This window comes from Gossypium raimondii, chromosome 11, assembly GCF_025698545.1.
Source record: "Gossypium raimondii isolate GPD5lz chromosome 11, ASM2569854v1, whole genome shotgun sequence".
Lineage (NCBI taxonomy): Eukaryota > Viridiplantae > Streptophyta > Magnoliopsida > Malvales > Malvaceae > Gossypium > Gossypium raimondii.
Genome location: NC_068575.1, coordinates 2,861,659 through 2,987,869, shown reverse-complemented (window position 1 = coordinate 2,987,869; position 126,211 = coordinate 2,861,659). Strand labels below are relative to the sequence as shown.

Genomic DNA, 126,211 nt, shown 5'->3' with positions numbered 1-126,211 from the left:
TATTCTGTTGGCACCTAGTGGTTTAAACATCATCGTGAAGAGAGAAACTCCAGGAGGACCAAATCCTCTTCATAACTCTAATCCTCTGCTAGCATCTACTGGTTTTAATATCATTGTGAAGAGAGAAGCTCCAGGAGGTCCAATCCTCTTCATAATTCTAATCCTCCATTGGTACCTAGTGGTTTAAACATCATCGTGAAGAGAGAAGCTCCAGGAGGACCAAATCCTATTCAAAATTCTAATCCTCTGCTAGCACTTAGTGGTTTTAATGTCATTGTGAAGAGAGAAACTCCGGGAGGACCAAATCCTATTCAAAATTCTAATCCTCTGCTAGCACCTAGTGGTTTTAATGTCATTGTGAAGAGAGAAACTCCAAGAGGACCAAATCCTCTTCATAATTCTAATCCTCCGCAGACACCTAGTGGTTTTAATGTCATTGTGAAGCGGGAAACTCCGGGAGGACCAAATCCTCTTCACAACTCTAATCCTCTGCTAGCTCCGCCTCCAGGCATATGATTAATCCGAGTCATTTTTTAAAGAATAATCCAAGTCAATTTTCATTATTAGTGTAACAATCCACAATTATTTAAATAAAATAAGACATTGTTTTATACATTATTTTATGAAATATTATGTTGTTTTATTATCATGGTTATACTGTTCTTCAATTTCATAGATTAGAGATTCAATACATCAACTTATGAAAAACATGGTTCTGTAGAAAGCTATAATGATTTATTTATTAGATTAATCCAAACAGAAACTATTTTAAGATCTTATAATAAGATATAATATAAATCATATATTTTACTTATCGTTGATATAATTATGTTAATCTTATAAAATCTTACGTTAGTATTATTTAAAATAAAAAGTACTATCATTTTTATTTTAAAATATATTTTATTTAATCCAGAATATATTACATAAAATAGAGGGTTCATTTATCCAAAAAATCTCAGTTGAATCAGGTGAGTCATTGTATGTCCCTACATTGTCTGGTAATTCTCATTCTGGATGACCTGCTTTTGTAGCTGCCTCTTTGAATGCTGCTTTCAAGTACTTGTCATAGCACTGCAAAATGGCTTCTTGATAAGTTTGTGGTTCAGGGACAGCAGAGATGTTAGCAGCAAAACTACGAATATGATATGGTAAATGAGAAATTGCATACTGACCTGATTCAAGTGGAGCAGAGGATTGGTTAGAATAAACAGTCTTTCATCTATTGTGGTTGTTTAGGGAGATGCAAAGTACGACGTAATGGAGGCGTAGGTGATGAAGACACAATAGGTGAATCGGGTGGAGGAACGAGTATGACAAATGGTGAATCGGGTGGTGAAGCCATGATATGAGGTAGAGGAGAAAGTGTAGTATCAATGTCAAGAAAAGTGTGTCATTGGATGTAGGAAAGAAAAATAAAGAGATTTAACTGGAAAAATGATTTCATGAAAAATGACAACCAACAAAGTTTTTGTGTTAAGGTTGAATAAAAGATATCAAAAACAGTGGAATACCCCATGAATATAGACGGAATTGCTTTGGGTGAAATTTGTGGTGTGGTAAAGACAACTAAAATTTTTTAAATAAGAATGATCAGGTAATTTCTTATAAAAAACTTAAAAAGGACTTTTCTAACCTAAACTAGGAGTTGGTAAATAATTAATGATAAAATAGGTTGCTAAGACACACTCACCCCAAAATTTACTAGGCATAGTAGATTGAAATTTTAAATATCGAGCTACTTCAAATAAATGTCGATGTTTACGCTCGGCCACCCCATTTTGCCGTGGAGTAAGTACAAAAACTTTAATGTATAATTCTCATGGTACTAAAATATTCATTACACTCAATCTTAAAAAAATCACATCCATTATCACTTAAAATAGTTTTAACAATGTAGCTGAAAATTGGTTTTTGATCATGACAAAGAATTGCTTGAGTTGTACAAGAAAATCACTTTTTAAACGTAAAAGATGCACCCAACTCATACAAGTAAAATCATGTACAATAGACAAGAAATATCTTTGCCCACTGTGGGTTGAAATCCTATATGGACCCCACAAGTCTAAATGAATAAGAGAAAACACTACCTCAGCCCGAGTTTTACTTATTGGAAATGACAATCTAGTTTGTTTTGCTAATGAACATACAAAACATTTTAGTATAGAAGTAAGCATGACCAAGATGGGAATGCCAGAGTATGGAAGAATCAGTAGTGGTAGTTGTATGAAATGAGATGTTACCCACGGTTGATGTAGAAGTTGGTGACAAAGTTGAAGCTGAAGTTGGTGAAGAAACAATTCGAGAAGGTTGAAGGATATACATACCACATTGTTCTTGACCAATCCCCTTCATCTTTCCACTTGAGAGGCCCTGAAATATGCAAAAATGGGGATAAAACGAAACAAAACAATGCAAGTCTTTAGTGAGTTTAGAAATTGAAAGCAAATTATAACGGAAATTTGGTATATACAGCACATTGGCTAATTTAGTATCAGGAGAAATAGTGCTAGAACTAATGTGTGTGATTGGTGACGAGGAGCCAGTAGGTAATCAAACACAAGACGAAGATGATGCACATGAAACAGCAAATTCCAAATGTTGAAAGTTAGATAGCATGTGGTTGGTGGCACCAGTGTCCAAAATGCATTCACAAGGCGAGACCATACTTGCCAAGCTAGTCTCTGTCAAACTTGCAACAACTGCTACCATAGACTCCTTATTCAAAAAATTTAATATTTGTTGATATTGAGCTTGTGTGCATATAGGTGCTTGAGGAGTATTGGATATGCCAACATCAGCAATAGCATCCATCGAGTTAGTTGCCACCACATTATTTACCACAAACCCAGTCAAATTCAAAATCCTTTTTGGTGAATTTAAAATCAAGAGGATATCTGATTAACCTGTAGCAGCTCTTCCTTTTGTGTTCATTGATCTTGCAATGGTCACAGACACCATTGAATCGCTTCTTTTGAGCCATATTAGCCGCATACACCAATGTTGGATCTAAAGCAACTGGCCTTGAAGCATGATGCCTGTGAGATTCTTCTTGCATTAACATGGAATATGCTTGATTGACGGTAGGCAATGGAGTCATTAACAGAATCTGACTACAAACAACACCATAAGTATCATTCAATCCCTGGAACAAACATTGCTGAACAACATGTTCAACTTTTTGCTTTGAGTGTGCTAAACAACCACAAGAAGAAAACGGAACGAGTGCATCATACTCATCCCAAAATAGATGCAATTTGGTGAAGTATACAGACACTGAAACAGTCCCTTAATAATGAGAAGCAATCTCACGATGCAAGAAAAAAACTCGAGAACCATCAACCTTGTTGAAATGTTCACTAAGATCAGTCCAAACCATTGCTGCACTAGAAGCAAAGACTATTCCTGCTGAAAGTTCCTTGCTGACAATGTTTAAAATCCAAAATAACACTATAGCATTGCATTGGTCCCATTGTGGATGGAAATCGATTGTCATCGAGTCTTTAGGACAGGTACCATCCACAAAACCCAATTTTTTCTTCGCCAACAATGCTATTCGCATAGCTTTGGCTCCAAATAGTATAATTCTTAGACCCAAGAAGTTGATGAGAAACTAGTTGTGCACTGGAGTATCAGATGGATGTAAGTGTAATGGATGGTTGAAATCTACAGTAGAACCCAATGGAGTCACCATTCTCACCAAACAACAATCAACAACTAACAACCAACACTCTTGGTTCAAGAAAGTTACCAATTAGCAAACAATCAAGCAGAAGAGATCTGCAAAACAAGATGACAAACACGAATTGATAAAACCAAACAACTGATCAAAGTAAATCTATGAAAGATGGAATGTACGAAAGAGAATGGCAGGCTGAGGAGAGACTCACGTTAACCAGAAAAAGACAATTGACAGTGGCTCTGATACCATGTTGAGAAACATCGATGACTATAGTCAACGCGTGACATGTCAATGATGAACACAAGAGAAGCAAGACAGAGGAGCAAAGATGACAGCTAGGGCACAAAAAAGGAAAAAGAAAAATAATTGGAAAGTAACCACAATATATTTATACACCAACAATTTAGTCCCTAACCAACTAACCAATTAACAATTTTTAGTTAGATTACAAACTTAAACACTAACTAACTAGTAACTATAAGCTAACCTTTCAACAGGACGGTCACGGGTCCCCTTTTTCTTTTGCTTTTTCAGCCTTTTTTTTAACAATTAAAAAAATAATTTCAAATTATTTCCTGGTGCCGCCTAACATATCGACGACACCCATTAAAAAATATTTTTTTAATCTGATATACTAAAGAAATACGGGTATCTTGTCGGAAAAAACATACTGGTGCTGCTTGACACAGTGGTAAGAAAATATTTTTTTAAAAACTAATCATGTTGTACTAATTGGGGGGAAGTGGGGGTGGTGTTGCCGGTTGGTTAGGCGGCACCAGTGAGCTATTGTAGTGTTTACCTATTCCGGTAAATAAATTTTCCCCTATCCTATTTCAGTAATAAATTATTCTTTTTTTATTAGTTGGGGAAAAAAGCTTAAAAAATAAAAATGAAAAGTGTAAATTTTTGGATTAAATTTATTAGGGTAAATTACACCCATAGTCACTTTTGTATACTTCAGGTTACGTTTTAGTCACTTATGTTTGAAATATTACGTTTTAGTCACTTATGTTATCGTGTTGCAACATTTTAGTCATTGAGCCATTAATTGTCGTTAACGGTATAACAGTAAGCTAATGTGGCGCATTAAATCATCATTTCAAACAAAAAAATTAGGTTAAATTATACAATTGGTCCCCATATTTTTTTCATTTTGAGCAATTTACTTTTTTCTTTTATGTTCTTTTAACTTTCTTTTTTTTTCATTATTTTCCTTTCTCTTCTTCTTCTCCCTCTATTTTCCTACCTTTTCCATTTCTTTCAACATATCAGGAAGTCGAATTGCAGTGAAGAAAAAAGCATGGTATGGGTTTATGGGTTTTGGTTATACGCAATGATGGTTTTCGACTTATTTCTTCACTGCCAATTCGGCTTCTTGATATGTTAAAAGAAATGAAGAAGGTAAGAAAATAGAGGGAGAAACAAAAGATAATGGAAAATAAAGAAAAAAATTAAAGAACATAAAAAAAATTAAATTGCTCAAAATGAAAAACTATAGGGATCGATTGTATAATATACCCTAAAATTTTTGTTTGAAATGATGATTTAACGTACACGTCAACTCATCATTACCTTTCGTTAGCGACAATTAATAGCTCGATGACTAAAATGTTACAACACGATAACATAAGTGACAAAAACGTAACATTTCAAACATAAGTGACTAAAATGTAACCTAAGGTAAACAAAAGTGACCATGGGTGTAGTTTACCCAATTTATTATTATGCCTTAAATCTTTTATTAAACTAAATTTCATGCTTTTTAATGTGTTTTGACAAAAGTGGAAATTAAAGTGATTTCTCTATATCCTATTTGAAATTTGTACTAATAAAAACTAAAGATTTTTTTATTAAAGAATTGTTTGTGACTTGATATGATTATATATTTGAAATCATAAAATCATGGATTTCAATTATTTGAGTATTTATATGTGCTATTTTTTCAACTAAAATTGTTTTTGGAACCAAAATTTTCAAATACACCCCAAATTTATTATTAATTTCCAATTTTATGTATAAAAAAGAAAAGAAAAACATGGGTGTAGGTGTTGCTAATTAAAATTGATGAATGAATATTGTAATATTTTCATAAAAGACAACATCAAATATTATTTTCATAAATGAATGAATTATTTTAAGGAAATATTACAAAATAGGAACAATATCAAATATTTTCATAAATTTTAGACAATTAATTTATGGAAACATTACAAGTAAATGGAAATTATATCTAAAAATCATTATTATTAGGCTTCAGTGCTATCAAATAGTGAGATTCTAAGTGAAGATTTGCTCATATAAATAGATGTATTAGACTATCCTTCTTATCATAACCCATTTTTCCTTTAAACTAAAAATGGTTGTTAAAATGGAGTCGTCGTTGATTTTCATGATTTTGTCTATGTTACTCATAATTTCTGAAGCACGAAAAGTTGATAATCTAAATGATCGAAAGATTTTAACACTCGGAAGCTCCAATCCTCTTCGTGATCATTCTATCATTAAAAATGTCATCATGAAGAGAGAAACTCCGGGAGGATCAAATTATCCTCTTCACAATTCTAATCCTCCGCATGCACCTAGTGGTTTTAATGTCATTGTGAAGAGAGAAACTCCAGGAGGACCAAATCCTCTTCACGATTCTAATCCTCTGCAGGCACCTAGTGGTTTTAATGTCATTGTGAAGAGAGAAACTCCGGGAGGACCAAATCCTCTTCACCATTCTAATCCTCCGCTGGCACCTAGTGGTTTTAATGTCATTGTGAAGAGAGAAACTCCGGGAGGACCAAATCCTCTCCACCATTCTAATCCTCCGCTGGCACCTAGTGGTTTTAATGTCATTGTGAAGAGAGAAACTCCGGGAGGGCCAAATCCTATTCACAACCATAATCCTCCACAGGCACCTAGTGGTTTTAATGTCATTGTGAAGAGAGAAACTCCAGGAGGACCAAATCCTCTTCACGATTCTAATCCTCTGCAGGCACCTAGTGGTTTTAATGTCATTGTGAAGAGAGATACTCCGGGAGGACCAAATCCTCTTCACCATTCTAATCCTCCGCTGGCACCTAGTGGTTTTAATGTCATTGTGAAGAGAGAAACTCCGGGAGGACCAAATCCTCTCCACCATTCTAATCCTCCGCTGGCACCTAGTGGTTTTAATGTCATTGTGAAGAGAGAAACTCCAGGAGGACCAAATCCTATTCACAACCATAATCCTCCACAGGCACCTAGTGGTTTTAATGTCATTGTGAAGAGAGAAACTCCAGGAGGACCAAATCCTCTTCACGATTCTAATCCTCTGCAGGCACCTAGTGGTTTTAATGTCATTGTGAAGAGAGAAACTCCGGGAGGACCAAATCCTCTTCACCATTCTAATCCTCCGCTGGCACCTAGTGGTTTTAATGTCATTGTGAAGAGAGAAACTCCGGGAGGACCAAATCCTATTCACAACCATAATCCTCCACAGGCACCTAGTGGTTTTAATGTCATTGTGAAGAGAGAAACTCCGGGAGGACCAAATCCTATTCACAACCATAATCCTCCACAGGCACCTAGTGGTTTTACTGTCATTGTGAAGAGAGAAACTCCAAGAGGACCAAATCCTCTTCATAATTCTAATCCTCCGCAGACACCTAGTGGTTTTAATGTCATTGTGAAGCGGGAAACTCCGGGAGGACCAAATCCTCTTCACAACTCTAATCCTCTGCTAGCTCCGCCTCCGGGCATATGATTAATCCGAGTCATTTTTTAGAGAATAATCCAAGTCAGTTTTCATTATTAGTGTAACAATCCAATTTAAATAAAATAAGACATTGTTTTATACATTATTTTATATGAAATGTTATGTTCTTTTATTATCATGGTTTTACTGTTATTCAATTTCATAGATTAGAGATTGAATACATCAATTTATGAAAAAAAATTGTTCTGTGGAAAGCTATAATGATTTATTTATTAGATTAATCCAAACATAAACTATTTTAAGATCTTACAATAAGATATAATATAAATCATATATTTTACTTATCATGGATATAATTATGTTAATCTTATAACATCTTACGTACGTTAATATTATTTAAAATAAAAAGTATTTTATTTTTATTTTAAAATATAATTTATTTAATTCAGAATATATTATATAAAGTAGAGGTTCATTTAAAATATATATTATATATATGTGTTTTATTCCATTGAAATATAATACAAGGTCTAATTATTGTTTTAGTCCTTGTACTATACTGAAATTCGAGACTTAATCATTCTATTGTTACAGGTTCGAGTTTTCTCGGACTCGGGTTTATTTTGCCTGCTTTACTCTATATTCCATTTGTAATTTGTATTAAGTAATTTAAAGTCTGTAATTAAAAAAAAAGCCTATATAATTAAAAATCACTAAATATTTTTTTATATTTTTGTGATTTTATATGATTATATATATTTGAAAACATAAAATCATGGATTCCAAACATTTAAGTATTTATGTGCTATTTTTTCAACTGAAACAATCTTTTGGAATGAAAATTTTCAAATACACCCATAATTTATTTATAAATTTCCAATTTTATGTTTGAAAAAGAAAAGAAAAACATGGGTATAGGTGTTGCTAATTAAAATTGATGAATGAATTTTAATATTTTTATAAAAGTAAACATCAAATATTATTTTCATAAATGAATGAATGAATTATTTTAAGAAAATATTACAAAAAAAAGAACATAAAATATTTCCATGAATCTTAGATGATTACTTTATGGAAACATTATAAGTAAATGGATATTATATCTAAAAATAATTATTATTAGGTATCAATGCTATTTAATAGTGGGATTCTATTTGAAAATTTGCTTATATAAATATAATGTATTACACAAGGCTTCTTAATTATCATAAGTCATATTTTTCTTTAAATTAAAATGCCTTTGTCTTTGTCTATGTAACTCGTGATTTCTGAACACAAAAGTTTGATAGTATAAACTTTTCATAATCATTTTGCAATTAAAAATAAAATCATGAAGAGAGAAATTTCTGAAGGGCTGAATCCTCTTCATAACTGTAATATTCCTTCACGGCACCTAGTGATTTTAATATTAATGTGAAGAGAGAAACTGGATATAAGCCCAATTTACATATTTATTGTACTTAATTTTGATTAATTTTGGAATGAGACGTCATTAATTTAAGTTTATTATTTGATTTTGATTATTGCATAAGGTCGGAAAGTAAAAAGAATTGGAAATTGAACTTACATAAAAGTTTGGTTGAAGGATCGCAATTGAATTTTTAAAACTTTATTTAGAAGATTTATTTGTAAAAATATTACTTTAAAATTTCTTGATTAGGATAATATTTTAATTTACTAGTACTTTATCTCGTAAGTTATTTTAGATAACTCTTTAATATTAGAGAGTCCTGAGATTTGAACCTACATTTTAAAACCTTCAATCCGGTATTTGTTGTTTCTCCGGTTTAGGAGATATACACCGTCATCTCACAAATTTATATTGATAACAAGTTAAACAAAACTCGTTGATTCAGTCTTGAAAGGCGTACTGTTGGAAGTATCGAGTCGACCGTCTATCGTATTCGGTCTACTGAAAAAAAGTTGGCACATCCAAGTAAGAAGTTAGTTGGATTCTGTCAAGGTAAATACCAATCAGATTTAATCGACCTGAGCGATTGAGTTTGTTGGCTCGAGTTGGGCCCTTTTAGTTCACAAGGCTACCGAAGAGTTAAATCTTGATGCGTGTTTCGTGGTTGTTCGTTCGATAAAGATTAGTTGTTGGACATTCTCGTAATTAATTTACACACAGAAGGGTTAGTGGTTTTGGATGTCCTCGATCACTATAACTAACTTATTGGTTGAAGGAAAAGACTTCTTATCAAGGATCAGTTTGAAATCGGAACAAAATCGAGCATGAAGCTAGAAATTTGTAATATCACTTTATTTATTTAATTTTCATTTTCACTTATTTTTACTGTTATTTTAATTTCAATTGTTTTTTATTATTTCTACTTTTATTAGATTTAAATCCCCTTTTTGAATTTTGCACAGATCGTCACACGTCATGGACACGACAGTTACCTAGATGCACAAACCTGGTTGAACTGGACAACAATTTTAGATATCCCAGTCTCTGTGGGATTGACCCTACCCCCTATATTGCTATTTATTTACTGTTTAGGCTTAGGAATATTATTTTTGGTGGATTCAACACCCATCAGAAACTCCAAGATGGCCATATCCTCTTCATAACTCTAATCTCTCACTGGCACCTAGTGGTCTTAATACCATCGTGACGAAAAAAACTCTAGGAGGGCCAAATCCTCTTCATAACTCCAATCCTTTGTAGGCACTGGTGGTTTTAATATCATCGTGAAGAGACAAATACCGGAAGGACCAAATACTCTTCATAGTTTTAATCCTCTATTATCACCTAGTGGTCTTAATATCATCACGAAGAAAGAAACTCCAGGAGGACCAAATCCTTTTCATAACTCTAATAGACACCTGGTGGTTTTAATATCTTTGTTAAGAGAGACACTCTGGGAGGACCGAATCCTCTTCATAACTCTAATCCTCCGCTGACTCCTAGTAATTTTAATATTAATGTAAAGAGACAGCCATCGGAAGAATCATAACTCTAGTCCTCCACCGACACTTAGTGCTTTTAATATCATCATGAAGAGACAAATATCAAAAGAATCAAATCCTTTTTATAACTCTAATCATCCGCTAGCTCCGGACAATTGAATAATCCAAGTAAAATTTTGACTAGGAATAAACTTTTTATGAGATTGGACTCAAATAGTCCATTTTACAGTATATAAATAATTTTATATTTTTATAATTAATTTAAATGAAAATATTTTAAAGAAATGTTAATATAAATTTAGGCTAGGAGAGGCCTATCTTTCATTTTCTTAAAAAAAATTTGAAAGAATTTGCTTAAAAACTTTTGTGTATATATGAAGCAAGGTTGTTGACAATAAACTGAATTGGTTGGATCGGAAATTAGTCGATAAATCAATTTGAAGTAAGAAAAAAAATTAGTTGACCCGTGAATCGACACAATTCAGTTAAACTAGTTGAATTGGGTTTTTTTTATCATTTTTAATTACATTTTTTAAAATTTTAAAATTTTAAAATAATTTATTTAATTGAATCCGAATTGATCACTTAAATGAAAAATGGATAATTTAACCTATTTGATCACAGGTCAAATTTCGAAACTGGAATAGAAGGGTGTTGGGATACCAAATATACCAACAGATAATTGAATTGAACAACAACTGCCTTATTATTGCTGTCACAAATATAACTTAGGTGCAAGTACACTGCATATAGATTTTCTCCATTACAATCACCATATATATAACAAAGCTGATTATTCCTCTCCACTTAATAGCCTGAGCTTTTATTCATTAATTTATTATTAATCCAAGCACTTGATCTTCCATATATATATATATGTATATATATATCAGCCATCAACTTTCATGTCTGTTTCTTCATCCCATGGTAACGGCTTCATTGGTGTGGTTGCATCAAGAAGGTCTTCAATCGGAATCTTCGGCTTTGAACGTTTCAATGGCTTCAATTCTTTACCATACTTTGCTGGGTCTGAACAATACTCCTACAAAAACAAAACGAAAAAAAAAAGTAACTAAATCAAACTCGAATAGCTTACGAAAAAGCTCATCTTATACGTACTTGGTCGGCATGCATCTTCTTCACGAAAATTTTGAACAGCTCGAAATTGGTGTCTTCGAACAAATCATCAGATGAACGAAGGTAGGTGAAGCCATGCATCTTTGGTACCCCCTTGTTTGTTATACCATTAGGCCTTGCGTTCAATAGAATTTGATTGTACGCATAGCTGTCGTACCTCGACAACGCATTCTCGCCTGCAACTTCAATATGCTCTCTCCACGCTCCACTTAAAACCTATTCGATGATAATTCAATCACGAGTCGGGATTGAAACACACTAAAAACTAATGAACCTTTTATAGATCTTCAAAACATCACAAAAACGTTCATCTTTTTTAGAAAACGTCACAGATAATATGACGTTCCGTGACGTTTACTAGAAAGGCCATTGAAAGTCATACCTTTTGTGGCATTTTCGTAAACTACAAAAAACATCACGAAAGATCAGATTTCTTGTATTGATAGAATTCAACCGTCGATTTTTACCTGTTGAACAAGTTCTTGAGGCGCACTTTTAGCCGCAGCATCTTGCTCCGAGTCCCTCATCTCAAGGCACGTGAAATTCAGTATAGCATCGTGCCTCGACAACATCCTAGCAATGGGGCGATACCCATCTCTATCGTACAGATTGTAATAACCAGCCGTCAGCTCGGCCGCATGGCTCGGGGAATTGTACCACCAGTGCATCCCGGATACCTAGCATCATTTTCAAAAACATTGAATATTTTAATTTTTAAAAAAAATACTCATGTCCAACACATATGTCGGGCATATTTGCACTCACTTTTGCTGCTAACTTGACCTTGCACCCTAGAAAAGCTTTGTTGGCCTCATCAAGGATATCATCACCATGGGTGATTAAATTGTTGGAATACCATGTCAAGAAGAATTTGCCTTTGTCAGTGAGATAAGTCCCATTTGATGCAAAAAACTCTGTTGAATCAGGTGTGTCATTGTATGTCCCAGCATTGTCTGGCAATTCCCATTCTGGATGACCTGCTTTTGTAGCTGCCTCTTTGAATGCTGCTTTTAGGTACTTGTCATAGCACTGCATGTAGGGTAGATTTTATGAAACATATAACGTGTTTTATTCCATGGAAATATAACATGTAGTCTAATTGGTTTTTCTGTCCTTCTTGGTCCCTCTACTTGTATAGGGTTAGTAGCTGGTATAAATTTAGAGATGAAATGACCCAGACTGTGTGATGGATTTGGAACCAATCCGCTCTTATGAAGTAAATTTCTTTTTTTAAAAGTGGATATGGGGCAAGATGAGATCGTTTTTTTTTTTACGTGGAAATGGAACAATTATAGTAAACAAAACCTTATGTTTTATGTTAATTTTTTTTTTGAAAAATTATGTATAAATATTTGTTTGCCTTTGAAAAGATTGAAAGTATTAGAAATAGTTAGCAAAAATCAAATTGAGGTGGGACAGGGTGGAGATAGATATGGGACGAGTGGTGGACTAGAATGTGCCAATTTTAGAGTGGTAGGGAATTTGACAACATTCGTCTCTGCCCTATTCCATTGTTAACCCTATAAAAGTGATTAAGAGTGTGTTAACATAATTTGGTATACTTTGGTCCCTACTTTTATAATATTAATAGTAGGTCCAAAAAAATCTCTGTCATAACTATTAACAACAATGGTTAACAATGTTATCAATTTGGACCTACTTCTAATATTATAAAAGAATAGGGGCTAATTCTGCCAAATCAAAGTAGAAAGATCAAACACCAAAATTCAGCATAATAGAGGGACTAAAAGCAAAAATAAACCTATATATGTTTTTTTTTTTTTTAGACCTGAAATTCTCCAATGCCAGGGAAAACCCATCCCAGGCTTTGAGGATAAGAGGGGTATCTAAGCTCGCCTGCAGCACCAAGTCCCACTTCTATATCAATTATCACTTCTCCTATAAGATCTGCCATTGTCTCCTTGAAGCTCTTCATGTAATCACCATAAACCTGAAATTTGTTGTACAATCTTTCTCAGTAGGCAGTGTAAATTATATATATATATATATATATATAGATATATATAACTTGGATTATATATATATATATTAAGGGAAAGGGGTAGGGGTTGAGTAGGAATCAATTTCGGAATTGGTGCTGATTTAAGACATGATATCAAAATTTTTGTCACTTTACCCTTATCAAGAGATTTAATTGAAGGGGTTCAAAAAATAAATATACCAAAGACAAAGATACCAACCCCCAGTCCTTGTCTCCGTACCATTTGGTTGCATTGATGAATATAATTAATAAAGAGTACTTGTTTGAATAATTATCAATAATGGAGCTACAATGATGTTGCCTCCCCAAACGCAGATATGTGATGGAATTATGATTGGAACTCAAAATTTGTAAGACTAAATTATAAAGCATAATTTTATCATTGAATTAATTTATTATTTCATAATTTTAACTTATAATTTCAAAATTTTTAAAGGGACTAAAAATAAAATTTACCAGTTTATCCCCCTTGCACAATCCTTACATGCAATATGCCTGGTCTATATTTGACACATTGAGAATATATGATATGGTTACCAAAATATTAAACATGAAATCTTCCATGAAGAAAGAGAGAGAAAAAGATGGAGAGGAGACCCAAACCCTTTCCTTAGCCTTCTTAAGGTACACATATAAGGTCTTCTGTGGAGTTGCAATAATGCTCTACTAGATGTAGGGTGGCTATATGAACCCTTTAGATTCACAATATTCAACTACGTATAGATAACAAAATCATTCGAGTTTACAGTAAGTGCATTAAATATAAATCCTGTACCTGGACAGCAGTTCGTCCATGGAAAAGAGGGAGATGATCAACACCAAGAGTGAGGTATTCCTTGTTCCTATTACCTTCCCTATCGGTGTAAAAGATATCAGGGTTTTCTTCCCCGATATCAAGCACCCATTGTGGGATTGGGATAGTCACTTCATCTCCTACATTCCCACCACATTGATGGAACGACATTATAGCTTGCATTTTCATTCCACATTCTTTGATTAGCTCCACCAAGCTCCGGTATGCACTCCAATCGTATTGCTTCGGTCCTTTCGATTCCACTATTCCCCACCACACGTCAGACATTACCCCATCGATGCCGGCCGTTTTCAGCTTCAACAGCTGCTGTTTCAGGCCTTCTTTGTCTAGGAGTACGTTCTCAGTTGATATTATCCCCAACTGTGTGATACATTGGCCGATGCAATGATCAGTAAAATTTTGGATTTGGTTCTTCTATTGTGCTTAAATTTGGGGTTTCATTTTTGCACTTTTTTTTCGTAATTTAATTTTCTTCTTTTGTGATTTATTAGTTTCAGGGGCGAAGCTAAAAGTTCGATATTGGGGGAGGTAAAATAAAATTTTAAAAGTTGAAGGGGCCAAAGGATAAAATTTTGTTTAAAAAAGAGTTAAATTAAATACTTTGTTATTAGAAGGGACTAAAATTGGTGTTACTCCATTTAACCAAAGAGGGCTAAGGCCCTCCTAGCCCCTTAACTACACCCCTGATCAATTTGTTTAAATAGTTAATATTATCTATTAATCCATATAAACATTTTAAATGAAATAGTTAAATAAAAAGAGCAAATTACGTCAAATTATAGGGACTGAATCTCAAATTTGAATGTAATAGAAGGATCAAATTTGTAATAGAAAGATCGAATATGATTAATTCCCTTGAACCTCACTAAACTATGAGATAAATTTTAAATTGATCGCTAAAATTTAAGAAGGTCTAATTAAATCTTCAAATTAAAGCATTGTTTCAATCAAGTACCTCAATCAACTTGATTGTCAGTTTTAGCATTAAATACACAAGCTTAGATCTAATGTATTTCAAAATATTTATTAATCCATACATGCTTAAAAAAAGAACTACATCAGATCTCCTAGACCAAATGGTAAAATTGCAATATAAGGCCCTCCAATGAGTAAAACATTAAACTTCGGCCCTGAATTTAGATTCTGCTCTGATGTAATTAACCCGTAAAAAGGGATTGCATATATTAAAATGCAATTGGGAGCCTTACCGGGAGCATGACATAGACAGGCACATAATTAGCCAACATTTTTTTGCCCTCAGCCATGGATGAACTTCTAAGAGAATTGCAATAAACTTCAAACAAGATTTATACACGTGAAGAAAAGAAAATGGAGATTGCAGTGATGAACAAATTGAGATCATACCTCTCTATTTATAGGCAAAAAAATTGGAAAGGAAAACTTAAAACCAATAATGCATTAATTTGTTGGGTACAATCTTTGGGATGTCTTTATCGTTGCTTTGGTTGAAAACACCTGCGAAAATCTTTCATGGGGCCTCATCTAAATAGAGAAGAAAAACAAAGAGATATTTGATATAATTTATGTGAACATGGATTTTTTTGTGAGAAAATTAGTAACGTGCAAGAATTATTAGTTACAAGATTTTTAATCAAAATTAGGGACATTGAGTGGGAGAGAGGAAATAAGGGAAACATAGCTAAAGAGAAAGACAGCATCAAAAGAAAGAAAATAAAGGAAAGAGGGGAAATGCTTTATGGTGTTATTAATATTGATTTATTGTTCCAAATTTATATAAAGTTAATCATTTTTATGTATATTTTGATATATTTAATTACATATTTCAACCAATTGAGTCGTAGCTCGATTGGCTGGACATTGTTGCCAATGCAGGAATAGTGGGTTCGAGTGCACTGAAACGTATTATTCTCTTATTTATGAGTTGGAGAGAGACTATGTGTAGTTTTAAAGATTGTGTAAAAAAAACATATTTTTGTTTTATATAATATTATATTAAAAATCGACTAAGTTATAATTCGAGTGTCATCGTTGTTGATGTAACAATTTGAAAACTATAAATTCTACCGTGTTTAAGCGCATAATATCTTCCACCGTGTAATTTAGCTCTTATTTTATGCAAAAGTAGTTTTAAATTTTTTACCTAAAATATTAAAATAATAATTGATATAGTTGTAAATTTATTTTATTTATAATTAATTGTTAAATTATGGTAAGTGGGTATAAAAATCTAGTATAAAACTAAGTAGATTCACGTAAAATTTAGAGTAAATTACACTTAATGTCACTAAATTATTGGTAAGTTTATATTTTGGTCATTTAATTTTAATAAGTTACAAAATGGTCGTTGAATCATTCGAAAGTTTTCATTTAAGTCATTAAACTATTTGAAAGTTTTTATTTAAGTTACTAAGCTATTAAGTTTTCTTTTTAAAAAAAAGTTCGGCTAGCGAACTCTAAGCGACTATTCGATGATCAATATGGTAGATCAATACCTATCGATGAGTAAAAGGATAGCTTTCAATTGGTGCAGATGGTGTGAACAAAGAAGGCCATACAATAACGATTTTAACAGCACAGTAACTTAAATAAAAACTTTGTTGACTATTTGTAACTTTTTGAAGTTAAGGGGTTACAATATAAATTTACTAATAATTTAATGATGTTAAGTGTAATTTATCCAATAATTGAAAAAAGGAAAAATCTAGGTCCACAATTGAACCTCCTTAATACAAAGAGATAATAATTATTACTCCATGAATGGACAGCATCATTGGATAGGGCTCAACGTGTATTATTTCTAATTTTATCACATGTTAATAAAAAATAATTTTGTAACATTAATATGATAATGCATTTCAGCACACCTAAATTCACGTCATCTTACACTAATAACAACAGTAATACCAATCGGATCAACAATAATTTTTTAATACATTAACACCATATAAATTAATACACAGTTGTAGTATAATTAAAAATATTTTATTAATCTAATATTAGTGTTAAAATCTTTTAATGATTGAATATGATTTAATTTACGGAAAATAACATGCAAATTTATACACAATGCGACAACAAATATTGATTACACTTTATTTGAAATGTACAATCATGTCGACATTTGCATTATTCCTACTTCACATGTTTCTCATTATTGGTAATTCCACCAAATATCTTTTGTAAAAGCCCAATTTCTGCCCAAGCCCAGATACAAAAATAACAGTTCATTTTACATAAAAAACCCAATTTTGCCAGCCCAAATAAAACACCCAACGGGCCCAAATTAAAAAAAACCTAGCCCAAATGACTTTAACAGTTTCGGCAGAAGGGAGCAAACCCTAAGCCCAGCGCCGCATGCCCAGGCTCCAGCAATGCGCGCCGTTCCACCTCCTCGCACGCCGCCACCGCCCAAGGCTCGCCAACCACCGGTCGTCCACGCGTCTGACACCTGCAAAAATTAAATACAATGGCAAAAAGAAGGCACGCGGGTAGTTAACAGACAGTAAAGAAGAAGAAAGTGTTTTTTTTAATTCGGCTATAAAAGCTCGAATCTAATCGTTGTATTTTTTTTTACGAACGCTCATCAGAAAAAATCAGAAATAAAACAAAGATTTGAAAAGGTTGAATCTGATTATTCTCATTTGGTTTCACTGTTTTTCCTTACGTTTTTCCTCTTTTATTTCTTTTATTTATTTCTTTTGCAAGTCGGTTTTAGTAAAAATTAATAATAATAAAAAGAAAAGAAAAGAATACCCGAATCGGCACTTGGACTGGCCGGCGATGGTCCTTTGCCGTCGTCGGGTTCAGGCTCGAGAGGGGCCAGAGGTCTTGTTTTCTCCTCGACTCCCTTCCAATAGTTCGGGCCCTCTGAGTAGACTTCCGCTGATCGAGAACTCCGTCGCGCGACGCCGGCCGCCGGCCATGGCGGCGACTTGGAGCGGTCTAGAAAAGGGATTGAGGGGATTTGGGGTTCTTGGATTGTCTGAAAGAAGGGAGAAAGAAATGGGGGTTGATTTCTTTTAGGGCTTTATTTTTTTTATTCATAAGATTCCATACGGCGCCGTTTAGGGAAGGAAGACCTGCGCACTATTGCCCTAATGGGAAATTTTCGTATTTGGTCCCTCTAATCCCGCTGCGTATTCAATGCTGCCTTTTGTTTCATTTTAATTTTGGCCACATATTTTTCGTTTGTTCCAATCTGGTCCACGTTAAACGATGCGCGCAGGGGACCGGGAATATTGCGCAGTCGGCCCCCATGTCCTCAGCGCATTTCATTTTGGCCCTCCGTTCCTTTTTATTTTTTAAAATTATCCCTTCAATTTTATTTTGATTCCAATCATACCCTTTAACCCCCATTTCTTGTTTATATATACGTTTTTTTCTTTTTTACTGCTTTTGTTTCTATTTTATAGTATTTAAGAGTTCCTTTTATGATATTATTGTAAACTGTTTTAAACTCATCATTATTTATTCCAAGTTTTCATATATACGTTATTTATTTTAAATATATACATATACATATCTTTCAAATTTTTTTATATATACATATTCTTTTGAAAACGAATGCCATGTATATTTATTATTTTATTTTATTTGTGTTAAGTTTTCCTAAAGTTGTTTATATAATTTTTATTATTTATTTTTGAGTCATTCTTAAATCATTTATTTTAAATTATTATTTACTTTAAATTGATTTATATGTTATCTTGTCTTATTTTCATTTGATTATTAATATTGGTTGAAGTAATATGCGTTGGGTGTTCATTGTTATTATGAGTACCATAATTTGTTCCTTCATATTCATGTATATTTTGTGTATCATTTATTCATAAATTGCTATTTCATGTTATATATTATCATTCCATTTCGTTTCGTCATTTCAAAGTCGCATTCATTTTTTTTCTTCACAACCTAATAAATATATTTCGTTCAAATGTTGTACACGTTATTATTCAAAAAAATCATAATTTCAAATAAGGTAATATTTTGTATTTTGGAAATTTGAGAAATTGTACCCTAACTTACTAGGTCTCGATTTTCTCGTTAATCCTCAATGGCGAAATATCCTTTTAATTTTCCAAACACAAAATTTCAAAAATAAAGGTAATATTCTATATTTAGAAAATTCGAGAAATCGTGCCCTAACTTACTGGGCTTCGATTTTTTCGCGTTGATCCTAAATAATCAAATATCCTTTTAAAATTAAAACAAATGAGGTTAAATAAAAAATAAAAGGCAAGCTTACTCTCAAAATACGAGGTGTCGTGTCCTAACTCACTGGATGTGACATCTTGTTACTTCGAGATAAGGAGGCATTTTTCATTTTGATTTGTTCGGGTATTTTTAAAATAACACAATATAAAGAGGGATCGTATTTTTAAATTATTTTCAAGTTTTTTTTAATTTTCGACATCAAGACATTAAATAATCAACTAGGTACCAATTTTGGGCGTTACGAGGGTGCTAATCCTTCCTCGTGCGTAACCGACTCCCGAACCCGTTTTCTGAATTTCGTAGACCAAAATCGTTGTTTTAATAAAAATTAAATCGTTTATTAAAAACAACCACTTTTCAAGGTGACCCGATCACACCTCATCAAAAAAGATTGGTGGCGACTCCCATTTTTGTTTTTATTTTTAAAACCCAAGTCGACCCCGTTTTTCAATCAAAAAAATGGTGTCAAATCTTTAAATTACGATTTTTATTTTAAATTATTCTTTAAATTTAAAATGTTTTTATTACGATGTTAAATCATGAAAGTTGTTTTAATTTAGCTATTAAACGAGACACAAACTCTTATGTGATGTAATATAAAATGAAAATTTTAAAGAAAAGTAAAATGTTACTACAACTTTTAAAATTTAAAACTAAAAATAAAGTAAAACCGAAATTTGATATAATGAAATAACCTAATTGATATAAGGTCGATAACTTAGGATATAATCAGAATATTTTGAAATTTGAATTTGTGTACGGCGCACTAAAAATATATAATTTTATATATTTTAGTAATAACATGTCACTAAAAATGAAGTCATTGTCAAGGAAACATTGATACTGTTGGTAGAAGTTGAGGCCCTGATACCTTGATGGCTCAGGTTCAACCATTTGTGTGTTGTCTTTATATTTATTTCGGCTTAATTCTTATATTGCGTGGGTCCTCTCCAACATTATTTTGGTTTGGCTCTGAATATATTGTACATACTACTTTTATTACACTTTATAATGCTTCATTTTGACTATAAGTTATTTGAATATATATTGCTTGTATTGTAGTTGTACACTTAAAATAAAAAAAGAAGTAAATTACAAACTATACATATCTGAATAAATTATAATTGAAATCAAGCATTATAAAGCACCGTGAAACTAATAATCAGAATATATCCAAAGTCAACCTAGAATAGTTTTCTAAATGATTCACACATGGTAGAATTTAAATCCGAATAAACTGAAGACAACCCATACATGATTCCCGCAATGTGAGAATTGAATCCGAAACACTATGAAACTTTCATTGCTAAATGACTTGTATTTATTTAAATCATCATATAGTTTACTGATAATTTAGTTACCCAATTTTATAAATATAAAATAAATTTATATATTTATTTTGATAACGACATTTCATCTTACATATTTAATATAGGAGAGTGATTGCATCAATTTACAAAATTGGATGCAATTCTCGCTCCTTTTCTCTTTAATGGAACCGACGAAAAGATAACTTCATTTTGAAATATATATCAAGTTAAAGATAAAAATAAATTTAAACTATAAAAATTTATATATAAGTGTAAGGATAAATCTTAAATTTATATATGAATTTTGATTTAATATATAATTTTATACATGAACTTTAATTTGGTGCAATTATATACATAAAACTATAATTGTGGTGCTTTAATTTTGATTTAATCATACACGTTTAAAGAAATAAATACATTAATTTATTTTTATATTAGATAAATATAATTATTTATGTATGCAATATATAAACATAAAATGATGTTATTTCTAGAAGAATTGGATCAAATCGAAATTTCATGTATAAATTTGCATAAAATTATCAAAATTTATGTATACATATATAAGTTTTGGCATTTAATTACACGAATTTAAAATTAAAATCATACAAAAATATAAGTTTTTTTAAACCAACGATCTTGAATGCAGCATTTTCATAAATTAATTTAAGAGACCCATACCCAAAATAAAGATAAAATTAATCATAAAAAATAAAATAAAATCACACATTATTAAAGGCTGAAATTCTATACATACAAAAAAAAAAAGAATCAATGCAATTATTGTACTTGTTCAATCAACTCATTATCAATGATCTGTTCATCACCTGTAAAAGGATAGCCCTAATTCAAGATTTCAATTTCGGATAGCCTCATCTCAGAAAAACTATTATCCTTCTCAAAAATTATTATTCTAAAAGGAACCACAAATTGATATGATTATAATTTAGTAATTAGTACCCTACGTTAATGACCACAATTCTGGGTTTTGTTTTACTACGAAGTGGTCACTCTATTGTTAAGCTCCATTACTTCTCTAACGGTAATCTTACGTGGCAGTCCAAATGGGTTTAAATGCCAACTTGAATGTCCAACTTGGACGAGAATAAGTTTTTAATAAAATAAATTTAATTAATTAAAAATTTTAAATTAATTACATATTGAACTAGAAAAGAAAAACCGTTTGTCACATTTTTCTTTTAGTTCTTTTTTCCATTTTGACTGAAAAAAACTATTTTATTCCTAGTTAAACATTTAAGTTGGTATTTAAAACCCATTTGGACTGCCACGTAGTATTGTCGTTAGGGAGGTATCGGAGCTTAACGACTGAGTGATTTCTTCGTAACAAAACGATAATGTAAGCGACTAAAATGTAACATTTCAAACATAAGTGACTGAAATATAATCTTAGACAAACAAAAGTGACAATTTTATAGTTTACCCTTAGAATTCAAATTTTGTATAATTCATTATCATCCCCAAATTTGTAATGATAAGAAAAGAAGAAAATATTTGTAAAGGAATAAATAATTACTATATTATAATATACCTACAATGTTGGTGAAAAATTTATGTAACAAATGTAAAAAAATTAATTTAAAAATTAAATACGACTTTGACTGAAATGATAAAATTGAGTTATTGAAAATTATAATGTTTTGGGTTTAAATCTTATCATGGGTAAATATTTTTATATTTTATATGAAAAGATAAAATTAACCTTAAAATAATATCTATTGCTTTATATATATATATATAAGCTTTTGGTAAATTTGTTACCGACTCAGTAAAAATATTAAATATTAGTACAGATTAATAAGGAAATAGGAAAATATTCTTTATGTAAAAGAAAAAGAATAGGACAATAATTTCTACCTTTTCTATTATTGATTTTTACTCTCTTTTTTTTTTTTGCCCTCTTTTTACGTATAAAAGTGACTAGAAATATTTAGAATAGTACAATAATGCATGCATGGCCATGTATGGTCCAACCTGAATTAATAGCAAAAATAATTGAGGCATATGCGTCGACTAGAAAACGTATAGCGAGTATGAGATTTTATCCAATCATATTCACAACTTGATAGCATATGCGCAAATATGCACCATTCATTCATATATCAAGTGTCAGGGTAGTTGAGCCTTAAATATTTTTATTTATGAGGGGCTTCCAGCCAAATCTTTTCTCTTTCATGTGGTTGAAGTAACTTTTGATGGACCCAAAGTAGATTAGAGGAATTGAGTAACATGCTTAAATTTTAGAGTGATCTAACGATTGGTTTTGGAGATAAGAGAACAAGATAGTTTGAAACTTTTGACATGAATTTGAGGAAATTGAGACTAGTTTAGAAAGAGGAGGTCGAAATGATGCTAGAGTGAACTTTTAGTTGTAGCCAACGTTGGCAAGCAATGACCAACTGGCAGATTCTGAATTAGGGTTGTTTTATGAATTTTGGTTTATTTTATTATTTCCTTTATTTTTTAATTGAATGAACTTAAAAGTAAATAAGAGTATAAGAAAAAAAGAAAACCATATCTATTTTAAAACATTTGTCTGACAATGGCAATCATACTACCTTAACATACAAGTCTAATAATACCTATATATTGAAAACTTGGTTATTGGTTTATGTAGAGTAGAAATAACAGTAATTTGTTCATTAGATAAACTTGTTTTGAGTGCATATTGTGTTGTAAACAAACGATTTTGATCTATTTGTAACTAAGCTTTCAGGAGGAAAGATTTATTGAGAGAGTGAATTTATAGTGCTATTCATTGATTTATTTATTTTAGATCCAATTGTATCTTTAGTTGCATTTTATAGTTCAGCTGACTGGCAATTCAATGTTAATAAATGGTATTAGAGCTAGACACTAAACTAATTTGGTGAAGATCTTGCTATTGAATTGTTGAGACATGAAAGGAAGCTCGATCTCTAGATCCCTATATCATCGATTGCTCCAACTACACATTTTAAAAAACACACATAATAACATTTATTAATTTCCTAGATAAGAAGACATGGAGGTCAATGCTTACTAGTTGGGATCCACCAACAATTGAAGTTAACGGTGTAAGGTCATCCAAGCCATAGACTACCTAGATTATTAAGATATGGTAGCCAACTTCAACTCCAAGACCTTAAATGTCATCTTTAATGGAGTAGAGCTCCAAGAATTAAAGAGAATATCCAAGTGCATAACTGCTAGAGAGGCTTAAAGATAGCACATCAACCAACTTTTACTCTTAAGCAATCCAAACTTCAGATGCTAACATTTAGGTTTGAGACCTTCCGAATGTGAGTAGATGAAACTCTGTTTAACTTTCATGCAAAATTATGTGATCTCTAACCACGAATTGACTATTGGCGAGGAGTATTCCAATACAAAATTGGTGAAGAAGGTCTTCAGATTGCTTCTTACAATTCTCCATCTAAGTGACAACCATAGATGTGGCCAAGGACAACGGCACGATGAGAATTGATGAGTCACGAATTCAATATTAATCGGGACCACATCACCATTTGAAGGGGCTTTAAATGCTTTCTCAATTAGCTTAATTTACTCATTATGATCTAATAATTCCCCCTAATTTCTTCTAACACTCAACTCACATTTAATGATTGACACATTATTTATTCTTCTTTGAATAATTCTCTTTCCTCCTAACCACACCACCTTTGAACCAAGAGTTAGCATCCCATTCTTATTTAATAAATTTCTAACTTTGTCAAGGCCATCATTAATGTTTGACACTCCTAAAGTTCTAGGTAAAGGTGTAGCTGCAAGGGGATAGTCAGAGGCTTTGGCATCCCTTTGGTTAAATGAAAGAATTTAACTTTTTTTAACTCTTAAATGAATTTTCTAGCTTCCTCTATCCCTATGCTCCTTCCAAGCCGAATCAATCACTAATACAATGAAATTATGTTGCTTTACTAATGCCATATCATCATTATCTTCGTTTCTATATGATGCTTCTCTTTCCCACCATTCCCATAGCTTTCAAATTTTGCATCTTTGGAGTTACCATAACATCCCCTTTTGATGAGACTAAGTCCTTCTCCGAGGAGCTTTCCATATTGAGTAAACCACATCACCAATAAGCATGGGTAAACTAGGTTGTGTTACAAGTATCTCCATCAATATTAACAAAAACTTCCCACTCTTTCACAAAGTTTTGAAACGTCCAAATACCCCCACACATGCATGAGTAAACTAGGTCGTGCTACGTGTAAGGTTGTAGTACGAGATGAGAGTGGACATAGATTTAGGGTCCCTTTGGATGGGCGGTGCGTTTACTTGCAGTTAGTGTAAAAACAACGGTAATAGTGAGATTAGTTATTATGACGATACTGTAATATAAGACGAAAAGGAAGTTAAACGCACCGCACTGGAGATAAACGCCCCTCTAAAGGGGCCCTTAGAAGCATCAAAACACTCTATGCATGCACGGGTATCCCATAACATGATAACTAATGCTTGAGTTAACAATTGAGTCAAATTCAAATAATCTAATTTCAACTCGAGTAGCTAAGGAGTTTAAGCAATTTTTTTTAGTTTAATCTTTCTTTTTTGCTTAATAATGAAAATATCCTGATTCAAGATAAACTAATCATAATTAAGGCATTGTTTGATAACTCATTGAAAAAATTAAATCGGCTAAAATTAATATTTTCAATGATTTAATTTTTAAGCATGTTTTATAATCCAAACTGAAAAAACAAATGATAGCATTTTCATTGAAAAGGGTTGAAAATAATAACTAGATAGGAGCTACTTTTCACTTATTATTTATCAAACAATCTAATTACATTTCATACTTAATTTTAAGTAGTATACTAAATATATTTAATAACTTAAATTCAGTACTTAATTTTTCGATTTATCAAACAACACTTAAAGTCACACTTTAAAACCAGAATCAACCTTTTCTTTTATCAAGCAAACAAACTCAAAAACCCAATTATTTATCTCTATTAGAGCTCAAACTTTAAAAATAAAACTCAATCAAACCCTAATACTAATCATTCATTGAATTTCATAGTCCAAGATTCTTCATAAAGTTATATCTTAATAAAAGGAAAGAAAATCCAACCTGAATTCTATATCCTAATTAGGACTAATTCAAAATCATGAATAGGTTTTTACCATAATTGAGCCATCCTTCATTATTTATATATTTTTACATATTCACTAAAATGAATTAACCATCTTTTGTCGAAAAACTATTGGTAGGAATAATGTTTTAAAAAAATATTTTTTAGTTTTTTTTCATAATCGAGTTTACATTTGTGTTGCATTTGTAATTTTAGTCATAATGAGATTTAGGAAGCAAAAATTATGTGTTAATTTAATTATTTTTAATAGATGATGTTCAATAAATTTTACTTATATCCTCTTTTTTTATATTTTTATATATATTTGCAGGAAATGAGATGTATTAAGTCGACCTATTCGTGACTCAAGAAAACTATACAAGAAAATTGTAAGATTTTTTTTCTTTTTAAATTTCAATTATTATATCTGTTATTTTTTATACAATACCTAGAACTATCCATAGCCCCTCTCCAACCCTTAAATAGGAGGATAATGCGCTTCAGCGCACTCAAATCTATGTCCTTTTAGACTGGCAATAGTATCGATGCCAATCGAGCTAAGACTCAATCAGCAAGTCTAACCATTGACAAATCCTCCCTAATTTTTTACACGATAGAGCCAATGAGTGTTAGGGGTAGTTGTGTATATTATATAAGTTTTAAAGCTATATTATTTATTTAATTTGATGGTGTGAATAATTGTTTTTCCTTTAAAATTAGTTAAAAACCCCGAAATAATTAATCTCTAATGAACATGATAAAAGGAAAAGTTGTACCAAATTTATTGCAGAAATAATTAAAATTTTACTATGATTAAATTGAATAATTTTACATTATTGTTAATTAAGTAATGTTAATAAGTAATTGTTAATTTTACTATGATTAACTTGACCTAACTCGACTCGATGGTTATGCAGTAGGATCAACAAATGGAAAAAGAGGGTGGAAATGCAGGAGACTCATCCTCCTCAGAAGAAGAAAGCAATGGAACTCAACAAGAACTTGATGAATCCCAAACATCAATGGGTCAAAGGTGCAAATTAATTATATTCTTAATTTTATATTTTGATAAAAATTACTTAATTAAATCTCATTTATTCTTGTTCATATTTTTAATTGTTGATGAACCATCAGATCTGAAGAGATAATTGAAAGGACCACGACCCATCCATCACTCCCAAATCAGGCTTCGCAACAACCAATTATTTCCCCTTCAATTTACAATTCAAGTACTAAGGTATTATCACAATACTTTGATCATCTATTACACTATATGTAATTCGATTTGGATTTAATTGATTTATAAAATTTTTAAAAATTGTTATTAGAGATGACAACGAAGTGAGGCAAGATAATTTTTTATCCATCCCGATATAGTGTTTTGATACTTTGAAACTGATCTGATTTCGATTTCAATATAATTTTATTTGTTTCAACCCAACTCCAAAAATAAATAAAATACCCAACCCCGACCGACTGATATGTCACGTTTTCAATTTATTATGTATTTTATTAAAATATAACAATAAGATCTAAAATATTTTTTTTGAGTTTTTCCTTGTAATGCAATACAAAGTAACATAAAACCCTACATAAAGTTATATCCTATATATAGGAGTATTTTCCTTATAACCCGAAATCGAATTTTGAAAAAAACCCGACCCCAATAAAGTCTAAATATGCTCTATAAAATATATATTTTTGAATATTAATCTTAATAAGTTCTTATCATATCTGATGCTCTTTTTGATATAATGCTTAGAACTATCTATAACTCCTCTCCAACCCTTAAATAGGAGGATAATGCGCTTCAACACACTCAAACCCATATCCTCCTACATTGACAACAATACCAATCGAGCTAAAACTCAATTGGCATAAAAAAAAAAGAGTTTAGCAATTATACTAAATATACATATATCTATGTTAGTGACATGTCTCTATTTTGTTAATTCCTCAATTTCTTTAATAATATAATCTTAATATGGTAACTTTTATAAGCACATTATTAAATTTTAAAATTTCAGTATCAGAATTATATTTTTCTTTTCCTTTCATTTATTAACTAAAGTATGTATTGCTTAACATTTTGATAGGCAATGGAGTGGTCACATGATGAAAGGATTCAATCACACAATCATGAGCAAAACAATGTTGTTGAACAATTATTTCTGTATGTCATTTATTTCTAAATATCCTAATTATGCTACCCTTCTTTTATTTATTTTTGCAAAAATATTTAGTAAATTTAGTTTCTTGAATTATATATCTTATACTAATATACTAAGAAAAACCTCTTAAACTACTAGCACATAAACTATTTTTCCATATAAATAAGACCCTTACCTATAACTTTTACTCATAAAGCTCTTGATTTCTTGTTGACGCAATAGACATTATATACGCTTTAGCATCAACATGAAATTTAAAAGAGTAATCATAATTTTCAATAAAGTGATTAAGTGTTATGTATAAGAACAAATTTAAAAAATAATATTATTTTATTTTTATTTAATAAATTGTTCTCATCAGATTCACAAAATATTTTTACTTTAATAATAAAATCGAGGGCTTTCATGGGTAAAAATCATATATTAAGGGTTTATTTAACTATAAAAATAGTATAAGGACTAGAGGCATAATTGAATTGAGTTGAGCCCGGATACTACTAAGCTCGAGCTCGAGCTCGAACTCAACCCAACTCAAAATTCAAAGCTCGATAATTGGTTCGAACTCAATTTGAGATATAACATTTTGTTTTTGATAAATAATTAGGTCTCAAGCAATGGAAGCACCCACTCAAGGAAGTGGAAATTTGATGAAAAATAATACCATTAGAGCATCCAATGGCTACCATCTCCCCACATCAAATCTTCCACCACAATTCCGTTTGGATTTCTCTTCTAGACAGGTTCATTTATTTATTTTCTATACTTACTACAAACTTGCATTTTTTCGGTCAAATTTTATAAAAGACCCTTATACTATACGTTTTAGCAGATTTAGTCCCTCTATCATAATTTTCTCTTCTTGAGATCAACTTATTTCTTTAATCCTGTCAATAACTTGACGTGACATATTCTTTTAAACATGTTGTGATGTGATATATATACTTTTTGACATTTTTGACATTATTCATTTGTATAGAGTGAGCAAGGAAATTGGAGTGGATCATCTTTGGCCAATACAAATTGGATGGATTGGCACCAATTTCCTCATACACATGAACCTACTATAGATTTGGGGTATTTAAACTTTTTTTTTTTTTTGGATTTAGCAATTTTATATTTAAATATATAAATCGACTATCTGTGTATTTGAGTAATATTCATGTTATTTTTCGTATCATAAAATTTATTATAATAAATTTATTTGTCCTTCCAAAGGCCACATGGTTTTGGATTCCAAGCACTGCTGAATCAAGCTATAGCATCAGATACTTGTCATAGGAATGATCATGATAGGCCAATTCAACAAGTATGTATAATGCTATATTAATTTTCTTAATGTTTTTTTACTTAATCTAATTTATTGATGAATAAATATTTGTGTTGTAGATGAAAATGAGTTTGCAAGAAGACCCAAATCTCCATTTTATGGATTGGATGTCATTAAAGGAAGGCAATCAACATCAAGATATTGGTCTTCCTGCTGCTTCTGGTTCAAGGTAATATGGTTAAATTTCTAAATAGTCCCTTTAAAAATTATGCAGATATAAATTAATATATTGATAAATTATATAGTCCCTACGTGTTTAATATGCATTAGTTGCATACCAATTAAATTGGACAATCCCTACCCTTTATTAAAAAATTAAGTAAAATATTATTTTATATTTTATCTAGATTTGTTAATGTGTTGATAAGACAAAGATTGATCTGAATTGAGTCTAGTTTAAGGTAATTTTTTGATAATTTGGGAAGGATTTTATTACTATTTAAGTAATTACATTTTCTATTTAATTTTATATAAAATTAAGAGCAACAGCCCACATATTTGGATATTATATATTGGATGAAACTTGTATCCTCAGGTCCAAATTTATCATGAACAAAGTGTACGATCCATCGTATGAAGCCATGGGATTGCCAGTGGATCCTCATCTAAGAATGTTTCAAGCAAAATATGGTAATGGTAAGTTCCATTTACAGCATCAATTATATATGTTTTAGATAATTGTATTACCATTCTTTCCAATTGAAAATTAAAATAGAATGTGTTGAAATTAATATAACTGTGGCTTTGTGTTTTTCATTTGATTCATTGTAGCAGCAGAAAACAAGGATAAGAACAAGGATAAGGAGAATGAGGAACATCGTTGATTCGAGGCCTTTTAAAATTTATAGTTTGTATTGCTTACTTATAGAAACTTTCGAGCTTGTTGTGTGAAAAGCTACATTCATGATTTTGCTTTGTTTTAATTTCTTTGATGATGAATTACAACTTTGGTTTTAATAATTAGTTTGAGAATGATGGACTAAAAAGAAAGTGGTATTAAGTTTTGGAAGGGTCTAATTATAATTTTTAAATATTTTTAGAGTTAAATGCGAATTTTTTTAAGTATATAATTAAAATGAATGGTAGATATAAATACGTACTCGGCATAATTATGTTTTAATTTAATAAGAACACACTTATGTGTAATTCGAATCGATACAAGAATGGTTATGCTTTGATAAAGCAAACAATACCATTTAATAGCAATGTAGCATCTACAAACAAGTGTTGGGTGTAATGGTAAGACACATTGCATTTTAAAAGAGAATACAAGTTCGAACATTGAAAATGACACAGTTGAGAGGGACAACCACATATCTCCAAAAAGGTTAGTCTTCATAGACCATAAAACGAACATGAAATAAACTATATCTCCCAACTTGTCAGACATTGCCAACTTGGAATTTGGCAACTCTACTCCCTTCTTTTTATCGTGGCCGCTGGTCATCAGTGATGGAGACTGTCGCCTATGGTGGCCGGAGTTCCCCAAAACCTCCCATTTTGAAACCCTTCACATATAGAACACAGGTCTGAGACCGAAATCCCAAAAACCTGATCGAACACAAAAAAAAAAACTTTTTGTTTTCTCTCCCTTTTCGACGCGGCCTTAGACAGATCCCTAGGGATTTGGCGGCCTTAGCCGACAGGGACTACCATGGCAGTGGTGCAGCGAAACAGGTAAAAGAAAAAATCTAGCCTTTTATGTTTTTTTACATTTCGAAATAAAAAAGTAACTACCTTGTTTTTGTTAAATTTGTTGTTCTTCTTTTTTTGTATTCTATTCGATTTCTTTGTGTGTTTATTACAATTCTATTCGATTGCTTTGTGTTGTTCTTCTTTTTCGGCTTTGGGTTATTGAGTTTTAAGGTTTTGGGTTAGGTGATTACTTTGGGCTTAGTTTGGGCTTGTAATATTTGTTTATTTTTAATTTATCTGTTTTTTGGTTTTTTCTTTGGGCCGGATAAAATTGGCCCGTTACATGTAGAATGAAGTGATTCTTATCCTTGAAAATAGTTTTTTTAGACTTATAATTTTATGTATATTATAGACTATAAAATGTCAAAAGAAATTATGAAAGCATTTTTGAGCAAATGGGTATAAAGAACATTGTGTGGATTGTAATTTGTAAACGAAAATTCATTTAATTATTCAAAAAGGTATAAACAGCATATTCTTGATTAATAAAAAACATTTTCGCTATAAATTTTAAAATTAAGAAAAAGAGTATAACTTTAATGGAATGGTGACCAAACTTGATTTCCTCCTTTTTCAAAAATAGATGGTGAGTGGGTCGTCCCTTCAATAATATCCCAGTGTTCAAACCAGGACCAACTTGACTTCTATGAGATGCGGCAGAACTTGATTTCCACCTTTTCCAAGGGCAGATGGTGGAGTGGACCCTTCCTTCGGTAACATCCCAATGTTCAAACCAGGACCAACTTGACTTACTTGAGATGGAGGCGGAACTTGATTTATACCTTTTCCAGGGGCAGATGGTGGAGTGGGCTCTCCCTTCAGTAATATCCCAAAGTTTAAACCGTGACCAACTTGAGGCGATGGTGCTGGTGTATTTATACGTTTTCTAGAAGCAGATGGTGGAGTGGGCTCTCCCTTTGGTAATATCCTGAAGTTTAAACCGTGACAACCTTAAGGCGGTGGTGGTGGCGTATTTATACGTTTTCCAGGGGAAAATAGTGGAGTGGGCCCTCCCTTTCGTAATATCCCAAAGTTCAAATTGTGACCAACTAGCGACGGTGGTGGTGGTGTATTTATACGTTTTCCAAGGGCAGATGGTGGAGTGGGCTCTCCCTTCGATAATATCCCAAAGTTCAAATAGTGACCAACTTGAAGCGTGGTGGTGACCAACTTAAAATTTTTTATATAAAAATAAATTTAAAAAATATAATAGATCAAATACACTAAAAATATTAAAATAAATGTTTCCCAACAAATAATTTTTTTTAAAATACTTAAATAATACTAAGATAGCAAATTTAATAATAAAATAAGAGTTATACAATATCCAAATAATAACAATAAAATAATAGCAATATAATAACGAAATGATAGCAAAACAATGAAAAACAGTAAAAAAACAGCAGCAATTTTTTTTTTGTAAATTCGAACCGGCCCCGGACAAAAAAGCTTATCTTACCCAAGGCCCGACCCGTTTAGAAAAAACGGGACTTATTTTTTGTCTAAGCCCATTTTCTAAGACTATATTTTTGCCAAAACTCTCCTACTTTTCGGGTGATCAGTACAGCCCAGGAATACAACCAATATAAAACACAATATATGCAAATAATGAATTAAGATACACAGATTATAATTATAGATGATATAACTCAAACCCGAGCATTCAAAGATGGAAACCTCAACTTTTATTACTATACCAAGGACACATTCACACTAACATTACATTGTTTAAAGAAAAGTATTGTTTAATTAAATGAAAATTGAAAGATATTTCAAAGTATTAACTGTAAAACTTTCTTTTAAGAATGGTCGAATTAAAGGTATAGAAATAAAAATTAAAGACAATGAGCTCACACATAAAAGAAGAAAGAAAAAAAAACATAAAAAGTATATATATTTTGCTGAGTAAAAGGGTTTTTTTCTTTCTTTTTAGTACTTGTGTTTTTTCAACCTTTATAAATAAGGTCCCTTCTCAATCCCCTTCTCAATCTTCTTGTGATCCTCCAGGCTAATCATCACCTTCATCATCACTATGTTTCTTTGATTTCTGTCGATTCTTTTTCATCGATGTTTTCTTACTGCTGCTGCTCCTATGGCGTGAAGAACCACTTTCTTTCATTTTGCTACTCTTTCGACTCATTGATGTCAATTTCTTGCTGCTTTTATGTCCTAAGGATGACCCTTTTTGTCCACTTTCATCACCGGATGAACCCTCGGATACGCCGCTGCCGCTTCGTTGGCTCGACGAAGCTGCTGATTTCCCATCGTCGCTTTCGTATTCGTTGTCTTCGTCTGATGAAGCTTTGCTCGATTCTTTACGGCTCAATGAATGTGATTTTCTGCTATCATTGTCTATTGAAAACAATGACCTTCCACTACTCTTTTGGCTAAGTGTACGATCTCCATTTCGACTTTTTTGTTGCGTTAAACCTCTATCGGCACTGCTGCTTCGTGCGGAAGAACCGCCATCCTCTTCGTCTTCAGATCTCTCTTCGGCGATGGTAGGTGTGACGTTGCTGTCGGCTGCCTTCGTCTTCCCTGCGGCATCGGCACCGTCTAAGAAATTGAGCTTGGTGGAGATGCAGTTTAATTTGGAAGAAATGGAAGCGGGAAGAGTGGCCGGAATATTGTTTTCTTCGGTGGCGATGGATAGGAAACTTAAGACGGAGGCTAAATCACTGATTAATGGCCTAGCAGCAGCTTCTTCTTGGACACACATGGCTGCTATTGCTACTGCTTGATTTAATCCTCTTTCTGGGAATCGTTTCTCGAGTAATGGATCTGCCATTTGTGAGAAATGTTTTGGCTCTTTGAATATTGGTTGCGCCTAAATTCGAAAATTCGATTCAATCAATTTAATTGGTAAATAAAAATTAATAATTTGATTATTAAAAACTTTAAATTTAAGTGTCAAATCTATTTAGATCGATAAATATCTCGACCCAAAATTACTTGAATTCAAGTGTACAAACTTAAATGACTTAATTAACAAACCGATAAATCTAAAATATTCTGAACCCAAAAACATTGACCTAAAGCTGAAACAGCAAACCCAAATTGACCTACTCCAACTTAAGCAGTTGACAAATCTAGTAAATCGTAAAATGGCACATAAAACAGATCGAATTTAAAATTACTTAAATTCAAAAGAATCTCAATCCAAAATGATCGTTCAAAATCCAAAATTATTTATATAAGTAATCTAAAATAACCTAACCAGCAAACTTAAATAGCTAAATTTCAAAAGAACTCAAACCTAAAATAAACAAAACCTGAAATTTTTTGAATTTACCCAAACCCTAAATGATATATGCACTAGTAATCTAAGACAACATCAACCCAGGTGATAAACTCAAATAACAAAACCTGAAATGATTAGAGCCAAAATAAGTCGAACCCTAAACCACTTGAAATTGAAATGAACTCGAACTAAAGCTAATTTCAACATCTGAAATTTTTAAAACCCAAATTAACCTGCAACTCAACGTGCCAAATTCAAAAATAAACAAGCAAATCCTTAGCTAGGTACTTACCCAAGCAACTAAGTCTTGCTGGTCCTCAGGCATGGAAGGGTCAATAGGTTTTCTTCCACTGATAAGCTCAAGAAGAATAACTCCGAAACTATAGACATCGGTCATTAACGTGGCGGTACCCGTTTTCGTGTATTCTGGAGCATTGTATCCATGGTTATCCATCATCCTCGATTGCATCGGCATCTTACTATCGGCCGAAGACCCAAGCTTGTCCAGCCCAACGTTGGAGAGTTTAGGGTTGAAGTTATCATCCAACAAAACTTTAGAGGACTTGAGGTCACGGTATATTATAGGAGGTTTAGCCTTTTCATGCAAATATTGTAGACCTTGTGCTGCTCCATATGCTATTTTCATTCGGGTTACCCAATCTAATGGCTGCCCTCCAGGTTTAATATCTACATTTTAGTTCCACTTACACAAATGTTAATTACAACAAAAAGATAAAAAAATAATAATTCCTCCTTAAAAACATCTATATTATATAATCTATACATTAAATTCATCCTTAAATATCCACTAAAATCCAAGGGCATAGTTGGGGGCAATTAGGGCCTTTGCCCCTCTTGGCTAAAGGGGAAATTTCTTTTAATCCTGTCTAAAAATATTCAAACCATCTATTTAAGTTATTTTAACCTTTAATTAAATGAAAATTCTATAATTTTATCTCAACGATTTAATTCGTAACTTAATTTCTGCTCAAATTTGACATGCAATATATTTAAAATATGTGGAGTTAAATTCTACTGTACCCTTATCTAGTTTATAACTTTATCCAAATATTTTCAAAAACATTCTACATTCAATCCGAACTAGTATTTGACATCTAAATTGTCAACTAAGTTTATAAAAGGATATCGTTTATACCATAACAATACTTGGATCACTTACTCGGAACATTTTAAAACTTAGGATCAAATGAAAATCTAGATGATAATTCGATGAATATTTAGTGCAATTAACCCGAAAATGTTTTAGCATGAAAATGGAAGAGGAACCCCAAAAGTTCAATATGCACATACCATGAAGATGTTCTTGTACTGAACCCCCTGACATGTATTCATAAACCAAAAGCCTTTGGTCTCCATCAGCACAATACCCAACGACACTAACCAGATTTGGATGCTGTAAGAGACTGAGTTGCCCAACTTCAACAAAGAACTCATTGCTCCCTTCCATTGCATTCCTATCAAGTTGTTTCACAGCAACCTCCTATATGTCCAAAATTTCCAATCAATTAAAAAAAAAAAAAGATCTTAGTAAACGAGGCGGTGTTTTACGTGTGCATGTATCTGATACATATTCGAACATGATATGATATGATATGATAAAATAAACACATAAAGAGAGGACCTGGCCGGTAGCCTGAATAGTTCCCTTGTAAACTTTGCCGAGACCGCCTTCACCCAATAGACATTCTTGCCGGAAATTCTTGGTGGCAGAGGCTAGCTCACGGAAGTTGAATGCTTTAATGGAGCTATTGTTGTCATACTCAGCTGGGGTACTAGGTGTCTCCTTATTTTCTGTATCAGCTGTATGAATCATTGAATTAGTTTATAATTTTACGGTTTTTATGAAGATTAAATCGTATTTTATTCATTTTGAGGTTTAAATACAATTTTATCATATATTAACCTATAATTTTATAAATTTTCATAAATTTTCCAAGATTAAGCCCTCTACCTACCCCGTCACCTCCCCTGCGGGGATGACTATGTCCAGGAACAAGGCGTAGCAAGTGCTTTGGCTTCATTAGTTAAATGGTAGAATTCTATTTTTACTCCCTATTAAAATTCAATAATTCAATTTAATCCTTTTTTAAAAGTAAATAATTTAATCTAAATCATTTTTTAATATTAATTTCATTGTAGATTTTTATAATATGCACTCAAACTCATGTCCTCCTATACTAGTAATAATGTCAATGTCAATCGAGCTAAAACTCAATCGGCTTAGTTTAAATCATTTTAACCCTTCAAATTTTTTAAAATTTTATCTCAACATCCAACACAAATTTTCTTTAATATTCAATTTTTTTTATTTGCCTTACTAGCTTTAGATTAGGTTTTTCTTTTAGCTTCTTTTCGTTCAAATCAATATTCATGCCAACACCTTTAAAAAGTAACATCCAACATTCTTTTTTATACCTCGATCTTTTATTAATAAAAAAGAGGGCATACCAGTTACAGTTGGTTGAGGGGGCTGGTCGATGTTAACGTCGACATGCTCCCTTCTGCTACTACCTTCCTTCTTACTTTTTTGCGACGAGAAACATGGGAAGCAATTCATCTTATTATACCTTTAGCGAAAGAGTAGGGAAACGCGAGTTCGGTACGTCGAGAAAAATAAAAACTATAATCGCATCCAAACTAGCTTATATAGATATATCGATGAATCAAATTAAATTAAATCAAATCAAATCAATGAAATTCCTAATTGAAGAGAATAAAATCGAACCTGCCGGGGACATGAAGGGGTAGGGTGGGGTGGGTAGCCTTCAACAAATTGAAGGACCCCTATTGGGAGCAGGGGGTTTTGCAACCAGGGAAAACAACAAAAGATCATGAGAACCCATGGTTTTGGAAAATAACCAAATTATAAAAAAAACCAAAAAAGGCAGAAACAAAATATTGTAGGTATTTTCCTCCAAGTTCTCGGAGAAAATTGGGGAGAATTGAGTGGTTCATTTTCTTTGAAATATATATTCAGATTCACAATTTCTGTTTTCTTTTTTAAAGCATTTTAGGGCAATGGACCAAAATTTTTCTCTTGTAAATCCAGCTTATTGGATTGTTTTTATTTTTATTCATTTGTTGAACCATTCTAACCATTTTTCTTTTGTAGAAAATTACAATTAAAGCAGCTTTTTAACTTACATTGGGAAGCCGATTGAGTCTTAGCTTGATTGGTATGGATATTGTTGCCGGTGCAGGAGAATGTGGGTTCGACTGCACTGAAGTGCATTATCCTCCTATTTATGGGTTGGGAAGAGACTATGGGTAGTTCTAGGCATTGTGTCAAAAAGAGCAGATATGATCAAAACGTATAATGGGATTAAACATTGTTGTCAATGTAGGAGGATGTGGGTTTGGGTTTGAATGTGCTACAGCGCAGCTGTGGATAGTTCTAGGCATAGTGTCAAAAAGAGTAGATATAATCAGAACCTATAATGAGATTGTTCAAAAAAATTATATTGAGAGAAAATTTCTAAAAATATAATTTATAAAATAATAAAAAATTTAGTATTTAACGTTTACATCTTTTATCAATTTGACCCTTATTCTTTTTTCTTTCTTTTTTTTTAAGTTAAATTTAGCAGTCTAAGAGAGTTGGATTTGACCATCAACCTATTTTACGAAAATACTGACTAAAATATTAAATTTTTAACATGGTAGCCCTCATGACAACTCGGTGTATTTCATTCTAATCTTTTAATATTTTTCATGATTTTTTAATTTTTATAAATTTTAAATTATTTGTTGATATGGCATATAAAACAAATAATGTTATATCGATATGAAATACACATGAATTGCTATGCAAGTTGCCACACCAAAATCGTTAAAAGATTAATGTTTTAGTCAATATTTCTTTTAAAAAAGGCGATTTGATTCTTTTTAAATGTTAATGGATAAACTTAACTAAAAAAAAAGAATAAGAATCAAATTGGCAATAGGTGTAAATGTTGAGGGCTAAATTTATCATTATGCCTTAAATTTATTTCTTTGATACATTTTATAAATATATTGATTTATTAATTTTTAAGATTTAATTTTAATAACAAAACGAAAATTTTGTAATTTCAATCGCTTTAGTTTTAAGTCCATGGGTAATAGATTTACATATTATGAGCCCATAGACAAATAAACCTCATAAGGTGAATATATAAAATTAACCATGATACTTTTTTTCCCAAAATTAGGGTATCTACTATAAGTAGTAGTGATTAATCTACTGCTCCAAGCAGAGACGGCTTTAAAATATTTTTAGGGGTCGAAATTAAATTGTAATTTTTACGATAGTAAAATGTAATTTCACCATTTTAATAGCCTATATCTTTATCATTTTAAAGGATTAAATCAAATTTTTATAATTTTAAAAGGCCAAAGTATAATTTTACTTTTATTAATTTAAAATTTTAACTATGCCCCTAATTGTGAGTGCTCTCCGAAAAAATAATGATTGGTCATGAAATATGCTCTATTCACATAGATAAAGATTGAACCTCGATCTTATGTTTCATATCTCAACAAATTGTGCTTCCAACTTCAAGCATTCAACCTAAAATTAATAAAAAAAATCAACTGGGTTCGAACCTAAAATTCTTAACAATAAAATATTAATATTTATTGAGCTTTAGCTTAGTTGATATTATGGCAATTTCAACAATAAATAGAACGTGGGTTCAAGTGTACTTAAGCGCATTCGCATTCTAGTATTGAAGGATCAAAGCTTCCCTTAAATGAAAAATTAAATAGATATTATCTTTAAATTTTATAAAATTATTAAGTAGTAAATTGGTAAAATTATACATTGAATTAAAAATTTTAAAATTTTAATTTAATCCTTAAAAATTTATAAATATACAAATTAATACAATGCTATTACAACGATGAAAATATATAATTTAATCCCCAAATAATTTTTTGCTTCACCCCTTGAAAGCTCCCTTCACCGCCACTGGTGCGGCTGGCCTTTGTGTTGATCGCCACAAGCCTTTCTCCTTTTTTTTTTTTTTTTCTTTTCACTTTTCGGTAGAATAACTCTGAGATCCTCCTCCACTTTTCCTCGTGGTTTCTGGTCGTCGGAATGGCGGGATGCAAGATTCCCAGCCTCCTCGTGGTCTTCCATGTTTTCCTCAGCGGGGAGTCTCCTTTGTCTTTTGTCTCTTTTGCTCCGATTAAGTCCCTAGTGCTTTCCGTGGAGCATCTCCACTGCTTGGCCTTCGATGGCTTGTGATGGATGCTGATCTCGACACACCAGATCAAGGTTGTCTGATTGTTGTCGTTGTTCTCATTGGCCGTGTCCCCTCCTCAATCGACGGTTTCGGCAAACTCCACGATGGGGCTGTTGCTTTTTTCTGGCCTCGACACTTTGTTGCTAGCAGGCTCGCCGGCAGTGGGTATGACAGCCCTGGTCTCTCCCCCTCTTTAGACCTAATTTGGGCCCTTGTTTTTCTTATTTTGGGCTTTTTGGCCTGGTTTGAGCCCTTGTTTGTATTTTTCTGGGCTTGATTTGGGCCTATGCTTATACTCTGCTTCCATGAAACATTCCAACTCAACCATGTTCAAAGTGTTGCAACAAAATCAAAATCTTCATTATGCCCTACTTTTTGGGACTTTTGTAATAAAAGGATTTCCACCTTTGTTTCTTGTAGCATCTAACAAATGCTCTATTAGATTCTTCCTTTTTTATTAGGTGATGATCACCTGATTGAATTGAGTAAAAAATTTCGAATTATTGAGTCTTATTTTATCACCTTAATTCGATTTGAATTTTTTTCGAATCGAGCAATATGAAATGAAATTCAAGTCAAGTCGAATCGAACGAAATTGTTTGACTTAAATTAAAAACTAAACATATCAAATTAAAATATTGTGATAAGCTTAAATCATTAATTAACTTATATGAGTCTTATAATTATTATTTTAGAAAATTTTAAAATTTTTAACTTTCTTTATATATTCTTTAGATTTTAAAAAAATTATATTCTTTTTAAAATATAATTTTTTAAATTTTTATAAAAATTTTGAATTTTAAAAACTATTTTGATTTTTTTTTGTAATTTTTGTTGAGAGTGTGGTTAATTTGTTCATCTTCAAAATTGACAGAGACCAAAGGGGTATTTACACTAATTTATTATTCAAGTTATTCGAACTATAAAATTCAACTCGACTCGAACTCAAAACTCAAATTACTTATTCGAGTTGACTCGAAAAAAATCAAATAACTCGATTCGATTAACTCGAATTTTTTTTTCAAATCGAATCAAGTTTCGCTTACCCTTACTTAAAATATCAGCAAGCTGAATATCTATAATGTTGTAAATTTTGAATTCAAATTCAAAATATGCTTTAAAACATGATTATGTTTGTTGTCCGTATTAAATTCAAGTATTATTATTCAAATCAAAATCTATCCAATTGAATTATTTATTGGATATATGAATTTACCTAATATTCAAATTCAGGAAGCTCAAAAAATATTTAAAAATAAAATACGTTCAAATAATGAATATCTGAATTTGAATAAATTAGCCAAGTAAGTAAGACCAAATTGGCATAGATATTATTGCTAATGCAGGAGGACGTGAATTCGAGTATGTTAAAGCACATTATCTCTCTGAGTCCCTGTATAAATGTAAAGATAATTGATTAAAGATATAGATAAAAATAAATATAATTTATTATGGAATATTTCAAATTTGAAATTAAATTAATTCAAAATAATTAAATGTTCAACCTTTGAGCGGGGCATAGCCAAAGGTGGCAGAGAATGCCTTCTCTTATATTAGTTTAGCATTATTTTTTAAAAATGTTTTCGAGCTAAAAAACACTTTTTAGCAAAAATTAAAATTTTCTATTTCTGTTTTTGGTTAAAAAAAAGTGCTTCTACAAAGTTATTTTTTTTGGTCTCAAAAGCAATTTATTTAGTATTTTTTTTATCTCAAAAGTGTTTCTTAAAAGCAATACTAAACTAGTCCTTAGTTAAATGGAAAATTTTTTCATAGCTCCTCCCAAATTTAAAAAAAATCAATTTATTTTTCGTTTGATTAAATGGAAAAATTATAAATTGAATTTTTGAAAAATTAATAATTTAAAATGAGGATTTTATATAAGATTGTTAGTTTTATCCTCCAAATTTTATAATTTTATCTCTATCTTCTTATACAAAATTTTTGACTTCGCCTCTTTTTTAGGTTTGTTTAAAACTTTATATTTTTACAAAATAAATTTTTCTAAAAAATATATATAATATTCTCAATAAAAATCCTTACTTGCTATGTAAAGTACATGAAAGTTTAGATCACATTGAATGTGCATTTTGTTGTATTCAATATGTTAAAATGTATTGCATCTAATTCAAAAAGTCGTTTTTATTATTTATTTAAAATTATATTAAATAATAGTTTCTATTAATATTTATATACCTTTTATAAACTTATATAAAAATTTAGTAATTAAATAATAGTCCAACCATGTCGGATTAAATTGATAATATATTGAATTTAGTGTGAAATTATTGTAAGATTTCATTAATTATGGGTTGTAAGAGGGTCAAAGAGAATTCAGCTAACATGAATTGGGATTAATTGTGATAAATATATAAGTTTCGATTTTAAGGACTAAATTGAATAAAAGGTAAAAATTTAGGGTATTAACATAAAATATTATTTAAGAGTCAAATACATGTATTTAGATATTTTAAGGTATTTAAAATGGTTAATCGAGTTAAATTATTATGTAGATCAAGAAACGGATCAACAGATCGATAATCGCAAAAAAGAGAAAGTCGTCGAGTAGTCCTCAGTGTGGTGTTTATTGCTATTTTGTTTAGGTAAGTTCGTATTAGGTTATTTCTGTTTAATAACTTTTTGGAATTAAATTATGTATGTGTATAAATGTATAAGTGTTGGTATGCTTTATGGAGGTAAGAATTGATATGGAATCAAGGGACTGAATTGCAAAGTATATAAATTTTACATGTTAGAAATGAATTATATCATTACAAGGTATGCAAATGATCAATGTTGAATATGGTGTTATGTTATAAAGATAAAAATATTATAGGGAAAAAAAGTTAAAGCCCATGTGAGCTTAGTGAATGATTAGGATACAAATGACATGTCATTAGAGTTTATCAGGCACTATGTGCCCGTGATTCCAGTTATCGGGTAATTTTTACCGGTGCTACAATTATCAGGCAGTCTGTGTTAGTGTTATATTTTATTGCGTACTATGTACCGGTGGTGGATACCATACTGATGGCTAAAATCTAGCATTTGTTGCAGATTCCCGACAGCTTGTGTGAGCAGCATTGAATAATGGTTAATGTCCCGATTGCCAGGTTGTGTGAGCATAATTTCCTCGTGTATCTAAAGTTAATTTACTAAAGTTATCCAGGCAAAACAAATTAATGAATTGAAAGGAAATGGATTATTATGGCATGGAATATTTTTCATTGATTGAATGTGAATTGGTAAGTGTAATATGTTATTTAAATGTTTTGATGCTAGTAAGTGTTCATGACTAACCATTTGGTATGGTAGGAAACATGAAACATGGCTAGAAATACTAGGTTGTTTGTTTATTTCAATTATTATGTTTATAAATGACAGGTATGTCATGTTTAAATTATATTAACTTATTAAGCTTTAAGTAAGCTTAACTCATCTTGTTTTCTTCCTTGTAGATTGTCGGATTCGATTTGTCGATTAGATCGTCTTTGGAGATCACACTATTCGTTAACTCTTTCTATAGTTATTTACTCATTTTGGCTCAATTATAAGTGACATGTAAATAGGTTTATGGCATTATATATGTTAATTTTTGTGCCATCTTGATTTTGAATTATGTATTTGGATGTAAACTTTAAAGGTTGTTTTGGTTGGTCGTGGTGTTTGATAGTAAAAGCATGATATGATGCCTATAATGTATCTTACTTGATGAATGAGTCATTTGTGAAGTTATGTTGTTTTGGTGAATGAATAGACATGAAATGTAGGTATGTTTATACATGAATGATTGATGATTAATGATTGAATTATGGTGCCAAATGTGGCATATTGGTTAGGCACTTGGGTTGAATGATTTATTTTTGTGTTTTGGTATGTTTTTGGTGTCTTTTAACAGGTTGATCAAGGGTCCATTGCATAACTTGAAGCTTAAGGGAACCTAGGTTGTGTTTGCTTGTTTTGGAAGGCATTTTAGGCACACACGGATGTGTGCCATACACGGGTGCAGGGCACAGCTATGTGGTCTGTTGAATTTAGGTGCAGGTTGATCCACAAGTCCACAGTTTGTTCCACGGCCTGGCAACATAGCCGTGTGACTCTGGGTTACATGGCATCAATCTGTTATACAGTTTGGGGACATAGCTGTGTGATAGCACCACACAGCCTCAACCTTGTCACACAGTCGTGTGACCCCTATTTTTACTTTTTACCTATCTTTTCATAAAAGTTTCAAATTAGTCTGAATTTGATTTCAAGTTGGTTTAAGAGCTTTGTAAGCTTGATTAAGGCTCGATTTTGGTTGTAAATCACAGTATAATGATGTTTTTGAATGCTTCATGTTTTAACTTGCTTTTAACTGGAAATTAAGGATTATAAATGTTGTTAATTGTCGTAATACTCTATAGCTCAAGTCCGACGGTTGGACCGGGTATAGAGTGTTACACAATAATACTACTATCAAAGCCTTTTTTTTTCCTTGATAGAAATATTATTATCAAAGTTAATCTTATACTTTTTGAGCCAAATACTTAATTAAAAGATGGGAAAGTATTTGGTACACTACCAATGAAGTTTTTAGACTTCACAAGCAGAGTCGGGGGTTGACAAATGTCATATAAGGGTATGGTAAAATATTTTTAAAAAAAAAAGACATGTCAAAATTTCAAATTTGCTTGTGAAATAAAACAAGTACACTACCAATGTACCAAATACTAACCCTTAAAGAGAAGTTAGATCAAAAAGAAAGTAAATAAGTTTTAATACTGTAAAATTTAATATTCAGGGATAAAGCAACATTTAGTCCCTAAGCTTGGCATTTTTTAAATTTGGTCCTTAAACTATTTTACTTGTTAATTCCTAAGCTTGGCAATTTTTTTCAAATTTTAACACTCTAATATTGTGTCATATCATCACCTAAAAATTATCATTTTTATATTAAAAATCCATGTGATGATGTGACACAATCTCAAAGTGCCACATCATCACATGGACCAAAATCGGGAAAATTTAACAAGTTCAAAACTAATGTGAACAAAAAAAAATTTAGGGGCTAAATTTTCAATTTAACAAATTTAAGGATTAATAGTTGCGTTATCCCATATTTTTGAAAAAAAAAATCCTTTTTAAGTGGAACAAAGCATGGCCACTTGCTTCCCCAAAAACAATTCACCAATTTTTTTTCTTTGGTTAAAATATGGCTATAATCTTTGTACTTTTCAAAAATTAAGTATTTAGTCCTTATTATTATATTTTCAAGAATTTAATCTTTTACTTTTCAAATTTCAAATTTTAGGTTCAACTGTTAATATTATTAAATTCAAGTTCATTACAACATTTTTTAATTATATGACTACCAAGAGAGTTGGGCTTGAAATTAATAAGGTTAACAGTTGGACTTGAAATCTGAAATTTGAAAAGGAGAGGAACTAATTTCTAAAAACATAAGTATAAGGACTAAATTCCCATTTTTCAAAACGTACAAGGGCTACAGGCATATTTTAACCTTTTTCTTATCTTCTCTCAAATCTCATCCACGTTATCCCGCAAATCACCCGATTAAATCCAAAAGAACAAACAAATAAATTTTTTCCAAAATTCGTGCTTTGTGAGCCACTAATTCAGTCAGTGTTTTGTGAGAGATCACCGCAATGGCCTTTTGTTTCATTATTTTCGTTTCAATCCCTCCTTATCTTCCTCCTCTTTTCCCTCTTATAATTCTTCCCCCTCACCATTTTCTTTTGGTTTCTAGAAAAAAAAACCCAGATTTTTCTTTCATTTCTGAAGTGAATTAAGCAAAAAAAAAAAAAAGATGAAGAAAACCCTTTTTGACTCTTTTTAATATTGTATATTGAATTATTATCGTTTTTATAGAAAACCCAATATGTTCTTATAGAACAGTTCATTTGTTGTAATTGATAAACAAAAAGTGAAGAGAAAAAAAAATCATTTTTGTATTGAATAAGTCAAAACCCAGTTCAGGTAATTGAAAATTAGAAGTACCCTTTATTCCAGAAAGATTAATAATCCATCACTAAATGATGAATTTTCATTTTCCTTTTCTTTTACAGCTTTCTCGGTAAACAAACATGGCATCGGTGTTTTTATACCATGTAGTGGGTGATCTAACGGTGGGGAAGCCAGAATTGGAAGAATTTTATGAAACAGAAACGATTGGATCAGCTATAAGAGCAATAAGAGAGTCAACAGGGTGTGGTATAACAGTTTGGAAAAGAAAAACTCATATGGAAATGGCGGAAAACAATGATACGAGACAACAAAGATTTGTGGGTATTTTAACTTCACTTGATGTTGTGTCTTTTTTAGCTAAACCTCAATGTTTGGAAGACCAGGACAAAGCTATGAAAACACTTGTGTCTGATGTTGTTGTCCCTGACAATGCTCTCTTGAAGATTGTTGATCCTGGTATTAGGTTAGCTCATTGCCCCTTTTATGTATATTCGATCTATTTGCTCAAGCATGTGTAGTTTCAATTATTGTAGACATGCTTGTTATGCTTTGTTTATTAATCTTGTGATGATAATGGATTGGTTGTTATGCTTGGGACTGAAATTTTATGTGGATGTAAAGCCCAAGTAAAATGGAGGTCTTTATACTATTAGTCTTTGTGAGCATATTGGTTTTTGTATTAAAATGTTTATCCATTTTCCTCCATAGTACTTTTACCTCTCAAATACTTTGCTTGCTGTTAACTTATATGCACTTGTAGGAGAAAGATTTTACGATATCGATCTCTTTTTTCCGGTTTACCTATGATGCAGAGTTGATGAATCTTGTTTAGGATCATTTTGGTAGCTAGTTTAAGGTTTTGAGCAGTTGTGTTGAATATCGGTAGTAAGGACATATTTCTAGTTTTATTGCAGGCCAGTGCTGTTTTCTAATGGCATTGCTGACTCTTTTGTTGTTGGACTAGATTGATAGATGCATTGGAGATGATGAAACAAGGTGTGAGGCGACTTCTTGTTCTGAAGAGCACGGTATGGAAAGGAATGAGCAAGAGATTCTCGATCCTTTATAATGGCAAGTGGCTCAAGAATGTGGACAACAGTAGTAACCTCAGTATTAATGTCAGTGCCCCTTCATCTGCTGCGTCTTCTGCTTCTTCTTCCTCATCATCCACCCCACCCTTCATGCGCAACAAGTTTTGCTGTTTGTCGAGAGAAGACATAATCCGTTTCCTCATCGGTTGCCTCGGTGCTCTAGCCCCACTCCCCCTGTCTTCGATCTCCTCACTTGGAGCTATTAACCACAACTATAGCTCCATTGACGCTTCCCTCCCAGCTGCCGAAGCAACGCAAAAAAATCCGGGTGATCCCAGCGCGTTTGCCATTATGGAGAGCACACCAGATGGTCGGCATAGAATTTTAGGAGAAATCTCAGTCTCTAAACTATGGAAATGTGATTATATAGCCGCAGCATGGGCTTTAGCCAACCTTTCTGCCGGACAATTCATTATGGGGATCGAGGATAATGTGAGTTCGAGATGGCTCACTGATTGCAATAATAATTCCCTAGACAATGGTGTTGAATCAACAAGGCCAAGGAAAATCAGTAGTATGAGCAGTGGGTACAGTCCAGTGTCCCCAACTTTCGGAGTCGGTCGGGGCACGTATAGGGGCAGAAGTGCACCCTTGACATGTAAAACCACAAGCTCGTTGGCCGCGGTTATGGCTCAAATGCTATCTCATAGGGCAACCCATGTTTGGGTGACTGAAGGTGAAGATGATGATGATGTTTTAGTAGGGGTGGTGGGTTATGCCGACATTTTGGCTGCGGTCACCTCCAAAGCACCTAGTCTCTCCGCTCTCACACCTCGATCTATCATAGAGCTTCGCCTGGAAAATCATCATTGAATTCCCAAACCCTACCTCTTTTTACCATTTTCCTTTTTTATTCTATTTTATTTATTTATTTATTTTAGTTCCATTGCTGTTCTTGACTTTAGCACCCATGTTTGCCCTCTTATGCAGCACATTTTGCTTTATGAGGTTTAAGAGAGTTATCTGTATTTTTCTAGTTCTATAGTGCAAAGATGCCCATAAAGTATATTATATCTAAGGTTTTTAAAATGAGCAGGTGGTCGAATTGATCAAGTCATCGATCTGGTTTAATGAGTTCTATTGGTCTATTCGAATTGATTAAATAAATCATTAAAATAAAAAAAAACCAATTCAACCGACTGGTCAAACCGGTTTTTAGATCAATTCAACCAGTCTAATACCCTTTTATAGATTGATGTTCTAGTTGATTTTCAGTCCAATTTAAACAACCATGATTATAGCTGAGGAAAAAAAATCAAGAAACAGAAACTGATCCAAATTGATTATGTTTGAATGGTTTTGGTTCATAAGTTAAAAAAATCGAGGTTATTCGAATAAAATTAAATTTTTTAATTCAAAATTATTTTTTAAAAATTAATGAAAATTACTTGAAACTTACTAAATAATTTCAAAAGCTATAAACGAGACTATTTTAACAAAATAAATTCTCAAAACCCAAAATTAATATGGAAAAATCGGACCAATTATCACATTGATAATTTGAACCGAACTTTCCTAATTACAACATCAAATAATATAATAGTTAATTGTTTTAACTCCACAAAAGCTTTTAAAGAAATTATCTTATATGATGTAGAGATTGTCCAATGATCGAACTTGAAACTAGTATTAATCGAAGACTTAAACAATTAATAAACCTAAAATTAATAAACCTAGAAATAGTTAGACTTACCTATTTAATTAAGTAAATTTGATAGCGTATTATAAATAATTACCACCACACATTTATTCAAACTAGCTTCTAATGTCACACTTGAGTCACATGTGATATCACTCATCTAATATTTAATTAATTTTAAATGTTATATTTTTAATTACAATAATTAGCATAGAATAATATTTCTCATTTGAATTATTGAATATAATTAAAATATATGATTTTTTAATGTAAATATTATAATAGAAAATTTTAAATAATAATTAAATTGTTTTAAACATATTTAACATAAAAATAGTTTTACTTTATGTAATTCACACAAAGTAGTATTATTCTAAATAATAATTAATTAACATAATTAAGTGATAATTAAGATATTTAGAATTCTATTCAATTAAAAACTCTATTTTACATCAATAAAATTAGCACAATTTTTGTTTACATAAAAAAATTTAAACTAATAATTATAATTATAACTATAACAACTTTTTCTATGCTTAAAGTTCTATTCAAGTAATAACTTTATTTTAAAATTACCACCACTTTTTTAATTAATAATTGTAATTTAAATTCTAATTTTTTTAATTTGTAATTATCACGACTTCTATTAAATTGTAATTATTTTAAATGTATAATTATCACAAGTTCTATTTTATTTCAACTTTAAATATTATAATTAATTTTAAATTATGAAATTAGTAATATGATGAAAAGTAAAGGGTATTCTCATCAGTTTAAAAATTTTTCCAAACTCGTTGTTTTTATATATATTATACATTAAGATTGAGCTGAAACTTAAAGAAGAAAAAAATTCGAACAACATGCAATGTAATATAATAGTAGCGACAGAGAATCCCAACTCTTGATTTAGTTGTATTAGGCGCTCAACTTGAAAATTCACATCATGGATTCAAATAACACGGGTAACTCTATTTGTGGCATGTGACATTGGTAAACTAATTAATATTGATGAATTGGAAAATTTTAAAAAATTCGATCGAATTGAACTCACACCTAATTTTAACTTCAAATAATATAATAGTTAATTGTTTTAACTGTACAAAAACTTTAAAAATTTATCATTCATAGAGTGACGTTGTCCAATAATCAAACTTGCAACCAATGTGAACTGAAGACTTGAGCAAATTAATAGAAAAATAGGCAACACTAATACAACTAATAAACTTGAAGATAGTCAAACTTACCCTTCTAATTGAATAAATTTGATAGCATATAAATAATTACCACCCACATTTATTCAAATTAAGATTGAGCCAAGGAAAAAAGGAAAGTCCCCCAAAATTATGGGGCATTAAGATGAACAACATACAATGTAATATAATAGTAGTGATAGAAAATCCCAGCTCTTGGTCTAGCAACATTGGATGTTCTTCTCAAAAACTTAGATCGTGGGTTTATAAGGACAATTCTGTTTGTGACTTGTGAGCTGATAAAGATTTGCTTCTACTAATAGTGATAGTGAAATTAGTGGGTGGCAATGCAGCTAATGGTTCATTCTTGGTTGTCTTTCAAGAAACTCTTGAACCAAAATGCAGAAGATTTGGGATGGCGGGTTAGGCCATTTTTGTAGTCAACATATACCAAACCAAAGCGCTTGGTGTAGCCATGAGACCATTCAAAGTTGTCCAATAATGACCATGCACAATATCCCCTCACATCTACTCCATCCCTGTAAATTTCATTAATTTCTCATTGATTTTTCTAGTGTAAATTAACGAATCTCTATCGGGTCGGGAGCGTTAAAGGTAAAGCCCTCTCAATAAGTGCATAAATCAAGGTTTGAATTAGTGTTCTCACCCTTTGGGAGACGAAGCTACTATCACCTTAATCAACAGCTTATTGATATTTTTAGGGTTTCCCTTAAAGAAATGAACCTATACTTACTTGATTGCTTGAGCAACAGAAGCAACGTATCCTTTGTAAAACTCAATCCTTTTTTTGTCATCAAGCATTTCATGGAGTGGGACATTTTCATTTATTTCATCATCCATACCTATATTTCAAAAAGCATTCAAGTTATTAATACTAGTCATACCGGTTAATTCTTATTCAGATTCAAAAATCCGACTCAATTAATTCAAATCTAAATCCAATCCATTTTAATTTGACATGAAATGTCTAGTAACCCGAACCCACCCAATTTGAGTCCAAAAATGATTTCAATCAAGTGTTAAACTTGAATGACCCAAAATCAAAACAACCCAAACTCAAAACGACCTAACTCCAAAATGATCTAACAATATTAAAAGGTGAATTAGTCCAATCATGATTGACTTAACCTCAAACCAATCCCCTAGTCTAAATTGTTGCAAGCCCTTGACAAAGTCCAAGTATGTTTCAAGTCAATTGCATACCATTCTCCATGATATATATTGGTGGGTTGTTGTATGTATGAGATATGTAATTGAGAACCTTCCGCATCCCCCAAGGAACAATATAGAGCCATTCCGATGCAGCCTGCCATAATAGATAATTCAGTTGATTTAATAAAATAGATATTTATAATATGTAAAATATCTTAATAAATAAGATTTGTTTGTGATCAAGTAATAGAGAGTAAGGTTACAAAAGCCGAACAAAATTATCTCCTCTGAGTTCAATTAATTTAGTTAATTTGTACCTTTTCACCGATTATCCCTCCATCTTCCCATTCCACTGTCAAACATATAATCAAAATCATGAGTTAGAGATCATACATCATGCAGGGACGAAGGGAGGGGGCATGCAGGGGCTTGGCCACCTAAAACTGAAATATTCTATTTTGAACTCTCGAAATCTATCAATTAATCTATGATAAAATTTTAGTAAATTTGTATTTTGGCATGCATAAAAATTGTGTCGTAGTTGATGATATTACCAATTTTGGCAACCTGTTGTGCTTTCTCAAAATGACCTTCTTCGACACTATCTTCGGCATGTGAAACCAACCTCGACGTATACTGGTTTAACCCAATGAAGTCCGTAGAGCTCTTGAGTAACTCCTCGTCTTCCTCTGTGAACTGCGGAAGCTGTTCCCCGAGCCGGTCACGCATGGATTCGGGATAGTCTCCCAAATACAAGGGGTGCAAGAACCTGTAGTATACTTCATATTCAAAACTAAATTTTTGTAAAACAAAGTAATGAGTGAGTGTGAGGGAAAGGTATACCATCCAAGCTGAAATTCGACCCGTCTTTCTGCAGCACATTGATCTTCGATTTTATCTGAATTAGCTTCGGCCCATTCACAGTCCACCACTAACCCTATCTGTCCCCCTTGCTTATCCTACAAAAAGAAATAGGTGCAACCAACTCTTATAAACTAGAACAAATTCAAATATAACCATTCTTGACGTTAAGATTTGGAGAGGACTAAAATAAAATTTTAAAAAATTTTGAAGGATTTAACGAGAATGTTTAAAATTTTTTATAGGTCTAGTTAAAACTTTAAAAAATTTTAAAGGCTTAATGAGAATTGACAAAACTTTTAAAGGGATCTAATTAAAAATTTTAAGAAGTTTGAAAAGTTTACTAAGAAATTCAAATTTTTTTGGGGTAACTAAATTTTTTAAAAAGAATTTAAGGGTCTAAATTTTTTTTCAAAAATTTTAGGGACCCTCAATACCATCCGCGTTTGGTTTGTTGGTACAGTATTGAACTCTTAATTTCGTAACCATAGATAAAATCGGAAAAATAAAAACAAAAAAAGAATATGTATAATGAGGGGCATATCTAGGGGGCGGCTCCACTAAAATGGAAAAAATTTCATTTAAGCAATTTAAAATTTTAAAACTTTAAATTAGTAAAGGTAAAATTTTACTTTGCCCCATAAAAATGATAAAAATTTAATTTAATCCTTTAAAATTTATAAAAATATAAGCTATTCAAATGGTGAAATTGTATTTTATTACTATCGTAAAAATTACAATTTAATTTCGACCCCTAAAAAAATTTTCTGACTTTGCCCTGTATATAATTATAAAAATAAGATCAAGATATGAGGAGAGCAAAAATGTCCACCCGAGGGGTGAATTTAAAGAGGGCTTTCGCTTCCAAAATTAAAAATTTTAAATATAATTTTGTTATAAATGATGGATTTATAAGTTAATATATAAAAAATTACACTTTGCCCGAAAAGAAAAAAGAAATTATATTTAATCCTCAAAAATGATGAAATCAATATATTTTAAAATTATATTTTGACTCCTCAAAAATTTATAATTCTATTCTGACCTCCACTAAATTTTTTTTTTTTTTGAATCTGGTCCATCCTATCAAAAGGAAAGTTGATTGTATTGTTTAAAATAGATAGTTTTAAATGCAAAATTGATCCTCAAACTATTCCTTTTTTTCACATAGATACCCGATATTGTACCTTGTACTTGCTATGATATATGGAAACAGCAGCAGCATGTGCCAAAATCATATGGTGTGCAGCCAAATATGTTTCAATTGATGAATTGTGATTTCTCCCAGGGGCAGATCTTCCTGTATCATACCCTCCCACAGCAATATGCAATGGTTCATTTATTGTACCCCAGTTCTTCACCCTATCACCAAAATGTTCAAAGCAAGTATCTGCAAATTTTGCAAAGTAGTCCCTACACATTCCCCCCACATTAAAAAAATAAATTAGCTTGTTTAACCTTTTCATAAATGTTGCAAATACCATTATACTTACACAATTTGCTTGTTTAACCACCCTCCTATTGACTCATGGAGATGCAAGGGAAGATCCCAATGGTATAATGTCACAAAGGGCTCAATACCCTTTTCAAGAAGGGCATCGATCACATTGTTGTAAAATGCAATTCCTTCCTCATTAACTTTGGTTCCCAAACCATCTGCCACCTTAATCGAATACTTTAATATATCGGGATAATTATTTGATACGTTGACGGTAAAATTATGTATGTACCTGGAAAAATACGAGGCCATGATATGGAAAATCTGTAAGCTTTGAACCCTAACTCGGATATAAGCTCTATATCTTCCTGTATGTTGTGTGACCATTAATTGTGGATTTAGGGGAGATTAAAAATATATTGAGAGCTGATATTAAAGATATAACTCTAGGAATGCAAGCCATCGATTTCCAGTTTGGTTGATTAGTCCGATTTTAATTACATGAATTATTAAAAAGTCATAAAATTTTTAATTACAGTCGATACTCGATTCAATCAATATTTTACTGAGTTTATACTCGTTTGCAGGTTAATCAATTCTTTATTTTATTTTAAACTAATATATCAATCAATTCCTGATCCGATATGGTGTCAACAACCTTGTTGAAATGCACCATGTAATGCATTTGACAACCCTATCTATCTAATATCTGTAATACTAACCTTGTACCGGTGATAATGATCCACTGCAACATCAGCATTGCTTCCATCAACGATTTTTCCTAAGAAAATCAAGGAAAATAAGATACTTTTTATATAGATATATATGTATAATATTGAAGATAATTCAAGGTTATTATTATGGGTGAGTATTGTAAGAAATGAGGCTTTTTATCATATTATTCTGATATACCTTCAATGTGAGAGAAAGCATCCCATATGCTTTTACCTCTGCCACCTTCGTTCACACCTCCTTCAATCTGAAAGAAAGAAAAACCGAAGTAATGGAAGCTAAACTCCAACAGAAATAATACAAAATAATAATTTTTTGTGTTCTGAGTTCAGTTGTTTGAGTTATTACATCATTCAGATCATTTTAAGAATAAGCCATTTTAGATTATTTGTTTGTTTGATTTGTTTCGAGTTCAACCCATTTTAGCTAATGATAGTTTTGCTTTCGTATCAATTTGGGTTCCAGTTAGTTGATTTTTTATGATCAAAACCGGAAAATGAAAGAAGAAGAGAAGAAAACCTGATAGGAAGAGGTAGAAACACCGAAGACAAAGTGGGGAGGGAAATCAGCTCGACAAACTTGTTTTTTAGTGTTGGAACCATCATGTTCATCGCCTTCCTTCAAAACATGCTTCTTCTTAGCCATGTTCTTTTTTGGTTGTTGTTGTTATTGTGTCACTCATTGAGAGAGAGGCACCCATGCTTATATAATATAAGCCAGGCTCAGATCACTCTACTACTGTTGCTTAACAGTGTTAGAACATAATGACATTCTCCTTGGGCAAACTACATGCATGATATTACTGAACTATTAGTAAACTTACGTTTTGGTCATTTAACTTTAAAAAATTTTAAATTAATCATTAAAAGTTTTCATTTTAGTGTCTGAAGTTCAATGACATTTTTTTTACCTTTTAAATTAAGTGATAAAATCGTAAGCTTATAAAATTTAATGACATTGGACGATTTTACCCTGAAAAATAGTGACATTGTCCATTTATTTATTAGATTTTTATAAAGCCTCCTTTTAGATTTTTAAATATAACTCAAAAGTCTTAGCTTTGTTTATAATTTTATATATAGTTAATGAAACAAATAATAGCATATTATTCAAAAATATTTTAAAATAAATTTAAATATATTCATTTTAACAATATATCATCATTTAATAATTAATACATAATTTTATAAATTGTGAATGCATTAAATATAAATGCACAAATTTATCCTTATATTGTAATTTGATAACAAGTATTGGTGTAACGGTAAAGCACATTGCACTTACAAAAATAGAATAGGGTTTGAGCTTTGGAGACTATATTATGAAAAGAGATAACCATGAACCTCAAACATGAATTATATAATATACATTAAAATATATATAAAAAAAGAGATCTTTAAGATGGTAAACAAATATTTTTTAAGAGTCTAAGACCATGGATGATGGTCAAAGAAAAAATATCCTAAATCTTATATATATATATATATATATATATATATATATATATATATACACTTTTATCACCTTTTACATACTCAATTGTTTAAAATTAAAATTTAAAGTATAACCTTATTTATTTATTGCTAATATTATTAATAAGTTTTATAACTTTTAGGTGGATTTGATTTAAGGTATCGTACATTTTCAAAGTGATGATAAATTTTGAACACTATTTTTATTTAAATTTCAAAGATTACTTTAAATCAGTAATGTTATATTCGTACAATGTTCAGATTTGATGATATGAGAAGTAATATCAATACCACATCTTTCAAAAGTAATGTGAAATGTTGGAAATGATATTGATTTTATAACAATTTTACTTTTGTTTGCTATTTAGTAATTCTTGACAAAATTAAAATATCTTTATCTATTGGGATAGCTTGATATATCATTTAATATTTAATATTTATATTTTATAATTTATTTTTAATGTGGTATATTTACATTATTTTCAGTCTAATTTGATATTTATATCGACAAAAATTATATATTTTGATATTCAAAGGTAGTCGTGTTTACTTTTTATGCTTAATTGGGTTTTAAGAATAAAATTTCTATTATTTATAGACAAGTTAAACTTTTTCTTTTTAATTTTTGTAAATTATGAAAGCATATTTTAAAGTATCTCATAAGTAAATTTGCTTTGATATGCCATTGGTGCATATATAGAAGATGACTTTGATTTTATCTTTTATTTTATTAAGTGGGCTCTTGTCCTTCAAAAGTGATGTTTTGAAAGGAAAAAAAAAAAGAAGAAGAAGAAAGAAAGTGAAGGAATTTTCTTTTTCAAGCTCTAGCATCTAATTCTTATTCTCTTTTAACCCAGCTTTGCATCTATAAATGTTTTGCATTAGCTGTTTAGATTCTTTAAATGGAAGAATAAATATCTAAAATAATTTTGTTTGGAATCTTGGAATAGTTGAATGTTGCACAATGAGATGAACGTGGGAACTTTTGTATGTATATTTCTAGTACAAGTACCATAAATGTCCTTATACTGGAAGTTGGATTGCATTTTGTTCTCTTTATTCAAAAAACTGGATAAATTAGTTCCTTTACGTTAGATCAAATAGTAACCCGGTCCTTCTGTTCAAAAATTTATCTATGTTCACTGTTAAAAACTAATTCATGTACGTCAGCATGAGATACACATGACATACCACATGTTACTAGTTGGTTGTTTTATTAGTCATGCTAGTTTTAATAGTAAAAATAGATGAAACTTTCCATGTACGTAAGTATGAGATACACATGACATACCACATGTTACTATTTGGTTGTTTTATTAGTCATGTTAGTTTTTAATAATAGAAATAGATGAAATTTTTAACGAAAAGGACTCATTAGCTCTTTGATGTAATGTACAATGACTAATTTGTCCATTTTTTTAGTAAAAAGAAAACAAAATACAATTTTACACCTACTAAAGGGGCCTCCATGATATTTTTACCATACATTTTATACATTTTATAAAAGTTGTCCACAAACGTAGGAGAAAGCTCAATTTGATCTTTAGGGAGCTTTGTTTGATGACAGCTAACCCTAAGCATCTATACGCTTGGTTGAGTTTAGTGTTGTAAGTTAAGTGAGCTAAAATGTCATTAAATTAATTAAAAAAAATTATATTTTATCCACACATTTATATAAATAAAGGCCATTTTCATGATGAGTCTTCCAAATATAGCATTGTAAGTTGAGGGATGGTTAACTACTAAGAATTCCACCATTTCAAATATTGTTTTGTGATGCCCATCATCCAGCATATCTAGCAGAACAACTGATTCTTTTACCTATATACGTTGGTTAGTGAACTTATTAGGTAAGGCTTACCTTCTTTAGTGTGAATCATTTAATATCATCTGCCAGAATGTTTGCCAATGAAAACCTATCACTATCACTTCTGTTACGGGATGGCTAAGCTACATATTGTCTATCGCATCTTTTAAACGGACACAACCCTCAGCTCCATGACTAGGGGCATTCTAAAATTTTCATCTATGTTTCGACTGACTTCTAGCATGAATAGGTTTCATTTGCGAGGGTGCTTCTAATATTCATTAGCTTTTTATTTGACTAAGAATGTAAGCTGGCAAAGTAGGAAGAGGGTTGTAAGTCTTAAACCTGTTATAAAGGGCTTTGTCAATTTGTCTTCGCTGAGGATGTTGCTATGTTTCTTCTCTCACTAGCCTCCACCGTTGTGGAGAATTGATGGGGCTCGGAAAGTTCCCCCCCCCCCTCCCCCCGGCAAATGTATGTTTGCATTGTGGTTTCTTCTGTGGTGGTCATGTAGTGGCAGGTGTCCTTTATGTGGACTACCGTAATTTCTCTGCGCAGCTTCAACATATGACTTGTATATTTGGGTATTTACCCCTTGAATTTCCTCAATTTCAGCAAATCTATGTGCCTTTTCATACAAGGATAGCAACTTATCCAGCGGGTCATTTATCAACGGGTACCCTCAAGTAGTCATGACCTACCACTGCAATGAATGTTTGATTTGCCCAATCATTTGTTGCACCTTTAGAATTCATGGTTGCGGAGCTAAACCTACGAGCAAACTCCTTTAGAGGTTCGCCTTCTTTCTACTTGATAGAGAAAAGGTGCGTCGAACTCTGTTTTAGTGTCTTGTTGACAAAAAATCTACTCACGAATAGATTCGGTAACTGATCAAAAGAATGGATGGATCCCTTTGGTAGAGACAAATACCAAGCTCTTGCAACATCTTTTAGTGTCATTGAAAAGGCACCACACTTCACTACATCAAAGGGGTTTATATGTTCATGTGATTATTGCAATATGTCAAGTGGTCTTTAGGGTCACCCTATCCATTATATATCACCTTAGGTAGCTTGATGCTGAGATGTGCTGATATAAAATTAAATAAAGATTAAATCTAAATTTTCCAATGCAATATACTTGTGAGAGCACTTCATTTTTTGTTCGTTAAGGATATATTGTTTTGATTACAAATAGTGTAAAAATAAACTCAAGTGAGTCATTTGGTTTACATCTAAATTTTTAGGGAAAAGTTTTAGAGGAGAGTGATATGTTTAGAGTATAAGTGTGAGGTTGCTATTTGACAAAGGAGTTTAAATTGCATAAACAAGTTCTTGACGTTCATAGGAAGATTCTAAATTGCATAAACAAGTTCTTGACGTTCATCTTTATTTTATCTGAAGTAGTTACTTGGTACAGTTGCAACTTACCTTATATCTAGACTTGTATCTACCTTGCAAAAATCAACCAACTTTCAAGTCGAGTTATCCGTCCAAGCTCAAATGTTCACCTAAAATATGGAGAGTTTAGATAAAAGTATAAGGCCCAAAAAATAAGCTTAAATAAAATAATTAGGCCCATTTAAATTATGGCCTAAGCTTAGTCTTCAACATTCAAGGCTCAAGCTTAGCCTGACCTGACCAATTTTATATTTTTGTAATATATTTTTATTTTATTTTTATATATTATATAATTTATATCACATAAAATTAAATCTATAATAATATAATACTATGTAAAGATTAAAAATCATGTTAAGTTGTCAAATTTTAAAATTTTAATAAAATAATAATATATATTTAAAAAATAATATGGGTAGGGTTAAAATGAGATTGTGTTAGTAATTTACAAATGTAAACAAGTTTGGACAAAATTTTATCATATTTTCAATTGAATCAAATTTAAACATATATAAAATGTACTAATGTCATACATAAACCTTACTCAAACCTATCCAACCCCTATTAGCTATTGGATAATTCATTGGACTAAATAATCCCATCTTTATTGATTATTGGGTTTAATTGGGTTCAACCCAAATACAGCAAAAAAAGCAAAATATTCTATTTTGTTGGGTTTCTTTTCAATTTTAAGTATTTACGGGTTATGTATTTTTTATTCTTCATGTCTATTTTATAAATTTATGTTTTGGGTTTGCAGTTTTCTCTCTCAAGTGATTTTCTTTAATTGTCTTATTAGAATCAATCGATTCCCATTCAACCGGTGGTCTAGTTGGATTTATGGTTCCATATTATATGTATATACTTGAACTTGACAATTTATACTAACTTGGTATTTAAATTATTTTTTTGGACTTAACTAGTACCTAAAATTTAGAAATCGTAAGCCAACATGGTAATTTTTTTAGATATCTAACTAACACGGTTAAAATACGATGATGTGGCTCTGCGACTAATAGAATTGTGACATGTGACAAAAAATAAAATAAAATATTTATTTTTTATCACGTGTCCAAAAGTAAGGCTATCGCATTCCATCATGTAATTGATTGTCAGTGCCACACCAACGCCTTGTCTATATTTTAACAATATTAGTTAGGTACCTGCAAAAATACTAAGTTAGCTTACGATTTTCAAATTTAGATACCAACAAGGTCACAAAAATATTTAATTACCAAGTATAAATATATTTATATATATTAACTAAAGAAAAAATAGTGACACAAATGTGTTGAAAAAAGTTCTTAATAATTAAATTTGAGTGTAATTATTTATAATTATATATATGTTATATTTGATTAGTCATTATAATTAATGAATTTCATTGAATTAAGTGTAATTGAATTGCTCTAATTATATTTTTTTTTAATTCATAGTGATGATAAGAATTAAATAATTACCTGGGTAATTATAAATTTACACTCAAATCTAGTTATTTTATGATTGTTAGGCACTCGTATATGATTATATAACCAGTGTGATTATCTTAATTCTCACCTGTGTAATTGGATATTCAAATTAAACTCAATTCAATGAAGATAGGAGAATTGGTGATGGTACAAGGTTCAAGCATGACACGATTGGTGAGTGGAAGAAGCGCCTCTTTCACGCATTATGGGAGATGCCGTTGAGCAGTCCTCGTCTTTGATGGTGTCTGATATTATTTCAAATAGTAGAGGGTGGGACCTTCGGCCAATTGAAACATTGCTTTCAGGATTTCTTTTCCCTTCCTTTCTCACAATGGTTAAAGCAATATCGTTGTTCGACAATGACGTCGTCTTACTTGCTTCCGTGGGGTGTTGTTTTCAGCACGGTTTTATGGAGCCTTTGGAAGTGCCGGAATGGAAGGATGTTCAAGGGAGAATCCACCACCCCTATCAACGTGCTGTTTTATGTTTGGAATTTTGCCCAAGATATTGTTCAGGCACGCCACACGTTGGTTTCCCACGTCCACCATGGGCCAAGGTGGGTTCAAGGGAAACTCCCATCGGCAGCCTACTATACTCTGAATACGGATTGGGCTTGGCGCACAACAACAGGTGTGGCGTCTACCGGGGGACTTCTGAGGGACGCTAACGGAGATTGGCTGCATGGTTTCATGAACAAAGTTGGACTGACTGATACAGTACATGCAAAATTGAGGGGGGTTCGAGAAGGCCTTCGGTTGTCCAAACCATTGGCATTTCAAACCTCATTGTCGAGCTCGACGCCCTTCTGGTAGTTCGACTGTTAACTTGTCCCTTCGACGCTAATCATTTGAAAATATATGTTACGAACTGTTTAGCTTTGATAAGTGAAGGGTGAGTCACCGACATACGCCATATTTTGCAAGAGGGAAATAGATACACAGATCAGCTGGCGAATTTAGCCCAAGAGTCCTCAGGGGAGTTGATGTTGCTGGCAGACTCGTCGGGGGGTCTCATTCAATTGCTGCAAGCTGATTTATCGGGTCACGGCTGCTTGCACCTTTAGCTTGTTTGTTGTTCTTATGTACCCAAAAAAATTCAATAAACCCAATAACTACAACAGTTATTTAAGCACATACTTTAAAAAAAATTAACTTTCTAAGCACATTTTGAGTATATTTGGACAAACTTTGCTTATGGAGAGACTTAAAATTCAAATTTGAATTTCTATTTGACAAATCGACCATCTTTTACAATGGCTAAGAGAGAACCACGAAACAACTAGAATATCTCCCTTTTGCAAAAGTGATTTGGTGTAAACAAAAAAGACCTCCCTAAAATGAGTATTTACAAATTTAAGCTCTATCAAATACAAACAAACACTTGCATAAATAAATAAAACTACAAATGTTTACGTAGAAAGTTTGAGTATGAGAAGAATGAATGAATAGATCTTGAAATATAAGCTTTCATGTAGGTATCAATACCCAGATGTCAATTATTTTTTAGGGATAAACTTGATTAAGCAACGGACAAGAAAAATAACAAAGAAATTGAAAAGAACAAACACAAATAATTTACGTGAAAAAATCCCTCTGAAGATGATAAAAAACCACAGGTAAAGATAATTTCACTAAATCAACAAAAACGATGAGTACAAAGATAGAGATAAAAACTAAATCACAAAACTCGAAAATAAGAACCTTCAAAACTTAAACACAAAATTCTCCGAAAGCTTGCAAAAGTTAATATTTGAAACTGTTATGGGTTAATCTTTCTAGGGTTGAAAAATGTCTATTTATAGGCTAAATTCGTAGGTAAAATAATCTTAAAATAATCTATACTAATCAGAGTTCGACTGAAACACATACTCAGAATTTAACTAGGAGAAGAAAACCGAAAAAATTGTATGACATGTCGCCATGTCTTTTGTCGTGTAATTGCGACATCGTTTCTGCTTCTCCCCTGTTTCCGTCATCGTTGTGATGTCGCATGGCTTCTCATCACGACGTTGCTCTTTGTTTGTACCTTAATTTAACCAAAATGCAAGGCATACTCCACAATCATCAATACTTTACCCAATTGCATGTGGAAACTATTTTGAGAGTATCAAATACGTAGACACTAAAATAATTGAAAATATTTTGAAGATTCTTCTTTTTTCTAATGTAATTGATTTAAAAAAATAATGTAAAATTTTTATTTTAAATGTTGTTATATAAAAAATTTGATAAATTAAAATTAACAAGTAATGTTTACTGTAACACCCCTAACCATTATCCGTCGCCAGAATAGGGTTACGGGACATTACCGAACTTTACGAAAAAAATACGAACATTTTATAATATCTAATAAACATATCTGAAACCAATCACCATTCATTCTGTCCCTTATATGGGCCTCGCCCTCGAGGCACACATTACGCATTAGAAAGAAATTGGGATTAAATCAGAAACTCAGGGAATTTTTTGTGAAATTCCAAAATTTTCCAAGGCACAGGGGACACACGCCCATGTGGCCAGTCGTGTGAACCACACCCGTGTCTTAGGCCATGTGGTATTTGAAGTAGGGCAAACGGTTGTGTCCCCAGCCCGTGTAACTCTCTAACTTGCAATACACATTTAGGTGTAAGGATCACATAGCCAAGCCACACGCCCATGTACTAGGCCGTGTGCAAATACCTAGACATTTTGTTTTGAAATTTCAAGGTGCAGGAGACACACGGCCAGACCACATGCCCATGTGCCAAGCCGTGTGTCACACACGGCTGAGACACAAGCCCGTGTGAACGAAAACAGGCCATTTTATAGCCTCTTTTCTCACCCATTCTTAACTTCAACCTACACATCTCAAATTTCATACATATAGGCCATAACAAGATCTTCAAACAACCAAACCTATCATTATTATGGTCATATTATCACATATACTCTAACAATCTAAACCAAAACATAAATTAATTCATATATGCAACTACTATACTAACATGCTATACTAATTCCTTCATTACCCATACCAACACTTATACCAAATATGACAAACCATACATATATAAGTTAATATGAAACATAGCCAAAATGAAATTTTAATATTCTTGAACCATTTAAATTCATATACATGCCATATAAAATATAGTATGTTTAGCAAAATTTACCGGTAAATTTGATAGTGTGATTCGATGTGTTGATCCAACCTCCCGACTTCTCATTAATCTACAAAGAACACTAAACAATACGAGTAAGTTTAATGAAGCTTAGTAAGTTCGTTGGCTTTAAACATAAATCTTACCAAACATACTATAATAATTCTTTTAGGTAAATCATTTCACAAACATTTCCTGTCAATCACAACTTCGAATTCACTTATTTGAGCTCAATATCAATAATAACTTAAATTCTTCCACATTAATTCCACTTGGCACTTACCAATCCTTGTCAAATCAGAGAACGTCTTACGGATTTGAGTACATCATAAAAAAAAGTCCGAAGGCTACACAGAAGCACATAAGTGCTAAACGGAAACCCGTAGAGGTTGAATGGAAGCTCATAGGAGCTGAACGGAAACCCATAAGGGTTAAACTGAAGCTTAGAAGAGCTAAACTGAAACTCAGAAGGGTTAAACTGAAACTCATATGAGTTAACTGAAGCTCATAAGAGCTAAACGGAAAGCAAACACGAGAGTTTGCAACAAATGCTGAACCTCAATTTACTTGGGTAATTTTACCGTAAATTCATCTTTTGCACTGAACGACTGTACTCAATCCTACGTTTCGTTCACTTCAATATTTGATTCAATTTCATAATTTTTATAATAATTTTATTTTTAACAAATAATATGAATAAATACATATTACCATTCATCAACTTAACAAATAACATTAAAAACTTAACCATACGAACTTACCTGAGGTAAATTTGTAGATTTTGTAGTAGTTCAGGGACTATTCGGCCAAATTCTCTTTTTCCCGATTATCTACGGGCTCTTGGTCTAAAGTATAATATTCATTCATTAGCACATGTTTCAATTCTAATTCACTTCATAATTTATACCCCTTAATTTTCAAAATTGCACAATTACCCCAACTTTTACAATTTTTACAATTTAGTCCCCACTAATTAGCCCATCAAATAAGCTAATTTTTATCAAGTAACACTTTATCTAAATATTCTAAACTATTACACAGCCTTTGATAAACATAATTTAATACTGAACCCTAAGATTTAATCTTTTCACAATTTGGTCCTAAAATCAATTTCCTTGAAATCACTTGATAAAATCATCATATAACAAAATTAAAGCTTCAAATCCATGTTAATTTATCATAAAAATCCAGAACTAATCAATGTTAAGTCTCAAGATTACTCATAAAATCAAAAACTAATAAATTAGATAGTTGGACCTATTTGCAAAAGTCTTAAAAACACAAAAATTTCAAGAAGAGCAAGAATTGAACTCACATGTATCAAAATATGAAAACCAGATTCTTAAGGGTTCTTCAATGGTGTTTTTGGCTGATAATTATGAAGAAATTCTCTAGAATTCTCTTTTTATTTCTATTTGTAAACTAAAATTTTCAATTTTCCAATTTTGCCTTTAATTCATCGATTTCTTTTGATTTTTCTCTACCTATGCCGCCCAATCCATCATCTTTGGGATAATTGGCCTTTTAAATCCTCCCTCATTTAACACTTGAGCTATTTAATTATTTTAGCAAGTTTTGCACATTTTTCAATTTAGTTCTTTTTAATTAATTAACTATCAAAATATTAAAATTTTCGAACGAAACTTTGATACTAACCTAATGACACTCCATAAATATTTATAAAAATATTTAAGGCTCATTTTATGAAATAAAAGTCTCGATACCTCGTTTTTGGAACCACTTAACCTTATAAATTCTTTTAAACCATAAATCACTAATTCAAAAATCTTTCTAAAAGCACACTTAACTCATATATAATAAAATTTTCAAACTCACTCGTCGAATTTAGTGATCTCAAATCACTGTTTTCGACACTACTGAAAATTGGGCTGTTACATTTACATTTTTACAAATAGAATGACAAACATATTACATTTTTTTTAACAATCTCATTATAAGTTCTAATCATATCTGATTTTTTTAGATAATGCTTAGAACTACAAATAGCACCTCCTTAACCATTAAATAGGAGGATAATGCGCTTCAGCACACTCAAACCCACATCTTCGTACATTGACAACAATATCCATACCAATTGAGTTAAGACTCAATCGACATTTATTATTTTATTTCTAACACTACTATTTTTATTATATATTATTTTATCAAATCAAATATTAAAATGTTTATTTTAAAATTATTTATCCAAAAACTAAAATTACAATTGCTAAAATCTTAAATGGATCCAAAATTTTAAAGTTCATCATTTAAATGTTTCTGATTAATTTTGTATCATTAAATCAAATAATACCAATTTACTTAAAATAATTTTATTAGGATTATTTATGCCTTAAAATAAAATATAAAAAATCACCTCTGCCACTTAAAAATTATTATTTATTTAAATTATATATTTTACAAATTACTTTTCTTCTTACCCTTATAGTAATGTGATATATATAATTTATCATAAATATCTTTATATATAATTCATAATTTATGTCCACCACAACCAATGAGAGATTAGTTAATATTGTTAAGTTTAAGTCTCATTAAGAGAGTAGTGAAGGGGGAGGGTACTTTTGGATCAATAGTATAATTGTAGTTGTACTGTCTTTTAAATGTTAATTGTTCAATTTAATCCATTTTATTTATATTTAATTGAAATAATTGTAATTTTGACCTTTTTTTAGTTTAAAATTAATTTAAGATACTTTAGTACAAAATTGTTTAGCTTTCGCACTTAATTTTTTTAATTTTATCTCAAGTCCTTCACATAAATTCTAATTTTGCCTTGGTAGATACATTTCTATATTCAATGTAATTGTGTTTTCTACATTTTAATTCTGATTATATTATTATATTATTTAGGGTAAAGTACATCAATAGTCACTCAACTTTGGTTCCAATAATAAAATAAACACTCAACTTTCAACTCAGTCACTAAACTTTATGAAAATGACAAATAGGTCACTAGTGGACATTTTCCGTTACAATGTAGTGAAAAACTGAGATGGCCCGTTAACTAGCCATATTAGATGTTAACTGATGGAACCCCAATTAAGAACCCTAACTTTTGGAAGAAAAAGAAGCAAAAGAGAAGAGAAGAAATGAAGATACCCATTGTTGATTTGAGTTTTCTCTTTCATTTTCTCTATTGATTTTCTCAGCATCCAAATAATGGAGAGTTTAGCCTCTACGCCACGACTTCCTCTGGCTTCTCTTCAACCCCTTCTTTTTTTCATAATCTCTTCTCTTATCTCCTTTTTCATTTTTGGCGGCCAGCTTTTTTTATTCCCTGCGATCCATTCCAGCCCTAAACCCTCGACCAAATAAAAGTTGTGCCTCGTGAGGGAGTTTGGTGTGATGCAGATAACGATGGTTCTTGGATTGCTTGCTATATCAAATTCTTGTATTGGGATGCACCAAGTTAGTAACACAAATGCAGGAGAAGATTTTTATTTTTAGAAAAGGATTTCGGATGAGGGCTTAGCAGAATGGGAATCAGAGGTATTATTGGCGGTGTCATTAGAACGGTGGAGGTTTTCAAGGCAGCGCTTCTATAGGGCATGTTGTTCTTCAAGGCGCTGGAGCACAAGTTGTTCTTCTCCATTTCTTCTACAACTGATATGAACATGTTAGTGGGACAAATTACAGAAAGAAAAATGCAAGACCCTAGAAATAGAGAGAACAAGGGGGAATGAGGAAAGACCAACTTGAGACTTAACCTTAGCCTCGTTGAGGCATTCACTAAATTCGTAGAGCTTCTCAATTTGCTTGGATTCCTCGGAAGCATCATTCATCTGGTGGATTTAAAGGCTGAGAGAATACTAGAAGAAAACTAGGATGGCTTTTTTTTTTTAAATTTTGATTAAAGAAAGGAACCCAACAGATCCAATGTGGGAAGTTAATTAGCCCCGCAACTGATATGAATATGTCTAACGTGGCTAGTTAATGGCCACGTCACCTACTTCGTAGGCTTGTAACAGAAAATGTTAATGAGTGATTGATCTGTCATTTTTTGATAATGTTAATAATTAATTTATTATTTTTTTAAAATTTAATTGAGTGATTATTAATATATTTTATCTTATTATTTATTATTGCACGCATATCAGTATTTGTATACTTGGAAAATGTGAAGTCCCTAAGAAAAATTATGGCTAGTAGACATATCATTTCGTGCAAGCAAACAAGAATCATCGAAAATATCGACATTATTATAATATTTAGGACTCCCAACAACTATATCAACAATTATTAACCTTAATAAATAAATAACTTCTTTGTTTTTTTCCGCCACTCAATCTTTCCCATTTCCTTTACTACCTTTTTAATATTAATAATTTTATTATAAATTGTGATTGTATATGTTCTTTTTGACATAATACTTAAAACTACTTATAGTCCTTCCTCAACCCATAAATAAAAAGATAATGCGTTTCAGCGCACTCAAACCCACATATTTCTACATTGACAATAATGCTTATACCAATCGAACTGACACTCAATCTACTTATTTAGACTAATTTTATGCGTTACTAATAAAAAATATTTCTTTTTAATATTAATTTATTTTTTATGCAATGTGTAAATTTATTCATAACTTTTATTTTATATTTTTAATTTAATTCAATATCAAAAGGCATTGACTTCAACTACAATTAGTCATACATTAGAATTCTCATTTATAATTGTAGTATAATATTTTATAAAAAATTTACTAAAATAGTTACACACTCAAATTGGGAAGTTTATTTTTGTATTTATTATTTTTATGAATTTATTTAATTTTATAATATTTCGTTAATAACTTGGTTATGAAATTAAACCAGGTTGATGCGTCGGCATGTAATAGTTGACAAATATCTTAGAATTAATTTAGAACTTATTGTTATTAAAATTAGTCTAAAACTCTAAATTTTTTTTTTTTTTGTAAAAATAAGAAGGAACAACCCTTAACAACTAATCAACAGAAAGCTTAGCAAAACCTAGTCCTAAATAATCTGCTAACATACTTTTCCTATTCGAACCGAGGTTTAAAACCAAATTTCTCTTTAAGAGGATAAATGAAACGATTCAGGTAAGATTCAACGTAGATTAAATATTTTATTCACTCGAGAGATCTAGGCATTTCGAGAGAGACCACCACAGTTCCTCTTTTCTCGATAATCTATACATCTCTAGTCAATATATGAACAAGAGCACAAATGGAAAAATAAAATATAGCACCTAACAATATTTCTTCACGTACCAAGACGGAGGGATATATATGACATCTTGTGGAGGTTGATCGAACAAACGCACATCCCCATTACAGACAAACTAGACTTCACCAACCAATCAGCTACGAATTTTTTTTCCTTTGAAACATGAACCAAGCTCCAACAACAATCCCTACGCAATGCTCGTTGTATAGCGTCAATGAAGTAGAAATACGGATGTCGGTTTTTAACACCATTCAGAACAATCTCTGAAGCCATCGATGAATCCGATTCAATGATAATATTTGGAATACCCTTCCTCCATGCAATCCCAGTCCCATGGAAAATTCCCCACAACTCGGCAACAGTAATACTACAAAATTCCCACAAAATGCAGAGAATCCGACTACCCAATTCCTATACCAATCAGGAATGACGCCTCCAGAACCTGCTCTCGCCCATGACTGATCCCAACTCCCATCCACGTTTAGTTTAAAATAGTCACTGCCCGGCTTTTCCCAATGAACCAAAATACTCCGTGGCACACGGGAACAACTAACTATCTATATCACCAAAGCCATCTCGAGATTCAGACAGGACACAGGAGCTCTCCGGAGAAGACTCTAGCATTTCTCCAGTTCCAACTGAGCCAACACACTGTGGAGGCCAACTCCAATCACCAAATCTAACATTCTTCCAAGTGATTAGATGATAATGCCATCAATCATCAAACATAACCTTAAAGAACTGGGATGCCACAGCCGGACTCAATAACCTGGTCCAAACATCCTTCACCGAGGGGCAAGTCCGAAAAATATGATCCCTACTCTCCCTTACCTGCCAACATAAGCTACAGCTTGGGTCATTAGCTAAATTACGAGCCAAGCGATACTCATTCTTCATAAGTCCATCCTTCCATGCCAGCCAAACCCTATTTTATATAATACTAAACAAGAAGAATAAAATAAGGCCTTTGATAAAAATAAATAAATGTTATATTTATTTTAATTCCGAAATCAATTTAAATTTAATTATAATATGATATGATTAATAGTGAAGTATATAATATAATATAATATAATATAATAATTAAATTAAAATGTTATATAATGTTTCAAAATTTAAATTTAAACCGAAAAAATTAAAATTTAGGGGTAAAAAGGGATCTTTTTCGATGAAAAGTGTGGCAAACTTTCGGCAGTTTGTCAGCGCGTAGATCTCGAAAAGTTATTCGAAATCAAAAAAAAATTCGTCTCAATCGGACAACCGAGCGAAAAGTTATGGCCTTTCAAAGTTTTCCAAGCTAAAAATGAGAAACTGTTCATCCACGTCAGCAATTTTTTTCCTAGAGGGCGCGATTTGTGTCCACGTAAGCAAATTGCGCTGACGTGGATGCGATTTCCTGACGCGTACCCTGACATCGCGCTGACGTGGACGCGATTTGGCGGAAAATGGATCATTCCGGTAAATAATTAAATAATTGGTCCATTTCGGTAATTTTTTAAAAAAAAAGGGCTTTTTTTTGTCATTTACCCTGAGTTTTGCCCTTATTTATTTTGATTTAAGTCCAAATATATTTCGACTATAAATCCAATCACATTTTGTAATATTGATTCTACTTGTAATTTTTGGATATATTAATTGTAATTATTACACTTATAATTTATTTTTAAAATATAAAATCAAATTATTCCAAACTAAAATATAAAAATAAGTCTAGAATAAATAATTAAAGCAAGAGTATAATTATTTTTTGATAAACTACCCAATTTTGGTGCTTTCATTTTAATAATCCAATCCTTAAACTTCATTTTGATCACCTAATTTCTAGAGCACTTACATTTTGGTCATCTAAAAAATATCCTTTTAAAATATTGAGGGTAAAAAAAAAAATTAAAGTAAAAACCAGTAAAAACTAAAATAATGCAATAAAAATTATCGGATCGTACTTGTTTATCCCTTCGTCAAAAGTTTTATTTTTTCAATATTGAAATTTTAAATTTCAAAACACTAAATTAATTAAATAATTTATTGAAAAATTTTATCCTTTAATTGTGTCAACTTTATTTTATGTTTCCAAATAATTCATAATGAAATCAACTCAATTAACTAATATTCAATAATTGTCTAAGAAACTCAAATTTATTTTTATTAGATGATCTTGAATATTCTATGTTAAGCTAAAGTAAATAAAAACATTACAATTAATTTAATTAATTAATTTTAATGTTATAGTAACAAATCGGTTGACATTATCACGGACAATTTGATAACTTTTAATGCATTCTTTTAGTTTTACCACTTTTTCATTTTAATCTTTAATTTTTTTACCCGATTAGTACTTAAAAAGATATTATTTTGAGTAACCAAAATGAAAGTGTAAATATTATATGGCGTGTACAGTCAATCGTTTGGGTGACTAAAACGAAAGCACTCTAAAAGTTAAGTGATGAAATTTTAAATATTTCATTTTGAGTGATCAAAATGAAAACGCCTTAAAAAATTAGGTGACCAACTGAAGAATTTACCCACTTCATTTTCTTGTTTTATTTTCCCAAGAAAAGGTACCCCACCACGCCATTGGCGGATTCCTTATAAGTAAACGGTAGTCTCTTGTGTCCAAGAAACAAAATCACAAAGAAATTTCAAGAAACTGCTCTCTCTGTCTTAACGCTATAATCATAGAAGAAAAATGGGTTTGAAGGTTTGATTTCCTTTCTGTTCTTTGTTTTTTTTTTTTCCATTTTAACTCCATTCATAATCTAATTTATTGTTTATTTTCTGGGTTTTTTTATCCTGCTTGTATGTTTTGGTGATTCATTCGTTCAGCCGAACTTTTTGATTAATTTGTTTATTTTGATCGATCTTATGATTCTTTTTTCTGTCTGATTAATTGCTTCCTTTTGATTTTCTTCACAAAAATGTTAATTAATGTTAAAAAATATGATCTGAAGTAGATTACTCCCATATCTGGAAATGTATTTGAATTGATTCCACTGAATTTTTAGTCCACAAATCTATGGATCTTGTTGAGTATTCTCGATTTTTGTCGAGAAAAGTTTGTGAAGTGTTGTCTGTTGAGAGCGGCTATCCCTCAACACGTCTGGAGTTGTCTTTGGGGTTTTGTCTCCTAACTCTGTCATACAACGCAGACGACGCTTTATAGACTTCTTTTGGCTAGAGTTGGGAGACAAAATCCTCTCGGAGCAATTCCGAACGTGGCGGATGACACTTTGTAGACTTCTCTCGATAAAATCGAGAATCCTCTATCAGATCTATCTTTGCTTTCTACAAAGCTTAAATCTTGCTTGAAACTCTTATTTCTACAATTCTTAGTACGAGTACTCGCACTCTGCTTATATTTGTGTTCCATAAAAACAAAATCAAACAAGATTTTACTTAGAAGCTTCGCGGATTTCGACCCGATTACTAAACAAAAACATTGGGGTTTTCCTTTTAGCTATCATTTCACTTCAATCTCCATTAAATTTTGATATTTTAGTACGATAATCTTGTACCTTGATTGTTGACTGTATAGGAGGAATTCGAGGAGTATGCGGAGAAAGCTAAGACCCTTCCCGAGAACACTACCAACGACGACAAGCTCATTCTCTATGGACTCTTCAAGCAAGCTACTGTTGGACCAGTGAACACCAGTTAGTATACACACATGTACATATATATGTTTATATAGATATAGTCACCATGTAATAAAGGGACTAATTGGTTTTGTACATTTTCGCTGTACAAAGGCCGTCCTGGAATGTTCAACATGAAGGAAAAGTACAAGTGGGATGCATGGAAGGCTGTTGAAGGTAAGCTTATATTCGAATCAATATTCGATATTATTGTTTCGTTTCCATTGAAAATCCATTAATGAACCGGAATTGGGTTTTCGGTTTTTGACAGGGAAATCGAAGGAGGAAGCAATGAACGATTATATCACTAAGGTAAAACAGCTGCAAGAGGCTGCTGCTGCATCTTCTTGATGTGTGTGTGAATAGAAAATGGTGTAATTTTCAAGCCCTTTGATACCTATGGGTTTGAAAAGGTCTAAAACTATGAATAAGCAATGTACTATGTTTTATTGCTATTAAGTTATATTAATGAATTATGGTTTATTTAAAGTTAGATGTGTAAGTTTTTATTGTACTTATAGTATGAATGTGTTCAAACTAATCGATGTTTATGGTGTTTTGTGCTAATAGAATACTACCTAAATACCTAAATTTAGTATAAGTCAATGCAATGGTGTAAGTTTCGAGCCTAAGACCGTATGTATTTTCGTATGTTGGTGCAAGTTCCGAGTCTAAGACTGCACGTATTTTGTATAAGTTTTTCGAGTCTACTAAGGCTGCACGTATTCTCGAGTAGGGATGTCAAATGTTGGTTCATGGTTAGCTAATAACAGTTCTGAAATTAAGTATTCATGAAAGTAGTATGGATTGGTGGTGGGAAGATGGAGTTTGGTCGATTTCCAGTTGTTAAGAATTTTTTCCGTTTATTTAATAATTTTGTTTTGGTAAATTACTCACTTTTTATTATCTAACTTTTAGAGTGTTTATTTTAATCATCCAAGCGTTAAATCTTTAATAATTTTAAATTAATTTCAATATTGTAATGTAAACATCAGAGTATAAATCGAATGGCATTGTGTGAAAAAATATTTAGTGATCAAAATAAAAACAAGGTCCTTTATAAAATTTTATATACATGTTTTATCTTGTAGGAACATATAATATTTAGTGTAGTTAATTTTAACATTAAGATAAACTGAAAATTTAAAAAAATTACTTTATAATTTCAACAATAACTCAATTAAAGAGATCGTAAAAGCTTTTCAAGATATTCATGACTCATCTTCAGCTTTGACAAGAAGGATCTACATAATTTTATAAGCCATAAAACAATGGCAAATAAAGCATATCTCAAGGAAGAGAAATCAAGTTGTTGATCGCCTTGCTAAGATGACTACAGAAAAGAGTACAAATGTGCAGGTATTTGATGACGCCCCAAAGGAGTTAATAGTTGTTCTTGAGACTGATAAAGTAGCAAATTATTCGGTTATGTTCGTTTAATATAGATAGCTAGTTTATTCACAAAAAAAAAAGGTTATTAACAAGGGTGTAATGATAATATATATTGTACTCTTAATTAAATAACATATGTTCGATTTTTTTCTTTGAAGACGACACTATTAGGAGGAGCAGTTATGAACTCCAAATATAAATCATAAAATGGATATGAAAAATACCAAAATAATTATAGATTTGACATTGGCCACTTATGAAATGATTTTTACTCTCATTAATCCCAAGCATTTTGACTAGAAGTAGAGGTGTGCATGGCCCGGGCTGGGCCGGGCTCAACTAAAAATTTCGGCCCATTTGCTAGGCCTGGCCCGAAAAATGGGCCTAAAATTTTGCTCAAGCCCGACCCAGATAAAAATGTTAAAACCTAGGTCCAACCCAGCCCACTCAAATTAATTTTTATATAATTTTAAAATATATATAATACATTAAAAATACTAAAAACATCAAAATAAATATTTCTCAACAAATTGAAAATAAATTTTTAAAAAAATGTATACTTAAATAACACTAAGATAGATGCAACTTAACAAGCAAATGCCTCTAAAATAATAACAAAATTAACAAATGTATTTAAAATAATAACAAAATTAACCATAAAATAAGTTTTATACAATATCCAAACAATAACAATAAAATAGTAGCAACATAATAGTAAAATGGTAGCAAAATAGGGAGAAAACAATAAGAAAATAATATTAAAAAACAAAAAAAATTGTCTTTTAGTGAATTCGGGCCAGGCCCGGGTTAAAATGCCTTACCCGAGGCTCTGCCCGTTTTTTAAATGGACCTTATTTTTTTGTCCAAGCCCATTTTTCGAGCCTATATTTTTGCCCAAACCCTCCCACATTTCGGGCAAGCCTTCGGGCCGAGCTGGGTGGCCCCGACCCATGAACAGGTCTAACTAGAAGAGGTCTAATGTCAACCTTAAAAGACACACATAATTATAAAAGAGTGAAATTATTAATATGGAAAGTCTCTTATAATTGTAGAAATTACAACTTTCGCAGCTTCTTTTTTTTAAGTGTTAAGTTTGCATATTAATTTTTTTATATCATGTTTAGTAGTATAGCTGTAATTACACAACTATATAATTGAAAAGGAATAAAAAAAACAAGTTTGGAAGTCATCATTACTAATTATTCAATTTAATTCTCTTAATTCTCGTCATCCTCTTAAGAATTGGATAAAATAATTGGGATGCTTCATTATACACAATTATGTCGGACTTACTAATTATAATGGCCTTTTAAACATGCCATATACATATGAAATTACAAACAACTATATTTAAATCCAATTCTTGGATGACTTCATAAAATGTCATTATATAATTTTAATAGGTAATCATGCAACGAAATTCTCCTCCTCTTTATCTCTCATAAGAATTGAAAGTAATTGAAATGTTATAATTACGTTCAATTCAATAAGAAACACTAATTACAATAATTATTTAAATATGTCACACATATTTAGGTAAAAGTATTATAAAGATCCCGTATTAAGAGTTAAATTGTATATTAGATCAAAGAGCAAACTGGTCCTTTTTGTTAAAATTTTTATCAATTTCTATTATTAAAAACTGGCATGGCTGACGAAATAACCGAATAGTTATACTTGGCGTACCACATGTATCTTATGTTGACATACATGGACGGGCCGGTTTTTAATAGTAAAAATGGATGAAATTTTTAACTGAATAACTAATTTGCTTCTTGGTTTGATGTATAATTTACCATTCTTTAAGTAGAAAAACAAATTACAACGCCACTCTTAATACAACGACCTCTATAATACTTTTACCCACATATTTAATTTACAAATATAATTACATTCAAATTTAATCACGGAATCACTTTTCAAACACACACTTAATGTGATTATGTAGTTAGAATTAGGTGGACGAAAAAGGCAACTCTAATATTCTCAAGATGATGCCAACGTATATATATCTACAATGACTAATGGACCATAAGCATCAAATAGCATCAAGGACCACGCCCTTAGTGTGATTATGTTCTATTAGTAGTGATTGTACCATGGAGAATCTAAAAGCTATGGTGCTCCACATTCAAAGAACCCCAACAATTTTAGTGCAACACAACATAATTGATCAAAAGATCCTCATATTCCATTCCACCAATTACCATTATCACCCAACATTGTTCTCTATATTTTCAACAAACACAAATATTCCTTTCGTGTTGTGAATGAAAATGTGACAGTAATTTTTTAGGGTAAACTGAGATAAAAATTATAGTTCAAATATTAAAATGAGATAAAAAAAATTAAAATAAAGATCGAATTATAATTTAAACCTATCGATAAAGCAGAATGGATTGTAAAATCAGCTCAGGTGAACTTGAAAATTATCAAAATTTATACAAACAAATTTCGTATAAAAATTTGAAGAGAAATGAAAATTTTATATGTTATTCTTCTCTTAAAAGTCTTCACAACTTTAGGTTAGAGAGAAAAGAAAAGAAAATGGAAACTAAAAGTGAGAAATCACAAACTTTGAATTTTGTTCATTTCTTTTCATTTTCCAAGATTCTTTTTTTAAAGTTTGAAATTGTTTTCAAATATAAAATTTTAGGATGTTGTTTTCCTTTGGCTTTTAGAATAATTTCTCATAATATTATGGCATTATTTATAAATCTGAATTTTGGATGATAATTGTCCTTATATTTTTTTTACTTTTAAATTGATTTAAAACGACCCGTTATCACCCTTGTTGATACACGGTATTGACAGAGGAAGCCCCCTTCTTAAATGGAGTGTCTGAGGTTACTTGAATCATAGGTATTTTGAGTTGTATAATTATTGTATAACAGTATCTTTATTTATTAAGATATATTATAAAATATTTCAACATGATTATTAATAGGACATGTGTGAAGTTGATAAAATTTCAAAACATGTCAAATTAAAATATCTGAGGGGACAAAATATGAACATAATCAATTCTAAGAGTTCCAAACTGAAAAAATAGGAAAATATAATTCTTAATTTTTTAAATTTCAAAATAAATTTCAAACTTTTCCAATTCGAGTTTTTTTTCTTTTGCCTAGTAAATTTATAACAGTTCAATAATGTAAGTCGATGCATGGAAAAAATAAGGTATAGTGTCAAATTTAGCCCTCAACGTTCATATTCATTCTCAATTTAGCTATTATTCTTTTTTTTAACTAAATTTGACCCTTAAGCTTTTAAAAAAGTCAATTTGACCATAAACCTTTCAAAAAGAGTTAAACTGTTGTTGTTTTAATAGAAATATTGACTAAAACATTAAAATTTTAAACATGGTAGCTCGAATGATAATTCACATGTATTTCACGCTAATTTGTATGAACTTTTTATATTTTTTTAATTTTAAATATTTTATTTTTATATTTTTAAAATTATTTGTTGACGTGGCATATAAGACAAATAATGATATGTCAGTATAAAAGTACATGTGGAGTGCCATGTGGGTTGCCACACCATCATCGTTGAAAAAAATTAATGTTTTAGTCAACATTTTCATTAAGAAAAACAATTTGAATCTTTTTTGAAAAGTTAAGAGTCAAATTTAGCTAAAAAAATAACAATGGTCAAATTAACAATAGATGCAAACGTTGAGGGTCAATTTTGATATTATACCAAAAATGGAAGACTTGACATTTTCTTAAGTCAACTTGAGGGTTAAAAATTTAACTTTCAATGTATCAAATAATTACACATTATATATATCTTTCTATATATTTTATATATTAAAGTTTTTGTGAATATATTATCTATTTGTAATTTGTATTATGCACAGTGAAATCAGAAATTTTTACGAGCTAAATTGATTTATAAATTTTGAAGTATCAAAATATAAATTTTATTATGTATTAATTTATGATTTCATCCTTTTTAAAGGATTAAATAAAAAATCGTTTTGAGAATCAAAGCATAATCTTTTCATATATTAATTTATAATTTGATCATTTATAAAAGATTAAAATTTTGAGGACCAAAGCTCCAATTTGCCCTTGTTTTCGCCCTCATTATACATACTAAATAATTATATATACCTAAATTATGTTTATGATTAATTTATAAATATACAACACTATGATATTAAATCGAGAACACATTAATAAAAATAAAATAAGGTGGAAAAGTATGAAACATGTGGAGTTACACATATATATCCAACATCCATGAACCTAAATATTTTCAACATCAATATATTAAATGTTGAAAATATAACTGTCTCGGTTCATTACCATTGGAAATAACATGAAAAAGAGTACATGGTAACAATGTGACATTCATAACATAACATAAATGGATGAGACAATTCATGCAATTGTTCTCGCTCCGTTCCATTACCATCCTTGTGTAAAAATCTCCTGAATAAAAGTAAATCAAGGAGTTTCTACTATAAATAACATATAGCAATAGAAAAAGAGTACATAATTTATTCATAGTAATGAAAACCCCGAGTAACAAACAAGGGCTTGAAATTACACCATTTTCATTGGTCATACACACACACATCAAGAACTTCCAGCAGCCTCAAACAGTTGTTTTACTTTGGTGATATAATCCCCCATTGCTTCCTCCTTTGATTTCCCTATCAAAATGCCAAAAAACCCAAATTCAACACACAGTTTTAGTTCATAAATTGCTATCTGATAGTCACATTAAAGCCCCCAATTAAATTCAAGGTCGAAACTGATTCAAACCCCTAAACAAGAAATAAAGCTCCTCTAAAGTTGCTTTCTTTCTCCACAAGATTCCAACACAATATTGGTAAAAATATCATAGAGGTCCCTATATGAGAAGTCAAATTGCATTTTGTCCTTTCTACTAAAAAGGAGCAAATTAATAAGTTAAAACAAAAGAACAAACCAGACATTTGTATCAAAAATTTCATTCTTAAAAAATGGTGTGGCTGTGGCTGATGAAATAACTCGACAATGACATGTGACGTGCCACATCCATAGTACAGGAACCTCCATAGTACTTTTACCCCCACAATACCTTACTTTAAAGGACATCGGATTGAACAACTAGCTATTACATACCTTCAACAGCCTTCCATGCATCCCACTTGTACCTTTCCCTCATGTTGAACATTCCAGGACGGCCTTTTTTATAGACAACAATACAAAACACCATGAATCCCTTTACTATATAGTGACTAAAAGAATATGATTAAATGAGTTATATATATGTACTAACCGGTATTCACTGGTCCAACAGTAGCTTGCTTGTACAGTCCATAGAGAATGAGCATGTCATCGTTCGAAGGGGCGGCTGGGAGGGTCTTAACTTTCTCGGCATGCTCCTCGAATTCCTCCTACAGTCAACAACAATCAAAGGGATTAGATTGAAGTGAAACAATAACATACATGCAGTGATCTAATTACGGTTTTAATCTCTTCATTATACTGAAATTCGAGATTTATAATTAGCAAATCTGAACTGATAACACCCTTAGTAGCTGCAGATCACATTCAATCAATAACAAATTTACATACACTTAATAGAAGAGGCTAAAACCATAACCATATATAATTAGATCATATGTAGTTAGACATTTGGATTTAGGGGTTAGTTTAGAAATTCAAAAATCCTCAATTAGACGTATCAGTAGATTCAAGTTGATTGGCGTTAGATCTAGGATCCGATATCTGTAATTGTAATTCATTCACAAAAAAACTTCCAGATCTAAAGGTAATCTACTTCAATTGACTTCGTATTAAACCTAAAATCCCCCCCCCCCCCAATAAAAATGCAGATGCAGTTCTTTGGGGTGAATGAATGAATAGACCACCGGAACAGAAAACCAGAAACACAAGTAAACTAATTAATTAGATTAGATTAGATTATGAATGAAAGTGAAAGGAAAAAGGAAAGAAAATCAGACCTTCAAACCCATAATTTTGTGAGCGATGGATTAAAAGATGGGTGAAACTATGGGAAAGAGAGAGAGAGAACAGCAGCTTCTTGGTTTCAGTGTGTTTCAATGGATCCAAACTAGCATGTTATTTATAACTGTAAACCACTGCCATTAACACGTGGTGGGTAGACTTTGAAATTAAGTGTACTTATACAATTTATTACTATATGAAATTATTATTGATTTAGACTATATAATATGAATTATCGTAAAGATGCGGATTGAGTCCAACTCGATTAATATTGGTATTGTTATCAGTGTAAAAAGATGGAGGTTTGAGCACGTTAAAACGCATTATTCTTTCATTTAAGAGTTGGGGAGAGACTATGGGTAATTCTAAGCATTTTATCAACATTAGGAGTAGGGATGAGGTAACAAGGATTAGATTCGTGCCAAACAGGTGTGAAATAATTAATGTGATAAATTTATAAAAAATATATTAAAATTAAACGTGTTCTTAAATTAATGTTAAAATATGTTATAGGTTTTTGTACTTTTCCGAAATTTGAAATTTAATTTCTGTAATTCTATTTTGAGGAATGTAGTTCCTCTACTTTTTAATTTTAAAGTTTAAATATTATTGTTTCATTTTAGTTCTATTTTTATCGTAAAAATAATTTATCGAGATCTTTTTATTTTCATCAATTTAGGTACTTGAACCTCTTTTAGTGTATTACCATTAGTTATTTACTGATCTTCTTCATTAGTACTTGCCTCTATAATACAACTATCTTGAGTGTTTACTCATTTTCTTTTACTAGCAGTTTTACCTCTGGAACAAACTGGTTTACTATGCTTTAGGCGAGGCTTACTTTCATTTGCACTAGCAAATTGTCTTATAGGGGCCTTGATTCGATTTGGAGCATTTTCAGCTGGTATATGAGATTAAAAGCATCTGACAATTTATTTACAATATTTTACTAAATACTTATTAGTCCGATGCATGCAAGTGCTGCAACATGTAAAACAACATATCCCCAGGTTGAAACATAAAGCTTTATCCTTATACGTTATGGTCTAGCAATTAATTGAAGGTGTTTAACGAATTATTCTACTAAACCATTTTGAATACGAACATGAGCAACAAGCCTTTCAATTATTATTCCAATAGACGTACAATGCTCGTTAAAAGCTTAAGATACAAACTCACCGGCATTATCAAGACAAAGTTGTCTAGATTGCATAATTTTAATTGTTTGCACAAGTAATTTCGCAAATGTCAAGTTGCAAGTTTACAATAAACATGCATGGGACCATCCTGTAAATGAATTTATCAAAACCAGGAAATACTTAAATGACCCACATGATAAGTTAATAGCCCCACGTATATAAACTTGAATGCATTTCAAAAATGCAAATGATTCCAAATCAATTTTAACCAATATTGGTGTAGTAATTAATTTACCTTGAAAACAAGCAAACACATGAAAATTCGAGTTGAAAAATCTTTTGTTTCTTCAATAGATCATCATGTGAGTTCTCAATAATTTGCTAAATAATAATTAGATTTGGATCTGTAATCTTCTAGTTTATTGCAACGTGTGTTTCAATTATATTAATAATTGTTTGTTATGATTTGCAGATACTCAATAGTTTTTCATTTTAGTCTCAATATAATATCCATTTCGACAACTTTTTAATACTTAGATAAAAGCGATACGTATCTCTAATAATTTTTTTCTCTGAATAATAATATTGTAACTCTTCTAAAGCTTTCAATTAATTTTTCACTTGATATGATATTAATATTTGCATCACAGTTATTAGAGCTGCTTCAACGAGGATCTACAAGGCTAGACTTTTCAACCTTAAACAAGAAAGGACGACTACTTTTAAGCAAAATAGTGCTAATAACATATTTAAAAAAAAATTAGAAGGAAAGAGTGAGAAAAAAAAAAACACAAGTTCAAAGAATTAGCTCCAATAAAGTTGATGGGAACCTATATTAATTATTGCTTGATGAATATCTTCTTCAAACAAAGATCGAGCATGATCAAATGGGTCTTTAAAAATCGAGAAATTGTTAAGATCACTCGGAACAACTTTAGCCATATAATCTGTTTATCTATTATGCTCTTGCGGGACATGTTGAAACTTATGTTGCTAATCTTACATTAAACGAAGTTTAAAAATTATTATCAACCATATCAATCAGCAATGCATTGTCACTTTCGGTCACAATTTTACGGAACTTTTTTTCCAAGATAAACTGAGTCGTCAACCAGACTGTCAGCCTCCTGTTGAATAGCAGCACTAAAATACTGTAACGAGAGTGTCCATCGGTATTTATAATCCAAAAAACGATAAAACTTACAAAATTAAAGATAAATAATGAAAAAATAGTGATAATTAAGAAAAGATGAAGAAATGACTCATCTTCAATAATTACATTATTAAAGATAAATGGCGGAGAAAACAATGAAAATAAAATACCCAAAAAAATCAATGAAGGGTATATTTAATGCAGACAGCTAGACGTTGGATAATTTAATGGATATCTATGGAGGAGTGGATGGCAGCTGCTTATAATTTCGACCCCATTTCCTTTTATTTTCTAATGAATTTTAAATGTTATAATTTATTATTGCCTTAATTTTTATTTTAAAATTTATGTTGTTCATATTTGTACATTTTTCGCTTATTATTTATTTATATTTTTACATATTCTCATATTATTAATATTCACGTTCGTTATTAAGCATCTTTCATTTTTATTTTTTTACTTATTTTAAATTACCTCATTTATTTTATTATTATTATGATGTTATTTTAATATTAATTATAATTATGTTATTATTATAGTATTCCTTATTTACTTATTATTTATCATTCTACCCACATATCCATTTTAAATTATTTCATTATCAGTACATCAAACATTAGGTTTAAACATTTATTCATGTATATTATGCCCGAATAAGCTAAATGCACATCACCTTAAATGTTACATTCGTTTTTTTCGCACGATGCATAAAAAAAGAAAATTTTTAAACCGAGGCAATGTTCATTATTCTTAGAATTAGAAGAGTCGTGTTCCTAACTCACTGGATATGCCTTCTTTCTAAAACTGAAATAATCGAATGCCCATTTCAAAAATATAAAAACGAGATTCAAGCAACGATCAAATGGCGTTTATTCTTGATTTCGAGGATTTAAGGCATTGTGTCCTAACTCAAGGGACATGATCATTCCTTTTCGATTAACTTGAAATAAGCGCTTTTCATGAAAATTAATTTAGTAATGCCTTAATACAAAAAGAGATCGTGTTTTAAACTCCTTCAAATTTTCAATTCTCGACACTAAGACATCAAGTAATCAACTAGGTACCAATTTTGGGTGTCACGAGGGTGCTAATCCTTTCTCATGCGTAACCGAATCCCGAACCCATTTCCTAAATTTCGTAGACCAAAAATCATTAATTTAGTAAATCAAACCCTTTACTAAAACGATCAAATTACGAGGTGACCCGATCACACCTCATAAAAAGGATTGGTGGCGACTCCCATTTTTCGTTTTTTAGATAAAAGTCAATTTCAAAATTGGTTTCGGCAATAATTTAATTTGTATATGAAAGAGTGTTTTGGTAATTTCATATTTGAATTTATGCTCGATTGATCCGTAACACCAACTCAATAAAATACTTCAAATAAGTATAATAGTATAGATAGATGTAGGAGCGACGCCAGGGGGCTAGCAAGGGACTCCCCCCCCGCCAAATGAAAATTTTCACTTTTTTGATACTTTTATAATTTATAAAATTTTAAATTAGTATATAGTAAAATTACTTTTTGTTTCCAAAATGATAAAAATTAATTTAATCTTTTAAATATTATAAAGACATACTATTAAAATGATAAAATTACATTTTTACTATTATAAACATATATAACTTATTTCCACCCCTCCCAATATTATTTAGACTTCGCCCTAAATAGATAATATATTAATAACTGAAATTTTTATTAAGAATAAAAGAAAGCATTATTATATACTTTTTATTTGATAAAGACACGTCACACTAACTATATTAAAAATGAATAAATTTAATATTAGATAATCTTTTGTATATGTAATAAATAAACGATGCTATATTGGTATCGATGTTAAAAATGTGAAAGATTAAATTAAAATTATACAATAATATTATAATAAAGGTAATTTTATATCATTGATCAAAGATAACATAATAATAATAAACTAATCATCCAAACTTGTAGTGGACTAAAATGAAATTCTTACAATTTCGTCACTCAATTTTAGTACACTTCTATTTTAGTCACCCACGTACTAATAAATCTTTAACGACGATATCGTGATATCATATTTACATTTTTATTTTGGTCACCCAAAATATATATTTTTTAAGTATTGATCAAAGTAAAAGAAAAAACATTAAGAATTAAAGTAAAAAACGATAAAAACTAAAATAATGCATTCAAATAACTCATATTTACCCTCTTGCTAAAAGTTCTATTTTTTTTTCAATATTAAATAGTAAATTTCAAAACACCAAAACCAATTAAATAAATTACTAAAACTTTTATCCCTTAATAGTGTTAGTCAATTTATTACTATAATATTAAAATTAATTAATTTGATTTACTAAAATTTTAAATTTTATTTAAAGTGTTTCCAAATTAAAATCAACTAAAATAATTCATATTTAACAAAATTTCATAGTTTTTCACTTCTTTACCTAAAAGAAGGGAAAAAAAGCAATTAATTTGTTTAATTAAGAAAACTTCCTTTGAAGATTTGACATCATATAATAAAAAAATTATGTTTTGTAAGCAGTAATTAAATATGAGTCATTTGAATTATTTTTGTTACAGGTAACTCAAAAACCTATTTTAAAATTTAAAAGATTAAATTAATTAATTTTAATATTATAGTAATAAAGAGGGGCAGCTGTAATAGGCCCAATCTGCCCGGCCCGTTAGTGAAATAAACCAAATAAACAAATGAATAAAATAAAACCAAATTAAAAATTAGAAGTCCACAGTCCAGTTACAGCCCAATACAATAAGCTCAACTTCTAAATACCAAACCCAATTTTCATAACTCGATTACAATAACCCTACCCAAGCATCACAAACCCAATACCCAGCCCAAGCACCGGAAACCCTAGCAGTAAAGGATCCCAGCGCCGCAGCAGTGACGTCCCCTCGCTCTCCCTCCGCATGTGACGAGCCCTCGTACGCGCGCGCCTACGCATCCGTACGTGCCATGTCCGAACCTCTGCACACCGTACCTACAGGAAACGAGCAAATGCGCAGAGAAAGACAGACAACGAACGAAAAGAGGGGCAGAAATCGGCAGAAAAAGAGAAAAAGAAAATATGAAAAACAGAAAGAAATATAAGTTTGTATTTTATTTTTATTATTTTATTTTCGGGTTATAAAATCCCAAGGATGTACCCTTTTTCACTGACACAATCAGAATACAAAAATCAAAAAAACACACCCAAAGGTGATTTCTGGTTCTTTTTCTTCCTTTTTATTTTTCACAATTCGTTTTTCTTTTTTGGTTTTGAGACTCCCTCGGTTGTTTACTAAAGGAGAAAAAGGAAGTAGTAAAAGAGGGAAGGCGTACCTCTCGACTGGACCTGTTGCTCTTTCTCCGTTGTCATCGGAGTTAGGGGCATGGTTCGGAGAGTCTCTGAGAGAGACGATGAACCGTCGAGCGGCGCCGAGAGAGAGAGTTTAGGTTTTAAAACAAAAATAAATGTTAGGTTTTTTTAAGGGTTTATTTTAGTTTCAATCATAGGATCTGAAACGTCGCCATTTGTAGCTAATGCGATAGCTTCAAAACGGCGTCGTCTGACTGCCCTCGACCCGCTTGGTGACCCGACCCAAGGGCAGGATCTGCGCGTTTTGGGTCTGATGGGATTTTTGCGCTCTTAGTCCTTCTTTTTTTGTATTGCCTTCAAATAAACCTCTATGTTACGTCTAAATTTGGTCATGCTCTTTTGCATTCACTCCGATTTGGTCCGCGCTAAGATGTTGCGATTTGGGGGTACAGAAAATATTTCCCATTTGGTCCCCATGTTATCCGCATGTCACGCTTTGACCCGCCATTTTATTCTACTTTTGATATTTTCCCTTTAATTCTGTTTAATTTCTAATTTAATCCCCATTAATTCATCTTTGTATTTTAATATTCTCCCGTGTAATCATTACTTGATTTTATAAACATTTTTATGTTTTAGATATTACCCTAATATAATTTACACATACTCTTTTATTTATTTTCATTCATGTACGTATATATATAACTAAGTTCAAAATTTTAGTAATAATACTTTATGTTTTTATATATATGCATAGTATATTTTTAGCATGCGTATATATATAATAATATATTATTAATTTCAAATGATATTTTATTATGTATAAAAACCTTATCCTTTTAAATCTGTTATTTTATTATATTTATTTAGCTGTTATATATTGTTACTATTTATATTTTTTATTAAGTTTATTTATACAAATCCAAATGTAGATATTAATTCCAAGCTATTCACTTTTATTTTACCTTTTATTATTTCTTTGTGTTTTAAGATCATTCATTAATTTATTCAAACTTTTATTATTTTTCATTCCTTACTAAATTGTAGTAAATATTCGCATTATTTATTAACATCACTTTTTTCTTTTCTTTTTATTGTATTGTTTTGGTTTGTTTTTTTAATTGATTATGAATTTATGAGTTGTTTAATTTTTATATATGGATGTTTGTGTAATATGTTTTAAATCAATGTTTATATTAGCCTATTATTCATTTAATTGTTTCTAATTTAAGTTTGAATTATTAGATGTATCGTTATTCAATCATGTTCCGTTTGTAAGGGTTGTATTTTATTAAGGATTCATAGTCGTTTTATTTTATAAACTTCAAAAGGGTTTGGTGTTTATGAGTTCTCGAGAGAATTATGCTCTAACTTACTGTGCTTTAATTCTTCTCAATGAATTTATATCATCAAGTATCCATTTTATAAAAACCATACATTTATTAAATAAAGTTCTTACGATTTCAAAATGTTTGATCCTAACTTACTGGATACAATATTTTATTATCTCGATTTCGAAATAAAGGTAATATTTGATGTTCAAGAATTTCGAGAAGTTGAATCCTAACTTACTGGGTTCGGATTTCTCGATTGACTTGAATAATTAAATATCATTTTTAAAACGCACAATTTTCTTAAAAAAAGGATCGAATCTAATTTCGAAGATTAGATTGTTGCACCCTAACTCACTGAGTGTGACAATTCATTTCTGCGAAATGGGTGCACCTTATCAATTCATTTTACTCAAGTTTTCCTTTCAAAGGATCGTATTTTAAAATATTTTCAAAATTTTGACACTAAGACATTAAACAATCAATTCGATACCAATTTTGGGCGTCACGAGAGTGCTAACCCTTCCTCGTGCGTAACCGACTCCCGAACCTGTTATCTCAAAATTCGCAGACCCAAAATTATTTTTAAGGTGATCCGATCACACCTCAATAAAAGATCGGTGGCGACTCTCCATTTTCATTTTCAAAGTCGACAACTAAACTTTTTTTGTTTTTTCAAAAAATGATTTCGACAGACATTATCAAATAAAAAAAATTTTAACAATTTATTTAATTTATTTGATGTTTAGATATTTAAGTTTTCAATATTATTATTATTTTTTTAAAATTCAAAATTAAGATAAAGATGTACAATTTGACAATTTCATATGTTATTTTAGATTCTACCACTTTTTCACTTTAATTTATAATTTTTTACCCCAATCAATACTTAAAAAGAGAGATTTTTTATAACCGAAATGAAAACTATCTAAAAACTGAATGACTAAAACAAAATGTAAATATGATATAGTATATATAGTTAACTAGCGTTAAAAATTTAACAATTGAATGACTAAAATGAAAACATTTTAAATGACCAAAATGAACACTCTAAAATTACTAACTTGTCAATGCTCTAAAGATCAAACCACCAATTTTTTGTGATTCGTGAGTCTGACAATAATTAAATAAACACTTAAAATATATTAAAAATTTTATAAACCGATTCAACCATCTGCTTTGTCCTGGTTTCTCTGTTTTTACCTATTCCAAGCAATTCACTCAAAGGCCAAACTATGTCTGAACCAATATAGTGAACCATTTTCGGTTCAATCGGCTAGTCCTGTCTGGTTCCAACAATACAAGTGTCAATATATAAGTTCAAATCTGCTGTTAAGTCCCTATACTTCCACAAAATTTGATATTTAGTCATGTAATTAAAAAATTAAAAATTATGTCCTCTTACTTTTTTTTATTTAAAAATTTCAGTCCAATCATTAAAACACTATTACTATTTCCTATCAAAATTTATCAGCTTGACATGATTAAGCCATCTTCATATGATTGACAAAAACTTTAACATGTTAACAAATTTTGACGAAAACTACCAACGACAACAATCGGACTATAATTTTAAATAGAAAAAGTAAAGAGTACTTAATTTTCAACTTTTTAAGTTCAGGGACTAAATCACAGATTTTATTAAAATACAAAGACTAACAGCATTTGTTAACCCAAAATATAAAAGTTTATAATTCCACAAACATGATTATATCGTGAAGCATAACACGAACACGATATGAATACATGAATTGCTATAGATCTAACTGAAATCTTAAGAAAGAACCACCTCAAAACCAAGCCTAATTTAATATAGCCGCATGGATCTATCCATTACTACCGAAACATACAGCCATTATATAACTTAACAGTGTGTGTAAAGCAAAAAAAAAACCCAATTTTACAATAAAATAAAAAAAATAAATAGAAAATAGGTTCTCAAAAGGTTGGATTTGGACATTTAAAAATTGTTAGATCTTTTCTAATCAGGCAAATCCATCCATAAACTATTAGACTTATTATAACACAAAGGCTTCAATTAGAAACTAGAAACTAAGTTATGAAAAAGATTAGCAGTCAAACTGACCGTGGCTTGTTATGCATATGCTGTCTGTTTTTGGTCTCATGATGGCATTTCAATGTCACCTCCACAGAATTTCCATGATCCATCATCTTGCCTTCTAAGAATATATCGGATTTTATATGTGCTGCAAAAATCGATAAAAAACCGAATACATCTCAGTCCGATGAAACAATTTCGAGTTCTAGAGTTGATGGTAATGCATTTGCAGGTAAAATGTAGAAAATTTTCCCTCAGCGTGATTTTTGAAAGAAAATTTTTTTACAAGTAGAAATACAATCCGAGTACAAGTAGGAGTAACTATAAAGTAGAATCAAACCATTATAATGCACGTATGGACGAATAACTGCAAATGATCCGGACTAAAACCTACACATGCATAATTGTGCATGGTAGGACTCGAACTTGGGCAGTCAGGATTAAAGACCTCAGGCCTCAGCCTTTGCCAAGGCTTCGACCCCTCAGCATGTTTTTAAGCAATGTAAAACTGTGGTAAAAAGATCTCTCCAGTCCCTCTCAATTTCAAAATATAGCAAATGGGTCCCTCTCAAAAAAATCGGAGCAATTTAATCCCAGTCAAATTCAAAAGTAATTAATTAAGGACAATTAATCACAGCGTTAATGTTTTCTGTCAATTCTACATAACTTTGATTGGTATAATAACAAATTTAGCCCTTAAAGTTCACACATTCCGTCAATTTGGTAACAATTTAACAAATTTAGCCTGCAGCATTTATGTTAATGTGTAAATGGTGAGGCTAAATTTGTTGAATTTTCTAAAATCTAGACCAAATCGACTAAACATGTAAACATCAAGAGCTAAATTTGTTGTTATACCAATCAAAATTAATACAATTGACTGAAGACATTAATGCAATGATTAATTGTCCTTAATTGCTCGTTTTCAAAATTGACAAGGATTAAATTGCTCCGATTTTTTTGAGAAGGACCAATTTGCTCAATTTCAAAATTAAGAAAGACTAAAGAGGTCTTTTTACCAAAACTGAAAATATGATACATTCAGAGCTCCTGAAAATAGAGTAACCCAACGAGTACTTGCTTACCTGTAATAATTAGGATTCTTTGGCTGAGACTCATCAACAAGCTCTGCTGCTTCCTCTAGGAGAGCCTCAATTTCAGCAATCTCCCCCCTGTGAATATCCAATAGAATGTCCGCTCGCAGAATGGTCAATTGCAGCAAAACAAATCTCCAATAACAACATCTAGCTTTCGCCATGTCGGCCAAAGCTTGCCACTGCAGACCACAATAATGTCAACAAAAGGAATTCAAAGGTTTTACACATCATGAATTCAGAGTTAGTGTCTTGCAAATGTTCAGTTTTGAAAATCGAAAAATCTCAGAAATGATTGAATCTTGATTTTATTTTGGTTTTGATTTTCCAAATGTTTAGTTCAGACGACATTCATTAAATTTTTTAGACTGATCAAGCTCCCCCAAATTTTGATTAACACGTGCTGTTCCTTTTCTCCGCATGAGGGAAATAAAATCAAATAGGCAGCGCTAAATCACAGACAATTTGCCATCATCAATAATATCTAAAATCAGTTTCTCCAGAAGCAATGTTCTTATTTACCAAAGAATACACAAGTGGCACTAACTGATCAACGGTAGACACTCCTTTTAACCTATGCTGATTGGACCTAGATGTAAGTGTGGAGTATGGGTCTGTGTCTGACACAGGTATGGTTAGGTTTTTCTAAGTTGTTCCATGTATTTGGAGGATCCTTTCATGTTCTCATGTCCAGGTGTCAAACAGGAGAACCGGACAGGGGTACTTCAACAAAAATTAAGAGTCTGAGCAACAGAGTTTTAACCTTTCTTATCCTCCCTTCTGAGGTTCGGGTGGTCAGGCAAGGAGACAAGAGAAAGTTCATGTATCATTTTATTGTTAACATAACAAAAGCATGAAATTAAACGAGACCCTTCAATAGATTTTACCTGAATTAACATTGACTCATCAAGGGCTTCAGAGAGGGTATCAACCTGATGGTTAGGTCCGAGAGCTTCAGCTTTAATTGCTTGCCATTGCCTGACAAGAGCTTCAGCTTCTTCCACAGACATTTGCTTTGTGTCAACTGTCGTGATTGAAGTTGACAGGCTAGCAGGAAGGCAGGAAGTTCTTGAATTCCTAGCTTCAGAAGGGTTCATGAATTGAACCTTAGCCAAATCCAAAAGTTTCTTTATCCTACCACCAATACCACTTGCCTTGTTACGAGGAGAGCCTATATTATAATCCAAGAAAGAATCTCCTTTACTGGTAAGGGAACTTGTGTTCATATGTGGTTTACTGGAGGCCCATATTGACATACGCCTGACCCCACTTAAGTTCATTCCAGATAGCTTACAGCTAGTTAAAACAATGCACCCTAATATAGCAACAAAAGTTACCCTTTCGGTGACATTACTTTGCGAAAACCAGCTTTCCCAAGTTTTATTCTGGTTTACTCCAAATTTTCTTTCCAACTGAACAGAAGATGCACTGACATTGCTTCCACCGCTATTGTCACCCATTACCAAAGGACTCTGCAAATCAGTTGGTCCTAATTGCTTAACAGCTGACACAATATGAAGAGAAGATTTCATACGGGGAAGGGAATCCTCAAAATCTTTCCTCTCTGATGCAAGCGCAGTAGGTAGTGATCTATGGCCTAGATTAGGGATGGTTTGAGGGGAACCTTTAATTTTCTTGCTCCTAGGAGCTCTTCTTTCACCACCAAAATAGTTGGCCTGCAGACAAGTACATATGTTAGTACATCCTTGTTAATCTGATAACTCAATCATTGTGCTCTTACCAAAGAAGGAGAACAATCTCTTGTATCAGGAAAGCGAGAAAGCACAGCATCCTTCAGCCAAATTTCCTGATTAAGTCAGAAGTCAGTTTGATATTAGAGAATGCATCAATCTTGATGATAAACAAGAACTTCAAACGACACGATCCAACTAGTGACTGAATAATGACTATTTTCAAATGCACAACCTCACCAACTTACCCGTCTTCAAAACATAAGATAAGGAATGAAGAAAAAATAAAAATCACCCCAGGTGCAAAAAGGTGTGCTCACTTGAGTGGAGACACTAATTTCAAAAGGAAAATTAATAACTACAGGATAAAAGCATTCTCTGTATTGTGTCTAATAGCTTAAAAAATATTAGAGATTACACCATTACAGTACCTAATGTGCTCCAAAAGACATGAATTATCACAAGCAACGTCCCTTTTATGACCATTAATTTTTTATTCCCATAAATAGAGTAGAAAATGTCCCCTTTTAACCACTGAAACAATAGCTAACAAAAGATGAGAAAAACTTGAGAAACCAAAGGACACTAGAGTCAGGCATGTTTTTTCTCTGCCTTTAGCCTAGGAGAAGGAAAAAAGCAAATGCCTAGGCACAAAAGACATGCATCTTATTGAACACACCTTCCTGAAGGGGTGTAAGGAGCTTTGCTTGATTGACACAGTACCTAGGCACCTAGGTATGTGCCCTGACAATGTTGTATCTACCTCATGGAATCAGCTACAAGGAACATTGTGTTCTTTTCAGAATCCTAATTAGGGTAATATCATTAAACGCTAAATTGCAAGTTTTCTCCTATCTCTTCATTGCAGAATCCTTCCTGCTTTTGAAATGAACTTTCGCCATTAAATCATAGACTCCCAACAAAAGCATTTACAGACCTCTGTCCCACATAGCCAAACCATTAAACACACCTCCATGTTTTATGCTTACTACTGTTTCCACCTTTTCCTGAAGGCCTGTATGCATTCACAATCCTTTTTTTTTAATAAGCTCAAATATTTTTGCAGCATCCTCGTTTAACTACTTCCATCTTTGCTTAACCACCCAAAATTCAATAGCATAAAGCAATTGTGGTGTTATTGCTATCATGCAGAAGTCTGCCTTAAGCTTAAGAGGTATTTGCTGTCACACAAGTAAAATTTCTCCTATGTTTGCATGATTGAGCCAAGATACTAAAACAAATCACTTTGCAGTATATATCTTTTTCTCTAATTTTTACACTTGCTTCATTGCCAGTCCTTTACTGAGTGTTCATCTCATAAACTTTCTTGTAGATTTACTAAACACTTTTGATTCTATGGTTTCCCTCCATAGCTCAAGCATTAGTCATGGCTCTCATCTCACCCACCAGATTGATATATCATTTACAAAAGCATATACCAACAAATTGATCGATCACCAAGGAAAATAGATAGGGCTCAAGGCTTACCCTTGGTTAAATTACTGCTAGTGAGCAATGCTCCATCACCCCCTCTATTAATCTTTAAACAAGTCACTACATTATATGTAACATTCATTACCTGAAATAACACACCGACTCCCTAATTCTCCTAAAGTTCCTAAGCAAACATAAAATCACAATTTGATAGTCAATCCAAAATAAGTAATAATGAATCAAAAAGGTAACATCCACAGTCAAAAGAGTAAAAATTAAGCATATTTGATCTCCCAACTGTTGAACTTTCTACTCACTGCAATCTTAGATGCATAAGCAGGAAGATGGTTTGAGACATACCAGTGAGGAATTTGTACTAGAGCTGCTTAGTTTCTCCTTTCCTGTAATAGAATTTTGGGGAGCACGATTTGAATCTGATTCAAGCTGTTGAAGCTTTTCAATAATCTCAGCCTCACTTCCCTAATAACCAACATATGAGTTATAAAAGTATTTCGATGAAAAAATGCTCCAGCTTCCAAAGACACAAAACTTTCAACTTTTACAATATTTAAATGCAACATTAGGTAAGGGGAAGATATAAAATCTATACCTGTCCAAGAAGGAACAAGCAGAAAGCCTCCTCAAGCTTTAGATCAGTACCCTCGGATGTTATCAAACACTCGCATATAGTTTTTGCTTTGATAATCTACAAAAATGTAGTAAAAAATAACAACAATAACAAAGTATTGATAGAAAACAGTCTCCTCACCCAACCACTCCAAAGCAGAACCCCCGAGTTATTATTCAGAGACCAAGCAGAATGGAGAGATTACCAGATCAGTTTGCCTGCTTGAAAATCCAAGAGCAATATGAGCAATCAATGCCATGTAGAAACAGGTAAAATCAATTACAACCCTTTGATTCTGTGATTCAATTGATTTCTTATTCTTCCTTGCCATAGCTAAATTATCCCAGGGAAGAATATCAACTACTTCTGAGGCCAACAGCCGATTAAGAGCTTGGCTCAAGAAGCTTGACCAATCTTGGACCTGGCAAGAAGATTCCACATCAAGCCCCTGTCTGAGCAGTTCGCGCAGGGCAGCAATCGCTCCTCGTCGCCTGTCAGCATTTTCAGGTGATCGAGGCAAGCCTAATAATTCCAATGTGCACGCAGGTGCAAGTTCCTCCAAAGATTCTTCTATCTAAGAACCATAGCAAATAATTAATGTAAACAGAAGGCTATTACTAAACCTTCAAGAATAAGGAGAGCACATAATTACAGATTGTCTAAATGTGGCACCTATCCTCCGACATTATTGCAGTTGTCACTATGCAAAATATATTCAATTCTTAGCCATCAGAAGAATTCATTAGAAATTTTGTATTGTTTTTTTTTTTTTGGTTACAAACAGTGTGCTAATGACAATTACTATTGTCATTAGCACACAAGAAACCAAGAGGATGCCTATTACTGATTAAAGCAAAGCAAGTTGTGGAAATCCTTGAATAAGTAAAATGAAGGCAAAAGCATAAAATAGAAACAACAATTACCTGAGATAACAACATCATTTGTTTAAGAGATTTTGTACTCCTCAGAAGACACTGAGCACGAGCAAGAGCTTCAAATCCTTCAGAGACCTTGTTCTTTTCGAAACCAATCTTTGCGATTGAACACTTCAAGAAAGCACCTATTATAAGAAAAGTGGGCATAGCAAAGTTGATGTTAAAGCTGGTAAAAGATGCTAAGCTCTTCACCTATTTATCTCACCTCAGCAAGTGCCATTGATAAAAGCAAATCATGAATATATGGCTTAGCATCTGTACGCTGAATAGCTGCCCTCCCAACTTCAAGGACAAGCTCCTCTTCTCCAACCTAATACACAAGAAACCCATACCATATCAGTTCTATCTATCCAAGCAGAAAAAAGATGTTTTTGCTACTTACAGTATACTTCCAAAAGCAAATAAATAAATATGTAAATTTAGATGATATGATTTTTGAATAATAATAAGTTAAAATTTTAACTTTATTAATAACAAAATGTACAATTTTAACTTGATATGCAACAATTACATTTGACTATCTGTTATACTTGTACATTTTTAGCCATTCACTAATGTTTTATGAAAGCCAATTAGCCTATTTAAAATTTTCTTAAACATAACGAGCAAATATGAAATCCCAGGTCTCATTAGCTTATTACCTTTTGCAATGCTTCCTCAAAATTTTAAAGCAAAAGCACAAAATAGAATGTGAAGTCACACTTGTTTTATAAGGACCAAATGACTAAAATATAACACCAATTCAAACATAGTGGTAACCATGAACACTGTTTTCTTAAATTTAATAACCTCTAGCACTTACTTTTACATTCAAATGCAAATCGAACATTATTTCTCTAAATGTTCAACAATATCACCCAAATACTCTAATTAACAATATCACCTAATTATAATAACTACAAATTAGAGAATTGCACCTCTTGAAGAAGGCAAACAGCAGCAGGCAACCAACGCCATGGAATTCGAAGGGATGATTTCGGCGGAATCTTCTCCTTCACATTTCCAGCGTACTCCGTTTCGAAAAGTAGCTTATCCCTCACATCCATCAGAATCTCCTACAATAAAGAGTGAAACGACACTGAAACAATAAAAAATATTTAAAAATACAAAAAAAAACGATTTCTTCGATCGTTTTACCTGACGAGAAACGACAACATCACTAGTATAACCATCATCAACCTCACTGCCCTTCAAATTCATCACCGACTTCACAATCTCATCTTTCTCAGCTTGACTCGAAACGCCGATCAGCTGGTAACAACTAACCGGTATGTCAACAACCGCGTTTCCAACGACGGAGGAAGAAGGAGAAGACGAAACAGGCGCCGCGTTGTTGTTGTTCTCCACAATGCCGACGCCACGAGTGTCGATAGCACCGGACTGAAATCGGCTTCTCACGGTCGGAAAACGGTAGCCGTTTGATTTGATTAGGGTTTCAAAACCTGAAACCTCACAGTAACTAGAGCTGCGAATGAAGAAACAACAACAAGAAGACGAAGAAGAAGGAGGAACAATAGGAGCCAACGTCAAATTACTCAGTGCCATTTCCCACTCCAAAAAAAATTGAAAAAAAATTGGAAAAAAAAATTAGAAAAAAATGGAAGCTTATTTGTTTACATGAATGAAATTTAACGGAATTATTTGAGTGAATTGCTGTTATTTCGTGTTTATGGATTTAGATTGCGTTTGTTTAGCTCAATGGAAAAATTGAAAAAAAGAACAAAATTTGATGGGTAAAGCTAAAAAGTGCTAATGCCGTCGGTCCGGATAGCGGTCCGATCTTTTTTAAAGGTTAATATTCCTTCGGTTTGGTTAATTTATTATTTTAGAAAATGTTTTATAATTAAATTTAGGGATAAATTACACTCAAAGTCGCTAAACTATTAATAATTTTATATTTTGGTCACTCAACTTCAAAAAGTTATAAACTTGTCACTAAACTATTCGAAAGTTTTCAATTAAATCACTCAATTGTTAAGATCGTTGTTTTATGACCCTCTCTATATTCTCATCCCCTCTCCGAAAGCTCTCTTTCCCCTTCCATTTTATATTTTTTTTTACATAAAATAACTTTAAACATCGTAAATTTGTAAATTAAAATTCAAACATCTTTAACCTTTAAATTTCAACACTTAATATGCTAATAACTTAAAACGAAAACATTCGTACAGGTTTTTTTTTAATTTACTAAAATATACGAAATGGTTCTACCAAATATATATATATATATGAAATATATGAAATGGCAAAATAGTAAATAATGAATATCATATTTAAAAATAAAAATATATAGACAGACGATCTTGGTTTAGCAAATTTCTATATAAATAGAGTTAAATGAGTTTAGTTTAATTATTTATAAATATTAAATAAAATAAATTTAAAAATAATATAAATGAATTTATATGGGATTAAGTTAATTATTTTTAAATACGGTAGTTGGATCAAATAATTATATATAGATTTTATGTTATATATGAACCTGACCAAACTCATTGTGTATGAATATCTCCAATTGATCCTAGATAGTAGAGAGAATATGTCTTTATGAATGTAGTACTTGCATATAGACTTGTCCAGTAGGCTTCGACTTAAGATGGTTTTGGATAAGGAAATTTGTGTATCGAGTCAACTAGATCTAGCCTGAATTTAATTTATATAATAAAAATATTTTTTTATTTTCAAGAAGACTGAGAGATTTGAATCTGCAACATTTTAGCCACACACATCCATTGATCTTCACCAAAAACCATGTTGGAGGCAAAGAGATTGATTAGTCTGTGAGAAACCATTGTTCAGTCCAACCTAATCCCCCTACTCAATAAGTCGAATGTCTATGATTTTTGTGATGAATCTTGCAACGGGTTTGTTTACCATTGTTTTTCTGCCCTATCGAGTGACCTTGGGATTTCCTAGAGCTCAAGCAGTTCAGCCACCGATATTAGTTGGTTTTCGTTGGAAATCATGACGAAAATGTTTGTTGCTTCGAATACAAGGAAGTGATATATGGTCTTGGATACGATTGCTCTCGGTGTGAATTCTTCTTTCAAATGAAATGTTCGATGTTATCCCTAAGATTAATCACCTCTACCACCGCAACCATCCCGGACTGTACTATTCCAGTTGCATCTGCAATTTTCGTCACAAAACATGTTGAGGCTTCGTTTATCACTGCTCTGCTTGCAAGTTCGATCTCAACGTCAAATGCACTTTGCTTCGTTGATGCATTATCAAACCTGAAAATCACAAACACCAATTCATCCACTTGATGAAGCTACTCTCATTTACATCGTCGCCTGTGACATAGACGGTGAATGTTGCCCTTACTTGTATGTACACTATGCCAAGTAAATACTCCATGAAGAATGTAGATTTTTGCCCAACACCATTGAAATCATAGACCATTGCCATCTTGTTACACAATTCTATTTCCTTGAAGGAACCAGTGATTCGAGCAACCATCTTTTGGGAGGGGATATTAACATAATGGCTATGGTGGTCAAGCATCCACACAATTTAACCCTTAACCCTCAATGAAAAGGTAGTCAATAGTGCCATGGCTTCGCCAACCGCAAGCAATGCCTTTTCAACCTCGATGTTCAATGCAGTTCATTCTCGAACATTGTTAAACACAAAGCACATGGGCGTCCCCTTTTTCGGCAAGGGAAACAAATGCAGTGATTACACCGGTTATGGTTACCGGAATGAGGCCTTACAACTTTGCCTTGGACTTCGGCTACACTTCGTTACCAAGTACCGCAATGCATAAGCACCACAAACACCCTCTTGATCTCACTTACAGAGATGCCACGGATCAGATATAAAACGACATTTGTGAAGAGGACATCAACCCGAAGCACTGGTTCTACTACTGCAAAGCATACAACTTTCCAGCTCACCTGAAACGTGCTTCGGGGCAATATCCGTACATCAGGTTGGGAAATACATACGCGTATAAACTATATAAAAGGCAAAAAAACTATATATATTTAAACACAGTAGATAAAAACCGACATTTAAGATTAAAATTGATTGACGAAAAACTTGATTGATAACACCCTACCCTAAGAAACCATACATGTATGCATGTGTACAAAAAAAGGAAAAGGACATTGATCTGGTTTTTAACCAGTTAGTATAAAACACTTTCAGTGTTGCATATATAAACTATAAAGGCAAAAACAATAAGAAAAATTGAATTGAAAGGAGCAACGGGAGTTGGGTTCTTCAAAAGAATCATGTTTAACCTACAAATCATCATAGGGGAGGATAGAAATACGAGGAAAGGGAAAAGCCAAGGAAGAGAAAGCCGCCGATTGTGGCCACTGTTCGCTGCGAGATCTTGGCCGCCAACATGCTCCCTCCCACCACGGCCAGTGACGTACAGATGGTGTGTCCTATTATGGCTCCCACCGCTACCCCCACTGCATTTTTATGTGTTGCTAGCTGAAACATCAGAAAGAAAACTAGTGATGAAAAACTTTATTGTAACTCTTTGCACCGATTACAGACCAGTTTTTTTTTTTTTTAAAAGATTACAACAGTTTCAATAGAATCAATCATTACAAGTATTGAACTGGATAACTAACTCAACAACTAATTCAATTCGATCGAACTAATTAATCAACCAGAATAAATCTGGAGGAGAACCCACACATTTACAAATGGCGAGACATGAACTTCGGATCCTAAACTTCTCAAGGCCTCAACCTTACCATTGAACCGAGGCTTCATTGACCTCCTTTTACTGATTACATACTATTATCAAAGGGTTTTCACATATCAAAAAATTTTACTTGTATCTCTCTAAATAAACCAAAAACCTAAGGTTTTACGGTGTTGTTAACTCTAAAAAAACATAGGGTTATCAACATCTCTGGTCTCTGTCTATTACTTGAGAGAAAGTAATAATGATATGGCCATAAAACTTGTTTTACAACACAAGGTTTAATCCTAACCCTAGATTTAAACCATAAAGATAATTAATAATCCTAGTCATCTTTTTATATCTAATAATAGTAAATAAGTTCCTGCATCATTTTAGACTAGCATAAGTAACTTTTGACCTAAGTGCCAAGACCAAGGAGGTTTATTATTTTTATATAGCAACAGAGGTGATCTGCGATTTTTAAGAAAACATGTTAGCTATTGTTCCTTAAAAACTTCTACTCAAGAACAAGAACCCGAAAGTAACCGTTAGAAACAAATGAACAAATTGGAATCATGGTAATAACTTAAGATCAAGGATGGGAATCATCTTACAGCAATTGTGGCAATTTGGCTTCGATCCCCCCATTCGGCTAGAAATGTTAAAATAAATGACTGCATAGAAGGGAAAAAGAACAAACACAATTCAGTGACAATAGATGATTTGAACAATGAGTGAAAATAAACTACATGTAAATATTTAAGACGAGGGGTAAAGTGGAAACAAAACCTCCAAAAAGATAGGTGTACAAAATCTGGTAAGAAAGCGCCGGTAATATGTCTTCCCTTGGCCAGTCTCAAGTTTCTCTTCTACCTGCAAATGCGAGTTAACCAAAAGCGCATTCAAAAGAAGTTCACATGCTATATGATGCAATCTATAAATATAGTACAACTCATTAAAATTAGATAGGTTACAATCCAAAGAATACATATGTATATGAAAGAATGTGCACCCATTACACATGAATAAGAAAAGTTCAAGATCCTCTAAAAGAATTTACACACTTCCCCGAAAAGGAACATGAGCTTTTCCAACCTTTCATAGTGTAGAAAACGGAGAAAGGAAACACTTTGGTAATCCGACTCACAAAATTACAAGTATAAACATTTAGACTTCCGCAAAATTAAATGTCACCTTATACCGGTTCTTTTATTGTGAGAAGCATCTCTTATATATGTTAAAATGGATGCATAAAAGGAAAGATCAAACTGAGAGTTAGAGAGACATACTTCTTCCATTTCCTTTTTCTGAGACCCCTTTGTATCTGCTCTCCAAGCAATGTAAAGTAACCGAAGCCCAAAAAATGCATAGAGAACTGTGTATCATCACAAATGGTTATAACAAAATGACCATACAATGAAGTCAGGAAAAAGATAAATGCATGGCGAGCAAAAAACAAAATGAACACAAGAAAACCTATTATGAAAAATTCATGGTACATAAACTAGGGGGAGTAACAGTTTGATTCGGTTTTGAAGAAAAATTAGGTTGTCTTGGTTTTCTTGCTCAACCCTAACCCTAAGAATAACGTGAAAAGACAAAGTCAATATATATACCTGTAGCTGCACTATTTGTGTGCTTCCTTGATATCAAATTCGGCACAATCCTACCTAGTCCAGTGGAAAGTACCTAATTGGCAAGAAAAATTGAACACTGATAACATTATGACTTTAGAATAAATATCTTAGGCAGTACCAAAAGCATTTTCATCACACCATGCAATTGAATTGTATTCTATGGAACAGAAAAAAGGGGCAGGGACTTGAAACATTTCATAGGTCAAGAAAAAAAAATGGGAACGGCTAACTTACTGTCATAACAAACAGGGCAGCTAATGCACCGGATAGAACAGTTGACTTTGGGTGTCGCATAGCCATAAGAGCTGCTATTATAAAAGTTTCATCTCCAATCTGTCATTGTATCCATATAACATATCAGTTATATAATATATATATATATGTGATGAATTTAAGTAAAATAGTTGGCAATGGAATAGCCATTTGACATGTTTCTTAGTAGAAAATCTTCCTTTCAAGCACATGATAGTAAGATCAGTGGACAATCATATCATTTTTCAAATATATATATATAGAGAGAGAGAGAGAACTCAATGCACAAACCTCACTGACAATTATCATGGAAAAACTTGCAAAGAATGCATCAAGGACGCCGAGACCAGCTGGATCGAAACCAAGATTAGTACCTATGGAATCGGTACCGACCTTCTCGTCTAGTACACCATTCTCAGAGTTCTTTGAAACAATCTGTACTCCCATAAATCAATTCATCAATATAATTCAAATACCAACACAAATTACAACATCTTTAAGAAGAACCCACAATTCCCAAGGATGAAGAGGTTGCATAACATTGTAAGTTGCAAGTTAAAACATGAAAATCTCAAAATGAAGCTGAAGTTTACGCTTTCATGTGAATTAAATTAGAAACAGTTAATAACTAAGCAATTAAAAAACAAGTTAAAGAAATAATTCTCCACAAAATATAACTAAATAAGCCATTTGAACTCTATAATTTCTAAGTTTCCCAACAAACAAACAGCAAAAAAAAAGGGGGTGGGGAAAGCAAACCATGCCGCGGCGGCCGAGATCTTTAATTGACCCATCAGATTCCTCCTTCTCAGCTTGAAAACCTGAATCCTAGTAAAGAAAACAAACAAGTAAAACCCCATTTTAATTATTTACATAAATTTGAAAAAAAAAAGGCGTTAAAAAAATATTTTTTTAAGTAAAAAGAGGGATGAATAATACCTGAGAAAAAGAAACGGAAGCGAAAACGAAGAAGAAAAAGGAAACAATGAAGAGAAAGCGAATTGGAGTGAAACCCATTACGAAAAATGAAAGAAAAAACTGGGTTTGTGAGAGAAAATCGAGGGATCGTGAGATTTAATCAAAAGATTTTTTTTTTCTTTCTAAAAACGTCAAAAAATTGAACCAAAGAAGAGAGATCTGAAACATGGGCTAGAGATCTAAAGGAAGGTTTAATAGAATGGAAGGATTCATTTGTGAGCCAATGAGATCGGAGAGTATGAAAAGAGAGAAGAGATGACGCGAATTGGGGAAGAAGATCTTCTCATCGAAAATACACACTAGCTGTTCTTATTGATTAGCTAAATTTTTCTTAGTTTAAAGTTAACTTTTGATAAAAAATTTAAATATATATCGTAATCAACACCTTATTTTAAAATAAATATTAATTGCAACTTGCATCAAGCTTGTATACATATTTTATTTGCGAGTAGCCTAGAATTGTTCATTCATCCAATCATATGATTATTTATTCAATTCGATTAGATTAGATTTGAATTTGGGTAAAAAATTTGTTGTTGAGCTAATTTGATCTAATTCAATTTAAATTAAATAATTTTAAATATATTTTTATCGGGTGAATTGAATTAAGTTAAATTTGAGATCGAGCTCAAGCCTTTTTTTTTTAATTTGATCGTGATCTAGCCTAATCTATGACTATCGATTATTATTGTTTGGTAATAAGATAGATTGCAAATAATGTAATAACATAGTTTAATTGGATCCTAATATTATGTGACTAAACATACCATAATCCAATAGCAAAATCCATTTTTTAGGCCATTAAGATTACTTTTTGGAGACGTTTGGTTCATCGAATATAATATTACGACTTATGTAATGTTACATTCTAGAATGAGATTACGATGTTTTGATTGTCAAGATTTTGGATATCTCGTAATCTCACATTATTGAATAGTGTTAAGATGTTATAATATAGGGTATAATCTCATTACGGTCTATTCCTCATGTTTACTTAGGTTATAAGTGTAATCTTAAATTTTGAACTAATTTGCGTTTTGCTTTTATTATTTTGTCAATTTAAGCTTTTTATTAAATAAAGTTTAAGATTAGTTTAAAACAAAAGGATTTTTTCTTAGTAGTGAACCAATGAAAGTCATGCATTACAAGTATAATTATTATATTTTATTAATAATTTTTTATTTATATATTAATTATAGTTGTAATTATAATTATGGTTGGTGTTGTAATCACTTTCCATCAATTATTATAATTATGATTTATAAATTTATTTCAACATCATATATTTACTTATTAATATATAAATTGTAATAAAAAGTAAGAATTCTAATAATTTATCATAATTCAAATTTGAGACTAAAAAAATATTAAAGCCAAAGGAATGAACTAAACTAGAGGTGCTCATGGGCCAGGCGGCCTGGCCCGGCCCAATGGCCCGCCCGAAATATGGGAGGGTTCGGGTAAAAATATAGGCCCGAAATATGGGTTTGGGTAAAAAACGAGGCCCGTTTAGAAAACGGGCCGAGCCTCGGGCACCAATTTTGTAGCCCGAGCCCGGCCCAGTCCGGCTCGAATATAATAAATAAATATGTTTTTATTTTTTAATTTTAAAATATTTTTAAAATATTTTTTTATTTTTAAAATAAATTTTTGGTGTTTATTAAAAAATAGACCGGGCCGGGCTGGGCTCGGGCTTAAGAATCTTTTCCCTGGCCAGGCCTAGACAAAATTTTAGGCCCATATTTCGGGCCGGGCCCTGGCCTAGGACGCTAGTCGAAATTTTTTCTTATCCCAGCCCAAATCGGGCCCGACTCGGCCCATGAGCACCTCTAAACTAAACTTGTTAAGAAAACAACTTTTATAACAAAGACAATTGAGTAAAATTTGTTTCTATGTAATCTTACGTTCCTTTAGCTAAACACCTAAATCTTACCTTCCAGCGAAATGAACTAAATAAAGTTGTGGTATGTGTCTCACATTTATTGGATACATTGCAGACACTTAAGACAAGAATAGACAAGAAATCAAAAAGAAGTAGAAAGCCACAAGACGTCAGGACGAAGAGGTCCTAGACGCCGGGACGATGCGACGTTTCTTTAGAAACCAAGCAAGGCTGGGACATCGACAATCAGGTAGGCTCAAATACAGTCACATTTTTTTACTCTCAACAAGACTTCTTCTCTCAGTTAAACTCTATTTAATATAGGGTTATTTTAGTCATATTAGACCCACATCCCAAGCCTATTTAAATGGCCTTTGAAACCCTGTTTAGAAATAAAAAAATAGATTTAGAGAATCAAATTTGCGTTAAATATCTTTTGTATGAAATATGTTAAAGAGTTTTTGGGGAGAGTTTTTTAGAGAGCTTTCGTATTTGGGATATTTGGGTTTCTTTTGAGATTTACTTTTTGTATTTGGGTTTTGGATACTCTCCATCATTGTACTCTTTGTTTTTTGCTTAGTGAAAAGTTGAAGCCTCTTTTGCTGGTGATTTTTTTATCTCTCAATAAGGGTTTTTCAGATAAATATTTATGTTCATTCTTCTCTACTTCTACTATCTCATTGTTCATACAAGTTGATCCCCAACAAACTGGTATCGAAGCCTGATTCAAGCTTTCACAAATTGACTCGTTCAGGATGGTAACAACGAGATTTGACATTAAGCAGTTTGATGGGATCACAAATTTCAATTTATGGCAGGTTCGAATGATAGCACTTCTAGTTTAGAATGGCCTAAAAAAGGTCGTTAAGGGTAAAAAGCCCAAAGGTATGGAAAAATCAGAATGGGAAGAGCTTGATGAAAAAGCTTTATCTACAATTCAGTTATGCCTCACAACTAATGTATTACATGAAGTACTCATAGAAAAAACATCGGTTGCTTTATGGATGAAATTAGAAACCCTTTATATGAAAAAATTGTTGGCCAATCGGTTGGTATTGAAGTAGCGCTTGTACACATTTCGTATGAATGAAATAATGTTCATTGGGGCTCACGTTAGTGAGTTTATTACACTTCTGAATAACCTGAAGAACATCTAGGTTGACATAGATGACAAATATCAGGTTATGTTATTGTTGTGTTGTTTGCCCCTTTCGTATAAATCTTTTAGGGAGACATTGATTTATGGTAAAGATAAACTCTTATTTAAGGATGTGAAGGGAAATTTGTTGGGTAAACAAAAACTCAACAATGAATTACGCTCAAGCAAAAAGTCTGATGAAAAAGCTTCGGTTTTGGTTGCCAGAGGTAGGCAACAGTCTAGGTCAGGGTCAAAATCAAGGAATCATGACAAAAGATGCAACTACTGCAAAAAGTTGGGTCATATAAAGGCAGAATTTTATAGTTTAAAAAATAAAAATAGGAGGGTTGTAGAGAACGACGAGGATGAATAGCAAAATACTGAGGTAGCCAATGCTAATGTGACCGTAGAAATAGGTGATGGTTTCTTATTGGTGTCAATAAGCGAAAGCTCTAAACTTACATCCGAGTGGATCCTAGATTCGGGATATTCTTTTCACGTGTCTCCCAACAGGGACTGATTTTCCACATACAGTTCAGTTGAAGGTAGAGTTGTGCATATGGGGAAAGACTCATCTTGTAAAGTAATTGGCATTGGTACCGTTCAGATTAGGATGCATGACAAGACAATCAAGACACTATCAGATGTCAAGCATGTTCCTGATTTAAAGAGAAATCTCATCTCATTGGGAAATTTAGACTCGAAGGGTTGTAGAATCAACATCAAGTCAAACGACATTAAGGAGTCCCGTGGTTCTCTCGTTTTGATAAGAGGTCGAAAGAATGATAGTCTTTATATTCCGCAAGGATCAACGATAAAAGATAAAAATACAAGTTCCTCGTGGCTTAAAGAGGTAGATTCGACTCAGTTAAGGCATAAACGACTTGATCATACATGCGAAAAAGGTATGAACATTCTAGACAAAAGAAGTGCTCTTTCATGTACAGAAGTTAGAAAAATAGTGCATTGCATTCATGGGAAAAAAAATCAAGTCAATTTTGATTTGGCAATACACAAGAAAAAGACTAGAAGCCTTTCGATTTCAAAGTTCAAGTAGAGCTTGAGCTCAGTTAAAATCATGCAAAGTTCAAGATAGTCCCGTAGCAGGCTTTGGTAAAGGAAGCACGATAAATACGAGTCAAGGTTGGGATTTGTGGGATGTGTCTCGCATTTACCCGATAGGTTGTAGGCACTTAAGATGAAAATTGACGAGAAATCGAAAAAGATCAGAAAGCCACATGATGTAGGGACGATGCGACGTTATTGGTAGCCAAGCATAGATACGACATTGTGATGAGTAGAGTAGGCCACATCACGATGAGGCAATGCTTTTTTGCTCAAATACAATCACATTTTTTTTTACTTTCAACAGGACTTCTTCTCCTAGTTAAACTTTATTTCCTATGGGGTTATTTTAGTCATATTGGACCCACGTCCCAAGCCTATTTAAAGGGCCTTTGGAACCTTGTTTTAAAAAAAATAGATTCAAAGATCATATTTCCGTTAAATATCTCTCGTGTGAGATTTGTTAAAGAGTTTTTGGTAACAGTTTTTTAAAGAGCTTTTTTATTTGGGGTATTTGAGTTGCTTTCGAGATTTGCTCATGTTTTCGGGTTTTGGATACTCCCTATCGTTGTACTCTTTGTTTGCTACTTAGTGAAAAGTTGAAGACTCCTTTGCCCGTGATTTTTTATCCTTCAGTGAGGGTTTTCCATGTAAATACTCATGTTCATTCTTCTCTATTTTTACTATCTCATTGTTCATACGGGTCAATCACCAACAAAGGTAATCTCACATTTCACTCGTGACATTACATTCTCATAATTTTTATTACAAAACATAATCTAAATTTTGGCGAACCAACCGCACCGTTAGTACTTCAACCCTAATTTAGATGGCTAAACATATTAGAACTTGGGTCTTAATGTTAGATGGTTAAACATATAAAAAAACTAATAGCAAATTTTAGTTTTTTTCTTATGTCTTTAACAATATAAACAATAAAATATTGGAATGATTTACAATTGAGGTACATCTAAATCCACTTTAGTTTTTGACGAGCTAGAACACTAAAACACACAAGCATATCTCCAACATTATTGGGATCTTTCTTAAAACAACCATAATTTCATTTTTGATTTTTCCTTCAATTTTGGACAACTTTTTAAACAAGGTTTCATATTTTTTAAACAGCCATTGTCTTAGTTCCAAAGTTCTTACCTAAACTATTCAGTGAAGACTAGAACCTATCACCAAGCTCTTTTACCATATCAACAAGATCACATGTTTCATTGATTTCCTTCTTCTTGTTAGCCTTAGTAAAACTAGTAGCTTTGTCCCCTTTTACATATGTTGACGTAGTTAAGGTCAGGGGCGAAGCTAAGAATTATGTGATGGGGGTAGAAATAAAACTAAAAAATTTTGGAAGGCCAAAGTTAAAAATTTTGTATTAAAATTACTTCAATTGAACTTTTTAACTTGTTGAAAAGGGCCAAAATTACAATTTTTCTATTTAAAACAAGCTAAAAAAATATTAAATTAAACCATTTACGTTTAGAAGACACTTAAATAATAATTAAACAATTCAACTAGGGGGCCAAGGCCCTTGCCTATCCTATTAGCTACGCCTTTGCCAATATATTATTATCAACAATTTTTTTGGAGAATCCAAGTCCTTGTACATGCCTTTATCATTATCTTCTTTTTTGTTAATCTTGTCCAAGATATTTGTTGATTGGAGTCGATTCCTTCAAAAGAAGTTTTTGAAATGTCGTCCATTAGACAGTTGATTAATCCCTCAACAACTAAAGGTATTGTCCCCCAATAGGGGTTTTGGCTTATGTTCTCTACCATAAGTAACTACCTGATGGACCTCATTCACAAAGCCAAGAGGGCCTCGATTGGTGGACCTGCAAGACTCAGGAGAGGTGTTAGTATTGCTCATGAGAATAATTATGAAGTTACCTAAGCATGGGGAGACTTGAGCCACCAACTTGAAGCATATAGACTATCTACCTGCAACCATAGTACCACTTAGACAAACAAATTAATGTATCATTTTAAATTTTATTAGAGCTCGAACCAAACTCGACCCAACCTGATCTATGAACAACTCTAATATATATACAACAAACCTGTGTATATGAAATAAAGTTATATACTGCTAAACATCCATTTTAAACCCGTGCATACGATATATACAACAAGATGGTACCTAATAATGTTATTGAATTTTGGAAATCAAGCATAGAGTATAAATGGGAGAGATTTTGTTATGCTTTTTATTTGTACAAATCGTTACACCATGTTTCGATTGAGATTGTGTAATGTATTGCCATGATATTATTGTATCATAATTTCTATAAGGTTTAAATGGCGTTACAAGCACTCAATTTAAAAAAATAATAATAATAATTAAGTCTCTATTTTTTTTCACATTGAATACTTGAACTTTCAAAGTGTATCAAAAAGGCCCTCAAACTTTTTCAAGAAAAAGCAATTAACCCATTGTTTTTTTTCACTCAATTGGGTACTTGAATTGCCAAAATACATCAAAAAGGCCCTCAAAATTTTTCAAAAAAGCAATTAAGTCCCTGCTTATTTTTTGCACTCAATTGCCAAAATGCATCAAAAAAGCCATTTTACCGTTAACTTTAACGATTGACTGTTAACTTTTACGGTTGACCGTTAAAGCTAACAGTCGCTATTTTTTTCAATTAAAGTCACCACGTGTCACAACCACGGCATGACATGTGGCAAAAAAAGATAAAAACCAATAAAAATTATAAAAATTATTAAATTTTACTAAAAAATTTAAGAAATATTTAATTTTTATTAAAATTTAGAAAAATATTATAAAAATAATAAAATATTATAAAATATATAGAGATATAGAAAAAATATATAAAATTTTATAAAGTCGTAAGAAAATGATAAAAAAATGTAAAGAATTATAAAAATTGTCATACCAAACGAAACATTTTATAATTTTTCTATAACTTTTATTGATTTTTATTTTTTATCATTTTTCACTACATGTCACGTTGTGTTGCAACACGTTATGGCATTAGCTGAAAAAAAATGGGGATCGTTAACTTTAACAGTCAACAGTTGAAGTTAATGGTTAAAGTTCCTTTTTAATGCATTTTATATTTTTTTATTTTTATAAAATTTTCCAATTTTTAATACTTTTTTATGATTTTTTTCTAATTTTTAGTAATTTTTTAATATATTTATTAAAGTTTAATAAATTTTATAAATTTTATTGATTTTTATTTTTTATAATTTTTTTGTCACATGTGACGTAGTGGTTATGACACGAGGTGGCTTTAATTGAAAAAATTAGGAATAGTTAACTTTAATGGTCAACTGTTAAAGTTTACAGTTAAAGGGCCTTTTTGATGTATTTTGGCAATTGAGTGCAAAAAAAAAAGCAAGTGCTTAATTACTTTTTTAGATAAATTTCGAGAGTTTTTTTTATGCATTTTGACTGTTTAATATCTAATTAAGTGAAAAAAAAAGCGGCTTAATTGTTTCTTTTGAAAAAGTTTGAGGGCCTTTTTGATTCATTTTAAAAGTTTAAGTAACCAATTTAGTATAAATAAAAAAGCAGGGACTTAATTGCTTCTTTTTTTTAAGTTTAGGGGTTTTTTACCCCCTTAAGCCTTTCTATAAATATACACCAAAACATGACAATTTCAAAAGAAGAAGAAAAAATTACAGAAAATCAAAGGTTTGATCGTCGAGGCTTAAATCTTTGAAAATTCTAATTATATCCTTAATATTTAATAAATCTTAATTAGGTCTTCAAATTTTTGAAAACTCCTATTAAATATTTGGAAATTTTTAAAATTTTAATTAGACTCTTCAAATTTTTTGTAAATTTCTATTAAACCTCTAAAATATTTGAAAGTTTTCATTAGACCTACCAAAATTTTTAAATTTTTATTAAACCTCAATTTTTTTAAATTTTAATTAGACCGACCAAAACTTAATGTTAAAATCTATCACAGTAAAAAATTAAGAATTATTTTAATAACATTTATTATATTTGGCAATTTCTTTGACAATTTTGTGTTACAATTCCACATTTTCTTTTTTGATGAAAAGGGGTTTGGAATGACAGATACTCATAAACCCATGCAACCTTACAGCATGCCTAGCATTTTTGGGGTTGAGTACAAAAAAACTCACATTGCGAGCTTATTCTCAACAGCTTCGTTTTGCCCAGACACCAAGGTCTCCCTTGTCCTAACGACCTAACATAACAACCATCTATCGGTTGTCTTGAGGACAATCTGACCTCAAAAACGCAGAATCCATCGTTGTAGAAAGCATTTAAGAGTTCTTACCTTAACTCTTTAATCCATAAGTACGAAGGGGTAAGGAAACTTACTAGTTACTAAATTCCTCCACTATCAGATTTCCACTCACACAACAACCGCAACATACAAAGCTTCTTTCGGTTGAATTATCCTCCTTTCAGGGTAGCTAGAGAAGATGATGCTACCTGAAGAAGGATGTATAAAACAAATTTGAGGAATCCGGTTTTCATACGTGCCTATCTATATATATAATTTTTTGGCGTGATTTTCATTGATTTCCACCACCGTACGTTCTTAATCATTTTGTCTCCCACTATGGAACCAGTCATTTCCATCCTAACCGAACCGAAATTGAGATCCAACTATTCACATTTCAGCCACTAAATTTTATAATATCCTACTGGAGCCCGTAAATATCCTAGTCCATTCAATTAAATCCTAGAAATTCTGATTATGATTACAATATATTCATGATACATGTGATTCATGTGAACACGAAGGTCATTATTTAGTGATTTGTATATTATTTAGTGAAAATGCATGAGTTAATTAATATATAGATTGTACAAGTAACTTGTCAATTTGTTTTAATTTAAATATTTTAATTATGTTTAAATAAATGGATGGTAAGTTTCTGAATTCAATTAGGTGTTTACTCAAATAACATAACTTTTCACAATCAACAACACAATACCAAGTTAAACTTGCTTAATAAACTTACTAAGGAAACAATATAGCTAGCACAAACTGAAAGTTGTTACTCATCGATAATTATCTCTTTTCTTTGGAAGATTTGACTACCTCATTGGTTAAAAGCATCCTCCATGCACGAAAACTAAATTAGAAATACAAATTCGAGTAATAAAACCATAAAAAAACTAAACATATAATGCACCTCGCATTCACTCGACTCCTTAAGGCTCTACGAACTGATTTTTCCATAGCTCAAAATCCACTCGTTTGAATTCAATTTTCTTAATAGATATACACTATAAGAACCTTAAACTATTCAAAACTCACGTAAAATTCAAAACCTAACGTTATCTTCCCCCTTGATTACCCGAGCACTCAACAATGGGAATTCGCCCAATCCTTAACGAAACTTTGTTCTAACTTGATATTTGATTAATCCAACCTATTCTAAACTTATTCTCATAAAAAATTAAACCCAAAACAACAAGAAACAAATGAATCAAAGCCCTTTTCTTCCAAAATGAAAATCTCACAAAAATAGAGGAAAATGTAAAATAAATTGAAAATCATACTAAATGATCAAAAATCATAATTCGAGAGAAACATTTATCAATGCAAAAATTTTGATAGGGGAATAAAAGAGTGTTGAAAAAGAAGAAAACCCTTCCCTATCTTTTATTCATAAAAATGGGTATTTTTCTTAGATACCCTTGGTAGAATTATCACACAAAGACCTCTTTTGTTTAAAATCATATTTTTTGAAAATCTCACATTGACTCCACTAATTTTACTAACTTCACAATATAGTCCTTAAGCCTCAATTACTAACTCAACTAATTTAATCTCTCCCTAATTCTAATTAAGCCTAATTTTCCACTAATAATTTCTAACTATATCACCGTAACCATTCCAAGAATAACTTGATTTAAGAATTCGACCCAAAATCAATTTTTTTTAGCCAACGAAAAATGGGTCATTACATTTATTTAGCTACAAAATAAATTATAAATTCGTGAGTACTTGAGTTAGTGTTTTTTAGTTTTGGTTACCTTAGAGAAATTAAACTTTCCCCACTAAAAAGTTACAGTTTTCATTCTATGTTCGGTTCAAATTAAGATCCCATTCTCTTAGAAATTGAGTGTTCGAGGATAGCAGAGAAGATCATTTGATTGAAAGTTAAGAACCAGCAAGTCTCACTAGTCCAAAAACTCATATGCTAAGTTTGGTAAAATTTATTGTCATAGACAATACAACAAAGGTTTGATTTTATAAAAAATTTTAAATTTTCGTTGTGCAACAAAACTATTTTAATAAATAAAATTTCCAACAATAACTTGCTTTAATACATTCTCATTTTTTCTCAATGAACCAAATTCACCACATATATATAATTGGCCCTTAGAACGTAATGCCAAGATTCACCACTGAAACTAATACATATTAGATACTTTCATTGAATGGAATTCATGTATTTTTTCTCAATCAAATTCGGTATTAGTATTTTTATTTTAAAAAGTAGTGGGTTTAGTCCCTATACTTTTAATTGGTTTCAAATCCTTGTACTATTCAAAATTTAAAATTTCACTTATCGCCAAACGATAATTGTTAAATTCATTAACTTCTATTTTCAAAATTTGGTGCAACAAACATATTATCATATATGTAATGCCATTTCAACTTGTTATTCACTAAAAATCCAGTTAATGGATTAATGATTGTTATTTACGCCAGACTAAAATTTCAAAAATAAAAAATGACAAGGACTTAAAATGATTCAATTACAGAATATGGACTAAATTTACAACCATACACAAAGTATAAGACTAGTAATAGAATTTAACCCAGCAGATCTAACCGATATTATTTGGGTCAAGACTAAACTTTTAAATTTCAAAAAGTGAAGGGACTAAGATTAATCAAATTAAAGCATAGGGTAAAATCAACAATTTTGTAAAGTACAGGGACTAATAACAAAATTTAGCCTTTTTCACAAATGGTCAAATGATGTTTCCTTTTCTTAACAAATGCCTTTAGTCATTGGTCATAGGAATGACCTTATTTATTTGTGTCAAATTATGAAGTAAAAATTTGAAGTTTCAAATATTCTCTAAGTTTCTATATAGTTTGTGCATTAGAATTCAGTCTCCTACTTCTATTTTCAGAATTTAAGCCCTCTACTTTTCAAATTTAAAAATTCAGTCCAATTATTGTCATTGTTAAAATTTTTTATTAAATTTACTAGAGTGATATTTTGATTTGACATTTTTAACTTTTGAAATAATTAATAACATTATAAAAATATAGAGATCAAATTATGTTAGAAATTAAAGTATAGCGATTGAATTATAAATCTGGGAATAATAGAATAGCCAAAATTGAAGTTTAACCATTAATCTATAATAAGAAAGAAAGAAAAAACATCGTAGCATGAGATGCCATGTGTCAATAGACTTTTGTTTTATATATAGTTTATAGATGGCCAAATGCTACTATTAAAATCTTTCTTAACGTTATCATTTTTCCATTGTTAGTATTTTTTTAACTCTACAAAAGAATTAAATGAATAACATATATCTATTTGGATTTTTTAAAAATTTAAAATTATTTAAAACACATGGTAGTAATTTACAATTGCTTGGGGAGTTTTTTTTTAACTTTACTAGTGGATCAAATAATTTTTCTCTTTAGTCTTCAACAGATTGTAAAATGATAGCAAGTCTTTCTGTTTTAAGTTTAATAGTGTCATTTACCACAAAAACTTATGAAGATAATGTAAAGGTGTTGAAGCTAAGACTAAAGAGAAGGAAAAAGGTTAGCGGTTCACACGAAGCTATACAAAGAAAGAGCCACTTATGGAAGAGTTTAAGCTAAATTTTTGGCGTTACAGTTAGAAGTCTGTCTTAATGGTGAAGGAAAAGGGTTTATATAGGTAAGGTTGGTCACCCCTTTCTATATAGCCTTGACATGTTTTCGTACAAGTCTTATATTGGTTTGCTCTATAAGGGACATGACAACCTTCTAGCTCTGTGACGATGAGATTAATGTATCTGGTGATCATATTGCGATTAGACTTCCATGGCCTTAATGAATCTCCACGTTCCATTCACTCAGTAGGGAGGTTGAATACCTGTTTAAGTGACGTAGATTGAAGGTACTCTATGTGTAATACTCGTTACCCGGTCCAATCGTTGAACCCGAGTAATAGGATGCTATAAACAAATACAGAATAATTACATACCATTCATATTTTGAAATCTCAATAAAATATCATTTCACCAGATATGATCATGAATACATGCAATTTAGTCAATTTCGGGTTTAAATCGAGCTTGCGAAAGCTTTAAAGTAACTCGGAATCAATTAGGATCAATTTGAAACAAATACAAAAAGTTGAGAAAAATTTGTAAATAGGGGTCACACAGTCGTGTCCCTAATAGTGTGAAAGGTTGAGGATGTGTGGGGATGAGACACACGGCCGTGTGGGCAAGCCTTGTAACAGCCTAATGCCGTGTGGAGTTGGAGTCACACAATCGTGCGAACAAACCATGTAACTCACTGATGTCGTGTGGGTAAAAAATGCAATTATTCAAAAGATGTCACACGATCGTATTGTCGGGCCATGTACCAGATTGTGGTCATGTGCACCAATTATCACTCAAAACATACAGACGGCATGACCATGCCATACGCTCGTGTATGGCACACGATTGTATATGAAACCATGTATACTGGAGAAACCTTTCAAAACAAGCTTCTAGTCCTAGTCCACTTGAGCCACAAGCAAGCACTATACCATTTCTCAACCAATTCAAAAGCATCACAATCATGTCAAAAACATCACTTGTAACAATCATCCTAAGTGTCTGACCAATATGCCACAATTGACACTTCAAAACAACAATTCAAAATCAACCAAATTATTACATTCAACCCATTTCAACATGCCTTCAAAGGCACCTCAATACAATCGACAAATTTTCTTCTATTTAGCCATTCAAGAAACCTCAATTCAACCTTATAAGCATGCACTCTTCCAACCTATTGCATAGCACATTATCTAATCAATTTTTAAGTATAAGTACCAAACCATTCAACAAGATGACATTGCCATCACACACATATATACATATGCATGATTCTCAAAATGCTAACAAAACTCAAGATAGAACATTGTATAACCAAATGACACATTAGGTACATGCCATGACCAAAATAAAAAACATCACCAACACTTGAGTCCGGGATTGCCACTGAATGTTGAAGTTGACAATCGAATCGAAAAGTACCTAGCCTGCTTACGGAAAACAAAATTGTACGCTAAGTATAACTAGTTGTATTTCTATAATCTGAATATTAATATAACATAAGTCATCTAAAATGCCTAAGTTAAAAATAAAAAATGATATGAAATTAACATGTCAATTATGCCAATTCACACATTCTTTGTTCAAATTTAACACATTTTACGAATATTGAGACATGATAAATCCACTTCATATATCATTTGATATCTCAATTCATATGGTGGCACATTCCAACTCAATTTCCAAATTCATGAATTTAATGAACATAACTATCAATGTTCCAAATCATTTCACAATTGAATATTTCATTTCACATTTCACTGTCATTTCTTAACCATTTGTCAATTCAATATAAAATATTACATCTCATATAGATTTTTCAATCTCATGTATTGGAGGACTTGTTCATCAACATCAATTCAATTATGAATATTTCGTTTTTACCATTTATCCCCCTATTAACACGACTCGGACTTAGACAGATACACAGATCCAACCAACACAGCAATTTGGAACCCAGTGCCTCATCGGATAAATCTGAAGCAAATAGTTGTGCCCAACGCTTATCATTAAATTTGACACCCAGTGTCTTATCGGTATAACCAAAGCAATTTGGCACCCAGTGCCTCATCGGCTCATAGTCGAAGTAACCTTGAACTTTTCCTATCCTATAACATGCCAACTATATCCGACCCTACCCGAACAGTTAATAAGGTACTTATATCACCAATATTTATTAACCAATGTCTCAAATCATAATGTAATATCATATTCAAATCACTAGTTTAAGCAATATACAATACTATCACATTTATTCAATTTAGTCCTTGTAATTATCAATCAATTCAAACAATTCATATTATCAATACAACTCACCTCATGATCGTACCATGCAAAACAATCCAATATACAACAATTCAAATGTAGTTTGGATTATAAAAACACAAACCGTAAACTCCGAGCTATTCGTCGACGACTTTGTCTTTTCCTCTCTTTTTCTAGAAATTCGGGTCGATATTAGCTACGGATTTATACAAACTTATAAAATTAACAATACACAAATAATTTCACATTCAATTGATAATTTATGCAACTTTTGTATTTTATTCAATTTAGCCCCTAAAATCGAGATTAACATAACTTTCAAAGTTAGCCTCCAATTTTTATGCACTCTAGTCCTAATTGAACCCCGTATATTTCATTTCTACCACAAATTTCAAAATTTGTGCAATTTAGTCCCTATTGAACTAAATCATTAATTGAATTTACAATTTAGACCTTTTTCAATTTCAATATTAAAATATATCAATTTGACACCTAAAACTTCTACTATTCAACAATGGTAACATCCTTAATCTTTAACAGTACTGAAAAATATGACATGGGTCAGCTAACTTAACCTCCTAGGATTTCGAAATTATAAAAAATACAATGACTAAATTACACTAACCAATTTTTGAATTGAAGTTGAAAACCCCGAAGCCAAACGTCCTTTTCTCCCTTTTAGGCTTTGGTTTCTTTTGCATGTAAAGATGGAAGAAAATGTTCTGTGTTTCTTTCCACCAACTAAGTTTATTCTTATTTTTTTATTTAATAATTTTATAACATTTTCAACATTTAAAACCCATGTTATCGTCCACTCTTATTAACACACTGGTTTAATTACTTCATAAGTCGCTTAGTCTTATTCTAATTAAAGATTCCTTAAAAATTGAACTTTAAACACTTTTATGATTTAGTCCCTGTACCCTAATTAAGCACTAATTTGACAAAATTACCTATCTAAAATTTAAATAACTTCTAATATAACTCTATAAATATTTTAATAATAATATTTACAAGTTTGATTTATGAAAATGGGGTCTCAATACCACACTTTTCGACACAATTGACTTTCAGGTTATTACACCATGTATCATGCACACCATACACTAACGAGGTCCGTAATCAACGAGGTATAAATGGTGGATAAGGTGATCTCAGCCATGGCTAGCGAGAGATCCTCCTTGACATGGTACGTACGATGGAAGGAAAGTAAAAGAGAAAGGTTGAATAAGTTAACCATTAAATTGAATAGTAAAGAATTCGATGCGTGTTAAACAAAATCTTTTATTTGAGTCTTGTAGATAAAGAAAATATCTGTAAGAGAACTTTACTTTTCATTTCATTTCATTTCATAATGGCCCAAAATGAATCAATTCTAAATTTAATCGAAACTTGATATCCAAATATCTAAAAAAAACAAGAGATGGGGTTGTACAACAAAAAGGAGAGTTGATCATAGAAACCAGATATTGAGGATTTCAGTTTCACCAGCCAAGAACATGTGTCCAAATGCGACCAAATCTGCATAATGATTAAAGCCCACGCACCACTATTTCCCATTCAAAGCTTTCTTCATTGTGGAAAAGAAAGGATATAAGGAGTTTCATACGTGGAACCATATCCACCATAGATCTTCAACTATTGCAAACAAATATATCTCCCAAATGCTACCAAATTCATAATAATTATCACCAAGCAACTCCTGCACCGTTGATTAGACTTGTCCATGCAACAAAATCCCAGTTTTAATTTTAGGATAAATTGCACTACTAGTAACTCAATTATTAGTGAATTTTCTTTTTAAATATATGTTAATACTTTTACATTTGAAAAATATAAAAATTAGAGGATTAGTTCTATATTTTTTTAAAGAAATAATTTCTACAAAGTATAAATATAATTAATTAAGTATTAAGTACATCTTCTAACAACTATAAAATAGAATTAAATCAATGCAACATAAAGATGGATAGAAAATCGAAAATGATATGGACTAAAATCGACGCAGCACAATCATGTATGATGAGATTGAAGACTTATATGAGTACAATTGCGCACGATGAGACTCGAATCTGGACGCTCTGAACTCAAGATCTCAACTTTTGCCTATGATATCAAGGTTTTATTGGTGGGACGAATATTATTATACACCCTCAAACTATGACATAAATTTTAATTTGGTCATCGAACTTTAAATTTTAAAACATTCTAACTAATCGTAAAGCATCCCTATCATATCGATGAGATCGATCCTTTCATTAATTTGAGTATTAAGTATCATCTAAAATATGACGTGAAGTGTAACTAAAATGATTAAATTAATGATGATTGAGTCTTGGCTCAGTTGGTATCGGTATTCTTGTCAATGTAAGGAGAATGTGGGTTCGAGTGTGTTAAAACGTATTATCCTCTTATTTTAGAGTTAGGGGAGGGGCTATAGGTAGTTCTAGGCATTGTATCTAAAAACAAAGACTAAGAAATAAATAAAAAAGTGGAATTAATTTAAAATTAAATTAATAATTTTTGTTTACTATGGGAATTATATTATCTCGTATAAAAGTTGTAATTCGGAAACTTTTTGCATTGTTTTAAAGATCGACTCCATTGAGATATCGATCTAAAATACAAGTTTAAACTTATTGATTTACAAATTGGTTGAATCGTTTATTTTTATTTTTATAATTTATTCAATTAAATCGAACTAATTAATTTAACCGATCGGACCAAAAATTGATGATTTATCAGTTTCTGAAAATCTTGACTTTTTTTGGGGTTAATAATTTGACCATTGAAAAAGTAAGTAGGTGGGTGGGTAAACACAAGAAGAGAGACACATGCACAACCTGAAAGACTAATAAAAACCATAAAAACAAATAAGAAAAGAAGAGATGGTACAAACAAAAAGCAGTATACAGAGAAAGAAAAGAGAGGAAGGGTCATGTCACAGCAACCCAACATGCCCCAAAAATCTCTGATATGTCTCAGTAATTATAAGAAAAAGCAAACAGCTACCCATTGCTATTTAATAGAAAGAGAAAATCTAGAAAGAATGCAGTCAAATTCCATAAAAGGTCCTTCTACTATACATTTTTATTTTTTTAGACCTCCTTTTATATTTTGATGTTTTTGAAAAGGTATATTTTTCAGTCTAGAAATTTATTTTGTAATTAATTTGACATTGTTTCTTTAGAGTTTATAAATGTAAATACATGTAGGAGCACCTACAAAATAAAATCAAACTAATGTAAAACACAAACGGATTAAGAAATCAAAATATAATCGAACAAAATTCATACGTGGCAATTGCGTAAAGTGAGACTAAAGACCCCACACGTAGTAGTCTTGGATATTCAAAAACTCAAGGTTCCTACCTTTATCGATAATGCTAAGGCCTCGTTGGCTTAATGTTTTCTCTTTTTTTATCGTATATACATACAAAAATTAATTCAATTTTCAAATTATGATGCACCTACGATGTGAGTTAAAAATTTATATAATAAATTTATAAAAGAGACTAAAAAACGGAATGTGACTTTGATTGAAGTGATGAAATTGAGATAGTAAAAAATACAATGCATTCTGTTCAAATCTCATGATTTTTACTATTTGTTTATATTTTTCTAGATTTAACAAAACATAAAAAGATATAAATATACTTGATAATTTTAGAATTGAATTGAAGACCCGATTAATGGGTGGGATCCAATTGATAGATAAGATTAACTTCATCAAGGTCTTAATAATAGTAAGTATAAATACAAAAATATCTCAAAATAATAAAAAAAAATACTCATTTCCATCCGAGTTTGAGCGTCTAGGGGAGCAAGTAGTAGACCTTTATTTGGTCAACTCCCTTTGGACTTAGTATATGCATGTATGGCGTGGGTATGTCCCTCGCGTGTGTGTATGAGTATTAACCCTCTAATTTTAGAATACCAAAAATTAAAGAGACTAAACTCTCCAAATTACAAATACAAAGGACCTTTTTGTTAGAACTAGAATCCACTCGAGTTCAATCCTCTAAGGAACCAAGTGGTAGACCTTTATTTAACCAGCTTCCTCTAGATGTAACGTGTGAATACATGGTGTGGGTATGTTTTTACCGTATGTATATAAGTACTAATCTTCTAATAAGGGACTAAATTCTCCAAATCAAGAAATAAGAAGGACCCCTTTGTAGAATTTAACCAAAGAAACCCCCTTCTTCACCACCCTAAAAACACTCACTCATTGCAAAATTGCCTGCTTGCTTTCTCCCCGTCCCCTTAGCCTTTGCTCATGGGGGACTTTCCCTCATAAACCCCTTTGTTTCTTTCTTTCTCTCTCATCCCTATTTTACCTTATAGCTTCCCTAGTTTTCTTGTTTTTACTCTACATTCATCACCCATCATCATCATCAGCTTCTTTATATGCACCTTTTCATCCCCCCCCCCTGGTTTTTTTCCGGCCAAACTTATAGCCCCCATCAAACGCACAACACCCACACACTGTTTCAGTATTTACATATTTATATTATATATATATATATTCCCAACGCCATAAAAAGGAGTTGCAGTAAAAAGGGTTTGCAGGAAAGTAATCAAAAAAAATAAAGAAAAAAAATATATAAGGGTTTGACTGAAGAAACCGAGGCCACCCACGCTGGTCTAGTACTAGTATCACACACCCTATACCCAATCTTCTTTTTTTAAGTTCTAATTTATTATTTATTTATTTTATTAAACTCCCAAGACAAAAAGAATAAGAATAATAGGCAAAATTCTTCATCCCAAGATCTTCTTCCTCATAGTCAGAGTCAGACACCCCTTCTTTCTCCATCTTTTTCCATCTCTCCTTTTCGCTATATTTTTAATTATTATATTTTTTTCATTATTCAATTTTTATCAAATTTAAAATCGAATTATTACAAAAATAAATAAAATATATTTAAATATATAAAATTTAATACACAATAATAACATATTACTAAAAGAGTTGATTTAATATGCCATCATTCGAAAAATCAGTGAATGAAATATAAACCCAATTTAATTATTTTTGGTTATAATAAAGTTTCATTACTTTTACACCTTTTAACAAAGCCTAAATGAAGCTGCAGCTAGTAACACAATATAGTATTTTTCTATGAAATTCAAGCAAGACCTGTTCCCCAAAAGCTTCTCTCCCTCACCATCGAAAGTTGTGAAGTAAGAAAGGTCTTCCTTTTGCGAGATCCAATCCCACCATTAACATACTGGTAAAAAGATATCAACTACCCCCCATTTTCATCATCTTCTTCCTCAAAAACCCTAAAATATTTTTACAGTTCTATTTAAATCCTTCATATAGTCCACAAAAATGGATTCTTTTGGTTCTATACAAGTAAATATTTGATATAAATTCTGGGTTTTTTGCCGAGAAAATATTTTCTCAAGATTTCCATAAATAAGCTTCGTTTTATACACGTAAAGTTGTAAAAAATAAAATCCGTCAACTTTCCTTTTTTTGTTTGATATATTGTGTTTTTTTCTTAAAGATTGTGAAAAAAAAGTTAATGTTTTGTTTTTGTGGATGATTTTATTATGGTTTTGCAGAGAAAAAAGTGGAATATGGCTTCATCTTCTTCATCGTTGTCGAATTCTCCGTGTGCGGCTTGTAAGTTTTTAAGACGGAAATGTCAGCCGGAGTGTGTTTTCGCGCCGTATTTTCCGCCAGACCAGCCACAAAAGTTCGTGAATGTTCACAAGGTGTTCGGTGCTAGCAACGTTACGAAGCTACTCAACGAGCTGCACCCGTCGCAACGGGAGGACGCGGTTAATTCGCTGGCGTATGAGGCGGATATGCGGCTGAGAGACCCCGTTTACGGTTGCGTTGGGGTTATATCCCTCCTCCAGCACCAACTCCGGCAACTGCAAATGGATCTCAGCTGTGCTAAGTCCGAACTGTCAAAGTACCAGAGCTTGGGTATAACGGGACACGCTGGTCTCATAGCGGCAGCAGCGGCTGCTACGGCTACGACCCATCAGAACTTAGGGATCAATCTGATCGGTAGCGGCGGCGGTGGTGGAGGAGGAGGACGGGAACATCATTTCCACCACCATCAATTCTTCCCCAGGGATCATCACCATCACCATCAACAACAGATGTTAATGAGCTTCGATGCTGGCAGTAACTGTGACGCAAATCTCCTCGCCATGAACGTCTCTTCAGGGATCGGTCAACTCAGTCAGTTCCAATCACCTCGTGCAGCGGCCGGTGATGACCGCCGTACCATTCACCCCTCTTAGGGTTAGGGTTTCATTACTCCTAAATCATCATAGCCACTCACAGGTACACTTGGTCCTTCTCTTCTATTATTATTATTATTTGGTCCGTTATTTACGATAATCACTTTGTACTTCCATTTTCGATTATATTTACATTTTATTATTATAATAATAAAAGGGTATTGAAAACCATGGCTATTGATTCACTGTCACAATCACAAACTAGGGTTCATATCCAATTTTGCTTTCTGGGGAAATACTAAATGTTAAAAATTAGGGTTTTAATAGAAATCTTTAAATTTAGCAATCTCTATTTTTAAAAATTTCCATAAATTTTCCTTTTATTATCATCTAAACACCAATCATTTTCAAAACTTTGAAAATCACATATGATCTTAAATTTTCAGAATTATTTCCAAAATATGATTTAATTTAATTTTAGATTCTTTGAATAGGAGCATTAAATAGCATAAGACTTGCATTCTAATTTACATCTAATTTTTCTTTTCTTTTTCTCATAGGGAAATCAAGCAAAATTTTTAGGGGTTTTTTGGTCATACTAAACCCTAATGCATAAAATAATAAGTAATTACCTATAATTTGATGAAACTAATGTACTAAATAAAACCTATTACTTTGGACCAACAATTTAAGTTTATTTTAAAGAAATAATAATTTAATTAACTTAACAACTTCGTTAACAAAGGCACACACTCTTTAAGTTGCTATATAAAATAATATTTTTAGCCTATTTATTAGAATATAAATAAATAGCCTTAAATAGAACACTTAAAACATGGGGTTACCTAAAAATCCCTTCTTCTTTCAAGGGAAACTTAAAAACATTCCTGACCAGGTCACTGTGAAACCCTAGTTTTAAATTTTACCATAAATAAAAACAAAGGTTGATTATAAGTGGAAATTATTTTGCCAATTTTCAAAGTCTTGATTGGTTAGTCGAATTAAGTGTACCATAACAAAATCTAAAATAAAATAGTCAGAAAGGAGGGTGAGACACAGTTCCCATTGTTGTTGACCAAACAGCCTACTAAAAATTATATATGGACAAGGCAAATGGGCATAAAAGATGATGTATAATTGAAGCAGAAGCTGCTGCACAGTGATGACTTGATCATGCATGCAGAGTTATTGATTTTTGTGTTTATACTCATTCACACATATTTAAGTTAATTAGGGTTTTGAATCTTTTATATCTTGGATCATTTTAAGTTCATTCCAGTTATTTCTATTGTCTTAGTGGGAGAATATTTCTTTAATCAATAAACTTGTTGCTTGTAATGCAGGTCAGGGTGTTGAATTTCAACCAAAGATTCAGCGTTGAGAGACTGCCGTTTTATTTTAATTATTATTAAAATTAATAATAATAATTAAAATAGGGTCTCCTCTCTCTTCTGTTTTGCTTTTGGTAGACATAAATATATATATATTATTAAAATAGACTTTTTTTTTTCTTAATTTAGCTTTAAATTTTAATTTATCATCATCATCATAATGTTATATATATATTTGAGCTGCTAAAAATTGTACCCCAATAACACCATTGGGGCTTTTGCCTCTTAAAATGTGCCAATTGCCTTCTATTCCTTTTATTTTGTTTTCTTTCTTTTGAACTTTTCTCTTTACATTGTTCATTCTCTTGTTTTGTTGGCGTATATATGTATTATTTTAGCTTTGTTATTTAGGTTCATAGAGTTTAAAAAGCACTGAAAATTAAATTATGAGGTATTCATGATACTAATAAATATATTAAAATTTGATATAAAAATTAAATATAATTTTGATTGAAATTAAATTATGAGGTATTCATGATACTAATAAATTTATTAAAATTTGATATAAAAATTAAATATAATTTTGATTGAAATGAGAAAATTGAGGGAATGAATGTTATGGTATGTTAGATTTTATATAAATATATAAAAGATAAAAAAATACCATATAAGAATAATAGATTTTAGTAATTTAAGAATTGAGTTGGATGTAACTCCTCTCAAAAATGGTAAAATTGTTGCATGGCCCTCTAGAAATTGTAAGATTAAAATTAATATAATAATAAAATTACATTTTAAATTGATTTTTTACTTATATTGAATTGATGAATTTGATATATTTATACCACTTATAATGTTGCTAATTGAGTTAATGTCATAAATTAATCAAACACCAATTCAATTAAAAATAATATCATTTTTAAAAAATATTATAAGAATATTTATATTTTTCTATAATTTTTAATAAAAATGCCTTAAAATAATTCTCAAATAGATAATGATTAAATTAAAAGATTCTAGGCTAAATTAGGGTTATATGCCAAAAATTAAAAATATTTAGTCAAATAGGCTGATTTTGGAGAGAGTACGTGAAAGCACGTCCAACTGAGCACGCTTTTTACACGATTAGCAGGAAAACGCGTCCCCCCTTCTTTAGCCGAGGAGAGAGAAAGGAATTTAGACGTGCTTTCACACATTCTCTCCAAAATCGATTTATTTCCTTAAATTTAAAATAAATCGACATATATATGTTTAATTCACCCAAAATTCTATATATACATTTTCTTTCACATGATCTATAACATCCTAAATATAAACATGATTGAATCTTCACTAGTACTTATGTATCAAACTAGGTTATATATAATATAATCATTTACAAAAACTACAACATATTGTAACTACATTCTAATTTAGTCCATACATGGTTTAGTTTTGGGTCAAATTGAAAACATGATAATAATGAATTAATATATATATATATATATATATATATATATATGCTAAACAGAAGCCAACAGTTTAGAACATGAACTAGAGAGAGAAAGGGGGAAAAACCCTTAATAAACACTTACTGTCAATGCATTGAATGAAAAAGCCATCATTGCAAAAGTACGTCATCATTATAATGCATGCAAATGCAAAGAGCAGTGTGCTTGTTTTTTGTTTTTTATTTTTTATTTTTTACATTAATGAATATGGCATTGGCCTGCCATTGGCATAGGCATAATGGATATTTCAAAATTATTTATTTATTTATTTATTGCTTTGGATTTAGGGATTGGAGTCTTAAATGCTCCAATTTTATTTTTCTTTTATTGTTACATATTTCTTTGTGTCAATGACAATTGACAATTGACAATTGACATTTCCTCTGCAACAGCATTTTTGTGAGCTTAAATTCCCACCCACCCTCCCGGTTTTGTCTTCCTTGTCTTATTCTCTTGTCTTTCTGTTTTCTTCTTCAAAATTACCTAACCTATCTATGCTATTTAATGCTAATATGTGAATTTGAATCTTAAAGTTATTAGTGTTGGGAAAATTTTCATCTCAATATAACTTTAATTCGAGTAAGATTAATCTGTAAAACGGACAAGAACACTTGTGATTATGTGAAAATACGTTCATGTTTTGGAAACGTCTGGTTTAATTATTGAAGGTTGGCTACTCGAACTCTAAACGACTTAAATTCAAAGGACTCGACCTAAAATACTTGATTGACAAATGTGAATGAACTGAACCTAAAACAACTTAACACCGTATTATTCAAATAATAATACAAAAGTGGGTTTTCGTTAAATTAGTTGAGGTTGAAATTTATTAATTGTGCTTTGGACTAATAAGTGAAAATTGTTAAATTGAGTCGTTAAAAGTTGAAGCTTAGATTTTATAAAGGATAGAAATGGAGGGTTTTATAAAACAATTGTACCAAGGACCCCTTTTGCTAATAACCCAAAAGAGAAATGGCAATATTGTTTTTTTGACTCTCTTCTCTTCAACCACTGCTAGAGAAAGGTAATAATCTTTTCGCTCAAAGTGTCGAAATTTAGTTTGCAATTAGATTACTTTGATACTTTACTAATCTTAAAATGTCATGTCAATGTTTAAAATTTGAAAATTAAGTGATGATGTAAAATAATATCATAATATCACGTCATTATTCTTTTACAATATCTATGTTTATAGACTAAAATGAGAAAATCGATTAAATTTAAGTACTAAAGTAGACTAAAATGTGCAAGTGAACTTAATTTCTAAGTTTAGGCGACAAAATTACATTAACCCTGAATATAAAATACGAAAAGCATTATATCAAATCAAAAGAAGAAATGGAAGGAGAAAATGTGTTTCATAAATAATTCAACAGTGACTCTCTAAATCTCCAATGCCATTCATATATTCATAATATGATTATTTGAAAGCTTCAAAATTCAAGTTACTTTCAAGTTTTGAAAGACAAAAGACTACAAAATAGAAAATCCTAAATTATTTACATGAAAAAGGAGAATAAAGAGACATAGTTATTTTTTGAGTTAAATGACCATTTTGCCCCTTGAATGGTTTAGAATTTGATGACTCGAAGCTTTTTGCTATGATGCACATATGTTTGTGTCACGATGCACCAAGGCTAACA

General features: G+C 31.5%; 11 protein-coding genes and 2 long non-coding RNA genes across 18 annotated transcripts; 6 read left to right on the top strand and 7 right to left on the bottom strand.

The window, feature by feature from the left end:
- The first annotated feature begins 6,038 nt into the window (after positions 1-6,038).
- On the top strand, positions 6,039-7,412 carry LOC105761534 (uncharacterized). Its single transcript, XM_052623019.1, has one exon. The coding sequence runs from the start codon at positions 6,039-6,041 to the stop codon at positions 7,410-7,412; it is 1,374 nt and encodes a 457-aa protein (XP_052478979.1).
- A 3,547-nt stretch (positions 7,413-10,959) lies between these two features.
- Positions 10,960-15,592, bottom strand: LOC105761533 (beta-amylase). Of its 2 annotated transcripts, none has more exons than XM_012579376.2 (7): positions 15,439-15,592; positions 14,192-14,590; positions 13,204-13,365; positions 12,180-12,443; positions 11,882-12,091; positions 11,397-11,630; positions 10,960-11,319 (listed from the first exon to the last, which is right to left on the bottom strand). In XM_012579376.2, exons 1-7 carry the CDS (start codon positions 15,493-15,495, stop codon positions 11,167-11,169), a joined length of 1,479 nt encoding a protein of 492 aa, XP_012434830.1. In that variant the 5' UTR covers positions 15,496-15,592; the 3' UTR covers positions 10,960-11,166. The 2 variants fall into 2 exon arrangements, with proteins under 2 accessions (XP_012434830.1, XP_052479332.1); XM_052623372.1 differs by having other exon boundaries at positions 11,203-11,349.
- Positions 15,593-17,268: 1,676 nt separating this feature from the next.
- LOC105761538 (uncharacterized) lies at positions 17,269-18,263 on the bottom strand. The gene is made up of 2 exons (XR_001123734.2): positions 17,966-18,263; positions 17,269-17,660 (listed from the first exon to the last, which is right to left on the bottom strand). It is a non-coding gene; the product is annotated as an uncharacterized LOC105761538 (long non-coding RNA).
- Positions 18,264-28,620: 10,357 nt separating this feature from the next.
- On the top strand, positions 28,621-30,220 carry LOC105801651 (uncharacterized). The gene is made up of 4 exons (XM_052623018.1): positions 28,621-28,746; positions 29,393-29,502; positions 29,869-29,969; positions 30,105-30,220. Exons 1-4 carry the CDS (start codon positions 28,621-28,623, stop codon positions 30,155-30,157), a joined length of 390 nt encoding a protein of 129 aa, XP_052478978.1. The 3' UTR covers positions 30,158-30,220.
- Positions 30,221-32,696: 2,476 nt separating this feature from the next.
- On the bottom strand, positions 32,697-37,098 carry LOC105761540 (probable serine/threonine-protein kinase PBL7). The gene is made up of 6 exons (XM_012579381.2): positions 37,016-37,098; positions 36,739-36,857; positions 35,912-36,090; positions 35,581-35,770; positions 34,562-34,956; positions 32,697-33,855 (listed from the first exon to the last, which is right to left on the bottom strand). Exons 2-6 carry the CDS (start codon positions 36,845-36,847, stop codon positions 33,037-33,039), a joined length of 1,692 nt encoding a protein of 563 aa, XP_012434835.1. The 5' UTR covers positions 36,848-36,857; positions 37,016-37,098; the 3' UTR covers positions 32,697-33,036.
- An 8,023-nt stretch (positions 37,099-45,121) lies between these two features.
- Positions 45,122-47,546, top strand: LOC105761541 (CBS domain-containing protein CBSX6). The gene is made up of 3 exons (XM_012579382.2): positions 45,122-45,491; positions 45,581-45,942; positions 46,444-47,546. Exons 2-3 carry the CDS (start codon positions 45,599-45,601, stop codon positions 47,381-47,383), a joined length of 1,284 nt encoding a protein of 427 aa, XP_012434836.1. The 5' UTR covers positions 45,122-45,491; positions 45,581-45,598; the 3' UTR covers positions 47,384-47,546.
- A 1,894-nt stretch (positions 47,547-49,440) lies between these two features.
- On the bottom strand, positions 49,441-54,291 carry LOC105761542 (beta-glucosidase 42). 3 transcript variants are annotated; one of them, XM_012579383.2, is made up of 12 exons: positions 54,123-54,291; positions 53,784-53,850; positions 53,594-53,652; positions 53,164-53,239; positions 52,927-53,089; positions 52,621-52,846; positions 51,416-51,531; positions 51,127-51,341; positions 50,890-50,924; positions 50,624-50,726; positions 50,154-50,262; positions 49,441-49,938 (listed from the first exon to the last, which is right to left on the bottom strand). In XM_012579383.2, exons 1-12 carry the CDS (start codon positions 54,246-54,248, stop codon positions 49,761-49,763), a joined length of 1,473 nt encoding a protein of 490 aa, XP_012434837.1. In that variant the 5' UTR covers positions 54,249-54,291; the 3' UTR covers positions 49,441-49,760. The 3 variants fall into 3 exon arrangements, with proteins under 3 accessions (XP_012434837.1, XP_052480394.1, XP_052480395.1); XM_052624434.1 differs by lacking the exon at positions 53,164-53,239 and having other exon boundaries at positions 52,927-53,096; XM_052624435.1 differs by lacking the exon at positions 53,164-53,239 and having other exon boundaries at positions 52,927-53,163; positions 54,123-54,289.
- A 2,350-nt stretch (positions 54,292-56,641) lies between these two features.
- On the top strand, positions 56,642-58,017 carry LOC128034959 (uncharacterized). Its single transcript, XR_008191325.1, has 2 exons — positions 56,642-56,925; positions 57,498-58,017. It is a non-coding gene; the product is annotated as an uncharacterized LOC128034959 (long non-coding RNA).
- A 12,641-nt stretch (positions 58,018-70,658) lies between these two features.
- Positions 70,659-72,221, top strand: LOC105761544 (acyl-CoA-binding protein). The gene is made up of 4 exons (XM_012579386.2): positions 70,659-70,798; positions 71,633-71,750; positions 71,847-71,909; positions 72,004-72,221. Exons 1-4 carry the CDS (start codon positions 70,787-70,789, stop codon positions 72,081-72,083), a joined length of 273 nt encoding a protein of 90 aa, XP_012434840.1. The 5' UTR covers positions 70,659-70,786; the 3' UTR covers positions 72,084-72,221.
- Positions 72,222-77,490: 5,269 nt separating this feature from the next.
- LOC105761545 (acyl-CoA-binding protein) lies at positions 77,491-79,255 on the bottom strand. Its single transcript, XM_012579389.2, has 4 exons — positions 79,087-79,255; positions 78,399-78,516; positions 78,242-78,304; positions 77,491-77,787 (listed from the first exon to the last, which is right to left on the bottom strand). The coding sequence occupies exons 1-4, from the start codon at positions 79,096-79,098 to the stop codon at positions 77,711-77,713; spliced, it is 270 nt and encodes an 89-aa protein (XP_012434843.1). The 5' UTR covers positions 79,099-79,255; the 3' UTR covers positions 77,491-77,710.
- A 7,760-nt stretch (positions 79,256-87,015) lies between these two features.
- Positions 87,016-95,631, bottom strand: LOC105761543 (plastid division protein CDP1, chloroplastic). Of its 3 annotated transcripts, none has more exons than XM_012579384.2 (12): positions 94,998-95,631; positions 94,778-94,915; positions 94,066-94,170; positions 93,849-93,971; positions 93,131-93,499; positions 92,908-93,003; positions 92,658-92,777; positions 90,914-90,979; positions 90,060-90,848; positions 89,164-89,354; positions 88,106-88,226; positions 87,016-87,305 (listed from the first exon to the last, which is right to left on the bottom strand). In XM_012579384.2, exons 1-11 carry the CDS (start codon positions 95,403-95,405, stop codon positions 88,142-88,144), a joined length of 2,490 nt encoding a protein of 829 aa, XP_012434838.1. In that variant the 5' UTR covers positions 95,406-95,631; the 3' UTR covers positions 87,016-87,305; positions 88,106-88,141. The 3 variants fall into 3 exon arrangements, with proteins under 3 accessions (XP_012434838.1, XP_012434839.1, XP_052479982.1); XM_012579385.2 differs by having other exon boundaries at positions 87,016-87,301; XM_052624022.1 differs by lacking the exon at positions 87,016-87,305 and having other exon boundaries at positions 87,823-88,226.
- Positions 95,632-97,863: 2,232 nt separating this feature from the next.
- Positions 97,864-101,717, bottom strand: LOC105761547 (GDT1-like protein 3). The gene is made up of 9 exons (XM_012579390.2): positions 101,337-101,717; positions 101,157-101,225; positions 100,689-100,832; positions 100,380-100,478; positions 100,125-100,197; positions 99,798-99,883; positions 99,298-99,381; positions 99,123-99,182; positions 97,864-98,306 (listed from the first exon to the last, which is right to left on the bottom strand). Exons 1-9 carry the CDS (start codon positions 101,412-101,414, stop codon positions 98,118-98,120), a joined length of 882 nt encoding a protein of 293 aa, XP_012434844.1. The 5' UTR covers positions 101,415-101,717; the 3' UTR covers positions 97,864-98,117.
- Positions 101,718-120,599: 18,882 nt separating this feature from the next.
- LOC105761548 (protein ASYMMETRIC LEAVES 2) lies at positions 120,600-123,362 on the top strand. Its single transcript, XM_012579391.2, has 3 exons — positions 120,600-120,777; positions 121,115-121,850; positions 123,091-123,362. Exon 2 carries the CDS (start codon positions 121,130-121,132, stop codon positions 121,805-121,807), a length of 678 nt encoding a protein of 225 aa, XP_012434845.1. The 5' UTR covers positions 120,600-120,777; positions 121,115-121,129; the 3' UTR covers positions 121,808-121,850; positions 123,091-123,362.
- Positions 123,363-126,211: the final 2,849 nt, after the last annotated feature.

Coding starts and splice junctions, on each gene's coding strand:
- LOC105761534 (XM_052623019.1), top strand. CDS start 6,039: ATGGTTGTTAAAATGGAGTCGTCGTTGATTTTCATGATTTTGTCTATG.
- LOC105761533 (XM_012579376.2), bottom strand. CDS start 15,495: ATGGCTGAGGGCAAAAAAATGTTGGCTAATTATGTGCCTGTCTATGTC. Junction 12,092..12,179: donor AGGTCAAGTTAGCAGCAAAA/GTGAGTGCAAAT, acceptor AAATGATGCTAG/GTATCCGGGATGCACTGGTG. Junction 11,631..11,881: donor CTCAAGAACTTGTTCAACAG/GTAAAAATCGAC, acceptor ATCATCGAATAG/GTTTTAAGTGGAGCGTGGAG.
- LOC105801651 (XM_052623018.1), top strand. CDS start 28,621: ATGGAAGCACCCACTCAAGGAAGTGGAAATTTGATGAAAAATAATACC. Junction 29,503..29,868: donor CCTGCTGCTTCTGGTTCAAG/GTAATATGGTTA, acceptor TTGTATCCTCAG/GTCCAAATTTATCATGAACA. Junction 29,970..30,104: donor TCAAGCAAAATATGGTAATG/GTAAGTTCCATT, acceptor GATTCATTGTAG/CAGCAGAAAACAAGGATAAG.
- LOC105761540 (XM_012579381.2), bottom strand. CDS start 36,847: ATGAATTGCTTCCCATGTTTCTCGTCGCAAAAAAGTAAGAAGGAAGGT. Junction 36,091..36,738: donor CCCTCAACCAACTGTAACTG/GTATGCCCTCTT, acceptor TGATTCATACAG/CTGATACAGAAAATAAGGAG. Junction 33,856..34,561: donor AGCAAGACTTAGTTGCTTGG/GTAAGTACCTAG, acceptor TTTCGAATTTAG/GCGCAACCAATATTCAAAGA.
- LOC105761541 (XM_012579382.2), top strand. CDS start 45,599: ATGGCATCGGTGTTTTTATACCATGTAGTGGGTGATCTAACGGTGGGG. Junction 45,943..46,443: donor ATTGTTGATCCTGGTATTAG/GTTAGCTCATTG, acceptor TTGTTGGACTAG/ATTGATAGATGCATTGGAGA.
- LOC105761542 (XM_012579383.2), bottom strand. CDS start 54,248: ATGGCTAAGAAGAAGCATGTTTTGAAGGAAGGCGATGAACATGATGGT. Junction 53,240..53,593: donor ATCATTATCACCGGTACAAG/GTTAGTATTACA, acceptor CACAACATACAG/GAAGATATAGAGCTTATATC. Junction 53,090..53,163: donor ATGGCCTCGTATTTTTCCAG/GTACATACATAA, acceptor TTAAGGTGGCAG/ATGGTTTGGGAACCAAAGTT.
- LOC105761544 (XM_012579386.2), top strand. Junction 71,751..71,846: donor TGTTGGACCAGTGAACACCA/GTTAGTATACAC, acceptor CGCTGTACAAAG/GCCGTCCTGGAATGTTCAAC. Junction 71,910..72,003: donor TGCATGGAAGGCTGTTGAAG/GTAAGCTTATAT, acceptor GGTTTTTGACAG/GGAAATCGAAGGAGGAAGCA.
- LOC105761545 (XM_012579389.2), bottom strand. Junction 78,305..78,398: donor TGTTGGACCAGTGAATACCG/GTTAGTACATAT, acceptor TCTATAAAAAAG/GCCGTCCTGGAATGTTCAAC. Junction 77,788..78,241: donor TGCATGGAAGGCTGTTGAAG/GTATGTAATAGC, acceptor GCATTTTGATAG/GGAAATCAAAGGAGGAAGCA.
- LOC105761543 (XM_012579384.2), bottom strand. CDS start 95,405: ATGGCACTGAGTAATTTGACGTTGGCTCCTATTGTTCCTCCTTCTTCT. Junction 93,972..94,065: donor TATCAATGGCACTTGCTGAG/GTGAGATAAATA, acceptor GCTTTCTTGAAG/TGTTCAATCGCAAAGATTGG. Junction 93,004..93,130: donor CAAGCAGGCAAACTGATCTG/GTAATCTCTCCA, acceptor ACATTTTTGTAG/ATTATCAAAGCAAAAACTAT.
- LOC105761547 (XM_012579390.2), bottom strand. CDS start 101,414: ATGGGTTTCACTCCAATTCGCTTTCTCTTCATTGTTTCCTTTTTCTTC. Junction 99,382..99,797: donor AGAAAAAGGAAATGGAAGAA/GTATGTCTCTCT, acceptor TCGCATTTGCAG/GTAGAAGAGAAACTTGAGAC. Junction 99,183..99,297: donor GTACACCTATCTTTTTGGAG/GTTTTGTTTCCA, acceptor CCTTCTATGCAG/TCATTTATTTTAACATTTCT.
- LOC105761548 (XM_012579391.2), top strand. CDS start 121,130: ATGGCTTCATCTTCTTCATCGTTGTCGAATTCTCCGTGTGCGGCTTGT.